Consider the following 130,227-nt stretch of genomic DNA (forward strand, 5'->3'; position numbering starts at 1 on the left):
TTACCTGAGTAGACATGGTATTTGAAATGATGCTGCTAAGACCCATGTCAAAGAGCGTGCTGCCTATATTTTCTTCCAGGAGTTTTACAGTTTCAGGTCTTACATTCAAGTCTTTAGCCCATTTTGAGTTCATTTTTGAGTATGGTGTAAGATAATGTCCTACTTTTGCTCTTTTGCATGTGGCTGTTCAGTTTTCCTGACATCTTTTACTGACGAGAACTTTCCTTTCTCCATTGTATGTTCTTGGCTCCTTTGTCAAAAATTAACTGTCCATAGATGTGTGGTTTTATTTCTGGGCTTTCAATTCTGTTCCATTGATCTGTGTGTTTGTGGCAATATCATGCTGTTTTGATTACTATAGCTTTGTAGTATATTTTGAAGTTGTGATGCCTCTAGCTTTGTTCTTTTTTATCAGGATTGCTTTGGCTATTTGAAGTCTTTTGTCGTTCCATATAAATTTTAGGATTCTTTGCTCTATTTCCATGAAGAATGTTATTGGGATTCTGATCGGGATTGCATTGAATCTGTAGACTGCTTTAGGTAATGTGACATTTTAACTATGTTTAGTCTTCCAATCCATGAGCCTAGAATATCTTTCCATTTCTTTATATCTTCTTCAATTTCTTTCAATAACGTCTTGTAGTTTTTAGTGTATAGGTCTTTCACCTCTTGGTTAAATTTATTCCTAGATATTTTATTCTTTTTGTTGTGATTGTAAATGGAATTGTATTCTCGAGTTCTCTCTTTGCCAGTTCGTTATTAGTGTATAGAAATGCAACTGATTTTTGTAAGTTGATTTTGTACCCTGCAACTTTGTTGTAGTTGTTGATTATTTCTAATAGTTTTCTGATAGATTCTTTGGGTTTTCTATACGTAGAATCATGTCCTCTGCAAAATAGAGAGAGTTTCATTTCTTCCTTTCTAATTTGGATTCCTCTTAGTTCTTTTTCTTGCCTAATTGCTCTGGCCAAAACTTCCAGTACGATGTTGAATAGGAGTGGTGAGAGTGGGCATCCTTATCTTGTTCCTGTTCTCATAGGGATAGCTTTTAGTTTTTCACTGTTAAGTATGATGTTCGCTGTGGGTTTGTCATATATGGCCTTTGTTATGTTGAGATAGTTTCCTTCTATAACCATTTTATTGAGAGTTTGTATCATAAATGGATGTTGGACCTTGTCAAATGATTTCTCTGCATCTATTGAGATGCTCATGTGACTTTTATTCCTCATTTTGGTAATGTGGTGTGTCATATTGATCGATTTGTGCATGTTGAACCATCGCTGCATCCCTGGTATAAAAACCACTTGCTCATGGTAAATCATACAGTATGTAGCCTTTTGAGACCAGCTTCTTTCAATTAGCATAATGCCTTTGAGATTCATCCAAGTTATGGAGTTTTATTCCTTTTTATTGTTGAATAGTATTCTCTAATATGGATATACCACAGCTTGTTTATTGATTCAAATATATCTTTTAATATATTTATATTAAATATAAATGGTATTTATAGAATTGGTACAACATATTAAAAATTGTCAATATATATGATGCAATAGAAATTTCTTGGGAACCGGTCAGATCCAGATTCAAACATCAGTTCTGCTACTTACTTATCACGGGCAAGTGGGAAGTCTCCCTGACATTCAGATTTGGCAAAGTGGGGAGTAATGGTACTTATTTCATTGGGTTCTAGAAATAATTAAATAAGATTAAAGCATGTAAAGTGTCTGGTGCATAGTAAATAGTCAAACACGTCTGTCTTCCCTCCCCTCTGCCACCAAGTTAAGGTAGCATAGTATTTATTTTTAGAAATTTTTATCCTCCTGATTTTCAGATGTGTAAACTCATAATATTGACTTTATTATAATCTGTGTTGTGAGCACATGGGAGATAAGCTATTGTACTATGCCTAATACAGATCTTTGCAGAGTGTGATTCTCAATAAATGTGTTTCTAAACAAGTGCAAAGTAGTAGTTTGCATGCTTTTCTAGTACCAGATTATCTTATGGAGTGATTTTCTAGAGACCAGGGATTTGGACTTGTTTTGAGCAGCACCAGCAGAACCCGGGGTCCGTGTAATCTGATGATGACATATGATAGATGCATATTTTGTCTGCTCCTCATCATGCAGTCACAGCCAGCTGGAGAGAAGGAGGTAATGCTTAAATACAAAGGGCGCTTGGGGGATTCAGACAGCATTGGAAAGTGCTCTGATGAAGGTGATTTCTAAGCATCCTTATCTTACTTGATACTGGACTCTGTTACTCGTCAGTAATTGATTTGTTGCAATTCCTGGAGCGTAGCATCTGGCTTTCTTATCAGTATGAGCAAGAAGAAGCAATTACATTTCTGACCCAAAGATTAAAAAAAGTGTGTGCTTAGCCCAAACTCCCTATATTTTATTCATTTTATACTTTCTGGCTGCACAACTGAGTAAGACTGTCCTTCCGATACCAACATTTATAGTCTGAAAATCAAGTTGGGGAGGATTTTAGTGCACTTGTACTGCCAAGCAAATCATTAAGTTTAAGTGCCATTGATTCAGTTTTAACTCATGCTTTCTGACTTTTACAATGAGGTAATAAAAATTCACTTGGTCTCAAACTTAACTTTAAAGAGTTCGACTGGAAACCTATGGGATTGGGGACATAGATATCATTTAAAAAATGACTAAATATAACATTATTTCCTAATTTATTCCTAATTTTCCTAATTAATTCCTAAATACAATTTATGAGACAATTATGTGAATATCTTAGCAATCAAGCATATTTGTATTGACCTTGTATAAGTTGATTCACTTGACCAATAATCAACCATTTTTCACCTGTAGAACTGGCAATTTCATATGATGGAACCTAATAAAGCATCCTAATAATTTGAATTGGGAGTGCAATGGGATGCTCTTATAGACTGAATTATGTTCCCCCAAGAATTCATATGTTCAAACTCTAACCTCTGAGGTGACTGTCTTTGGAGACAGGACCTTTAGGAAGATAACTAAGGTTAAATGAGGTCATAAGGGTAGGGCCCTCACCTGATAGGATTGCAGTTCTTGTAAGAAGAGGAACAGACACCAGAGTTCTGTCTCTCCATGTGAGCACAGAGGAAAGACTATGTGAGGATACAGTGAGAAGGTGCTGTCTACAAGCCAGAAAGAGAGGCCTCACCAGAAACCAACCTTGACGGCACCTTGATGTTGGATTTCCAGGCTCCAGAACTGTAAAAACACAAATTTCTATTAAGCCACCCTGTCTGTGGTATTTTGTTATGGCAGCCCAAGCAGACCAACACAGGAGCCAGTCCCCAATCCTCCCAGAATCCTCCACTTCTGCTTCAGTAGCTAAGTGTTAAAGAGACATAGAGGCATCTACTTCTCAAGCCGGTGGTCTCATTTCCAGGTCCACTTAAACACCAAAATGAAAATTCTGTGTCGCTCCAGAGCAGCTTCAGTTTCATGCTGCTGTAGCAATATAAATAGGTATCTTGATTAGCAAAAACCTAATTTATTCAAACTGGACTCCACACACACTGGAATCCTCAATTAAGTGGAGTAGTTTTAGTGGCAGTATTCTGTACACTACGTTTTTTTGGAAGACAGGCAAATTACGACTGATGCTGTCACATCTTTCCAGTAAACTGGGGGGAGTTGCAAGGATCAGAGATATGTGAGTAAAACATCTCCCCCTGTTTCTACCATATAGTAGTCACTCAATAAATAGTACTATTTTCAAGAAAACAAAACCATTTTTCAGACTTTTTTTTCACAAAATATCCAGAGTTTATCCTACCATCAGTACTTACAAATTCAATCTCCTTCATCTAGTACCACTACAGTAATGAACAGTAAGAACTGAGCTTCAAAATAATGACCCCTACATCAGACCAGCAAAGAAAAATGCAGTATATTCAGCACACTTTGGTTACTAATTTAAGAGTTCTGACAAAAAATGTGGAGGGTTTCTATTTATAATAAAGGCAATAACTCCCCAGGATATCCTATTTTATGAGAATTTTATGAAGTTAATTAAGATTATGTTCTTCTATTTTTGTTGGCAATATATATTAGCCAAAAAAAAAAAAGTATTAAAGAAGTCATCAGTGAGTGGAAAACAGACTAAAATATTTTATTCTTATCCATGACTTTAAATTGAAGACATCATTGCATGCTGAAGCATTGATTATAATAACATGATTGGTATAATGAAAAGTGATTAATCAGACCTGATTTAATAACAGAGTGATAATCAGACGAGTAAACAAAATAATATGCGCAGTGATATGTTTCTCTTCCAAATACTTCCCTCAGCTTTCTTTCACAGTGGAACGCTGTATAAATACTTACATTTTAAGATTATTGTTTTCTACTACTCGCTATCTTCCATTTCAGCAATTAAGACATTATTTTCTTTCCTTGACCAAAAAATCATTTTCCTTGCTTATAGTTGTAAACCCTCGTGGGAAAAATAGGCCAGTAATTTAATAATTCATTCAAGTAACATGAAATTTAGGGCAGAAACTCATCAAGTCAGAAACCTTTGTGCCCTCACTAAAATAGCATTCTGAAAATCATCTGATTCTAAACTAATAGTTGATTATGGCCCATAGATGAACATAAGGAACGATTTTGAGTGTCTAGTTTCTGCTGTGTCTTTGTTTCAATCATTTCCTAGTGCACTGAAGGACAACCAAACAAATGCTGATTAGCATTCACAATCTGTATCTTTGACAAAGAGCCTGCAGCTGTCATCAGCATAGTTTGTCCCATGTATTCCACACCACTGCTAAAGAAACTTTGTTTCTCAGGATTTGTGTTTTTGTTTAGGATGCTCCTCATTATCATAGCACAAATAATGACTTTCAGGTGTCTTCAAGTAACATGAAGTTACAAAGACAGTTCAGCAGAATTCTATGCAGGCACATTTCCAAATGGATCAATGAAAGTTGAAAGTTTTGCTGATCCAGCAGTGACAGGATTAATTATACAGAAGACTAACAATAACTGTAATGATCATTTATTCTTGTGAATGGCCTAGGCTCTGTACTACATTTGGTGCTGAGAAATTAAAATGACTTGGCCAAGATCTCATAATTATGAAGGTACAGAACAAAAATACGAACTCAGTTCTCTTGAGTCCGCAGTTCTTGGGCTCAACCATCGTACTTCACTGACACACTTCTATGTCCCTTTCCTTAATAACTGTTAAAAGTTATTATCAGGGAATTTGCATATTTTGAAACATCCCTGATGTTATGGATCCATAGATTTATATTTAACAAAACAACGTGGTTTATTTTTCAATGATTGAAACATATGATAAACAATCCAGTATTCACAGATGCAGAAACAGACCAGGTGATGATTAATCTGAGTTTTTATGAGTCGGAACTCAGCATTGGGGAGAAAATCCAGAAACCATTTAAATTCGGTATTCTCTCCTCCTAAGTATGATATATTTTCTAATGCAGATTTGCCCAATGTTTTAATATTTATGAAGCATTTTATAAATATAAGCCTATCAATGTCTTTGTAAAGATTCACTAACCCAATTTTGCAGATGAGAAAACTGAGAGTCAGAGAGGCTAAGGTACTGCCATGGCCACGTAGTAAGTTTTATTGGTATGTCCCAATTAACTTTTGCTAACTTAATAATTAAAAAATTTTACTTTAATAGGGGGTTGTTCCATTGATAGCACATTAGTTAAATTTTTCTATTCTTTCCTAGCCTTAATATTTTATAAATTATTTGGCTCTTTCACTTGGTCCATCAATTTCATAAATGTACCTTCAGTGAAATATAACTAGATTCTCTAATAAAATCTGTCCTTTGTGATAATGATTTTGAAAGTAAAAACTTAAAATATTGGAAATGTAGAAAAACAGAATAAGCTGAAATACAGTCCCAGAGAAAGGCCCTTTAAAGATACGTTAGTGGTTCCAGCTGAAGATAAGCACCACTTGCCAGGTCAGAAGCATCTGGCCTTTGAGATAAATATCCCATTACAGCTGGAATCTCAGAGACAGACATACAGATTACTATACTAACTGGTTTTCTTGAGGAAGTAGATACCTCCTAAATCAAGCAATAAAGATCATTCTGTGAGGATGCAGTACACTCTGATGTCAATAATAAGAGGTCAAAAGTGTAATTCCAAATGTTGTGAGCCCCCTAGTTTGCCTTTGAAGAAGTTGTATCTTTGAATTTATCTGAACACATTTAAGCACAACATTTCTTGAGTTAACTAGTCCTACATCTTATTTCTTATTCAAGCTTCAGGGGTGTTCTTTATATCAAATTGTCTGGGAGATAGTAAACTAGTGTATTTATTGATTCTCTAGATCCAGCTCAATAAAGATCTGTTAAGATACTGCCTTTTGTAGTCCAATAATTATTAGAATAAATTACCAGCTGCCTTTATGTATCCTGAAAGCAGTTCCCGGCCTAAAAAAAATCTTTCCAAAAATCTACTTCCATGAGATCTTCTACCAGTCTATTTGATAATATTTAAAGTTCCTCATTAGTATAAAGTTAGCCAAGTTTTCACACTCACAAATCCCTTAAACATCTCTAGCTGAGGTTTAGCATCACAAATACAGATTTTTGTTGCTTTTTTTTTTTAAAGGAGGACTCTATTCTTCTTTTGGAGAGGCTTCCCTAGTTTTTCTTATGTAAAGCCTTCTGAATTTTTCATATCTCACCGTCTCAGCTATGCATTGAAAGTAATGTTATTTTTCTCCGTTTTTGCACATGGAATGAGAATATTTCAGGAAAATGCCTGGGTTTACCTCTGAGTTACATGAAACACATGGAAACCAATGTTTACAATTTTGTATCCTTTGGTCCTTGGAAAAGCTCAGGCATCTTTGTAAAAACACTCAGTCTATAAACTAATGAGGACCAAATCCTTGGGCCTTAGCAGAAAATCTCAATCTGGCTCTCTCGATATTCACTGATTTGTTGTATAGAACCCAACTGATAATCATCTTGAGGAGCCTCTTCCCTTCTAGCAGGCATCTTAGGTAGTCAAAGTTAAAGGAGAAGAATATATTCACTTATCTAGCTATCTACACATATTCAATGCTTGGCTTCCAAAGGACTATTCATTGGTCTTTATACTTACTACCAAAATAAAGGTCCCCTCCACCCTGACCTTTTGTATGTTTGTCTTCCATCTGTGGAAGAAAAGGTATAAACCATATAGACAAGAGCTATCTTCCCATGTTGGCCTAGCACCCTACTAGTTCTCACTAGAACATGAGTACTGTGCTGGGGAGATGGAAGGTATTAGAATTGAGAAATGATTCCCCCGAGATTTGTCTCTGTATTTATCATGGGTCATGTTTAATGGATGGAGAAACATGGCGGGATGGAGTGGTTGTTAAATCACACACATATAACTATAATATGAATCACTGGAAGTTGGAAAATAAGAGTTATAAATGGCACATTTTTGACCTAGATTATCCACATTGGTAGGAGATGGGGAGAGTTTGAAGGGCAGGAAAGTGTTTTGTTAAGAAAGACTGACTGCTATAATACATTTGAAAGCACAATGATATGCCTAAGAATGAAATTAAATTAAGAATTTAGGCAGGATTCCAAAGAATTCTTTGAAGTTGAAAATATGTGTTTTGGAAAAGAATTAGCTTAAATGATTTAAAAAATAAAATGAAGAAAAATCCTAAATAAGTACCTTCTTTGGGCCAGATACTTCACATATTCTCATTTAATTGTCAAAATAAGCCCAGAGGTAAGAAAAATTAGCTCATTTTGTACCCAAAGAAACTCAGACTCAGGAAGGTAAAATAACCAGCCCAAGGGCACATTGCTGATGCTCTTTCATCCAACTGGCAACATTTCTATGAATAACCGATCTGCTCAAATATTTATGCAAGTTGAGTTTAATGTTGGTATCTTTATAATGTGAGTTAAGATTCAGTATTAACTTTGAATTTCAGCATTGGATCGTTAGTCAACCACGAATCAGGCAACAACATTATTCGAGCATCTAATATGGACAAATGATGGGGATATTGGGAATTCTGAAAGAAAATAATATCTCATTACTGAGATGGGTAGCATCTGAAAGAAAAGATAGAATGTGCACAAATCTACAGAAAAAGACATATACCTACAGAAATATGGACACACCCAGAATCATTTTGTAAGCAATAAAATGAGAAGAAAGTGATGGAGGTTACAATCATTTTGTAAGCAATAAAATGAGAAGGAAGTGATGGAGGTTACAATGTTACAATGACCTGGGTTAAGTAGGCTAGATACTTTTAAGACTCACAGGCAATTAAATAGAATTTAAACACGATGCAGGTGTTCATTATGTGCCGGATATAATGATCGGAGCATAAATAATCCTCATCTCAACCTTGTAAAGTAGGTACTAGTAAAACCCCAATTTTACTCGTGATAGAACTACGGCAGAAGGAGGTCAAGCATCTTGCCCGGGTTTCCATGGCTGGTAAGTGGCAGAGCTGGGATTGAACTGAGGCAATACCAGAGTCAAGGCTCTTATGTTGACCTTCAATGTCAGTGTGCCAGTATGTGGGCTACGTTTACCTGGGGACGTAAAGATTGTGATTCCCTAACCCTTGACATAAATTTTATTTGTGAAAACACTTCTCTGTTGTTCTTAGAGGAGTAAGCTCATCAATTTATTCAACAGATATTTATTGACTGAATACCTACAATGTACCATACACTGCTCACGCTAGGGCTAGAGCAGCGAACAGGACAGATAAGGACCCTGCTTTGTTACACGCACAGTACTAGGCACTCATTACACTTTGACAATGCATTACAATCTATTTTAATTTTGAATATAATGCACGTTTTTATCCGCTTGAATAAATTACCTACATTAGACTCCCCACAATCTGTTACCCTTAAAAATCACCCTTAAGAATTAATACCATTCTTCCAAAAATTCCAAGTAGGAAGGTTTGGGGGATTGCCAGTTAGAACCAGAGTTGCAGTTTAAACACCCTTATAGTCTTAGAATGATTTTTTGAATGGAGCATGAAACCATGTACCTTTGTGGTGGTTACATTTTCATAATATGGTAAGGTACTCTTGTCTATTTAGAAACAGTTAACTCCCACTGCACAAAACTGCTTATTATAGACATTCTTCCTTGTTCAGTGCCCTCTATCTGGTAAGCACTAAGTAATTAGTTATTAAATGATGTTTGCAGTAACGTGGAGGGTAAGGCATTCTACATTAAAGAAATTCACACTGCCATTACTACTCCATCCCCAAGCCTCCAACCCCTTCCCAAATTTAAACCGTCTTTTTCTTCTAACAATGTTTTCTTTTCCTGATAATAAAGGCCCACCTCTAAAAATCATCAAGCTACAACCCATTAAAATGAATGAACATTCTAGAAACCTGCTAAGGTAATTCTACGTCTTAATGAGGAAGGCAGGGCTCTAAGAATATTTTCATTGCCTCCTATAGGCGATTTCTTACCTACTCTTTGGAGGAGGGTGAGCAGTGTCAGCTTCCACTACCCCCGCACCCCACTCCCCCCCCCCCCCCCCCCCCCCCCCCCGCCCAGTCTGCTGCCTAGTCTTGCACGCAGGGGCTCACATGGCATCACTAAACGGGCTCTTTATATATATGCAGTTCCATAGCTACTTACATGCCCACGCACACGCGTGCATGCCCATGTATGCGTGCGTTTTGTATGCATATGGCGTGAGCCCGCGTTGGTTTCCCTCTCCTTTCGCTTGACCCCGGGGGAATCCCGGCAGTTCCCGGGAACTCAGGGAATCTCGAGATGAGGCAAATAGCCCTTTTCCCTTCCCTGGCGGCTGGCACCGCTGGGTCCCATGAATCTGCAGTGCTTCGTCTCACAAGCAGCTAATAAAGGGAGACTGAGAAGATGAGCGAGAGAATACAGGGACGAGGAAGGGGCCGTGGTACAAGAGATGACGCTTCGGGAGCTACCGAGCTATGATTGTGCTTTTACATACAAAGCCCTAGGAAACTGGAGGGGAGGCAAGGAAACTCCGAACCTAAAATGCTCTGAGATCATTTTTCTAATTGCGCCTGGAAACCACCGCCTGGCGTGTGTCCTGCGCGGGTCCAGGAATCCAAGGGAGCGCCGGCTGAAACTCGCGGCGCGGCATCCGGCACTTTGCACTTTGGTGGGGTTTGCGCTCCGAAGACGCGTCCACGCATCATTTTTCCAGGCATTGTGCGGGTTTCTTAAACCGCCAAGCTGCTGCCTCAGAGGGACTTTCTAGAAGCGCCTATTCTACTGCCTCCCCTCCCCTTTTTTTTTTTGGTTTTTACCCCCGCGAGGAGCTTCTTCAGCTCCACTGCGTCCGCCATCCGAGGGGTACAGGTGCCGCTGTCCCGGCTGCCGCCGCCCCGTCCGCCGACGCCGCCTCCTCCGGGCGGACCTGGGGGCTTGACCCGGGGCTGCTGCATTTCGAATGGTCTTCTGCCTGGGCGCTGCGGCCGTTGCCCGTCGCCCGGGACTCCCCGCCCTCCCGCGCGACCCCGCGCCCGGGCGGGCGGCGCTTGCGGCGGGCAGGGGGCGGGGAGGGGAGCGGGGGCTCGTCCGGGGGTAGCCGCCTCCTCCGCAGCCTGCCGGCGCTTCGAAACCCGGACCTGCCTCCGCGTCTTCCTCCAGCGGCTCCATCCCGCCTCCCGCGCCTCGTCCTCCCGCCGCCCCCGCCGCCGCGCCCCCGGTGGCTGCCTCGGCGGACCCGGGAGGGGGCCCGCCGCCCGCTTGGCTCGGCTGGGCCCGGCCGGGGAGGCGTGCATGCCGCTGCTGCCCGCGGCGCTCACCAGCAGCATGCTCTATTTCCAGATGGTGATCATGGCAGGGACGGTGATGCTGGCGTACTACTTCGAGTACACGGACACGTTCACCGTGAACGTGCAGGGCTTCTTCTGCCACGACAGCGCCTACCGCAAGCCCTACCCCGGCCCGGAGGACAGCAGCGCCGTGCCCCCGGTGCTCCTCTACTCGCTGGCCGCCGGGGTCCCCGTGCTCGTGGTAAGCCCGGGGGTGCTCGCCTTCACCGCTGACTCCCTTCTTTCGCCCCTCGCCTTCGGGGTTGAGCCCCGCGGAGGGTCGGGGCGCGGCAGCCTTTGCCTTCTAAGTTCCTGCAAGTTGTGGGCAGCCCCTTCCCCGGAGGACATTCTTCTAGGGGGCGTCAGGGGTGGCTGCAAAGGAAGCCCCCGTCTCTCCCCACGTGCCACCCCCGCACTCCCTGCGGTGGCTGCAGTGTAGGGTGACGGGGAGAGGGTAGGAAGAAAGGGGCTGTAGGAGGTGATGGGTGGGGGTCTGGACTGGGGAGGAGGTAAGCCATTGGGATGAATTTTTACTTCCTCCACTCCGTGGCCTTCCTCCGTTGGCCACCTCCTCTCAGATTGAGACTGGAAGATGAGCAGCAGCGGGGCCAGCGACAGGGAGAGGGGGGTCCGTTCTTGGGGTGTGGAAGGGACTCCTGCTTCCCGAGTCCGGGCGCGTTTTCCTGTTTTCCCACCTCCTTCCCTTTCAGATGAATGTGCCGATGGAACTAAGCTGACCAGGGAACAAATAGCTAAAAAAAAATATGTGGCAATTCCTAAATGAAGAGGCTCCAGCACCACTGCTTGCTGAAAAGCAGGAGCTGTGCCTGAATTACAAGATTTATTTAAAGGTCGCTCCGCTCTCTGGGCAGCTTAAGTCCTTTTACAGTATCGCTGAGAATACATTTTGGATTTACGGACTGGTTGTGTGTGTGTGTCTATGCGGACACACGCACACACATATATATACACATATACATATGTAATTATTAGGATAATAATCACATAGTGATTTACATATGTGAATATGGCGCAAAGTTATTGGTAGGAGAATGGGTGGTGTTTCCTCAGAAAACATTATGGTGCCTTTAATATTGTCAGAGTATTGGAGGTTCCCTCTCTGTGGTACGGCTCCTCTCTCTCAATTAATTAAATTCAATTAAAAAATGAAGAGGGAAGGGAAGAGGAAGTTTCATTTTCAGTGGTCGAATGTGTAAATTGCAATAGTGAATGTTAAGAACATCTGTTGTATCTGTTAGGTTTGGGTATTCTTGTTTTCTTCGATTTTGGGGGAAATGATTTAACAATTTACAAAATAATGAAGAGTTCCTAACAAACATAGTGGAATTCCGGGAACAAACTGAGGAACTTCTTGCTAACTTCAAAGTAACTCTGTTTATCGCGGGTCCCGTGGTAGTTGACTCAAATTCAGCTCCAAAATACTGGTTTGAAAAGTGTTAGACTTTGCACCGGAAAACGTTTTGTTTTGTTTTTTTACAGCAATTTGCTAAAATGTGTCAGAAACTCCAAATCCAGTTTCAGGTTTGTGTTCTCTCTCTTCTGTTTGAAAAGCAGGAAGAGAAAAAAAATTGGTCTTTCTTGGGGCTCTTTTTGCCTTCTGCAGATGTTGGGTTCCCAGGCACACATTTTCAAGGAGACTGAATAGCTCAAGGATTTTTCAAAGACTGTTTTTTTGTTTTTGAGAGAAAAAAAGCCTGTCGCTTTCAGGTCACTGGTTGATTACAACCATAATCAATACTGTCTGTAACTCATCCCTTGGTAATTACTGTTCTGTTCTGTCTTATTTAGATGAGATAGCACTTTTCAGATCCTAACCATCCATCCATGGTGGCAGGTGCCGGTTAGAGATAAGAACTTATTCGCCCAAAGATTTTGATTATTCTCCACTCAGGGGGAACCTAGGAGGACAAGGGGAATTAATTAGTCATTACTGAGTGCCTGCTCTGTGCTGGGCACTGACTGGTCATAGCTGCATATACTTCTCACAGCATCCCTTCCAGCAGATATTCTCTCCAATTAACATTTGGGGATCCGGTAATAAACTAGAAACACCTAAAAACAAAAATGGTGGGTGTGGTGTTCGCATGCCCATGGGACTGATGCCAAATGGCATGTTACTTCTACTACTTGCAAAGAGCATGTTCTCTGAAAGGAGATGAGAGGTGACTGATGGGCAGGTATCTACAATATAAATTGATAAATTTTAAAAGGAGGATCCAACTCGATTTCCATGTTTTGACTTTCAGTTCTTTAGTTACAAGAGAAAGAATTTGGGAGTCAGTGTTAAGAGAAGGAAGTGCTGGGTTTTAGAGGATAGGCGTGCTGCTGGCCTTTGTTCCCCCTTCTGCTCTTCCAAATAGTACGCTCTCACCGTGTGAAAATTTGGAGGCAGTGAGGGCTGCTCTTCCTTTCCATCCCTCTCCAGGACCCTGGCTTAGCACAGTCACTTTGCATGAAAATAATACTATTAATAATAATGTTAGTAGTACTCCTCATCTGTATAGTTATATTCTTTATACCCATCTCATATTTGCATTATCTATGAAAACAGTTATTATTGTCACCTAACATTTGGGAAAATTGAGGCTTGGAAAGATTAGGTAACTTGCCCAAGGACAATGGCTAAAAATGTTACACCTAGAATTTTAACCCCACCGTGTCAAACTCCCACGCCTGTGTCTTTTCTATTAAATATGCAAATTCAGTCTACTCGTAAATCATTCTTCTGAATAAATACCTCAAACAGTTTCTTTCCCCATCTTTTACATTTCTTGGACGGTAGTGATAAAAATTCTTCAGAATATGTATTTTTAACATTCAAAACTCATTTTTAATCCTTGAAATTAATTTTGAAAAGCAGCTCTCTTCACTTCACAATCTGTGGTTTTGTTTCATACTTCCTAAATTTATTTATCTGAAAATTAAAAGCAATACATCTTTTCATTTTTACCCCTTTTATCTAGTGTTGACTTGGGCCCAGGTTTGGAGTCTAACAAATTTGGATTCAGAGCCAAAGTACATCCTGCTGCTCTGTTACCAGTTGGGAATTCTGCTTGCTGTGTAACCTTGAACAACTTATTTAAGCTTGTTAAGTCTCAATTTCCTAAGTCATAAGATTTTGAATGGTAAATGAGATATAATATGTAAATGTCATCCTTGGCCCATGGTTGATACTCCATTATCATTAGCATTATTAATAAAATAATAATTCAGTAAATGTTTAGTGAGTTCCTGTGTTGCAAGCAGCAGATCAGGCTGAGTAGAGGTTATAAGGGCAACTTCAGAAGTAAACCATATTCACTGATCCTAAGGAGTCTACTGTCGAATTTGGGAAATGAGGTAAACACACAAAAGGTTATAATATAAATTGTCATAATAAAAGTAGCATATATACATACATATGTATGTGTGTACCACAAAGACCTGTGGTGGTCCAGAAGAGGAGAAGATTATTGGGAGGGGTCGGGAAAGGCTTCATGAAGAAAAGGTGGCATTTGAGATGTGACTTGAAGGAGAGGCTGAAATGGAGTTTGACTCAGGGCATCACAGAAGCAGCTAGGTGAACAACCCGTTGGTAGCAGGAAATGCAGGCTGTACTCTTGAAATAGCCATTGGTTCAGCTTGTTCCGAAGAGTGGTGTGTGGGGAACACGGTGGGTATATGGCTGAAGAGGAAGACAAAGGTCTCATTAATGTGACTTGGAATGCCAGGCTGAGTTTTTCTCACTTTCTTGGGAATTGAGTAGGGACAATGTCTGATGGGTGGTATTTTAGGACATTTTGGGGACAGCAGTGTAGGTCTCTTCTATTATTAAAATATCTATATAACATAATTTTAAAGTCTTCATTCCCAAGTCTGTTTTGTTTTGTGAACTATTATTCTAAATGTTTTTTCGAAATACACCTGTAATTTGGGCTCATTTACAAAGATGACATGATTTATAGACTCTTTGAAAAGAAGTATTGTTTGGTTTGACCTGTATGTATAGCATTTGCCAAAGTACCGTGTGCAGCTTTTACAGATATAAATTTAATTAGTGATCTTTGGTTTTCATTGATTAAAAGAACTGGTGCTGACAATGGTTTCTGCTCCCCACATTGGGATACAGGGGCCACTAGAAGCTATTGTTCCTTAGATCTCTGTGCAACACAGATGATTAGAGGGAGATGAAGCTAGACCATGCATCATCAGAGAGCCAGAGCCAAGACAGAAAACCGGCACCAAGCAGGGCAGTTTGAGGGTTAGGGAACATCTCTGATTCTTAATGTCTGCATCCCCAGGAAACTCCCTCTGGACTCTGAGACTCTGAGGGGTGTAGCTACTGCTGCTATCCCAAGGGTGTTGCATCACTAAATGTGGCAGAGGTACGTGATGACAGAAGGGCATTTCGTATCCTGAGCCTCATCATATGGAATCAAAGTGCCTACAGCTTTCCTACAGACCTCTTCTCCCTCCAACCTTGCTTTGGCGGCTCCCTTCTATCCCCCATTCCTGAAACACACTCCTGTGCCTGTGGTGCAAGAGAGAAAGCCCAGACATGGATGTCAGGCAAGTCTGGATTCTTATCCTGGTGTCTCTCACTTACTAGCCTTGTGACCTTAGGCAAAATTTCCTTATTCATAAACTGGAGATAAAAATGCCTACCACTTGAGAGGTAGTGCATGCGGAGGTCAAGATCACAGATTCCCGAGAGTCAGACTACTTGGGTTTGAAACTCAGATCTGCCACTTTCCAGCTGTGTGAACTTGACCCAGTCTCTTTGTGTCTCAGTTTCTTTGACTGTAAAATGGAGATCATATGAGTATTAGCCTCATAGGATTATAATGAGTATGAAATGGCTGAACGTATGTAAGTAGCAGAGTAGTGCCCAGCTATATATGCGTTAGCTACCATTACTCCTCTCAAGGTTGTGATGGTTAATTAAAATAACCTATTTAAATCACCTAGCAAAATATGTTTGTTTGTTAGTAGATTTCAGGGCTGATAAAATATTAGAGAAGGCCATAGGCCACCTAGTTCAATCCGCTCACCCACAAAAATTGGGGAGTCTGAATAGCAAGAATGGTAAAACTCAATCAGAACTCTGTTCTTGGAATTAAGTCAATGATTCCTACCTTTGACAACACCTCCATTTCTTCAAGTAGGCTAACGCCAGCTAGTATCTCTATGTACCAGACTCTGTGTTAGGTACATTTAATGCATTACTTCATTTAATGCTCACCATGGTAGTACTTTCTTTAAACATAGATACTATCATTAAAACCACTTTATAAATCAGAAACATGATGTTTAGTGAGATTATATGTCAGACCTTTATTAAATTATTTAAATCCATTTATATAATTAATTTTCACAATAAACTTATGAAAGAAACTTGGATGTGAATAGATTAGGTAACCAATTCAGAGTCCAACAATGACAGTGCTAGAGTTGTCAAAGCCTGTGCATTTAATTCTTTTGTTATATACCTTTATCCTAACACATTAAATGAACCTTTAAAGATTTTTAGTCATAGTGATTCAATAGTAGAAGCGTCAAAATTTTCTCAAATCTTTTATCCTCAGTTTCCGTTTTTCTGGTTTGATGGAAAGCTTTGTGTTCCAGTGTAGATAATGATTTCAGTGTGCGGTGTAGGAAATTGTCTTGTTTCCTATTAAGCTTGGAGGTTGTGGAAAGGTGGGTGGCAGCAGAAGGGATTCAAAGATATTTCTGTTGTTCTGATTTGAAGCCTGTTTCTTCTCTCCGTAGCACACACTGATACAGTGCTGCAGGCACCTGCATTTCTGTGGAATCACCCTCTGGTTCTGGATCTGCAAATACGGTGCATGGACAGCTGAGGGGGCCTCTATTTCTAAGGGCTGTTTGTTAAAATGGGACCTAGCACTAGGTTTGGGGACAGAAAGAACACACCAAAATTGTATATAAAATACTGTATGTATGTGTGTATGCATTTTTCTAGTAAGAGCCTCCATAGCTTTATCAGATTGTCAGAGATATCCAAGATTCCCTAAAAGTTAAGAATTACTCTTTGAGGACTTATGGATCTGTTTAAACTCCTCCTTCTGCCTCTTAGGACCTGGCTTTACTTACATATTCTCATTCATATTCGTTCATTCATATTCTGCCTTGATCTTTTCCTCCCTCCCTTCTTCCCTGCATTCCTCTTTGTCTCTCTTTTCCCATTTATCCCCTTTCCTTTGCATACTGATGAAGAGGTGGTGATGCTGAGGGGAAAGTAAAGGCCCAGGAATCTAAAACACAGCTTGCTTTTCCTCTCTCTCCCCTTCCTCCCTCTCCCACTCTCTCTCTGCCTCTTCTCCTCCTCTTCCCTTTCTCCCTTTTCTCTCCTTGTCTCTCCCCTCCCCCTCGATTCTCCCCTTCCATCCTCCATCACTCATCATCCATGTGGCTTCTCTGAGCCAGTTAGTTACCTTATCTGAAAAATGTTGCCTTAATCCTTCCTACCTTTCAGAGCTATGTGAGAATGAAATGGATGCGAATGCACTTTGGAGGCAATAAGTCGCTTCATTCATATGAGGAAAACATAATGTGAGCGGGTTACCTGGGTTAGGTAGCACCTGGTCATTAGCAGTGGTTATGACTGTTGGCAGCATGGCTTTGCTGGAGGTCTAATGCACTTACTCTCTGGCATGGAAAAATGGGTAAGATTTTTATGCTTCTTTTCTAATTTCCCTATAGAAAGGATAGCAAAAATAAATAAAATAAAAAACCAACAGTATGAAATGGCTCCTGACTAATTATGACAGACTGTACTACTCTAATACCCAATGCTGTTCTCCAAAATATTTCAATGATCTCTGAGCATTGTCAAGATTATTATAAAGAATCATTCCATTCATTTGTGTAATTTGGAAGAAATAATGTTCCAGAGAGCACTGTTGATACCATCTGTTAGGTATGCATTGTATCATATTAATTTTTAAATTTGCACTGTGCCAAAAAGACATTATTTGTAAAAGTTTTAACTCATGATAAGGCATCTTGAATGTACTAGATACAGTGCTGTTGCTTGGACCTGTAAAATGAGGAAGGTGTGTCCCGTGCCCTTTAAGAGTTCTGACTATCTGCAGGAAATGATACTCCCAAGCTTCGGTTCTCTTGTCTGTGAGATTGAGATAATGACACGAAACATGATACCTTATAAGAATTAAATATAATCATGCATTAAGTACTCAGTAAGTCATAACTACTCTTTTAAAATAAATACCAGTAATGTGTATTGATAGTACATAGCAAAATGACATCAGGTGTACTTAATCACTTCTGTTGAATGAATGAGGCAAACCATTCTCTCTTTACATTAACCTTTTCGGAAGGCGTATGTGCTAACACATCTAGGGAGCTTAAGCAATTCACTGCATTTGGTAAATGACACATCTAGGATCTGAACCTGTTACTTCCAGTCCAGCACAGTCGCCCACTAATTTGGTTCACAGCATAAATGATGGCAGCCTCTGTCCTAGACGACAGAGGAGGGTTAAATCACATTGATGGTATATCAATGCGCTCTTTACAGTATCCATATGCTTGTTAATGTGTAGGCTTAGTTACAACCAGACACGAAAACGGAAATTTAAAATCTGAGTTCAAAGGCAAAACTTCACTGGTTCCTAAGACCAGTGGAATAGCCAGTAGAACTCGATTTTCCCAGCTCAACATTCCCATCGTTATGGATGGGGAAGGCCAGTTCTGATGTCAGAGTTATGATCTTAACCTGTGTTTAGGAGGATCCTTTTAACAGACTTTGGAAAATCATAAGGAATATCATTTTGATGGAAAATATTTTAAAATATGTGGAATGGAGTTCTATATTCAGTACTATTTAAACTATTTTTCAGGATCCCAGCTTTCACTCAGCAGGCTGGTCACTTTTTTAGTCTTATTATGACAGATATAGTTTGAGAATCACTGTCAGTAAAATCATCTCTTTTTTTTGCAAAAACAGAATCCTAGAGTTTTTTTTCAGATCAGGTGCATTTAAAACTCTAAAGACAGTCTTTTGGTGGACATTTCTCACTGAGAGAACCTGTGTGAATGAAAGCAAATGTATTTGTGTGTGTGTATTATTTTGGCGTGTAATAAATTTGTGATTTCTTATATGAATTTGTTTTTACCTCCCTTGCTTCTAACCTTTATGAAGCTCTCCCCCCCCCCCCCAAAGCCCAACTTTCTGGAATATTCTGCTGTATCCTTCCAGCCCTAGCACCAGCTCCTCTGAGCAGATCTCTTGGACTCCCCCAGCTGAAATAGTTGCATTCTCCTTTATGATCCTTTCACATCTTTAACAAATCGTGCCATTAAAATAGCTTTATATTGTGCTGTATGTTGTATTTATCTTTATCCATAGTTCCATCACTAAACTTGAGCATCTCAAAGTCAGGGTGTTGTACTCTGACTCAAATCAATTTTGTTATTTGTGGTATATAAGTTATCCAGGCACTGACTGACGTTTGCAATGATTAGGCTATAATGACCAAAGTCTGCTGAGCACACAGCTACTTATAACCGTTCATTAAAACAGGTAAAATTATCCATATGCCCTGTTCTATAAGTTCAATGAATTTGCAGCTCTCTGTCCTTGAGGTGTTTTAAGTGTTTGAAACCCTGTATGAAAGGTTCAGCATAGCCAACGTGGGATTCTGCTTTCTCAGATTGACATGTTTCAAGCAAAAATCCTCCCAAACCAATAACTAGACTCCAGATCCATTGAGAACAAGCCAGTGGCATATAGGTTACAGGCCTCACTGGAGTCTTAGTGACTGTCTTATTTCAAGGGCGAGAAGTACTTCCAAACTATTTTAGTCAATCCATGTTGCTTGCAAATCTTTCATTTCACCAATAAAGAGTCCATTTTTAGCATTCATCATACTAACCAAAAGTCACTACTTTCATCAATAAAAAAATCATTTTTTTATATCCACAATGTTAATTAAATCAGTTGTTAATTAACGTACAAATAGCAAAAAGACTTGTAACAGCAGTGGGGCCTTTCTGGTGAAATGGACTCCCGCCCTCCCTTCCTCATTCCTTCTTTTCCTGCACAAATATTTGTTGAGCGCCTTCCATGTGTAGCATACCTTGAAAGTAAGGCTTAAAGAGGTTACTTGACTTGCTCCAAATCCAAAAATCAGGATTAAAGCCGATCTCCCCTTTCTCTAAATCTTTCAAAGCAGTATCAGGAAATAAAAGACATGAAATCACAAGGTAGTTAAGTACAAATGTAGTCCTGACATATCTACATATTACCGAAATAACTTGTGGCATTTCCTCTCTGTGGGAAGCAGGATTTGTGTTGATATAACCAGAACCTCTATGCTGAGTAAATTGTGTATTGTGTTTCTAGGTCGATGATCCCCTTTTTTAAGAGTGCTTTCAGTAATGCCAGCAGAAACCGTACTTTTCTATTTTTTATCGAGATTTCAGATTTAGCCTTTTCTCACACTGGGGTGCACAGAAGCACTTTTCACGCTGAGAAGCATCTTGTATTTCCAGAGATCTCATCAAAGCAGAATGCCAGGTTCTCACAGACACCAAAATTGAGCAGTCTTGGATAGAGATAGTGCACCTGGGGTGCACTTGTAATTTAAAATGAACTCCTGACATTTCCAGTTAAAAAAAGCCAATATCTTTGGGTTGATGACAATGACCCCTTCCTTCACATGTGCCTTTGCAGTGTTGGGTTTGCTCAGTTACTAAAGTGAATGAAGAGACTTAGTCAAAACTACGTGACAACCCTTTCGATCTTTCACAAAGAGACCTCTGTTCCCTCTTCTCTCTGGCTCCTCATCACATGATTACTTGGGGTCCCCTTTTCATTTTTTCTGGGGCTAAGTCTAGAATACAGATATAGGAATCCAGTAGACACTTTATTCAAGCCACACTATCAGGCTCTTTCTGCCATTCCATTTTTGGAAAAGATTTGTGAATCCATTGGAGAGAGAACATGCTTCTTTGTCGCTGGAACTTTTTAGTCCTGAAAGAGCCCTTAGAGATCATTTAGTTTCATCTCTTAATTTTCAAATGAATGACCAGAGAGATTAAGCGACTTGCCCAAGGCCATGCAACTAATGAGAAATTACACAAATAGCTAACATAAATGGGCACTTGGTATATATTAGGCTTTGTTGTAAGTACTTTACACGTATTAACTAATTTAATCCTCACAACATTGGAGATAGGCTCTACGGTTATCTCAGTTCATAAATGAGGACACTGGGGCACAGAAGGATTAGGCAGCTAGACCCATGACCCAGCGGCAAGGAAGTGACTTAATAGCAGAATGGCTCCATATGTGATTTTAACACGAGGATGGTCCTTGTCCCCAGTAGTGAATTTTTTGTCATTGCCTGGAGAGGTTAAGGCCACCTACAATGAATCACTCTGCCTGGAAGTATTAGTTGGGAGAGAGAGATGAGGAGTATGTGAGTATTATGATAGCTTTTTTCTTGTGACTTTATATTGTTGACCGAAAACATTTTACCAAATATTGTATTTACAGTTAACTCTTTATCTGTGCTAGTGAAGAAGGAGTAGCAGATAAGGGAAAAGAGCATTTAATTCTCTCATCATTTGGTTCCAGGATGCCTTCTTGTATGTTTCTAACATCAAATCTTTTCAGACAAAAAGTAAAACTCCATTTGAAACTCTGTACAAATGGATATAACAAAACCTTACCCATTTTTGATGCACAGATTTTAAATTCTTATAGGATGATTTTAACATAATATAATATAATGATAACACTATATATAATTAGCATACAGCATATCTGCTGCACCCAAGGCATAGTCATTATGTTAAGTTTGGTAACTAGTTAAAGATATGGAAAAACTATTCAGTGATATAAATATATTTAAGGGAAAAGAATAGACATTTATATATTTATATATTTTCAAGTCTTTTTGTTTTGAAGGGACTTAGGGAAACTCTCAAAGCGATGGCAGAAACTCTCGATCCATTTCCTGTGAAACAGCAGTGGCTTGAGAAAGCAGTTGTCTGCTATGCTGCGCTTTATGTTATGCTCCCTGGTCTTCCTTTCCAGCTGTTCAAATACTTCCCATCCTTTCATTTAGGCAACTCCCATCCTACATCTTTCGTAATTCTTTCCTTGAAGCTTCTAGTCAACAGCGATCTATCTTTCCTACAAACTCCTTTCTGAATAATAGTTTTTCCCCTTATCTTATATACTCTCCATAAAAGAGACGGGTAGTTGCAAGTGTGGGATAGGGAGCTGGAGAGAAAGCAAGACAAATTAAAGGAAACGGTAGCAATAACATGTACTATTACATGTACATGCTGAATGCAGAAGATTGGTAATAAGTTTTGCATATGCAAGTTTCGTGATGATCTGAAATTAAAATAAATAAATAAATAAAAGGGACAGTGACTCACTGGCCTGACAAGCAGGTGGCCTTTCCTCCTTGCTCTGCTGCCTACTGCCTTTGACACCTTGAGAAAGTCAAGTAGCTTTCCGACCTCTGTATCATTAGATATCTGGTTTGGAAGGGATTTGAACTCCATCTGGGGCAGACTGACTCATGGCTCCCCAGGCAGCCCTTTCTGCATATAAAACAAGTTTCTTAGGACACTCTACCTTAGGATAAAATAAAATCTCTCTCTCTGAATCTTCTTCTCACTGTCCTCTCTCACCTTTGGAAGCCATGTGGAACAACCTAGATGGTTTCCCAGGATATGAAGCTATTTTTTACTTCTCTGACTCTTTCTCTCTTGAGACTTAGAGTCCTTCATCTTCACATGGTATGGATTTGAGTCCATTCTATTCTGGCTGCTCACATCTGACTTCGCTTGACGTGGCCTATGTTTTTAAGATGTGGCACCGGCACTGAATGATGTATTTCAGGTGTATTTCCACCCATGGCAAATAGAGCAGGAATTCCATATACTGGTTTTTCCTTTTCCTTGGTGCTTTAGCCTTGGGCTTGGTATGAAGCCATGTTGCGGTCAGTTATCTCATTTGTAAAGGGAGTAGCTTAAACTCTTTTTCAAGTAGGCAAAAAAGCACTGCACAGTGATATACACTGTCCCCCTCCTATGACCATAGCCCACATTGATAAGAGATTGTGGCATTTTCTTTCCAAATGAGACTGATGTGGGCTTTTAAGGCAAAACTCCAGGCAACTTCTAATTGGATTTGCCATCTTGGAATCAGGTTATTAAAATGCTTCCAATTGTATGTAGCATATATAGTGTAGTATATTACACAGTTATGCTTTGTAGTTAATGACATACCAATATTTTGGCTGTCAAAAGATTATAAAGTCCCATAGACCAGCAAATATGTCTCGTATGTCTCTAACTCTTGCTCACCACATAGTGTCTAATATAATGCCTTTCAACTGGTAGACATAAATAATTATTTATGTATTTTAACAGAATTAGAGAAGCAGGAATTAAAATTACTTGGGCACTCTTATTTCTTTAAGACTATTATTAATTTCCTAGGTATTTAAATCAATGTTATTTTTTATGATAAAATATAGTTACGTGTACTACCCTTTCTTAGATACTTAGGTTGTAAAGTCCAAATTATTTTTCAAAAACCAGAGTCTTTAATGTTTTGCTTTTTTCACAGTCATCCTTGATTTCAAATATTTATTCCAGTTACACTCACTTAATTTTTTCATTTATTCAAAGTTATATAGACTGTATTAAAAATAAATCTTATTTACTTCACGTCAAGAATATTTCAAACCTATCATTTTGTCTTAAAAATCTTTAATATCACTCATAGTTTACCTCTGTAACCCTTATTTCATTTCCCCATGTCTTTGTCTGTAGCACATACTTTTATAAATTTAAATGGTCACCACTTAAGCATTTTTGTAGCATGGGCTTTTTCTTCATCAAGTGTGACATTTTCTATATTTCAGTACTTTTTTCCAATTTTTTCCTCAAACTAATTGGTTGATTTAAAGAACGCATCGTCTTCCTTTCTATTTTGTAAATGAGACCACTAATACATTTTACATCTGAAATTTGTATATCTGGTAAATTAGAAAACTTCTTTCGATGTTCTAATGTAGGATTCAGATAGCTGGCAGTGTTTCTAAATGAGATGAGTCATGATTTTATTGTCACTCAGGGTCTCTGAATCATACTCTACATTTTCATTAGTAATCATAAATTAAGAGTTGAAACATTTGACTCAATACATGGAACTATTTTTAAGAAGACTTTCTTTCCTCAGAGAGTGATGAAAATTAGTGGTACTTTAGAGAATGACATTAATGAGTAAAGAAAGATTCAGTGCTGCTTGGGTAGGCAAGTCACTTACAACTTCAATTAACTTCAGGAGGAACTGGGAAAATGAAATTAGGATTTTATTGTTTATGGATACTTTTCATTGAAACTCAGGATTTCCCAATTAGAGTGAAATATCAAACAAGTGAAAATTAGCTCCTCACCTTATCAAATGGGTGGAAATGAAATAGCCTACTAGCAATCACATTAAAGCACAATGATCTGGTATTCAGTAATTCACTCCTTCACGTATTCACTGAAAAGCGTTTACCGACTCCTCTTTGGACAAGGACAAGGCTTTGTGTGTGTAATAGATTCTGCATATTCAAAGATGGAAGAAAATATCCCTGTTCTCAAGGACCTCCAAGTCCAATGTCAGCAAAGAGCATGCGAAGTCATTTAGGCTGGAGAAAGTTTCGTAGGTTGAAAGAGTGCCGAGGATATCTGGAATGGGAAGGTATATGTCACAGAAGTCATTAGGTTCAGAATTTAAGGCTGTTTAGTATAAAATACATTACAATAATACTCAGAGATTGAAGTCAAAATTCCCTTACCAACCTGACGAGTTAAACCTGTGATACACATTCTAACCTCTGAGCCTCACTTTCTCTATCTACAAAATGGGACATCTAAATCTAACTGTCTTACAAAAGTAATTCTATTTTAGTGACTGACTTTAATTTAGTAAACCAAAGGAAAAACATTAGAATATTGATAAGAGTTTGAAGGAATCTAGAGTAGTATTCATCACTTGGATCTCGGCTGCCAAGTGTGTTCCAGAGTACTTATGTTTTCCTACTTTAAAATAAAGACACCATTGTGAAATAAACTTTTAATTAGATAGTTACTAAGTTAGGTCCCGTGACATACATACTACATGACTTTAGATTATTATTTGCAAGATGAACAATGCTAAAAGATCAGTATTTGTACAATTTTAAAAGTTCATGTTGGTATGCACAATGAAAATTTAAATTGGCAAGGATATTTTTGTTACTATTGCTATGTTTTGCTTCTATAATTAGGTCATCTTGACTTGCATTTCCTAAATTGCATAACAAGTGTGCTCACCTGTGTAATAAATGTCCTTAATATCCTTATTATAAATTGGAAATTGAAGTGAAATATATGCATCTATATGTTTTTCTAGAAATTGGAGGACATAATATTGCAGTTTTTTCAGAAAGCACGGGTTGAAATTTATGTGAAATTGAATAGTACTATTCTTGGCAGGTGAAGCCAAGATTTTCCACTTTATGGTATTAAGGATTAAATGTGCTTGTTTTTCTTGCAAGATGCTCTATCCTTCTAAATTTAGTCATCTAATTAAGATTTCCATTCATGGGAAATGACTTTAAAGGGTACATAAAACAGGCTTTTACACAAACAAGCTTTGATTGGATTAATTGGATTTTTGTAAATTTTATGATGTGAATGTGCTAGGGTCTTGGTTTCGTTCACTTAGAATGGAGAAGTTAAAGAAATTTGAAAGAGAAACACGTTAATGGTTGCAAAGGAAGCGTGCAAAAGCAGTCAGGTTAATGACATGTTAAGAAGCTAAAGCAGTCAAAGCTTTGGCAATGTGTGAGCTGACGAAGCCTGGAAAAGCTGGGCATAGGAAAAAAGAGATGGGTGCTTCAGATAGAGCACAGATCTTAGTGTGTGTTTGTTTTTTCAAAAGAAAAGGGATCTAGAGCAGCTTTGGTGCCTGAGGAGGATTTGATTACAGGGACTGGAAGAGCTGGTGCTACATTAAGGATGGAGAAGGCCAAGGCAAGGATGGCAGCTTGGATTGTGGGCATGCAGGCTTTTGGCAAGCAGCTCTAATAGAGGGTCACTTGGTCATCAGAGACCAGAGCTGATCCAGGGATACTCAAAAGATAGCAGCCTGGAACTAGGACGCTGAGAAAGTAGGGCAGAGCCAGGGCAGTATGGAGGAAGCAAAGGTGGTGAAGTGGAGGAAGGCACACATGAGTCAGACAAGGCCGGCTGATCAGAATAGGCAAGTCTAGACGGGCCAAGCGACAGAACAAGAAGGTGAGATGAGGCCCCAGGCACACAGTCTGGGGCCCTGGGGCTTGGCACCCACATCAGGATAACCAGCAGCCGAAACCAGAAACCCTTTCCAGCAGGCAACAATCAGGGGCTGAGAAATTGATTCTGAGCAAAGTCTAAACAACAGATGTGAGGTAATAGAATTAAGAAAGCCTAGATATGGAACCAAACTTCTGACCTTACAGCTTCTAGTGCAGAAGTGATCTGCGGAACATTCCTTCTGGCACTCATGTATTAAATAATGATAATGTGACATCAGCAGTAGCAACATGACTCCCTACATTTGTATAGAGCTCTGTCACTCCTAGAATGGCTCACAATAATCGCATGACCTGGGTATTATAATCATTTAGAGAGGATAAAACCCAGGCTCAGAAAAATTTGATTTGCTCTTAGTCTTGCAGTCAGAACAGTGGCAGAGCTTAGATTAGAACCTGTTCCTCGTGTTTTAAACCTCTGTTTGTGAGGTACTTTGCAGTGAGTAAAGAAAAGGGCAGTTGGCGTGAAGATCAGTGAGAAGGGTCCTCCTGACCTCAGGAAGTTTACAGTGCAGTCAAGGATCCAGGCTCATGCAGAAATAACCTTATCATTTTGAAAACTCCTCCCAGTCCTGGAAGAGGGCCTGGGACTTGGGAGGGACTCAGTCACTGTTGGATGTATTAGTGAATGTCAAGTGAAATGCTGTGGTAGCCCAGCGAAGAAAATAACCAGTCTGAACTCAGGCTAGAGAAAAGGCTTCTCTGAGAACATGGCATTTCTGCCACTCAATGACAAAGTGCTTCCATGATGGATAGGTGTGTTTGGATTTGGTCGGAGCAGAAAGAGCACTAATATTTATTGAGGTTGATTTAGAATCAGACATACCTGGGTTTGGATCCTGGTTCCACTACTAATTAGTGTAATATGGGGCCAGTTACTTGACCTCATTGATTCTCAGTTTTCTTATAGTAGGTGCTCATTGTACAGAAGCTAGTGCTTTTGAAAATGTTAATTTTGGGGGGGAGGAGGGGAGTTAAATTTCACAAGAGTTCTGTCATTTTGTGTTATCATTACTCTTTTGCAGGAGAAGAAAACTAAGACTCAAAAAATGTTAAATAACTTGCTTAAAGTTAAGTAATTTGAATCCAGAAGGTCTTCCTGGCTCCAAAACCCATACTTTTTCCAGTGCCTTCCAATGACATGCAAGGGATGTATTGAGATAATCCAGGGGTATTTTTGAAAAGAAGGAGCACACTTCTTTCATTTGGTCCATTTGATTGTAATAGGGAGTTTGTAGAAAGAGAAAGAGAGTTAGGAACAAGTGAAGAGAGCAATAATTTACGTGTAATTGAAACAAGTCCAAATACAACAATGAACCATCATTGATGGAGAAAGGGAAGTTTAGAAGGTGGGATAAAAATTCCATGTGAACATCAAATAGCGGAGGTGCTGATGGAAAACGTAGTACTTATTAATTCAGGTGAAGTAGGTACAAAGACATAAACTCATTCAACTAGAGAATCAAGACAATATTGAGTTGAAATTAGCAACCAGAAGAATTTATGTCTTACAAATGTTTTGAATTAGGAGAAAACAGCTAAACCAAAAAGAACATTAAATGGAGATGGAGATGAAAGAAAACTCGAGTGTTAGTCCTTCCAGAGCATTATCTGGGATCTATTTGTGTTTAACTATCTTTTCATATCTCCTTTGGTCATTTCTCCTTTTCCTAAATTATTTTCAATTGATGTGGGATCCCAGATAAGTAGATGTGATAAAAATGTAAATGTGAGGGTTTGTGGATTCTTGGTATCATAGAAGAGGAAGCTGTCCTGCAACTGAATATGTGATATGAATAAATACTTTTAATATATTGAAGTGTTGGCAAAGGCATGAATTACGTCTGTAGATGAGTGTATGGAAAGGTGATGAAACACTGCCACCAAGGCATAGCTATGGTGTCAGGTACACAAGTGTCCCAGTCAGATCCTACATTTGTCATTGCTGGCACCGTTCGTTCACATGGCAGCTATTCAGTTTGTGAATCAACCAAGCCAAGTCTCTTTTGACTTTTACTGTATCTCTTTCCTTTCCTTTCTTCCTTCCTTCTTTTGTTCCTTCATTCTTTTGTTCCTTTCTTCCCCCCCTCTCTCCTTTTCTCCCTTCCTTCTTTCCTCGTATCCTCTCTTCCTTCCTTTCTTTCTTTAACAAACATTCTTTTGTTTGTCGTTTTTTTTTTGGTGAGGAAGATTGGCCCTGAGCTAACATCTGTTGCCAATCTTCCTCTTTTTTGCTTGAGGAAGACTGTTGCTGAGCTAACATCTGTGCCAATCTTCCACCACTTTATGTGGGACACCTACACAGCATGGCCTGACAAGCGGTGCTAGGTCCACACCCAGGATCCCAACCTGCGAATGCTGGGCTACGTCAGCGAGGCACGCGAACTTAACTGCTACGCCACCAGCCTGGCCCCTCTTTAGCAAACATTCTTGATTGTCTTCTCTGTGCCATGAACTGGGCGAAGTTCTGGTAATACAAAGATAAATAAAAGAATCAGGAATTTATAGTTGAGACATAGCCATTGTAGACCTTAGAGGAATTAAAACTCATTTCTGCTTTTCTCCTTTTGCTTTCAACAGACAAAAGTTTTGACTGAATTATGCAGGGGCATTTTGAAAGAGTTAGCATTCTTACTGTACCACCATCTCATTATCATTTGTTATCTTTGGTTACTGATTTATAAGACTGATTTACAGGTACTTTCCAAAAGGTCCAGCTACTATGTATGTTTATAGTATATACTATATGATATATATATATTCATTTATTCATACGGCTCCTAGTGAATATCTATTACATGTCAGGCAACTTACTAAGCATAGAGATTAAATGATGAAAAGGAGCCCTCAAAGATCTCACAATGTAGTGGGGAAATTGTGTAAGAAAATTACAAATATTAATGTATGATATCCATCACCACCCTCAAGAGGACATATCATTTATTCTTTGTTGATGTGTAGAGCTTGGGCCCAGATGTCTTGAAAATGTGGAAGTGTTCCTCTCTTTCTTCACTTTTACTAAAGGTGCTAATTATGTGAATGTCCCTGGGTTCCAGCCAATCCTTTTTCCAAGTGAATACCCCTTTCAGAAGAAGCTTATGTCCTTTTTGTGCTCAATTATCAGAGGCATCGGGTCGGGTTGGATAGATATTGGATAGAAGTTATTACATTGCTATGTTGAATTACATGGGGGCTATATTCATACTTTTAAAATGAGTATTATCACCAACGAATGCGCTGCTGCAGCCTTCAGTTCACATGTATACATCTGTGTGCTTCTCACTGCTTCCTGTACATTTCCAAGCACGTGAATCACATGCCATGATTTTTGTTAATGGAGGGGGACAATGCAGAATCTGTTTTCCTCTGGTTCCAATTTACAAGTGTTCCACTTGCCTGGACTCTCTTTGCAAAGATGATACTGAATACCCAACCTATTACCATGCATCAGGGCAGGGAAGGCAGAGACCCACTCTATAACCCAATGGAATGGATCACGTCAGGAAGAACTGGGACATGGAAACAATTGAGGAATAGACACAATAAAGGCACAGAAAGGTAGAAGCCCCCAAAGATGCTCTTGGGCATCTGGTCCTGCAAGAGAACATGGGCTCTGAAAGGAAAAGTTACAGAAGACAGGTATTCTAGGAAAGTCTCCATCAAGGAGGCCCAGAGGGCAGTAGTGGCATGTTCTGGGATTGGGCAGAACACAGCTCCCGGGAATCTAGGAGGCGGTGGGTGTTAGGAAAGCCTGTTGCTGAGTAAGAGAATAGGGCCTTAGCCACTATATGGGGTTAAGCAGGAGAACACCAGAGCTTGGAATACAGACTGGAGCTGACAGTCTCATCCATAGAGGGACTGGGATGCCAAATAAGTGACCAAAGCAGAGACTCAGGAACAGGGAGCAGCTAGCAGAAATCAGGCACGAAGTAGAAACTGCACTTCAGGAACCATGCATAAATCTCATTATCGAATCTAGGCCAGAATGTTCACCCTGAATCAGCAGCAGAGACTTGATACTGAATTGCAGAGCTGGGGCCAGAGCTGTGTAAACCTCTCCTTCCTGAGGTCATCATTTTCAGATCAGGGAGAGCTGAGCTTCAAGTTTGAGGACAAAGGGGAAAGAAGCATATTCAAGTGACCCTGGCTTTGTGAAGACGGTGGGAGATGGGTGGTGCTGAGCTAAGAATGAAGTAGGGTGAAACACCTGTAATCCATTGCAGTCCCCCCTTCTCCTCCTCAACAAATTGATTTCATTATTTAACTTGAACTCACTATCAGGTCATTTAAGTTAGACTGTGGGGAGAATTGCTCCATCGATTCAACTAACAAGGTTCTCTGAAAGGCAAAGACATCATGAAAAGTTCTGCTTTCGTCACTGTCAAACCATTTCTTGGAGGTCACCACCAACTACCTTCTTGGTTGGATGTTAACTTCCTCCACTTCTTTGCAGCTCTGAATGTGGCTGATCAAGGACCACCCTTGCCTTGAAATTTGCTCCTCTCCTAGAGCGAAATGACCTGATCATTTTCTTCCATCTCGCTGACCCTCCTGCTGTGTGTCTTCTGTTTGTCCCTCTTTTTGCTTCCCACTCCCCAACTGTAGGTGACCTCAGAATTGACCTGTAAGCCTTTCTTTCCCTTTGCTCACCTCTCCTCATGATTTGCCTGGGCCCCTCTGCTTTCCTACTGCTGTAAGCCTGGCTTGTTACCTGGAAGGATGCCTGCAACAGCTGCTTACCAGGCCTTTCACCCCTCTGGCTAGTCTCCCCTGCTTCCGGATTGATTTTCCTAAAGCATGGATCTGACCACACCACCACCCTGCCCAGAAACTTCATAGCCTCCCACTGTGAACAAAATTGAGTACCAACTTCTCACCTGGATCTCAAGGCATTTACATCATGGTCCCAAGATAATCTCCCATAAGGCCCCCACATCCAGTCTACGTTCCAGCCAATTTGGGCCACTTACTGTTTCTCAAGGACATCCTATGCTTTCCCTCCTCTGACACTTTATTTATATTCTCTGTTTGCCCTATAATTGTGGTAACCATATGTCCTGGTTTGCCTGCATCAGTCCTAGTTTAATCCTGTTGTCTTGATATCAATATTACTAAGCTCCTATTTCACACTAAAAAATGTAGTAGTTTGGATGATAAATTATATGGTCACCCTACCTATAAAGCTCTTTTTCCTGTTCCTTCTGTCAGTCTTATTCCCCAGTCTGCACTCTATTTAAATTTGCTTGTGGTAAACAGAGTCCTTTCCTTTCAAGCCATGTACCATATAAAAAACATCAACTTTTATGAGATTTTCTTTCTCTCTTCTCACCTTGCCATCACCAATATCATGTATTCCCTTCCTACTTTCAATCCCTACATTTACCAACATGGTATTGTAGTTATTTGTATTTACATGTAGGTATTTATGTATTTTTTATTTTATCCTCCACAGTGCTTCACAAATTCAAGGCTGTATTCTTTGTACCAATTGGATTGCATTCATCTCTAAATAACAGAAAGCTCTGACTTAAGCATTTAAACAATAAAGAGAATTTATTATGTCACATAACAGGGAGTGCCAAATTAGGATGGCTCAAAAATGACTACTTCACTATCTGAACAACAGATTAAAGATCCAGGTTTCTCTTCTTTTTCCACTTTGCCGTAATATGTGTCTGCTCTGCTCTTGGCTGGCTCCTCTCAGAACTGCACAATGGCCACTCTTATTCTAGAAATTGCATGCAATCGTGAAGTCTAACAGAAGAACATTTCTTCTGTGAGTCGCTTTTAAAAGCAAGACCCCTATGTCGAAGCACCCATCCCTAGCAGAAGTCTTCTCACCCTTCCTAGGGCAGAATTTCATCATATGCCCAGGGCTAAATTCATCCCAGATGGGGTCATCAAAACTTGACAAATCATTCATCCTTTGAGGCCGAGGATGACCCTGGCTCCCCTGAGGATCGTGGCCATAAGAGAAGGTGGATAAATGAAGAAAATCAAGGCTTTGTGAGGAAGAGAGATAGTTAACATTGATTAGGCAAACAACAGTGTCTGCTACGTGTAAGTTTGGGTTTAGTCAATGTTTATTAAATTGGGTTTTAGTTTTATTTCAGGATATGAAGAGTTATAATTCACTTGAATATTCTCGTGCTGTCGTGAATTGTAAATACTGATATCAAATAAACCTTTGAAATTATCAGTACTGCACATAACAGGTTCATTCCCAAACTATTTTGCTTAAGTTCATATGGAGAGACTGTAATTAAGGTTTTGAAAGAAAACTTGATTGAGATTTTAATAGCCATCTAAAACTGCTGGCCAGCAAACTGTGCTCAGAATTGCTCATTAAGGAGAATTGTTTCCTGTTGCTTTTTGAGGGAATGTTTTTTGGAGTATTTGAGTCCTATATTCATTGAGTCATATATCCATAGGACTCAAATGTTCATAGAATTTCAATGATCTGTTACAAATTTACCTTTTGGTACTGAATTGCAGAATTCTCAGAATATCTGCCAACTGTGAAATGTAATAAACAATACGTCCCAAAATTGTGATTTTTGAGATGTCCTAGTGCACCAAGGGGAGCTTGGAAAGAGAGACTACCAAATGAGGATCCTTTTCTCTCATACCCATGAGAGGCCTCTCGCTCTTCCCACCCAGTGTCTGTTCAGGGCCAGCACATCCCAAGTTCCTCGGTGGGTAAGTCAGTGGCAGAAGCCCGAGAATTCGGAGCAGTGCTGTGTTCTTTGCAGAGTTAGTACTGTCCTCTGCAAATGGAGGCTTGTTGAACCTTCTGAAGTGTTCTCACCAGTCTGCAACATGAATGATCCCAGTGGGGAGACCACAGGGGGCCCAGCACCCCCTGGGGCAGCACGAGAAGGAGCCAGCACTATTAACATGAAAATATTTCATGCAATAAAAGAATCAGAAAGACTCATTTTATTTCTGAATGAAATAGAAAGGACAGAACAGAGGAAAACTGCTTCTAAAACCTGCAGTGGGTATTGCTGCTCAGAGTTATGGGCCTTGGTGCTAAGGGGCTTGGAGCTGGCGTTTTATGTTCTCAGCAACTCTCTTGCTAACTGCTGAGATGTGATGACTCTAAATATTTTGACAGCCTACAATAGGACCCAATAGAGAAGCTGAATCTTAGATTATGTGTGGTTTGGACATTTGAACAAGTTTTCTGAAGGATGAAGGGGCCAGATAAGATTGAATTCCGTCCAAGTATAAAAGTCAAGGATTCTTATCTGAGGGCAATTTTTATGTGCATGTTCAAATACATTCGAAAGCCACTCTGAATCTTGTAGGGAGAGTTGGTGGGGAAATAGCATAGAAACTAAGTTATATACGGAAGAAATAATGGACTTCAAAGTTGCACTTTTTTTTTCACTTAATTCAAATCAATAGAAAGGCTTTCACATCAGTTCTGTAGGTTTCTACTATGCTATCCAGCTTCTGCAAATATATAATCATTATTCTTTTGAGAAATAATATAAATCTATGTTTTCTTCAAAGTTTTATTTATTTATTTTTTGAGAAATGAGCTTCCTGTTAATAGTATCTGAATCTCCCACCAAACTACCCCATCACCAATACTTCAAAATCACATTTCAGAGTAGCAGACTGACTCTAAAACTAAGATGCGGTAGGCTGGGGGTACACTGCAGAAATTAATACTCCCAGCCCCACTGCATGCTGCCCACCCATACGGGCTCTGTCCTTGACTCTTTATTGGAATAAATGTAACTGTTTGTAAGGGCATCTTATCTATAAGCCTAACTTATCTAGATCTTTTATTTTTAAAAAGAACAGATTCCCATATTTGTGCTTTATGCATAAAAGCTAATTGGGGGGAAATTATACTCATAAGTACAGAAGTTCAGATGAAAAAGCTTTAACTGTTAGACTTTTCTTCCTAAAATAAAGCAAAATGATAAAATATTATAATGTCAAGTTTGACATTGTGTGATAAAGTAGGTTACTATATATTTTCTAAAGTGCTTTGCCTCCATTCCTGCAAAAATCTTTAATGATGAAAATAATATTAACGTTGGAGTCAGCCTGCCTAGGTTTGAATCCCAGGTCTGTCATTTGCCAGCTATGAGACCTTGGGAAGATTGCTTAACCTCTTCATGCCTCAGGTTCCTTATCTGTAAAAAGGGATAATAATACCTACCTCATAGAGTGGTGGTGAGGATCACATCATATTAATATATGTAAAGTGTTTAGAACAATACCTGGTCCACAGTAAGTGGTATATGCCACTTTTTAAAATGACAACACAGGGAAAAATATATATATGAATTTATATAATAAATATGTATGCATCATAAGCTTAAAGGCATAAATAATCAGTTTTTTAAAATGTATTTCCCATTTTATCTTGGAAACCCTTAAATTGGCCTTCTTAATAAATTCATCTGAATCAGAGCTGTTAGGGTTTCACATTTAAATTATAATTATACCTTTTCCTAATACACTGTGAGCAGTCAGCTGGAAAGTTGCACTTATACCAAATACAAATGAGACCAGACTGCAAAATGAGTTTATGTTCCAAGATTCATCTCATTCATTTATTTTGGGGTTTCAATCATGCTTTTCTTTGTGCGTTCTCATCAAACATTTTTAATGGCTTGGTCAAGTACAAGGATTTCCTATGTAATCAACATTTACTCCTCTTGTGAAAGTGTTTTAAAAATAAAGTCCTTCAGATGTCTAGTCATTTTTTTCAGTAAAAATGAATGGCCTTAAAAAACATTTGTTCTGACAGTCTGTTTAAAGATGAGAGAAATGAAGGCCCAGGAAACTGGAAGAAGATGGCCTCCAGGGAAAGATCCGTATGATGGATTTGAAATTCTAAGGAATACTATTTCTGTTTTCCCAGGCAGGGCTGTCACCTCCAAAGCCTTTTTTCCTGAAAAGGAGATCGTTACCCAGAGTGTCACAGTTCAGTCTGTTGAATACATTGTCCCTTAATGTGGGCCGGGCACCTGAAGGTGACCACTGATAATTCAGTCCTGTTGTCCAGCAGATGCCTATATTTTAGTACAGAAGGAATTTCAACCATACAGCAATGTAAATTTTCTGAGCTAGCAAAAAAAAAAAAAAGGAAAAAAAGAGAGAGAATTACTGTCTGCTTTAATACAGTAATGAAGCCATCACACTGACTCATGTACCTTGCTAGTTCTCCCCAGATTCAGCGACCAGCAGACACCCCAAGGAAGTCCCAAGGGGAAAGTATGGCTCTTCTGTACTACAGGACAGAAATGTTATTCTTTCTGAGCCATAGATCTGAATGGTCAAGTAAATCCCAGTGTGCTTCGCTGGCCACTTTCTGCTGCACATACATCTCAAAACGCTACTTACATGCCTTTTTATTCTCACCTGTGTCGCCTTTTAGAGTAATACGTTTCTCGCTCATTGTGTGAGTTAATATTTGTTCCCTTTGTGTTAAACTTTCTTCTCTCTTCTTCCTAATAACCAGCGAAGTAGTGAATGAGTTCATCTTCACTTTGTAAAGTTAGCCTTTCTCAGCTTGACTTTGTCTTTCTGGAAAGCTCTAATTCTTTTTATCCAGTTATCGTATAGTAGCTATACTAGCTACTCCTTCCTAACTAAATGTGAATTTCTCTCCTCTGAAAAGGAAGAAAACTTTTGCTTTTACTTACTTTCCCCAGTGTTTCTGGGACACAAGCTCACCCGGATATTTAGGATTGTCTCTAGAACATGCATTTCTAGGATCAAATAAGTGTGAGAAACACGGGGCAGTGAAGTTAACAGTTTTCTTTAACAGATTATCAGACTTTGGGTTCATGCAGGAAAGCTAACTGGGAGGAAATTACACTCACAAATGTTGAAGTTGAGACAAGAAAGCTTTAACTGTCAGACTTTCCTTCCTAAAATAAAGCAAAATAATAAAGCATAATATCAAGTTGAACTCCAGAATTATACTGCATGGAGTTGAGTCCTGGCTTTACAACTTATTAGCTGAATGAACTTAGGGAAATCACGTAATCTCTCTATGCCTCAGTGTCCTCATCTATAAAACGGAGACAATAAAATAATGCTACCATGGGACAGCCAGAAATTATAAATTTTGATGTGCTAATATCTCCAGGAGGGGCAAGAGTTTGTAGCTTTTAGCTGATATTCTGACCAAGAATCTACCCCCACCCCAAAAAAACAACCACTTCACATCGTGCTGAGCATACCTTTGGTAGCACTAACATAGGAATCTTTAATTATTGCTTGTGCTTCAAAGGCTCATTTCTAAAAACTCCATCATCTCAAAGTCCCAAAGAGTATTTAAATTTTATCATGTTGCTTTTTTATTGTTGATAAAGAACAGGGGGAATTAATTCAAACGTGTATTTTAGAAGAGCTAGAAAGCATGCTAATGACCTGTATACTAGTTTTTCTTACTTATCAGTTAGCTCTTTTGAGGAATAACAGGTGCATTATAACATTACTGGCCTAGAGTAGATTTGGGAACATGGAAAATTTGACCTTAGATATTAAAATTTGAAAAAAACGACAAGTATGCAAAATGAGTTTGTTTTGCAATGTTCTTATAATTCATTTTTTTAATAGCTTATGTTCACTACACTTATATGAATGGTTGGGCAATGTATGAAGATCATGTAAAGTTTAATTAGCAGTGTTTATTTTAACTAGGAAAGAATTTTTTTAATGGTTTTCACAAGCTTCTCGTCATTAAGGAAAAGAATATGCATAGCTTGTAAATCTATGTCTCATTGTTAGGCAGACCACGCTCCCTTTTTCTGTATCCTCATGCTGTCCCCTCTCCACCCCCTCCACACACACACATGTTTTCAACGATTAGTGTCAGAATTTTCACACCATCCCGGCTTATCACACTTACTCTATGATCATATTCCAGACATGCCAGATCCCCTTACTACAAGCATAACCCATCACAGATCTGAGCTGGACAAAACCAAGGTCATCTAATAATGGCTAAAATTTGCATTGTGCTTACTCTGTGCTAGCTAGCTTCTCTTCTAAGAATTTTACAACAATGAAGTCATTGAATCCTTCCAACAGCCTATGATGGCATTCTTCCTATCATCTCCATTTTACAGTTGAGGACACTGAGGCAGAGAGGAGTTATAGGACTTACTGAAGGCCATTCAGCTGATAAGAGGTAAAGCCGAGACTCAGCCCCACACCATCAGGTTCTAGAGTTCTTACTCACTGTGCTACTGCCTTGGAGAGGCAAATATATCCTTCCAGTGCTTGGAGGAGCAAACATTGCAGGCAGCACTTCTCTATCCCATGCTCTCTGGTCCTCAAGCCCCGGAGGGTTAGTATTGACCACACTGCATGGATGGTGTTGAAGAAGACTGGATCCCTTTCTGCAAAGGGTCTTCTGCAAGCACTCTTTCTGCGAGAGTGTTCCAAGACATAACGCCACATTTGGTCACTTGCAAACTCAGGCCTCAGTCAGCGCTTAATCCTATCTCATCTCTCCTTTATTCATTCACTAGTGTTATTTGTGTATGCATCTGTATTGCAGGTAAGTTTTAAGTGTCTCGAATGAACTCCTGCGTTTCAGCCGTAGTGAGAAGTGCAGTGGACTATGAGCCAGAGGACAAGGGTGACCTGTAGGGTGCTCAGCATCAAGTCGCTTATCAGGACACTTCGTCTTTCCAGGTCTCACTTAAAATATCTCGAAAGTGAGAGCATCGAGTGTCTTTTTATTTTAGGTTTCATTTAACCTTTCCTTCTATAATGCCCCCCTTCACTACAATGCCTAGAATAGCTCTTTACACAGTACAAGTACCTAGTAATTATTGGTTCAAATAAATATCTAGAAGTCCCTTTTTTTTTAAAAATTTCATTTTTTCCTTTTTCTCCCCAAAGCCCCCGGGTACATAGTTGTATAGTCTTCGTTGTGGGTCCTTCTAGTTGTGGCATGTGGGACGCTGCCTCAGCGTGGTTTGATGAGCAGTGCCATGTCCATGCCCAGGATTCGAACCAACGAAACACTGGGCCGCCGGCAGCGGAGGGCGCGGACTAAACTACTCGGCCACGGGGCCAGCGCTCTAGAAATCCCTTTTAAAATATCCCTGACAAATTTAAAACCTGTGGTGGTCAGGAGTTTTAGACCCCTTGAAATATCCTTTATAGAGCTTGAAGGGCTTGTTAAAACACAGATGGCTGGACCCCACGCCCAGACTTTCTGAGTCACTAGGTCTGGGGTAAGGCCTGAGAATTTGCTTTTCTATCAACTTCCCAGGTGCTTCTGGTCTGGGGACCACATTTTAGAACCACTACCCATAGAGCACTTTCAAAACAGACAAACACCTTTCCACTGGTTTCCCAGTTAAAAAACAATTAAAGAGCTTATCCCACCCAGTGGGTGGGATGACAGCTTCACGTGTTTCTTATCCTGTGCTGTCTGTATTTTAACAGGGGGCTCTGAAAGACTGCAAACCTCAACTTGAAGGAACAAATCCAGTTCTTGGCTTCGTGTCCCTCTGTCTAAGCTGCCTTTTGACCCACTGCTTCACTGAAATTGTCCTCTCGCTTGCGTACTAGGGCCTCCTGGTCGCCACATGCCCACAGTATTAACCGCAGCTAGTAACATGTGAAGGTGAAGAGCGTGGGCTCGGGTGATAGACCAACCTTGGGTTCAGATGCTGGTTCCCCACTCTATATCCGGCCATGGTGGTTTCGTTTATGCTTTATTTTCTTTATCTGTAATTGAATTTTAATAGCAATACTTACCTCATAAGTTTGTGGGGTTTTATTTTGTTTTTTGGGGGTTTTTTTTGCTGAGGAAGATTCACTCTGAGCTAACATCTGTGCAAATCTTCCTCTGTTTTGTATGTGGGTCACTGATACAGCATGCCCACCAATGAGTGGTGTAGGTCCATGCTCAGAAACTAAACCCAGGCCACCACAGCGGAATGTGCTGAACTTAACCACTAGGCCACTGGGCCATCCCTCTCATATGGTTGTTTTGAAGATTAAATTGTTTCTATGAGTTTGACTCTTTTAGATGCCACATGTTAGTGAGATCATACAGTATTTTTCTTTTTCTGTCTGACTTATTTACCTCAAGTTCATCCAAGTTGTTGTAAACAGCAGGATTTCTTTCTTTCTCGTGGCTGAATAGTATTCTGTCATATGGATCTTCTTTATCTATTCATCCATAGACGGGCGCTTAGGTTGTTTCCATATCTTGGCGATTGTGAATAATACTGTAATGAACATGGGGGTGTAGATGTCTTTACAAGATTCTGATTTCAATTCTTTTAGATATATATTCCAGAAGTGGAATTGTGAATCATACAGTAGTTCTGCTTTCAGCTTTTTGAGGAAACTCCATACCATTTTCCACAGTGGCTGCACCAATTTGCATTCCCACCAACAGTGTACAAAGATTCCCATCTCTCCACATCCTCAGCAACACTTATCCCTTGTCTTTTTGATAAGAGCTATTCCAACAAGTATGAGATGATATCTCATTGTGGTTTTAATTTGCATTTACCTGCTGATAAGTGATGCTGAGCATCTTTTCATGTACCTCTTGGCTATTTGTATGTCTTCTTTGGAAAATTGTTTATTCAGTTCTTCTGCCCATTTTTTAAATCGGGTTGTTTGTTTTTTTGCTATTGAGTTGTATGAGTTCTTTATCTATTTTGGATATTACCCCTTTATCCAGATATATGATTTGCAAATATTTTCTCCCATTCCATATGTTGCCTTTTCCTTTTGTTGATTTTGTTTGTTTTTTGGAGGTTTTTTTGCTTTGCAGAAGCTTTAAGATAGCTTTAATTGTGTGTTAAATGTTTCCCGAATTTGCCTCTCGGTATCACATTCATTATTTCTATCATGGCTGCATACTACCTCAACTATCATTTTTTTCTTTAAATTAATCCATTTTACTAACAAATTATTGTAAAAGAAAACTTATATCATTATCATCAAAGGCATACCAACAACACTTGATAATTAGAAGGTTACCATAAAACAAATACAATGAAAACTGGAGTTTTTGGATTCTAGCCAGTTATTGTTGTTTTCTGCTGAAGGCTTTGAGCCTGAGACTTGCCCTCTTTTTATTAAAAACAGGGAAATTAGTAAGTTTTAGCTACTATAACAAATAAACTTTCACATTTCACTGGCTTCACACATTATAGTTTATCTTTCGCTATGTAACAGTCTGATGCAGGGCCGCTGACTGAGCGACCTGGACTCTTTCCATCTTGTGGCACCAAAAACTTCTGGGCCCAGAGATCTCCCTGCTTCCAGCCAGCAGATGGAGACGGATAACATGGAGAAGGCGCTTTATCTCTTTGGTCTGAAACTGACACATCATTCATCCTGACCTTCCTTTGGTGTAAATCTCCCAGAGGCAGGTGTGCAGGGAGTGTGGGTTCAGGCTGGGTGGCCACTTCCCACAGCAGCTTTATAGTATGAAAGTGAGAACACAAGTTTTTGGTGGTCAAATTTTGAAATATATGCAGTTACAGTAAGACATAACCATAGTTCAACTGCAAACGTTGCATTACCAACTATATTACTTCTTCACTCCAATTAGTTCTCCTGTCTCCTAACCTTGATTCCACTCAGAAACTGTGTTCTGAGAAGTTAGCATCTTCTTTACTTAGCAAGGGTGCTGAAATCCATACGTACACAGAAGAAATCTTAGTTTCTCCCCACATGACACAAAGTTCGTGAGATAGTACCCAGTGCAACTATTCACCTTGTAGTATACCTCAGAGCTTTCCTTGGCTCGCCTGAAATCGATGATGGAAAATAAGCTCTCTCCATATATGTGTCTGTGTAATAACCAAGAATGCACAATATGTTTGATAGGAACCTAAATATAAACCCAATACCTCCCTACATTTTAAAATCTGTGTATCCCATGACTATACTTTGACAGATTAAAGTATCTTTGTAGCTATTCGTTGACGTATGTCTGAAGATTGTGAGACAGGGTGAAGCACTGTTACCCTGATTGCATGAACTGTGCTGCTGCATTACGTCTGAAATGATTTTCTTGTACCAATTTCAAATCAGTGATGCATGGATATCTTTGAGTCATCACTAGTTGAAGGGGAGAGGAATTTCTAATTGGGTTGATGTAAATGAATCCATAAAGCTATTTGGAGTTTGACATTTGATGGAAATCTACAATGATTTAATCTTCCTGGAAAAACTTGCTTTGGTATTTTTTCATTAGAGAATATAGATAACAGGGTCAGCCTCTGGGAGTTGAGGTATGAGAGTGATGTTATGTGCTCATAACAGAGACAATTATACATTTATACCTGGGGATTTATGATTTACACCTGCATTTTTCTAGGTTGCTATTCATCAGCAAGATGGGCCTTTTTACTCACTGCCGAACAATGTAATGGATAAGAAACAGGGCCAGATACCAAATCTGCCCTCAAAGACAGGATGGAGACATGGATGGGTCATTTAGGAATGGAAATGTGTAGCTCTGGCTTGATAAGCAAGGCAGGCTTCAAGGGGCTTCATAATGTCAACCCTGAGTTCAGTGGAGATAATGGAGTGACTCAGTGAGAGGGTGGCATATAATAGAGTACGTAGTACTCCAGTTTTGGAAGATCTATGGAATGTAGAGCTTGTTTATCAAGTTGGGTGAAGTTCAGGAACACAACTCTTGCCTCCAAGGAGGCAGACTGTCAGTTTGCAGTGGAGAGGAGACTGTGACTAAAAAACAAGGTTGCTCAGACACAGCCCTGGTTGGGTAGGTGCAGTGGTGAGGGCCCTTCACTGTCAGCTCCTGAGCCTTTGGTGGGCCTCTTATATTCCAGATCAGATTGAAACCAACCTGCCACAGGGGTTGCGTTAGGGCTTCCTATTGAACTGGGGAACTGGCAGAAGCTTTGCCTTTCCTGGCAGAGGAGGAGTGGGGGTGGAATGAGGTTAGTGAGACCAGGTGAGGGGAGCTAGAAGGCAGAGGAAAGAAAGAAAGTGAGGGTTGACAGCTATGTATTTACTGTGCCAACCTACACTCTCTGCTAACAGTGCACTTTTTTCTCCCTTTTTCTTTTATGTCCCAATGAATGAGTTTTGCTGAGGGGGGACAGAGGCCCTGCTGTGAACACCTGACCATGGGAAGCCCATTGGTTCTCCCCACTGGTGCCACAGGTGTCCTTCTCGAAGTTCCGCTCCTTTCTCACCCTCCAGAGACAGCTGGAGCCTGTGGCAGGCAGGAGGAGGGGCTGTAATCATCCTGGTCAATCTCAGCTAACACTGTTCATCACCTCAGTTCTCTCTGGAAACAGCTTTCATTTATTAGTTCACAGAAGAAAGGAAATTTTATCAAGGAACACTAAGAAGTGACAGAGCTCTTAGCATCCCCATCTCTGGCTTCTCTGCCCTTGTACTGTCATGTTTTCCCCTCTCCCACTCTCAGGAGAGAAAGCAAACCAATTATGCTCTTTACCCAAGGGCCGCTTTGGGAATCAAATGAAAATGGCAGCCAGTGACACCAGATTAAGTCTCCCTTCTTGATAGTAGTGAGAAGATGACCAAACCACCAGGTCGTCAATTCCATATAAGAACCAAGGATATGCAGAGGAAACAGGAAGAAATGTCACTGAAAACAGAATCTCAAAAAACAATGGCAGAGTTGGAAGGGTCCTGTGAAGCTCTTTTGGTCGTTGTTGGAAGACTGGCATGTGTGTTGAAAAGATCAGGAAAATTTTTTTCTGTGCTCAGTCCTCTTATTCCTGGAGACCCCAGAAGTTGGAAGGGTCCTTATGAGGTGCTCTCTATCCCAATACCTTCCCCTTCAAACTGTAGAAGTGCTAGGAACGTGCCTGAACTCCAGGGTGTGACCTGAGCCTTTAGGAGTGGGAGTGGGAGCAGGGGGCTGACTTGGCTTAGCCTGGAAAACTTGGAAGAAAGACTTGCAAGTTCCCAGGCAGAGGCTGTGGTCAAAATACCTCCGAACTTGGATTCAAATTCTGGCTGTGCCAGCAACTGTGTGACTCAAGCATGTTTTACTCTTTTATTTCTCTCCGGATGGGTGTTCGTATCTATGAAGTGGGCAGATGGAACCGTATTTCATTCATTCATACAGCCATTCATGTTTATTGCAGTCACTGTGCTTTAACATGGAAGCATAAAGAGAAACACACAGTCCCTGCCTCAGAGAAGCTCTCAACGGAGTGGAGGAGACAGATGTTACTGACACTTATAAAACCATGTGAAAAGAACCATACTAAATGTACAAAGTGCTATTGAAACACCCAGAGGGAGCAATGGGATGTACCGGGAATAGACATAAAGTGGCAATAGAGTAAGCAATATTTAAATCATGTCTCAAGCACAGATCTGTGCCCTGCCTACCAACCTATACCAAGCCATGGACCAAGTATAAAAGCCTGGCTGTGTGGAAAAGCCTGGTATGTTGGGGAATGAAAATGTTTAGCTGTGACTAGAACACAGCCTGTCTGGAGGCTGTGTAACAGTTGCAGAAGCTGAAAAAGATAGATTTAGGCTCAGCTGTAAACAATCTCTTGTGACAATTCCTGTTACTCCATTGGCTATGAGGACAGACTGAAAACTGTAAACAGGAAATTTGGGTTGCACAAAGTCTGTTTTCGATAGATCAATCTGGCAGTAGACAGTTTGAAGAGCAGAGAAAGTGGAAGCACAGAGGCGAGTTCGGAAGATGCTGCTATGCGGAAAGAAGTGATGAGAGACTGAATTTTAAAATGGCAATAGTGATAAAAAGGAACATATCTGACATATAATTAAGGTATAAAAGCAACTTGATTTAGCAATTGATGGAGAGAGGCAAATGAGGGAAACAGGGGTGTCAGCGTGGTGTGTAAGGGTGTGAGGTAGCCTGTGTGTCCAAGTGAGGATAGTGGGTTAACTGAGGTGGTGACGTGGAGAAGCAGGAGGTTTAGGCTCGGGGACGGGAATTGCATTTCGGGTGGGAAGGCTTGGAGGACTTCAGTCTGCAGATCTGAGCATGTTGAGATGCTGCTGTTTAATGGGTGGTTGGAGACCCGCATCTGGAGTTCAGGAGAAGAGAAATATTTGGGATTCCTTAGAGTAGCATGGGTTGGTAAAGCCTTAGGAGGAATGAAGTGCTCCAGGAAGGGCTTCTGACAGGACAGGCAGAAAAGAACCAAAATAAAAATCAGGGAACTTAGAATTTAAGTCTGTAATTCACTGATGAGAGCCTCCGCCTCCAAGGCAAACTCAATCTACTTTGGCCTATGTTTAGGTCAAGTTGAGAGCTATCAGGAGAAAGCCTACCTCCTTTCCTCTCCTAACACTGTCTTCCTGCTAGGGCTGTGTCCACATTCTCTACATCTGTCTCATAACCATCCCACCTTTAAAAGCAGTCAGGATCATAGCCGGTCTTTCTTTGATGCTGTGTTAAATTGAGTTCTTCTAGAACCAGGTACCAAAAGTGATTAGATATACAAGGGATTTATCAGGGGAAACACTTGTAAAAGATAAAGGTTGGGGGTGGTAAGCCAGAGAAGGCAGGGAGGGCCTTCAGATATGATGGAGGTCTGACCCCTCTGAAGGAGAAGGGGAAGGAAGGAGGTTTGGGTAGGAAGCACCTCAGAATACAGCACAGTTCCAAGAACGATTTGGCCAGGCTCATGGGGAGTCTTCAAACCAAAATTACCAGTTAGAGGTACCCCACATCTCAGAGGAGTGGTTTCACGTGAGTATGCCCACCATGCTTAATCCTTGGCTAGCAGGAGCCTGCAGCAAGTATGGCATGAACAGGGACTCCGTGCTGGATCCAGAGGAGCAGGAGCAGCTGGGGCCATCAGTCCTAAAGCCTTCCTGCAGTAGGAGATCCTCATGGTACCTTCATGGCCAACACAGACGCCCTCAGTGACTCAGCGACACTTCTTCCTAAATGTTCTAATAGCATTTATTGTCCAAATCAGTCAAATAAAACTCAGCATGTGTAGTCTTGTACCATTATTAATTATTTCTCTTTGTGTCCACCCAGCTAGTTATAAACTCTTCTTTAAACATCAGTGCCTGGAGTTGCATCCTTAACTCAGAAGGCATCTAAATGTTCATCATAATGAGAGTTGTTTTATTTTCATTACTTGAACTTATCTGAGGGAAGTTAACAATGGGGATTTTGACTCAGGAAGTTCGGGTAAGGAAAGTTAAGAGAGAATATGATTCGGGTAAGGCGTTCCATAGATATTGCCATGAGGGAGGGAGAAGTAGAGCATGAAGTAGATATGCTCACTGGAGGAAAGCAGACACTAGGGCCTTGGCCCGTACATTGGATGAGAGGAAGTCCAAGTAGGCACGCAGAACACCATATCCAGAGAACACGGTGGAAAGGGCTAGTTTAGGGCAAGAACTAGCATGGGGGAGGTCCAGTAAGGTAGAGTGGAGAAGAGTTTCAAGTAGACGTCACGTCACTGCAGCTCTCTCTCTCTCTGTTTTTTTTTTTTTTACATTATAATACCTCAAAAATTAATCATAATTTCTTAATGTCGTTAGTTATAGACATTGAGTATACAAATTCCAGTTGTTTTTGTCTTCTTTTTTAGCATTGCAATGGTTGATGCATCTTTTAAGTCTCTTTTAATCTCTCCTTCCCTCCTCCATCTCTTTTCTTTTCCTTTTTTCTTTTCTTGCACTTTATTTGTTTGTACTGTAGAATTTACCACAGTCTGGATTCTGTTAGTAGCGTCCCAGGGTGCAGGCTAACATGTGCTTCTGACCTCTATGTTTTTGTAAATTGGTAACTGTCTCTACAGGCTCGATCAGATTCACGTTAGAGTCTTTTGGCAAGAATACTTTATAGGTGGTAGTTTGTGTTTCCATCGAGAGGCACATGATATCTGATGGTCACTCTGAAGCTCCCTTTTTTTGAGAATTACTCTCTCTACCCACAGAAGCAGTTTTCATACACCATGACTCTCCCTCTTAACCTCGGAGAATTGGATCAGGGAGACACATATCCCAAGCTGACCTGCCCAGGAATTTTGAATTGGGGTCCGATGAACCTAATTAATTGAGCTTTCCTTGAACTGAGCTAACATGTTCAAGCCAAGGGTCTTGGAGACTGTTGGGATAACCAGGTATGCTAGGAAACAGGAGAGCTGGCTTGCAGAAAGACAAGAGTAAGTCAGGCATTCAGAGGAGAGCCGAGATGAGAGATAGTGTGACTCCAGGGAATGAGACTGAGAAAGTAGTTGTCTGGACTCTTGAGGAATTTCCATTCTTGGCCTTAATCCTGAGCCCCGTCCCCTTAGACTCTGCGATAACTCATCAACTCTAGAATTAATTTCCTATTTTGCTTACTCTAGTTTTAGTGAGTTTCTTTTAGTACATCCAAACAAAATTGACTGAGATAGTGTTTTTTTGACACACACAAAAATAACAAGACACAAACAGGAAATTCAGGAATGTGTAATATGCTGAGATGTAGGTAAGCAAGAGATTAGCATTAGGAAAACTGCAAAGAGTAGCCCTGGAAAGAGTGGCCCAGACAAGACAGCTCTTAGTCTGGTAGGAACCTGATAACTAAATGAGTTATCAAGTCAGGGCCTAAGCATACAGGATCTGGTTGTAGGGAGTAGGGTGGAGGGTGGAGCCTTCATCACATGAACAAGGCAGAAGAAGTTGGTTGTTAGGAGTCAGGCAAAGGTCAGAGGCAGACTAAGACCTTCTGATCTGTTGAAGATGAGATCTATTGAGATGCAATTCATTCATGCATTCAGTAAGAGTTTTTGGGTGGTTACTACATTCTAGGGAATTTAGTGTATTAACAGACTGAGTTGGGGGTTCAGTGTACCCTGGGGTGGAGCCAACCTGAGAGTGGAGACTCCATGGTACCTCCTGTGGAGAAGAGAAATCTGAGAGGGCAGAATCAGGCAGGGAGCCAGTCAGCTCATGATGTGGAGTAGATGACAGATTGTTAGAATTTGGAAAATTCTGGGACAAAACATCCCTGAGACTGAAAACTGAAAGTTGAAACTGAAAACTCGGGAAGTAATTTCTTTTAAGGAGTGACAGAGAAGTGGTAGGGCATGAAAGAGTGACTCAGAGAGGGAGACAAGAAGGTGTCAACACACAGCTTGTCTGTTTGTCAGTTTCTCCTAGGGCCTGGTGGCAGCTGACAAACCTATAAAAAACACCTCTTGTGTCTCTTTAGGCTGAATGAACTGTGTCATCACATACTTGGTCTACTTTACCAAAGTTAAAATTTCAGGAGGATTTGGAAGACTATAAACTCTAGTCTTTCCTAATTCAACCCAGTCTTACCAGATAGGCAAGAGTAGACTCCTTTATCATAATTCAGCTCAACATCTTCTGGTTTAACCTTGAACTCTGCCCTACTTGAAAGAAGAGATATAGTGAGAAAAGAGGAAAAAGAAATAGAAAGAAGGATAAAAATTAAGAGATGCCTCATAATCTGTTGCTCATCTTGAGGTGAAATTAGGTCAAACGCCTAACCTCCTGTGACCTCCTTTCTAATCCTGCTTATAACTTTGAATATCTTATAATCATAGATATTGCTTTTCATAAAGATTCCAAAAGCATTTCCCCCGGGGATGTCAGGGACTCCCTATAGAGTACGTTATTTAACCTTGACAAGATGTGCTAAAAACAAACATTAATAATGACAGATTAGGAAAATACTCTTGGCTCCACTTTCTTTTCTCTTAATCTTGTTTCTAGTACTGTTGTTCATGGCGTTAAATAGAGTCAAAAGGTCTGGGGCTGAATCAGAAACTTCTTTGTGGCTTCTGCCCAGCCTGACCAGGAGCAAATTATTTAGCTTCCCCAAGCCTCCATTTCCTCATCTGTAAAATGGAATAATAGCACTTGCTCTAATTCCTTGCTGGGTGATTTTAAGGACCATGTATGAAAACACCGCAGATGGTACAAATACCAATGAAGATAGCTGGGTCCTTTAGTAAATCAGCATAGCTGAGTAAAGAATCTGTACCAGAACCTAATTTTTCTCCTCACTAGCTCTGTGGCCTTGGGTAATTCATTTGAATTCAAGTCTTGGTTTTTTTCACTTATAAAAGAGATATGATAATATTCTCTGTGTCATATGGGTTTTTATGAAGATGAAAATGATGTATGTATAAAGTATTAAGAATATATTAATGATTATAATTCTTAATAATGCTTCAGAATAGAATAATGACATTTTGGCAAAGGATAACCTGAAGGCCAAACATGTGAATTGATTATTTTTTTCTTGTTATCAAAGTATTAGCATAATTTTAAATTAGTATGTCTATATCAGATCTTTTCAAAAATATTTGCGTAGAGAGTTATTCTGCTTTTCATGAGAGTCAAATTTAAGCAAGACGCAATCACTTGAAAATAAAATATAGAATTCAATTACACACCAAAAATGAATGAGTGCTTCCTTAAAGCAAAAGTCCTTTCTATATTTTATTTTTTTAATGAAATTTTTTAGAGAACAAAAATGTTATGGTCTATTTTTATTTGTCATTTATCAGTTTAATATTCTCTTGAATTGAGAGAAATATGGGTTATATGCGTAGGGATAAATTAATAAGAAAAGGATTTGGTTAAACAATTATGGTTCAGTTTTATACTGAAATTGTTACCATTCAAAGGAGCTCCTTCTTATGTTTTTTAAAAACAGAAATATTCTACATTTATACTGGTTAAAATCTAATGTTCTTTAACCTTTTATTTCCTTGCAAGATAATAGTTGGAGAAACTGCTGTGTTTTGCCTACAACTAGCCACAAGAGATTTTGAAAACCAGGAGAAAACTATTTTAACTGGAGACTGTTGCTATATAAACCCACTGGTGCGGCGAACTGTGCGATTTCTTGGTACGTGTTCATGGAATTGTTTTTATTGTTGCTGAAACAATGTTTATGTATAGGCTCACCTTTAAAATGGCCAGCATTTTAACTGTATGCAAATATTAGATTATATCTTCTTTGAAATGTTTTAATTTGGTTTTAAAAATAAACATTGCATACTACTTTCTCTTTTATATTGCAAGACTCCAGGTGTCATTTCCATATTATTTTAACAAAGAACACCACCTTTGGATATTTAAAATTCTTTAAGAAACTAAAAATTACATAATTAAAAGAATTATTTACTGTGTTTATGAAATTTCAGAAACAGTGCTTAGGGAGAAATGATAGTAGGTAGGTTGTTGAAAATCATGAAGGGCAAGAAAAATAGCTCGGCATATAAAAGAAATGTTGCATTTGTTAATTACCACTTGTAGCGCTCCACACGCTATTTCTGAGCTGTTTTTTAATGTCAGCAAGAATGTACTGGTGATTTTACTAGAGGACAAGCTTTACTGATAATTTAACTTTCAATCTCAAATTCTAGCATTAATACATATGAATATTGATGAATTACTGAAAATCATCCCGATTCAGTGGAAACTTGGTCAAGACAAATTTTTTAACTGACACAATAAAATTTAATATAAATGATTATTTCCTGGATTTATCAGATTAAAAAAAAGTATGTCTGTTTATACTGAATAACATTTAAGATAAGTTCTGATCCGTATTAAGATTAAGGATACCACAACTCTTCTATATATTTCTCATATCCATGGGATCAAGATGAAGACTTTGGACATATTATGTCTAGATCACCTAATCTATATATAAACCCATTTAAAGACTAACCAAATGTCATCATGCCTTTAAATCTCTCTGAGGATGAAAGGTCTTCGTATCTAAGACTGTTCTTTCTATTGCCATCAAGTTATACATGTCCAAAGCCCTCATTTATACTGTAGCAGGAATAGCTTTTATATAAAACATTAAAAAATTATTTTTTCACATCCATCAATATTGTGTTCTTGACTCATTTCTCTTTATATGTCATTTAATAACAAAACAATCAATAATATACTCAGAACTGCAAATATTTGTTGAAATTGACACTATCTCAACACTGTTAAGCAAATTATATTATACTTAAGTAAAATATTTTTATGCATTTGCACACATATTTCTAAAGAATATATGGCACAAAGTGTGCTTTTAAGTCTTCAAATGATTCTTCTTATATCATTTTATAAAATATTTAGGCGTGCTTGATTTGTTTCTTGTTCCCTTGTTTATCATGATTTGGATGTTTCTGATTTGTTATAATAAAATGGGAAGCCTCTAAGCAAAGCATTACTGCATAATAGGACATCATTATGTATGGTAATTTTATTCTTCAAGTCAGCAGAGGGATGCACTCATGGGATCTCACTTTAATAAGTATCTTTGTAGTTAACTACAGCATTGACCTTGGGCCTGATGCACTGACATTTTAATTCCTAAGCACATTTGGGAACTTTACAAGTATCAAGAGATATTTCCATATCCTTATCAAATAGTTCTCTCTATTTTAAACAGGAAAAATTATTACACCAGATAAAAGGAATGGTTTGGTTAAATAAAATGAGTCCATCTTAGCCTAGATTTCAAGAGGGTGGAGATGAAGGCTTGTCATTTAGGTTCCCAGGCTAGGCCATGAGATTTGGAAGGAGAAGTTGAGTACCGTAACATTTTATTGAGTTCCACTCGCTTTTATTTCTCTACCTCTCCAAATTTCTACTTTTGATAACATTTACTTGACTCATGGAAAAGGGGTAAGATGTAAAAAAGAGCTTTGTGTTGTTTCCTTTTAAAATTTTGGATAAAGAGAGAGCTAAGGTCTTTGCTTCATTTGTCTATACACAGAGTTTTGCTGTGTGCAGACTTGTGTGCATAAACCTTTTATAATCTTATGTAATATTTTGAAAATGAAAAGGACGGCCATGCATCTAATGCTGGAAAATTATTTGATACTGCACAGCTTTCCTGGTGCTTTCCTGCACAATAGCCAATAATTATGTAACTCTTAGGAAACAAACGATCCAGAAATACACTGAGAAAAAAAGCAGCTAATTATTATAATAGAATTATATGACTTTTTAATGAACCAAGTACTGGGGAAGTATTTTTTTGGTGTAGTTTTAAAATGTCCTGATGGATTTAATTTCCCCAAATTATGAAAGAATGGGGTTCTTTTCAGTGCCACATCCTTGAAAGTTGTATTTGTAAGTTTAATTGAAAATGATGCCAAAGAATTTATTTTGCCTACCCTACTTAAGTACAAAGATAATTTTTGGCAATAATGATCAATAACATTGAAATTAGAAAATGTGTATTTGAGTTAATTGGTATGTTTCTTACGAAGGGGGGGAAAATCTATGTACTTAATTTTATACCTTCAGGTAACCCAAGCAAATAAATTTTAATACTGTGAAGATAATTGAAAAATAATAATTTTGATGGTTTTATTGTTTATGAACTTGCCCCAAATTTGATAAACTAAAACTCGATCCATAAAAGATAAGGTGAAACTAAGTTACTAGCTGTTATGTGACTTTTAAAAATGTGTTTCTGAAGGCAATGTAGAGATGAATCTGAAAACATTCTGCTTTACTTAAGATTCTCCATGATATTTAAATGAAAACTGATGGCGTTGGATTTTACTGCTAATTGGCACCTCCCACAGAGTTAATATCATTCTGAATGAGCTTAAGAAGCATAATCAAAGGGAGAAAATGGCTTTGTTTTATGTAGTCAGAGAAAAAATATTTTCAAATAAGGAGAAAAAATAAAGATGGCTAGCATTAGTAGAAAGTGATAGACTGAACTCTCTCAAGGGAAATGAATGTGTCTCCATTTAAAAAATCTCATTACTCAACCACAGCCTTAGAATATATTTTCTTCTATCTTATGTCTTATAAACCTGCCATGCATAAAAATGTAGCCAGTGGTAGACAGCTCAATATGTTAAATAATTTAACACTCCCACCACTCCAGAAAGCGAAGGGAGGAACTGGAGAGGAGTGAAGTGGAAGGAACCATATGTATGTATGTAGGAACTATTTTATAATTTCTAAAATATTTCCATGTTGGTTTATTGTAAACTAAAACACAAAAACCTGAAGAGTTAAAATGATTTGTTCTCTTCCCCAGGGATTTATACGTTTGGACTATTTGCTACAGATATCTTTGTCAATGCTGGACAAGTAGTCACGGGGAACCTGGCTCCACATTTTCTTGCCCTGTGTAAGCCCAACTATACGGCGCTTGGATGTCAGCAGTACACACAGTTCATCAGTGGGGAAGAGGCCTGCACGGGCAACCCAGATCTCATCATGAGGGCAAGGAAAACATTTCCATCCAAAGAGGCGGCCCTCAGTGTCTATGCAGCTATGTATCTGACAGTAAGTAAGGCTTATAAACCAGTCTTCGTCTGTCTTCCTGTGAATTCTTCCAATGCAGAAATTATTTCTCCCTGCCATAATGGAACTCGCATTAACAGCTTTCTGTAGGCCATTTAATTTGCTTTTAATAATAGCTGTTTGTACTGTGAATAAAATTAAGTCAGTCGACTCTCATGAGACTATGTGTGGGTAGTTGGTTGCATTAAAAAATACACCATTAGCATTTCTATTTGAGAATATGTTTGTCTTTATATTAAATAGGGCTTAATGGAAACAAATTTGTCCTGTAACAGGCCCATAAACTTGTAATAGCGCAATTAAGAGAACTACCCAAGCCTCTCAGCTGCCTGCTCAAGCTCTAATATGCTCTGGTGGGAGCAAAGGGGCACTCTTTTTCTAGAAAGTTCTTTTGTTTTTGGTAACTATATCATCATAATATCTCAACCAGCGTTTTATATTTTCTCGTAGAAATGACCAAAATGTCCTTATAAATTATGTTTTTTTCCTTTATTCTTGAGTATTTGCCATTATTTTAGGGCTAAGAGTCAGGCCTCAAGTGTAAGCCAAGGCCTCGGGATGGGACCCTTAGATGGAAGTAAGTGGTCACAGCTGAGTGCATTACTGATGTGCAGGAGTAGAAAGAAGGGCAGCCTCGGCAGGCAGCTCTCCATCCCCGCGTTCGCGTCGTGGGCCTCTCCGTGTCTCACCAGGATCTACTGTGCTGCTGTGGCGTTGGACTCCAAAAGTGTGCTCTGTAGGCTTTTCCATAGCTCCAAGAAGAAGCTGAGAATTTAAATATCTTTTTGGATTCTCCTTTCCACTGGTACCAATAGCGACTTCTTTCTGATTTCAGCTCATTGACAAAAGATCTCAGGACCGATATGAAACCAAATTGAATCGTTTCTAACGACTTAAAAAAACTTGGAGTTATTTTTACCCTCAAAGAGCTATTCAACTGTGGAAATGTTTCTAATGTTCCTAATGCACTCATGTCAGATTAAGTCTAAGAGCCGAGAGAATAGCCAGTAATACCCTATGACACCTCTACTTGAGATTGGAAATAAAGGATACTAAATAAAGAACAATTTAGGAAGGGCAATATAGCATTGTACATAACATTCACAACAGCAGGATAATTTTGGAGGTCCCAAGTCTATGCATTTTAACATTTTTAAAGTTTTTGAGCCAAGCTAATTCTGTCCCTCACAGCCTGGACTTGAAAAAAAATCCCATCAAGAAAATTTGGGGACCAGCCCAGTGGCGCTGCGGTTAGGTTTGCACATTCCACTTCTCCGGGGCACGGGGTTCGCTGGTTTGGATCCCGGGTACGGACATGGCACCACTTGGCAAGCCATGCTGTGGTAGGCGTCCCATGTATAAAGTAGAGGAAGATGGGCACGGATGTTAGCTCAGGGCCAGTCTTCCTGAGTGAAAAAAAGAGGAGGACTGGCAGCAGTTAGCTCAGGGCTAATCTTCCTCAAAAAAAAAAAAGAAAAGAAAATTTGTAGAGTTAAGAATCAAATCCCGTCATATCCATTTTCTCTTCCGCTGTCTTCTGATTTTGCAGTTTGTCAGTTACAGCTCCCTTCTTGCCCTCTTACTGTGCTACAACTCTGTTCCTCTAATTCCCCCTGATTTCTCTAGCCCACCAGCTTTGCTTTCTGCTTCACATTCTAAGTTACTTCTAGACTTGAGGTGAAGTCTGCTAATCCCTGCATATTCTTTTCTACTCACTAAATTACTTGACTACATGTTCCACCTCTCCCAGAAGATGTAGTATTCAGCCTTAAAATGAAGATTTAAAACTTGAGTGAATCAGAAATCATAAAATATTTTTCATTCACTGTCATCATATCTGAATCTGATGTTTATATTTATATCTGGGTATGAATTGCAAATAAATCTTCACATACATATATGATCAAGCCAATGACTTGGGACAAATTCCAGAGTACTCTCTGACCCCAAATACTGTTTTACATGGTTATCTTAGCACTAACAGATGTTAGATTTTACTGTGTAACCAGGGTTTGCCAATGGTGGTGAATGTGCTAGTATATTAAAATACTTGGTCTTTTTATTCCGCCAAAATGGTGTTTCAAAGGCATTGCTGTGGGAGAAGGCATTATCCTTTTATGTACTGGAAAAATCTTAATTTTCTTGTCTTGCCCCTGGGCTGCTGACATTTCTTTTAGCAACTTCTTACTTGATTTGTTTTAGCAACTTACTTTCACACATTTATTTAAGGGACTTCTGAATTATAAACCAGACCGTTCTGGTCTATAATAAAGACTTGGAAATGTTTGTAATAATAATTACTATTATAGCAAATGTTTATTGATCATTTACTCTGTGTCAGGAACTAAGTGCTTCACTTTTACTAATTTATTTAATATATTACTAATAGTTATGTATTATTAAAATTTATTTTTATTTATCATTATTTATGTAATAATTGATTATTTGTACTAATTTATTGAATCCTCATAAGAACTCCTTAAGTAAGTAGTATTATCATGCCCATTTCATGGATGAGGACAATCAGAAAGTGAAGTAACTCGCCCAGACCCATAGAACCACAAATTTTCCTGGCTACAATGATTCCGAATATTCCAGAGAGGGAATCATTGAATCATATTAGCCCTAATGTGTGCATGGTCAGCTGAATTTCCTCCTATTCCCACATGACCTCAGCACCTGTCAAGGTTAAAGCCAAGGGTTCAGATGGTAGGTAGATACATTTAGAGAAAAAAAAACGTTTAGTAACACTTCAGCATTTGGAAATCTTCTATCGTTAAACAGTGGTTCAGACTCAAAGACAGGATTCCTGCTTGTAATTACATTGAAGGGTACCTCTGTCTTTTAAACAATAGATTCTGTTCTCTGCTAACTGCTTTTCTCTTTTCTCTACCACCCCTTTGTGTGTGCCTGTGCGTGTGGGTGGCTGCTATGGCAACTCTGAATATAACTCCTGCTGCAAATGTAGGCATTACAGTCAGGTTTTGCTGTTATATTTGAACTTACATACAAATGTATTTCTTCCCAGCTTCACTGGAGACACCTTGGAAGGACTTTATAATGGAAATGTTGGGGTATTTCAAACTAATACTGTCTCGTGAAATGCTTGCAGAATTTTGATGAGTAGGTAAATAGGGAAAACCAGCCATATATTCAACATTGGCTGTGGAAATAGGCTTATTGCTGTGTTTAGGTAGAGATATATTTGTTTAATGTGGTGTAGGTGTTATAAATAAATGTAAACACATAAATAAAAATAAATGAGCCCTATTATGAAGTATGCAAAGAAGAACTGAGGAATATTTTTCTGATTCTTCTCTTTGTGGATTAGTAAATAAAATTAAGGAACTTGAACTCTCCCTTAGCATCTGACTTTAATTGAGGCTTTGGGGATAATTGGATCACAGAGTTATTCTCTTGGCTTTACTGAGAACTTTCAGAGAGAAAAATTCCTATGCCTGTTTTTGCAAGTGCTGTTGGTTCCCCAGGAAAGCATTCTGAAGTTTGCTTAACCCTCCATCATTAAATTTATAATTCACTGTTAAGTTGCATTGGAATAATATTTAAATTTAGCTTTGTGGTATTTCTTTTCATATAAAATGGGTAAAGGTTTTTCCAATTAAAGTCAAATGAACTTCAAAATTGAGAATGAGAAATAATGTTTGGTGACTTTTTGGGTAACCTCATAAACCATTGAAACAGAAAGACATAAAATGATCTCTTTAAGTCACTTTCAATTCTGACCTTAGATGTTCTGAAAATGTTAAAAAAAAAAAAAAAAAGGAAAGGTAAGCCACATTGGTTGGCTTGTTTCCATTATCTGTTGCTGCATAGCAAACCACCCTAACCCCAAAATAACAAGAATTTAGTATCCGTAGGATTCTGTGAGTTGACCTGTGGTTTTCTTGGTGGTCAGTCAGCCCTTGCTTCTCCCCTCTGTCACGTTCAGCTGACCAGTCGGTGGGGGCTGGACCTCTCATCCTCAAGTGGCCTTTCTTGCAGGTTGTCCTCCCCTGTCAGTGTCTTAGAGCAGCCTTCCAGAGGGCAGAGGCCCGTGCTGCAAGGCATCTTGAGGCTTAGGCTCCAAAACTTGTTCAACATCCAGGGTGGAGAAATAGACTCCACCTGTAGTTGGGGAAGATCCATTGAAGTCAGATTGTAGAGAGGTGCGTGTACTGGCATAGGAGGAATTTGTGGACACGAAACAAAGTATTACAGTCTTTTCCCAGAATATTAGTGAAAAGCTCTAAAATATCATTTCCCTCCCTCTCCCTCCTCATTGGTAGCCAGTCATTCATATCATTCTAGTCTCCCTTCCCATGCAGCCATCTTTTATAATAAGCTCACAAGGTCCCATGTGCAGCAGTTACTGCTACTGGCTGGCAAGGCAAGGGTTAAATAAACAGCCCACTGAGGTCTGTGCACCCCTCCTTTAGTGACTGTTTACCTAATTCTACATAGGGATGTGAACAGGCCCTCCTTCTGGCGTACAGGAATTTGGGGAATGCATGCCAGCTTACTTGCAGCCGTTGATTTCATGAGCCTGGTGAGGGCTGTGTTTGGAGGAGAAGGATTGGGTGGTAAAGAGAAGAGCTCTGGACTGCCTCTGCGTATTTGTCTTCACTGGCTGATGAGATCTAGCTGCCATCAGAAAGCCATTCCTTAAATCTTCCCTCCCAGGAGTAATTTAATGCTGAAAGATATAAGGTCCCTGCGCTCAAGATTTCAAGTGAGCAAATTTGCGTCTACTAGGTAATGTATCAAAAAGTATTTATTGAGTACCCACTTGTAATGTGACTCCTATTCTGTGACTACTGGTGCTGCAACCACTGTTACTAGTCGATGGACATGTGCCCTGTCAGCCTTCAGCTACGTGTTGTTGGTAGGAGGTTGGGGAAGGTACAAAAGACATCTGTGAAGTACCCATTGGGTTCCAATATTTTCACCACCGTCGACCTCTTATAATTTACTCACCTCCTCTTCTCCCACACTCCTCCCTGAACTCTATGCTTTTAAATCTTCTATTTAACATATTAATACTTTCCCATCCCAACTTAGGCCCAGATTTTAAACAATGATCTGTAATAATAAAAATATAATAATGCTGTTTTGAAATTGCACGCATACAATTATTACAATGGTTGGGATGATGAGAAGCAGTCAAGTAAATGATTAAAGACACAGGGACCCTCTGCATCTTTACCTCAATTTTATCTGGCTTCTGTCAGTGACACTTCTATTTGGATATTCTGTATTTGACATGTGGCTCTGTAATGGTATCTAGTTCTCCAGTCATGTCACGGAAATTCCTGTGTCTCCCACAGTTTATCAGAACCGCTGAGCAGCATGAGATCACCAGTGTGACCAACTGACTTAACATAGTTCTAGCCAAAAGTGAAGCGCACTGATGTTTTAGTTAGTGCATGGCAGCTTATTATGGGTAAATCTACTATTCTATTAGGCTCTTTGAAATATTGCAAAATATGTCACAGAATTCCATTAATAAGTCTGGGGCTTCTTACGTATTAGCAAACTTCAGCTTGGGGATTGCTGGCAGCATTTGCACATTCTAATTAGGAAAACAGAATTTACTATTATTGGGCAATATAAGATAGTCAGGGCTGCATTATGACTTGCAGTCCCTAGGCTCCTACTTGTGCCTTCATGGGCTCTTTCTGCCATTAAAAAAATGAATATTTTACAACTTCATTGCTATAAAAACAAATTTATAAATATTATATAGTAAATATTTTCTTCAACCTAAATGTTTACTTTTTCCTTCTGATTTTAAAAGAAATGAAGACAGTTTCATGGGTCCCTAGAAGTATCATGGGCCCTGGGTACAATGCCTACTGAAATTTACCCTGGGGATTGTCTGTAATAAAGTTCTAGGTGGAATATGATTGTTAGTCTATCCGGTGAGATCCACTCTGTCCAAGAAGGAAGAGATCATTGCTGCAAGCACCAGGGGTGAGGGCTTCAGAAGTAAGCGGTACTTGGGGTGGGCCTTGGAGATGAGTATGAATTGAATAGGTGAAGAAGAGGCATTCCAGGTAGGGGGACAGCTAGAGCAAAGGCAGGGAGCAACAAACAGCAGATACAATTAGAAACAAGTGAAGCAGGGACCTCAGATGGGGAGTGTAGGAGGAGAATTTAGGGACTTAAGGATTAGCAAGAATAAATAAATCAGGAAGACCTTGTAAACCAACCTGAGGCTTCATGCTTGAGTTAATAAGCAATATGGGGCTGAAAAATGACATTAGAGAAGCAGTGCTACAGAATGGTTTTATTTAATTCAATTCCATAAATACATATTGAATACCTTGAATGCACCAGGCCTGTACATACTGATATAAACTCCTTGTCAAGTTTAAAAATGGTCTGATAGAGAATAAAGAGGGAATTAAAAAGGAAAGGAATTAAAAGTAAAGAGAACATTTTGAGGAGATTGTCAAAGAATCTCAGACTTGAAATGATAAGGATTTGAATTCAGCTGGTTTCCGTAAGATTGGGAGCCCTATGCTGATGAGACCAGAGTTAGATGAAATGAAGCGAAATGAAATTCATAGTTTCTGAAGGGTGGAACGAGCTGCCAAGTACCTGAGCCATGGCAAGGTGAGTATAGATTTGAGCAGTGGAGGAACCCCTAAGCATTTTCTCTTAGAGCACAGAAATAGGAAAGTCAGAGCCAGTGCTCTGGGTGTACACCTCAGGGTTTTCACACCATCCCCAGCTTACTTAGATGCTGTGGCCAAACATAGCCACATCCCTGGACCCAGTTTTAGTATTCCATTCTGCTGCTGTATTTCAGCCCCTGGCCCCCACCTTCCATTCATTTAATAATCACTACTTGTCTAGCATCGTACTAAGTACTTTATATGCCTCAAACTTCACAGTGGCTGGAATGAAAGTATGGCTGTCTTCACTTTACAGCTAACAAAGCTGAAGATACAAGAGGCTAATTAACTAGACCAAGGTTATTCAGCTAGTATTTGGTAGAGCCAGGAATGTGACCGAGCTCAGTGTGACTCCAATGCCAGTATTTGGTCTCTTACATACATTACCTCCTGAGATACGTCCAGTGAAGACAAGGCTGCCACATTTTGAGTTATCTTCGGAGTGCAGTGGACACACAGTAGGTGAAGAAAACTTGTCAGTTGATTTTATTTGAATGTTGCACAATATGAATTAAGAAGGCTGTGGAAAAAGTGTGCACTACATAAGTTCTTGTCTCGTGTCCTCTTTTCCACGTGGCCAAGTAGCTCAAACACGAAAAGTAATATAAATAATTGTGATTATTGGGTTTTAACTGTACTTTGATTTTAAGTTAATGCATCTTTTATTCTTATGACCCTTAATTTTTAATAGCTTATGTTCTGCTCATCTTTGGGATGTTAAAGAATTTGAATTACTTTTAAAATGGCAACTTCTCAGTTATCTTTAATTGGTTTACCATGTATGATAATTGGCTACATAATTACCTAACTAGTATTGGCAGTGCTTAATGCCAATGAGACCCCATGGTAGGCAAAATCACTTGACGGGGTCTGACAGACCCCAGGTTATAATGGGCAGCTCTCAATGTGTGTTCATTTGCTATCTTGGGGTCAAACAGTCCATCTCTGCCAGGCCCAATAACACACTCAATTCCATTTTTCAAAGACACGTTATTCTCTGCTGCAGGTGGCAGGATCTTGCTCCTCAATTCTAGGAGCCAACATTGTGATTCTCATACTAGGACTTACCATAGGCTCCAGACCATGTGTCTTCCACCGCTGACACCTCAGGCACTAGATGGTCTGCTGGATCATGTGGCCGAGGTAGCAAGGCTGCTTGTCCCACAGCGTATACTTGTTGGAGAGCCTTCTCCTGCTCCAGGCTCCATGCAAAGCTGACAGCTTTTCATGTCACCTGGTATATGGGCCAGAGCAGTATTCTCAGGTGTGGAATGTGTTTCCCCAAGAACACGAAGTGATCTAAAGGTGCCGTGCTTCCTTCTTTGTGGTAGGGGTGCAGGACGCAGTGATTCTGTCTTTTGCTTTGGGAGGGGATGTCTAGCATGCCCCTGACCAATGGATCCCTAAAAACTGTGCTGATGTCCCAGACCCCTGAATCTTGTAGGGTTTATCTTCCAAGATGGAATGCATGTGTCTTACCAAGGCCTCCAATGTGCTAACCACCTCTTGTTTATCTTGCCTGATCAGCGTGGTGTCTTTGATGTAAAGGATCAGTATGATGGTCTGTGAGATGTCCAAATGTCCACATCCCTTCAAACTATGATATGGCAAAGAGCAGGAGAGTTAATATAGCACTGACAAACTGTGATGGAAGGAGTGGTCTGTTCCCTGTGAATGGGAACTGTTTCTCATCTTTCTTCAATGAGATAGAAAAGAATGCATTTGACAAATCAATGGCCACTGCTTGGTTGGAGATTCAGTAGTCTACACTCACTCTCCAGGATCTGTCCAGTTTGGTGAATTAAATGGAGATATAAGAACCACCATTGCTGCGTTTGAGATACTAAGGGGCGGCATTAAATCTTCAACATCCTCCTTCCCCTGATGCAATTTTGTTTTTGATTTACTATCTTGGCAGGAGTGGAAGTGTATAGTTTCATTAGCTTGCAACTGAATTGTCCCAATATTCCATCTATCAAGGGGAAAATGACCACTGGATGTGTTCACAGACCTAGTAGAGCCACTGTGAGCCAGCCTTTGGCCTGGACTCATTTATTGCCTAGTCCTATATGACCCTTCTCTAACAGGGGACCAGAATGAGGTCAGTTCAGATCTCCAGGTCTCAGTGTCCACTTAGACCCTATGTCCAATAGTCCTCAAACTGTAGGATATTCTCTTTTCTCCAATGTAAAGTTACCTGAATAAATGGTCATAGGTCCTTTTGGGGAAGGACTGGAAAATCTTTACAATATGTGTTTTCTGTGGTGTTACAAGGTTCTTCCCTCTAGGGACCTGCTGGCTCTTCAGTCAGTGAGTTTCATTCAGGCTTGATAACTGCACAAAGGATTAAAACGTTTTATTGGGGCATTCACTCTCAGCTCTGCCTTCTTGTTTGCTTGTGATTATAAGTTAAGTAGTCTCATTGGCTCCCCATCTTGTTGCCCCATCTGTTGGCTCCTCTTCTGTAAATCATCTCCAAAACTTTCTGCTGGTCAAGCCCCCTTGGCTGTCACTCAGGCTTTCTGCATTATTATTATAATTGAGACACCCCCTCCCCCCACCTGACCCCTACATCCGATGGTTAAGCACTGGAATCCGGCTTCCTTTTCTTCAGACCCCCATAACCCACATGGATATTAAGGAACTTAGCTCTGTAATGGCCTCTGCCACCATCAATCTTGCCCCGTAGAGGAGAAACACCACTGAACTTCTGCATCATCCTGGTGTTCCTTTCACTAGCACATTCCTATGCCTCAATGAACACACGTCCACTAGGTCCTCCCAGGGTACATAATCCTCTGGGGGTTTTTGAGGCTCATATTATATGTTCATTCCAGCAATGCCCACTTCTCTGAGTCTTTTAATTCTTTCCTCCACCATCTGCCAAGGCATTTCACACATGTCAGCTTCATTAAGAGAAAGCAATCACTTTTTCTAGGCTTTTAGGAGCCAGCCCAGGAGGAAGTTTTTACTGTCCCGGGGGCCTTGCAAGAGTGTGAAATCCTACATCCCCAGGAACAGTATCCTCAAGTCAACAAACACCCCCTTATCCTTCTTATGGTTCAGCCTACTTGATAAAGCACCCTCAAAATCCAGCTGCATAGGGCTCCTCTGGCTCCGGCTGGTATGTGCTAATTCTCGCAGCTCTTTTGGGGTAGAGTCTCCTTCCTCTCTTATCAGGTTCATCAGATCTTGGGCAACTTAGTCCTAGTTATTGGCCCGGCAGCCAGGAGAAGAGGTGGGGGCAGATCATGAGGGGGCCCCTGTTGCATTGGGGAAAAGAGGCTTCTCATTCCCCCACAAGAATGTCTCCTGGCATGGCTGGGGTGGGGTGGGGGGCTAGCACTTAATAGGTAGTGGTGGGCCACGTCTGAAGGCTCTGAGGGTTTAGAGGAGTCTCGTGGACCAAAATCTTCAGGCACATCCACCCAGATTTCCTCATCCCTTGTGTCAGGTCTTAGATTTTCCTAGCCTGGGTCCTGAACTTGGCATAATAGACCTGCTTTAGCTGAGCCTTCAGTCATCTTTGAAGGTCCCCTGACTGTTAGCTAGTAAGTCGTCAGTTTGGTCTTTGGGTTTTTCTGCTCTCACACTGCAGAATAATGGACCTTTTTGTAACTTATCAGAGAGGCCCTCTGGCCTTCATGCTCAGTATTCATTTGTTTGTTAGCTACTCTCAGCTTTTTATTTTCCTTCTGTAGGGCACCAACACAACTTAATAAGAGTCAGCCAATTTTATTATCCTTCTAGGCATTGTTTCCTGGGACTTCTCAACTACCTGTATCATTGACCTGGTCAGGGTTTTCCTCCTACCTAGGGCGACCAACCATCAGACTTCAGACTTTCAGTGCTAAAATCAGGAAAGTTTTGTATAAACAAGGATGAGTTGGTTACCCTATTGCCACCAGAACATTCTCCCAAGTCACTATTGGTGTGTTTTAGCAATTGGATTGCTACCTGGTGGATTGTGCCTCACAAACAACATAGGGTGGGATCCTCATTTCTGGCCAGAACATGTCCCCAACTCCATCTTACCACCTGTTCTCTTAGACCGCTCCTAGTATCACCTCTGTTAGGATCCTCTGAGAGGTGGAAGCTGAGATAGAGTTTAGGAGAGTAAGAGATTTGTGGGAGGTTTGGAGGGGGCTAATACTTGCAAAAGATACAGGAAAGAAGCAAAATTGGTTAAGGAGTCTCGGACTGCTATGCCGATCTTTCAGTCTCAGCTAATCTTACACAGAGATTGCCCATTAGAAGAGCCCCACATTGGGCGTAAATGTCCAAGCCTTAGTGCTCCTGCTACACTCAGTCACTGGTTGGGGCTGGCCAGGAAGATTGTGGCCTCTGCTCAAACACTACAAAGAACTTGAATGCACTACAGGTGACGACTCTCTGCTTGCAGCTGTCCTTGCAGCAGACTGGCTCCGTCTTTCCCGAAGGGAGATCACAGCAACTTACCTCTGAGGCTGCCACGCTGCTTTCATCTTGTTCTAACACTGAGAGGGTGTAATAAGTTAATGCACAGCAAGGGGCTGCCAGTGCGATTTATTATCTTCTGTGATCCTCCCTGTGTCAAATATATTCGCATTTTAAGTGACTTAACATAGGAAGAAATTATAGCACTGTAATTTCAGTCATCAAACTCCTCCTTAATTGAGGATATAGTTCAAATCAAGGAGATTTCTTAGCATCTCTTCCACTGTATTGCAAAAGAAGTTACCTTCTCCTATGAACACAGTCTGTTTTGAGCCCTTTGTTTATGCCACTTAAAGAAAATCTTGGAATAGGAACAAAGGACTTCAAATATCAAGTAGAAATCCCTCTATAATAATACAGAAATTTAGAGTATAAAAATAATAACTATTATTATTGCATGCTTACTGTGCTAAGCACTTTACATACAATATATTTACTGCTTTCTTTCCTTTGTCAAACATATTAAACAGGCATCTTTCTATATATATAGGGATGTGTGCGATTAGCTTACACACAATATAGGGAAATACGGTTTCTTTAGACATGCTAAAATTTCCACTATTAAACAAAACCAACGATCACACAAAAACCTTACATTAATTTGAGCTACCATCCCATCTCTGAAAGAAACTTCAAGGAAGACTAGTTTATACTTCCTCACTTATAAACTAGTTACAATGTGTTCTGCCCCTCTCCTGACACATACTCTACTACCGAAACTACTCCTCAGACTTCATCCACCAGTGATCTTATCAAAGGCCTCTTCTGACCCTTATCTTGTCGGTCATTTCAACATTGAGACTCTTGATCACCCCCTTCTAGCTGAACTTTTCTCTTTTTAAGACTTTGAGAACATTACATTCTCCAGATTTGCTTCCCCCCTCATTAAGTGCTTTATCACGCTGTCAGAAAACCATCTACCAGTGTTTACCAAGCTTCTGGTCTTGACCTTATTTTCTTCCCTCTGTTATCCCTCCCGAGGGTGATCTCATTCATTACCACTTCCGTATCTTTTCAAGTGAACCCTGAAACACCTTCACTCAACTTAACTTCTCTCCTGACTCTAGACTACATTCCTAACTTGAACATATCTCTGTAGTGCTCCATTAATTCCTTAAACTCAGTGATTCCAAAACCAAAATCATGATCTTGCCATTGCTCCAAACTAGCTCCTGCTTTTGTATCTTCTGACTTGATTATTGACATTCCTACCCCCACCCCAGTTCCCGAAGCCTGAAATCTGAGTCAGCCCCAACTCCTCCCACTTCCACACCCCTGCATCCAGATGTCTGATTAATTCTGTTGGCTCCACATTTGAAATATCTCTCAAATCCAGACTCTTCTTCTCCACCCTGCCCCCTATACTTCCACTGCTTGAATTTGGCTTCTTCATATCGCTTGCCTTGACTATTGCAGGAGCCTCCCAAGTAAGTTCCTAAGAAAATTCTTTCCTCACCCCATCCATTCTCCACTCTGCCACTGGAGTAACACTCCTAAAGCATGAGTTTTAAGTAAGTCTCTTTTTGCGCAAAAGCTTTCCATAGCCTACTCTCACAAACCCTTCAAGGATCACAATCCTATATGTAGCATACAAGGCTCTCTTGGTCCTGGCTAAAACTTGTCTTCCCTTCTGTTATGGACTCACTCGTATCTCCCCAAAATCATGTGTTGAAGCCCTAATCTCCAGTTGATGGTATTTAGAGAGGGGGCCTTTGGGATGTAATTAGGGTTAGATGAGGTCATGAGGGGTGGGGTCCTCGTTATGGGATTAGTGGCCTTATGAGGAGAGACACCAGAGAGCTTGTCCTCTCTCTCAGCCATGTGAGGATGTAGCAAGAAGGCAGCCATCTACAAACCAGGAAGAGCGCTCTCACTGGAACCTGCCCATGCTGGCCCCTGATCTCTGATTTCCCACATCCAGAACTGTGAGAAAACAAATGTCTATTGTTTAAGCCGCCTAGTCTATGATACTTTGTTATGGCCACTTCCGCTAAGACACTTCTCTTCCTTCCTAATGCTCTCTTTCATGAGCTCAGTTCTCAGTTCATGTGAACTCAGTTCACACTAGACCACTACCAGTTATTAACCATAATATTTGTTCTACTTCACTATTTATGCTTTTGCTATTCTTTCCAGCTACAATATCTCCAGTACCTCCTACCTGCATATTTGCCTGGTCAAAATTCTATTCGCCTTTTATGTTTTGTCAGAGTTCTCTACTATAAATAATAGAAAGTGAGTTTGGCTGACTTAGATAAAATGAGGTGACAGGACAGGCTGAAAAACTAGCTTCAAGGAATGAGCAGGAACTGATGGAAGCTGAGCAGCCAGAACTACAGCCAGAATCACACCACAGCAAGGGAGTGGTGAGGCTATAGTGCTGTGACCACAGGACCCTGGACACCAGTGTGGCTGCCATCTCTTGATGCCTCCACCAGTGCGGCTGCCACCTCGGCTGCCAGTGAAATGGATGTTTCACTTTACCTGCTTCTTTACCTCACTTGCAGGTGCATCTGGTTGACTGAGCGTGGATCATGTGCCAGCAGCCTGCTTGCCAGGGCTTTGAGGAAGGCAATGTCCAGCTTTTTTTGGCTTCGGTGGTGAAATAGAGGATATGCTTCCCGGATAGGAGGCATACTGTGGGGAATTTCCCAGTTACAAGAAAGGGATTCAGATGCTCTGTAATGAAAAAAAATGCTCTTTACCTTTGTAACCGAGACCAAGATAGATTTCCTTTTTGAAGTTTTGTTTCATCTTTTTAATTGAAATTAATCTACCCATCTTCGGTGGCACACCTACCTAGCATATCTGACACCAAGCAAATAATTTTTTATCATCTCTTCCTCCATATGGAAAAATTATTTTCAGTAGTAGTTATGTGATAACAGTAATAATCATTATTTTATTGATTCATTTTTCAGTTTTAAAATAAACAACTAAATAAGAATATATTTTAATTTTAAAGACATAAAATTTTGGTACAATATTTCATATATGAACTAAAATTTGCACTTAGCCAACAAAAATACTATACTTTGCATTTACGTTATTTCATTGTAACGAAATATTTCATTGTTTCATTACATTACTTCATGTTAAACATAAAAACTCCAAGTATTCACAGAGATTGGCCGAGTTGAAATAACTCAAGTTCTCTTTCTTCATCTTTAAAATTACTATGCTATTGCATTTTTTTCCCTCTCAAATCTGCTGTTTAAACGTAGTACCGTGGGAGTTGAAGAGCCTCTGTGGCCAAAGCTTGCTTGAGTGGCTCCCAACATTTACAAACTCACACTCTTGATGAATATGTGTAGCTGAGGCCACTTGATGGAAGTCAACTGTATGGCTGGGAGTTCTTTGCATTAGCTTCCATGTACAATACAATATTTATTAGAGATTATGTAATAAAAGTGTACTGATTTGAAACTTACTTATATATTATTAACACTCAACAGTAACTACAGCAATTATTTCAACTTAGACCAATGTTCTACTTACTACTGCTCCATAGTAAACCCCCCAAACTTGATGGCATAAAACAACTTACTATACTGGTAGATTCTGTAGATCAGGTACTTGAAAAAGACACAGCATGGCTGTCTTACCTCTGCTCCATGATATTTCTGGCCTTAATTGGGAAGATTCAAAGAGTGTCTTGATATCTGGGACGTGGAGTCATCTGAAAGGTTGTTCATTCAGATGTCTGCATCTGGGCTGGGAGGACTTGAAGACCAGGGCTGCCTGCATGTGACCTTTCCATATGTCTTGACTTCCTCATAGGATGGTGGCCCCAGGTGGTCAGGTTTCTTAGAAGACTCCTAGCATGAGTGTTCCAGTGAACTAGCAGAAGTTCATCAGTTTTTGTGAGTTCATAGTTTCACATCTGCTGCATTTTGTGGATTACAAGCGAGTCACAAGCCTGCCCAGATTCAAAGGGAGGAGAATTTGACTTTACCTTCTAATGGAGGAGTGGCACAGGAGCAAGGGGTTAGGGGACTGTGGCAACCATCTCTGAGGAATACAATCGACCACACCAACAAAAGATTCTGGGGCTCAGGAGTATGTTATCACTAACATTGTTTAGAATTGCCTGGCAATCATGAAGAGCAGGTAGACAGCTTGTATTTATTATTTTATTATTGCATCCCCTAATTGCCTGCATCTGGGGCCGATTGCTGCTACTGCCCCAGCCTTAGTGTGCCACTCCCCTTGTTCTGGTCTGGGAAGGCCTTGGTAATGTAGCACTTAAAGGGCAAAGATTAGCCTTGTTCTTTTATTATTTATGTATTTCTGCCTCCAGCAGATTATAAATTCACAAAGCTTAGAGATCATTTCTTTATAGCCACCACAATGCCAGCAGTAGCCTGAATGTAATACAGATTTAGAAAAGTATGTTGATTGATTCAGACAACTACAACCATATCTTAAATGCTCATTATTTGTTAACTAGGAGGTTTAAATAGATGCATTGCCCCCAATAAATCTATAATCTCAAAGTATAGTGATGCAGAAAATGATGCTCAGACTTAGAGCCTGTGCCTACACAAAGCACTGGATCAATTCTTCTGAATAAATAGGTCTACTTTCTTAAATAAATTAATCACTTGCATTTTCTATGGCAATTTTATTAAAGTCAAGAGAGGTAAGGGGATACAGGTTGGCATTTATATAAGGCCCCACAGGCCCTCCCACTGTGACTCCTCACCAGTTTGACCTCAACTGGGAAAACCCTTAATCAATCTCATAACGGGAGATGATGCCTGAAGGGGATCCATGCACGTCTTGAAGGTGGGGAGATCCTGGTGCACACCCATAAATGATCCTAGTACCCTCACTGCCTGTGGACATGGAGGCAGCTGAGTTGGATTCACAAATATGCTGGCTGGGAGGGTCCCTGCCCCGAGCTGAGTCCACAGCTATTCACGAGCATGTCCTTAGCATCCTGTCCAGCACCTCTCTGGACCCTCCAGCAGCCAACTTCGGAACACTCCTTATATACTCTAAAAACCACTAAAACTTAAGGCCCTTTTGACTCTTATTTTCCCTGAAAAGGGCACACTGTATTTGTGTGAACAGCTAAATAATAAGTAACATCCGTGTACTCTGTGAGCCAGTACTGTGCTACGTGCTTTACATAGATTATCCTGTTCAGTCCTCACATGTGTATGCCATAGGTACTATTATAATTCCCAAATTAAAGATGAGAAAATTGAGGCTCAGCAAAATGTAATAACTTTCGCAGAGCCCCACAGTGGGTATTTGCTGGAGCCAGGATCTGTATCCACAATGCCCCCTAAGTGTACTCTCTGAACCGCCCCCTCCTGTCCACTGCCTCCCCAATGCACCCAGTAAACTAAGTGCACACCCAGAGGGCTGCTGACAGTGCAGAATCCCAAGTCTAGTAGCCCAGGCCCTTCGTGTTGGGTGGCTAACATCTCTGTCATTTCCCAGGGGTGGAGTTTTGACTCACAGCATGCTCCTTTGCTGCTCATGTGGCAATGGCATAATGCAGTGTTCTAGCACTATTGGCTTCTTAGAGTGAGCCAGAAATCACAGTGCACTCACCAGAGAAGGAACACTAAACGAAGCCACCACACATAAATCAGGCATATTTCTTATATTTAAGTGTTCTTAATGGCCCCAGTATGCTCATATATTTTTTGCTATTAAGTTGAACTTACTCACGATGACACCCACTAATTCAGCTGGGCCATTTTTAACGTAGAATCACAGGGTCTTTTAACTCATTCTGTAATTGATTTTCCTTATTCCATAAAGTTTTCTTATTGGGTACTTTTAATTCATGAAGCTCTATGGTGCTAAGTTTACAGCTTTGCAGTTATTTACAAATATAATTAAAATAGAGAAAATTAAATAGTAAAGTTGAACAGTCATAGGAGGTATCACTTTAGGGTGATAAAACTTCTCTCCACTGCCACTTCTACAAACTTGGTTCAGGCCCTTATCATCGCTTGCCTGGATTACCAATAAAATTTTCCTGCTAGCCTCTGCTCTTGCCCACTGTAGTCCATTCATCCTTCATGTAATTTCCCAAGTGACTTTATAAAATGGAAATCATAACATGCAGGGTCGGCTTTCAGGAGTGTATAACCTGTGATCAAGAGGATCTCATGCTTAGTTTTATGCTCTCCCATCACCATCTTTACATTCTTAATGATTTGTGAACAAAGGACCTCTCATTTTCATTTTGTACTCGACTTTGCAAATTAGGTAACCAGTCCTGGTAACATATAATCATGTAATCCACCCTCGCCCGTCACCTCCCTCCCCATAAATGCTCTAGAAGCCCCTCTGTGAATTTCCTAAGAATTCATCAAATGTGGTTTAGAAGCATCTGGATTTTCCTTCTTTTACAGTTCTGTCATTCTGAGACTATAAAGTCCTTTACAAATATAATGATTAAGGGATGGCAAAGATCCAGTACTTACACAAGCACTTCAAAAACTAATCCAGTGCTAATAATCCTAAAATGGCACTAGTTTTTGTTTGGTTGGTTGGTTTTTTTGGTTTGTCTGCTGGGTTGTTTTATCAGACACATCACACTCTTGATTTGTATTGACCTGGTGGTCACACAATTTCCAAGATTTTTCTTTAGCAGTTACCTTTATCTTTTCCTTCAAATTCACAGATTCAGAGTGGGTTTTTCAGTAATTTTCAGTGTCATCAATTATCTTAGTGTCTGATAAGAAATGTCTAAAAGGGCTCAAAATTAAAGAATCTTGATTCGCTATATTTTATATTAATTTACAGCACTTGTACCAGGCTTTAAAGAAGAAATTTAGATTAAAAAGATCAAGCAAAGTTAGTTTAATTTCAAAACACTGAAAATATAAATTGATTCAATTTTTTTTTTCATCAATAACAAAACAGTTATTGAGCACCTAGGATATTCTGAGGATTCAAAGATAAAGGCACTCAGCCCCTGATCTCAGGATGCTTAACACTTAGATGTGGCTGTGAGGTGGTGGGATATGTTAATCTGCCAGGGCTGCCATAACAAAATATCACACACTGAGTGGCTTAAACAACAGAAACTTATTTTCTCAGTTTTGGAGGCTAGAAGTAAAAGATCAAGGTGCCACCAGGGTTGGTGTCTAGTGAGGCCTCTTTTCTTGGGTCGCAGGTTGGTGGCTTTCTCACTGTATCCTCATATGGCCTTTCCTCTGTGCTCCCATGGAGAGAGAGCTCTCTGGTGTCTCTTCCTCTTCTTATAAGGACACCAAGCCTATTGGATTAGGGCCCCACTCTATGACTTCATTTAACCTTACTTATCTCCCTGAAGGCCTTATCTCTAAATATAGCCACACTGGGGGTTATGGCTTCAACATATGAATTTTGAAAAGGTAAAATTCAGTCCATAACTGGTGAAGAAGTACCCCACAATACCCATAAAACATGTCCTAAGTGCTTTCACAGAGATGAACACCGTGGTGGGGTGGCCAGAAGATGTCCAGGAAACAGAAGTGATATTTCCAGGAGAGACAACCAGACAAGGATGACGGGTGGTTGAGGAGACTTTAGTTTGCCATGGCTGCCATAGTAAATTACTGCAAACTTGATGGCTTAAAACAACAGAAATATATTCTCTCACAGTTCTTGAGGTCAGACATCTGAAATCAAGGTGTCGGCAGGGCTGTGCTCCCTCTGAAGATCTAGAGGAGAACCCTTCCTTACATCTCCCAGCTTCTGGTGGCTCTAGGCGTTCCTTGGCTTGTGGCAGCATACTTGCAATCTCTGTCTCCATCTTCACGTGGCCTTTACTGTATGTCTTCCTTTCTTATCTAAGTCTCCTCTTCTTACACAGACACTTGTCTCATCTCAAGATTCTTAGCTTAATAAAATCTGCAAACACCCTTTTCCCAAATAAGTTAACATTCAGAGGTTCCAGGGGTTGGGACTTGGACATATCTTTTTTGGGATAATTTTTTCACCCACTACAAGGAGTCAGAGACATGGGATGACAGAAAACATGGTTCTCTGGGGGGAATTATAAGCAGTTTAACATGGCTAGAGCCTAGACTCTGGGAAGGGAATGAGAAGATGAAGCTGGAGAAACAAGGAAAGGCCACTTTGCGACGGGCCTTATACATCAATAAAAGTTGGAACTTTATTCTGAATGCAGTAGGGAGCTATTTAACTGCTTGCCTCCTGTGAGCTCTCCATGATCTCGTTTGCCCCTTTAGTGACATGAACTAATGGCACATGCCTCATCCTGCTGGCAGATATGTCTGTATTTGTCTAGCACATTTTAAAATTTTTAGTTACTTGCCAAGATTTGAAAATTGGAGAATTTCATATCATAATATGTCTACTTATTCTTGAAAGATTGGCTATATGGTGGCCCCAGACTTGTATTCACCAATGACAATAACTGCTGGCAGCAGAGCTCACTCCCCTGTAAAAGGCACATGTTGGCCTCAGTCCCTCCCCTTCACTGTCTTCTCAACACAGGGCTGAAGCCATTGACCTCAGTCACTGTTGCTGTTGGCTTTTTCTCTACTTACTCAAATTGGCTCAGTTACGTTACCTGACTCGCTCTTCAGGTGAGTGAATTTGTAACCCTCTCTTTACACCAGGTGTCCCCTCTTTCCCTCTGCCTTAAATTCTCTTCCCCTCCTTCTTTCTTCTCCTGTCTCCTTATCTTTTGATCTTATTTAAAAAAAACCCACAGGAAATTTTGCCTGACCCTCCTCCCATGTCTGGGTTGTTGCTTCAATATTCCTTGAGGCAAAGAAAGGGTCTTACATGTCACTTTATTCTCAGGGCCTAGAAAAAACTTGATCAATATGACTTCAATTTTTTGTGAACTCTTTTTGTGTTTTGTGTTCCTATACCCACACTTCAATTATTCTTGTTATTGACTTGAATTATAATGATCTTTTTACACTTCTTTTTCCTTTTAGACTAAAGTTCCTTGAGATCCCTATCTCTATATGCCTAGCCCAAGCACATTGTCCGGGACACAGTAAAGGCACAATAAATGTTAATTGAAAATGAGCTAGGGAATGAATGAATGAATGAAAGAATTCCATCCACATCTCTTTTCTTCTCATGAACTTGACCTCATCGTTTTTTGTTTTTTTTAAGATTTTATTTTTTCCTTTTTCTACCCAAAGCCCTCCAGTACATAGTTGTGTATTTTTAGCTGTGAGTTCTTCTAGTTGTGGCATATGGGATGCCACCTCAGCATGGCTTGATGAGCAGTGCCATGTCTGCACCCAGGATTCGAACCCACAAAACCCTGGGCTGCTGAAGCGGAGCCCACACACTTACCACTTGGCCACGGGGCCGACCCCTTCACCTCATTTTTAAACTTTTAATCAATACCTTTTTCTGCCGTTTAGTATATTTTTAATGGTAGTATAGGAAATCTTTCCTTGTCTGCTGAGGAACACACAGCCTTCCTTCCCTTCTCAGCCATATTTTGCCCTGGGGGATAGCATGCTTGCCAGACACCAGCTCCTATCTATCTACAAGCACACTCCTGCCTGCTCCTGCCTCTGCTTCCTCCACTATGTCATGTGGCCACCTGAGTTCCAAGTCCCAGTGAGGCCAAATAGTTCAGGAAACATGCCTGTGAAATAATCTCTCCACTCCCTCATGTTCCCATTGGGGTTTATCCCCTGAGTATGGTCAAACTTTCATGCCTCCAGATTCCAACTTCCATGCCTCCTATTTCAGTGAAGTAGTGAGAGCCAAGGGGCCCTGCCTCTTGTCTTCTTCTCCGCACTACCTTCCAGGTGCGTCTTGGACTTCAGGTACCTCAAGCACCTCAAACACCTCTGATACCTACTCCCTCTCCCTCAGGTTAAATAACAAATTCCTTCACAAAGCTTCCAGAGCCAGGCTAATTTTTCCAACACAGTTCTCCAGCTTTAGCCAGATATGTTCACTCACTCTTCTGAGAGCGTGCCTTGCTCCATACCCCTTGGCACCTTTGCTCACTTTGCTACATGTAGCAAAATGCACCCCCAACCCTGGCGGCCCCTTTACAAGGAAAGGCCTTCCCGAATCAACCAACATATTTCTGCTATTTCAATGGTCTGTGTGTCTTTAGTGCTTTCTCAGTTTTCAAAGATGGATGGAATCTTTCCCTATTTGGTTAGAGTCACAGCCCTTCAAGTGGAATACCAGTTGTGTTGGAACTGGTATTGGAATTACCATAGTTGGAATTACCGAGATGTCACAGCACTGGCTTTGGCTGTGTGAAGCTCACCTCCTCATCTCTACATTTGGTCCTTTAGTATCATTATTGCATCTGGTTCTGGTCTTGAAAACAGCTCACAGTTCCACAATCCTTTATCATTGATTCTGAAATTTCCAAAACAAAAACAAAAAACTCTCAAAACAAGATTATTTTTTATTTTGTTTGTTTTTTGGGTAGCCAAACTGGATCTGACCTGAATTAATTTGTTGAGTTAATGCGAAGCAACCTATAGTCTTATTTATTTTCCTCACTGTGAATATCCATATATTTCGATGTAGAAATGTGAATGTGCTTCATTGTGGGATGTGGCATCTGATCCCGCTGGGTGTATCATGTAATGAGCAGCACATGCATCATATTACTTTTCTAAAATCTAAAACGGTCCTGAATTCTGAAATACCTCTCGACTCAAGCATTCAGATAAGCCATTGTGGAGCTATAACAAGGCAGGCATCGCTGCTTTCCACACTTGGCCAATGAAGAAACTGAGGCTCAGAGAAGATAAATCACTCACTGATGTCATATCCCCAATGTACTGGAGGGTTAGGACTGGAACTCACATCCTTTGAATCCACCTGGGGCATGACCCACTCACCACAGCCACCGAATGTGGATGCTTCCCACAGGGCACACCTCCTCTTCAGAGCGGGGAGAAGGTAGAGATTCGTTTTCTCCTGACCACCTCCTCTCAAATGCATTAATTTTTCAACAAATCAGTAGATACCAGGAAAATATACAGCTTCTTGGAGATCATTTCTGAAATATAAAAACCACTACAACACTTAAAAAATAGCTAAAGTAATACATAGGTCAAAAGTTCACAGACCTAGATTATTCATTGTGGCATTTACTGTAAATTTGGTATATATTTTTGTTCTAGTTAGATATTCCTGGTGTAATATAGACACAAGTTAAGTTCTCAAAAATAGTATGTTTATTCATTCGTTCATTCATTGAGTGCTTTCTATATTCCTAACCTTGTGCTAGGGGCTGCGGGAAGAGTAGGGCACAAGAAAAAATCGCCCCTGTCTTCATGGAATGCCAGTCTAGTGTTTTAACTCAGTTGTCTGAAACTGTTACCTGATGGCTGTCATATCATCATACATGGATTTTGGTACCCGCCTCAGCCTTCAAAACCCTGCTTAACCCATTATGTACTTAAAATATATTACTAATAGTGCTATAGAACTGGCTCGGAGTACAGTGTTGCCATGAGCAAACAGGTTAACATTTTGATTCTTGGTGTATGTGTGAACATGATTATCCCTCCAGTTGGGAATATAGCTTTCCTCACTAGAAGCTTCTGTTGGCTGCTGAGGCCTGACTTACTCCTACTCACCTTACTTTCTACTCCCACTTGTCTCCACGCAGTTCAAGCTCATCCATAGAAGTACGCGCACACACATGCACACACACACATCCAATTGATCAACAAGCCTTACCAATTCAACTTCTTAAATATTCATCCAGTTTATTCATAACTGCTGCCATCACTCCAGTTCAGGACATGACAATCCAACACCTGGAACCACTTCAGCCATATTTTAAAACTCAAATCGGCTCTTGTCATTTCCTCACGTCCCTTTAAAAGCTTTCCATTTTCCTTTTAGTAAAAATCCAAACTCCTTCACTTGGCACACAAAGCCTTTGGTAATCTGGCCCCAGTTAACCTCTCTGGTGTCATTTCCTGCCACTCCCCGCTCTGCATGTACCTCCCAGCGCTCACCCACACCCCACCCACAGAGCCTCAGTCTGACAGGCTGAGTCATTTTTAGTTCCTGCAGTGGCTCCTTCGTGCATGCTCTCCCCTCTGCTTGAGGAACCCCTCGAGCCCTGCCCCCTCTCCGAGGCTCAGGTTAAGACTTCTCTACTGCATACAGCATCATCCTCAGAGCGCAGACTTTGCAGTTGAACTGATTGAGTTTGGATCCCTGCTTCATCACTATTAGCCTGAAGTCCATGGGCAGTAACTTAAACTTTCCGTGTCCTAGTTACCTCCACTGTTAAGTCCAATGTCAGGGGATTGTTTGGATTACATGACTGATACCTGTACAGCACTTAGCACTGTCCTTGACAAACAGTAAGCATTCGGTAGATCTTAACTGTTATTATGATTAATTGGTTAATGAGTATGAACCAAGCACCATGCTAGCCACTGAGGTGACAAAGAGGGAAGGAAATTTCTATCCCTCATCAACTAGCAAAGGAGAAAAATATACACATTGTGTCAACACATAATAGTGTCTTTTCATAATAGCTATGAACAAAATGCTGGGTAGCAAAATGAGAATGAGATCACTCCCCCAACAGCCGGGACTGAGGCTGAGAATGTGGTTTAAGGTGCAGGGCAGGCACCATGGAGAGGGGTGTCTGGACATCTGACAACTTGTGTGCCCCATGCCCAAAGCATCTGGGAATGAGGGGTAGAAGCTGGTGGCTGTGGGAGGAGAGATGCCAGAGGGGTTCGTCTTCTCCACTTTCCTCCTTCTTGAGGAGGTGTGAGGTGAGAGTTGGAAATTGGGTAGGGGCACACTGGGGATGAATCTAGGCAGTTTTTAGTTGAATCAAAATTAAGGGAGTGGCATAAAGGGCTGCTACACCATTAGAAGAGACACACAGTACGTGATGTGTCCCCTGATGGAAGAGTACAACTTCCCCTAAATAACTATTTAGTTATGGAACAAAACAGTCTGCAAAGAGAACTGCAGCTAAATGAGCTGGTCCCCTAGCATCCTCTGTGGTCACCACTTAGCTTCTTTTCTCTTTCTTTTCCTGTGTTGATGTGAACTCCAGGATTCAGACACATGGACGTAGTTCAATCCATTGCAATATGGTCCTTACTGATGCTCCAATTATCCTCCCTTTCAGCAAGGAACGTGAGTTCAAGTTGCTCCTTAAGCCTTTTGATAAGATGATAAAAATCTCTGATACCTTTTCTGATATCAGTATGACAAGTTGTTTCTGTCTCATTTTGAACATTACTGCTCCTGACCTGTACTTAGCCATTTCTCTAAGAAACTCTGGTTTCTCAAGCCATAAGTGGGGAAAAGCAGGCACCTCCTGCGACTCCCCGCCCCCTGTGACTTAGCCACAGGTAAAAGTCAGGGTGGAGGTCAGCAATATCATGTGGTATAAGCACACTCTCAAATTTTGAGATATCCCTTGAGATCACACACTGCAGTTAATATTTATCATACTTATTAAAATTAATGTGAAATCGATAAAGTACTTGGTTGCTAATTGCAAACCTACATATACTATCTATTCATATATATGCATGGTAACTATGAAACTCTCTCTGTGTGTATACGTGCCTTGTGGTACACATTTCTTTTCCTTGTTGCAATATTGCACTTATCTTTTTAAGGTATAATATGAACCTTTTCCTGTTCTTATATAATTTAAGACAATATCTCAAGATCTGGAACTCAGTTCTTCATATTTAAATTTTGTATGATGCTGTATGATATATGAGTATATTGTATATAGAGTATATCATACAGAGATTATGTATATGGATAATCACATATTTATTAATTATAACTTTTTCTTTAACTGAAGAAAGTCTAAGAAACATTCTGAGTCCTAAGATTTAACTGCAAATTCACATAGTTTTGAGGATTAGTCAGAAATATTTGAGATGTGCTTTTACCCTTTTACCACTTATTTCTTGTCCCTGATATTAAACTTAATTTTTTTTTTTTGAGGAAGATTAGCCCTGAGCTAATATCTGCCACCAATCCGCCTCATTTTGCTGAGGAAGACTGGCCCTGAGCTAACATTTGTGCCCATCTTCTCCCACTATATTTGGGGCACCTATCACAGCATGTCTTGCCAAGCGGTGCCATGTCCACACCCGGGATCCCAACCTGCGAACCTCAGGCCGCCGAAGCAGGACATGCCAACCTAACTGCTGTGCCACTGGGCCGGCCCCCTAAACTTAAGTATTTTACTTGTGTATTTTAATAGTTTTGCATGTTCTACCTTCTTCATTTGCCTATAAGTTAAGCTGATACTAATTCCTAAGTTCATCTAACAGTGTAGCGCATATTTTAAAGATCTCCAGATTGGTCTTTACATAGTATTAATTTTAGTTCCTGAATTTCTAGTCTGTGAACTTTAAATCTTAGAGATGATGGAGTTCTTAAAATCATAGGAGTCAAATATCTTTTACTTGAATGTAACTCCTCATATGTCACGTAGCTTTCTTTGCCTTGTATCACAATCAGAAAAAAGACAGCAGCCTATCTTTATCTAAATATTATCTGTCTTTTTATCTGGTTTATGGAAAACAAATTTTAAGTCATAAATATGTGTGGCTCAATTTTATAGATGACAGAAAAAATGTCAAATAAAACTGCTTTTGATCTTCTAGCTGATGGAGGAAGTGCCATGTGCATAATGTATTTATCAGGGGGTGCCATGTGCCCGATATGTTTCTCTGTCTCATACTGGAGAGAAATGATCTCCATGTAAAATCGGCCACGGCTGCACTTGAGGGGTAAGGTAAATGTGTCAGTGATAAAGGGGCTGTTATTCACAACCAGACCATCAATCGGCCATTGTGCTGGGGGCAGCTGAGTCACTGAGCGTATTCTGATCTTAACTGCATGTACCAGCTGGTCCTGAACACTGAGGTTGTTGTTATTGGCATCACATTTGTGACTTCCTAGTGTTGCTCATTCAAGGACAGCAACTACATGATAAATTCTGTGTTCGTGATTATGTCATCTTTTGTTAGATACCCATTAAGTATATTGTAAAGAAAATGGATGGTTGCTCTTGATTTTTCAAATACAATATGTTTAAGGACCCTTATCCGCATGCCCATAAGTTAGGCAATTAAATTTATTATTTTTCCCCAGTAAACGCATAGCTTTAATCTAAATATGTTGTTTTAATCCCTTAGGTTTATTCCAGTCACAAAGCAAACAAAAATCTTCATGGGGCAATGTGACAATAATAAAACTTACATTCCTTGTGTGATTACTGTGCTAAATTCTAGAAACTAATATTGTCATTTTCATTTTACAAATGATATAACTAAGACTGAGAAGTTAAGTAATTTATCTAAGGCCACAGAACTAACCAGTGGTAGATTGACATTTTAACCCAGATACTAAACTCCTAAAAGTGAACTTTCCTCCTGGTTTACACTGACAAAATATGGAATTTCACAAGTATCTAAAGAGTATCAATAAAATAAAAAACAATGGATTAACTTTGATGAAGTGAAATATAAAAAGGTAACTATTATGATAACCAGAACCTGAAAAAAATAGACTAAATTTGTAATCAATGAAAATTCAAAATAATTCCATATCATTTCATCTGCTACTTCAAACAGTAATATATTAATAGATACAAAAGATATAGATAAAAGTATACAGATATGATTTTAGGCTCAGTACTCAACTTCAACTGATATAATAAATAAATAATGAAATAGCAAAAAATGCTGAAATGGATACAATCTTTTTTGAATATTAATTAGTATATTTTCCATTCTCCTTAAATCATGACGCTCTTGTCTAGGTCAGCATTGTCCAGTAGAACAATAAAATGAACCACATATGTGATTTTTAATTTTCTATTAGTCACATTTTTTTTAGAAAGTAAAAAAAGGGGCCAGCCCGGTGGCTCAGCGGTTAAGTTTGCATGTTCCTCTTTGGGGGCCTGGGGTTTGCCACTTCAGATCCTGGGAGCAGACTTATGCATGGCTTATCAAGCCATGCCGTGGCAGGCATCTCACAGATAAAATAGATGAAGATGGGCCCGGATGTAAGCTTAGGGCCAATCTTCCTCAGCAAAAAGAGGATTGGTGGCAAATACTGGCTCAGGGCTAATTTTTTGTCAAAAAAAAAAAAGGGAGGAAATTTAATTTTAAAAATTTATTAACTGAGTATATCCAAAATATTACTGTTTTAGCATATATCAATGTAAAAAGTATTAATGAGACATTTTGCATTTCTTTTTTTAAAAAGTTTCCAAAATCCCGTGTATATTTGACACTTGCAATACATCTCAATTCAGATACTAAATTTTCATCTGAAATATTTGATTTGTATTTAGATTTCATAAAATTTACAGTGTAAAAAGTAGATGCATACCCAATTTGTCTACCCATGTTTGAAAGTTTTCTAATCAAATCAAGTACGAATTTTGAAATTTAAATGAACTAAAATTAACTAAAATTAAAAATTCAGTCCCTCAACCCCACTAGCCACATTTCAAGTGCTCAATAGCTGCACTTGCTAGTGGCTACCATGTTGGACATTGGACAACATAGCTCTAGGATGTCTCATCTCCTGTTCAGTGCCGCAGAGAAGGGTGGGCCATAAGACAAGGGCCAACATCTCCCCAGATCCCTCTCCCTCAGCTCCTGGCAATCGCCACTCTACTCTCTGCTTCTCTGAGTTTGGCTATTTTAGGTTCCACATAGAAGTGAGGTCGTGCAGTAGTTGTCTTTCTGTGCCTGGCTGACTTCACTTAGCATAATGTTCTTCACATTCATCAGTGTTGCTGTAAATGGCAGGATGTCCTTCTTTTTTAAGGATGAATAATATTCCATTGTATATCTATATAGCGAGATATATACCACACACATCTAATCTATAGCAGTGTGACTATAGTTTAGAATACTGTATTGTATAATTGAAATTTGCTAAAAGAATAGGCAGACCTTAAATGTTCTCACCACACACACACAAAATGGTAACCATATGAAGTAATGGATATGTTAATTAGCTTGATTATGGTGATTACCTTACAATGTACACATATATCAAAATATCGAGTTGAAGACATTAAGTATATATAATTTTTATTTGTCAATTATACCTCAGTAAAGCTGGAAAAAAAGAGAGATGGGCTGATACCAATCAAAAAAGAAGACAGTGTTTAGCTTCCATAGTCAAATCTCTCTTTGTCAAGAGAGAACAAGAATTTCTAAATTCCAAAGCTGCCTTTACATACCAAAAGCAAAATTTGAAGATCTAAGCATTTTATTATAAGCCAGTAATAGAGAATACAGGATATAATTTAAGGGATGGTACCGTCAACCTAGGGGAGGGGAGGGGAAGGCAGCATTTCTGGGTCTAGGAAGTGGGAAGACTGGAGGAGGGCAAAGGGCAGAATGGCAGATGTGAGTATTTGGTGAGCACCTTTAGGTTAGAAACCCTGAGAGGGAACTTAGTCACCAGATAATAGAAACTCTAGAGAGGTAGAAGAGAAAACAGAAAGTAGATGGAGTTGTACTTCATTTCTGGCTTGAAACTGGGAGAACTCAACCTCAGTGCATCCCTATGGTGGGTAGGTCAGGCAGCAGAGAAAATAGGTGTGATGGGGGCCAGAGGACCCAGCAACAGAGTCAGAGAAGGCAGACAGCCCACCTAGGGCTAGAAGGAAGATGTCCTGGAGTTTCAGAGGATCTTTGTAGCATCTGAGCCTAGATGGACCAGGTCAGCATAGGGCTACAAGGACATTAACAGTGATTGTCAATAGGGCACCAGTGACTCATAGGGAGAAGCACATGGCAGTGGAGGCCAGCGAAGACTGAGAGGCCACTCTGTAGGATAGGCCTGTGGCTGCTCTGAAGTTGCCTCCCCACCTCAGCTATGCAGTCCTGTGGGCCTCAAACTGGACCCCAGTGTCATTTTTCCAGACAGGGGAGAGTGGGAAATTGAGAACAACTGAGCATTTATTGAACATTCCTCTCTCCCTCATTCCATTCCTATTCAGAGCAGGATGGATGTTCTTGATGAAGTGTAGATCAGATATGGAAAATAAAGTAGCTGCATGCTTTCTCCAGCCCAGATTGTAGTATATAAAATTTATGACTTCACTATACCGCCATTTATTGTACCTCCGCATCACAGCCCTGAAAGGTCTGAATTATGTGAACACAAATCTGTCTGGTACAAAGTCCATAGTCTTTCCACCACTGCGTTACCTCCCACTACAATTCTGTTCCATACCTTATCAGACACCTTTATATTGCTATTTGGCAAATTTATGAATGTGGATAAGTATGGATACAATAATATGACTTCCAGGACACTGCACACCTGGCTTATTAAATCCACCCCCCCAAATTTGTTCAATGTCTCTATACCAATTTGCAAATAGATCTCTAATGGAGTGCCATGAGGTCCTATTCTTGATACTGTCTTATTGTTATTGGTGATCTGTATGGAGCTAACTAGAAACTGGGAGAAAGAGGACTAATATGATAGATGTCAACATCAGAGTTCAAAATGGTCTTGACAGGTGGAATGTTATTTTGAAAACAATTAAGAAATTTGATTTTTTAAACCATTCCAGAAATTTAGGATAAGGGGAACTTATTAGGGCATCAGGCCCTGTGAGGAAGTCATGCAGGATTTAGTAGATCACAAACAATGTGACCAATAGTGCTATGTAGTTATTTAAAAAAAATACCTATTGCTTTTTAAGTTTATGGTAATCAAAATAGTCAAAACTTGAAAATCAGTTCAGAGATTATCCAATCCTAACCTAAGGAAATATGGATCAATGAGTAAGACTATAGGGTACGATCCAGAAAAGTTATAACTGCACTTTGGACTGGTCAGAGGATCCAAGCACTGGTAGGATGAATTGTGGGCTCTATGTTTGAGAGAAGGACTGGAATGTCAAAAGCCCTGGTGTCCCGATTGCTGAGGAATCTGGCCACTGAAGTATTTCCATACTGATGGGTGGAATGGAGGCCATTTAGTCTGTAGGAAAGAAGATGCAAAGGATAAAAGAGTACGTGATAATCACCTGCAAATAAACAATGAGTGGACGTCTTTAGGCAGAGGACTTAAAAAGGAGGGAAAATTGGCAAAATAGCATAAGGAAAAAGTAAAAGAAGCCTGAAAGCAAGAGAAGGAACCAAGTTCTCCATATGCGAGGCCACGATGCCTCCATAATCCTCATGGTCTCCACTCACCAAGCACAGCCCTCAGCATCAGGGTCTGGTCCTGTTGTGTTTACCAGGTTGGCTCTGATTTAACCCCTGCAGTTACTGACGGCTCACTGGAGGCCAAACTCCATGCTAAGTACTTTACCTGTATTTTGTCATTTAATCTTTTCAACACTGTGTGGTAATGTTTTCATTATCATTTGCATTTTACATAGAGGGAGACCAAGGCTTCGACAGGTTGAATAACTTGTCTAAGTAAGTGGCAGAGCTAGGACACAAACCCAGATCTTATTGGTTCCAAATTAGATGCTCTTATCATGGTGCCTCAGTTATCTCCTCTGATGGATCATTTTTATGATCCCAGTGCATTCATTCATTCACACATTAAGCACATATTATTTGAATGTAGTAGTTTTCTTTTGACACCATGACAAATTACCACAAACTTTGTAAACTAAAACAACTCAAATTTATTACCATAGAGTCCACAGGTCTGCAGTCCAACATGGGTTTCACTGGGCTAAAATCAAGGTTTCAGCCCAGCTACGTGCCTTCAGGAGGCTCCAGGGGAGAATTCTAGAAGCTATCTGAATTCCTTGGCTTGTGGCTGCCTTCCTCCATCTTCAAAAACAGCAGCATAGCATTCTCAAATCTCTATATGACTACAGCCAGGAAAGCTTCTCCACTTTTAAAGACTTATGATTAGGTGACATATTCCCAAGTTCCTGGGATTAGTGCATGGGCATCTTTAGGGGGCTAATATTCTTGTCACAGGTGCCTACCCTGTACTTGGTATTGCTCCATGAGTATGAGATGACCAAGAAGGAGGAGGACAATGGAAAGTAAATACATATGCAAGACAATTTTAGATGACGATACGTACTTTCAGACAATAAAAGAATTCAAAAATTCACTTTTTCCCAAGCATGCCATTCATGCATTCATCCATTCGATGATTTTTGAATGCCTACTATGTAAAAGGTGTTCTATCCGTTTCAGGTAGAACATTGAGTGTACAGAGTTTCCATTCTAATGGAGTATTCCATTGGAGGAAACGGATAAACATATATACATAGATAGGGACAAATGCTACAAAGAAAATACTCCATACTCTCTCTCCTGTACCTTTTCACTTTTCACTTATCCATTTTTTTAATCTAGTATGTCTTGTAAGTCTTCATTAAGTGCTTAGTGGGTGTCAGGCAAAGTGCTAACTAAGCACAGGGCTTACAGTAAGGAACTTAGATTTGGCTTCTTTGTCCTCACTGTAGTGAAGAAACCAACTAACAAAAACCATACATTGTGGGAAGTGTTCTGAGAGAGAATGAGCCAGGTGCTTGGAGAGCACACAGCAGGATTACTGATGCCGTCCCCTGGGTCTAGGACACCGTTTCCCCATCACTTCCCCCTTGCTGGGAACTCTCGTACTCATCCTTCTGGAGCTAACGTCAGATGTCTGCTCTTTGAAGAAACAGTTTCTGGTGTTTAGTAAATGCTTAAAAACCACAAATATTTGTGGATTTTTCTTATTATTATTGTTTTAAAATTGTACAGTTCTTTCTCAACTTACCCAACAGATGGATGTTTATATTCACAATTGAGTCAAGTCACATTACTCAATAATATGGGCATTGTGATTACATTTTAGTAAAAGTAAACAAGTAAGCAAAACCTGTTTATATGTGTGTCAATTACTGTATATATTTGTGTAAGCAAGGAGAAAATTATAGAAGAATATATACAAGGCTGTTAACAAAGAGGAAATAATCATCTTTGGCTTTCTGCATTGTAAGGTAATGAGCATCCACTGACCCTTGAGGATGAGTGGATACCATCCTGCTCAAATTATACACCTTCTGTTTGTTTTATTTTAGTTACATTTTGACATCTGGTTAACCTAGATGGTTTCATAAGTGAATTAAAAACCAAGAAAGCATAAATAATCAATTACTGTTCTGTATCCAACTTGCTTAATAGATTCTTATGCTGTAATTTCCTCTTCTGCAAATTAGGAATAATAGACTTTCTGTAAGGATAACACAATTAGACTGGGTAATACACACTTATTTTCATAACATACCAAAGAGTTGCCGAGTGTAAATGAAAACTCTCTAATTTTTCTTTTGTGACATTCATGCCAACTGATTATGCTCCAGAAAAATCTGTGCATTATAAAGCACTGCTATGATCCACCCTAAACTTGCATGTATTTGAACAAATGTCACCCTTCTCCCATAACCCTTAAAATTCAATCTTCTTCCATTCAGAGTCTGGACATTAAGTGGGGATCTGGTGGAGGAAAAGGGAAATCCCATGATAATATAGAAGTTTTTTCATGAGTTTACATAGGGGCCAGACTGTGTCTTTGGAGACCTTATAAACAAGGCTTTAGTCATTAGAGCAACTTAAGAATGAACTCGACATTCAAGAGAAACTTCAGAGGGTCGTAGCCCAAGCTCACTGGTTACTACAGGTCTACACAACTTGTACAGGTAGGGGCTGGGCTGTATCTGAGATGGCCTCTGGGGATGAAGGGGTAAGGCAAATGCTTTCCAAAGCCATGTAGATTCGGTATGACATTTGCCGCACAGACCACACTTGCACTGCTTCCTACTCCTGCCTAATAGCAGAGTATAGATGTGGCCTCACCTCTATGATACTGCCATCTTTCTCCATCTTTAATTTCAACTCTCTTGCATTCACTGATACTCAACTCAGGTCCATTGGCCATTTCCTCCATGCGAGAAATTAATGAAAAAAGAAGAAAAGAAGATTGAGGTACTTATGTGCTTTCCCCCTACTTCCCATTTACATCTCTCCCTTCTCAACAGCCACCCCCAATACTCAAGTTGTGTATTCTTCATAAGGAACTGTATCTTGATCCAATAAAACTTATAAAATGTATAAAATGAAGGTAATGATGATATCTGACTTATGTGGTTATTATGAGGATTTAATAAGGTAATTTGCTTAGAATGTTGCTTTGAACAGCAATCACTCATTAAATCCCAGCTATAATGAATATTAACAGTACTAATGTTACTCAGTTATCGTTCCACATTTTTTTATCTTAATAAGGATAGGATATCTTTAGAGTTCTGACAGATGGGAAGAAATGCAAAGGTAAGGAATCATTAATCAGCCTCTAAGTGTGTCAAAGAAAATCTCACAAACAGCCCAAATTTCACTCCCTATTCATATGCACTAGTCAAATAAGGAATTACTCTATTAGATGCATCTCTGGAAACCTGGAGTGGTGTGATATCCTTTCTTTGTTACTCATATGGGCAGAGCTCTTTAACATATTCTCTCAGAATGGCAAAAGCATCATTTTCTCTTTCTCATCTCTTCCTATTTCCCTCTCATGTACACATACCCTCCATAACTGAAATTATTCAGCTCTTCCCAGCACGGGTTTAGAATACACAGACCTAGCTCTGAAGGTAACAGGCTGAAAATGGAGACAATCCAGCTTTTATTTTTTTCCCCGCCCTTGGGTTTTGGTATCTGGGATAGGTTGCAAAGGGCTAGAACATGGCTAGATAGAAGCCTTGTATCACATGGGCTGTTTAAATATTCATACAGCTTCTTCTGGCAGCTAAGAGGACTGCAAACTTAGCCCAGAAACAAACAAACCAACCAGAGAAGATAATCTTTCAATTTCATAGCATTCTAAAATGGCTGCTATGAATTAAAAACTTAAGTGCTGACTCTGGTTTAATTCTTAGGCAAATGTCTTTTATATGCAGCTCAGGACAATAGGCAAGTGGTTGCATGCATTTCTAAGTACTTTGCTGAGTAATATTATTAGTATCAGATATTTACTAATATGAATACTATAAAAACTTATTGTACTGTCAAAGCCATCTCTTCTATAGTTACTTTAGTAATGACTTGAAATAATAACTGACATGTTCCCCTTCCAGTCAACAGATTTCCGTATATAGTAACACATGGTTTAAGTTATAAGCAGCTGAGCTATAGAAAAAATCAGATTTGAAGACTGTATGTTCTTCATTAGCACATGTGAAGATACCGGAAATGTAGGTATCTAGTCAGTGTTTTATTTTGTGTTTAGCTGACAGTTCTCCGTTTGTAATTAAGTGATTTTTTTTGTTGTCCTAATTTTGGCTGATAAAATTTAGTTAATTTCACAATTTCAGACAACAACATAAAAGCAAACCTTGGCACCGCATTGAACCTTAAATTCCTTCTTCAAAATAGTATCTTTTTAGTGAAAATCTACTCCGTTTTATTTTTTATAGCTCTATTCACGAGTTCTGATTCTATCTAGTATGCATCCTCTCAATATGGCATACAAAGATGTAAACATGAAAACACTCCTTTATCAGTTTTCTCCTTCTAACAGTATTAATCTAAAATGTAAATTCATATAAAATAAGAGTAGGTACATTAAAAGTTAAAAACAGTCACTTGGAGTATCTGTGCTCAGTGTTCCTAAATGATTAATATTACATAAGAATTAGCCATTAGTAAATATCAGCTAAGTAAAATTAAATAATCACCACACTTAAATTCTACTTTTAAGGAACTTCCTTCAAAAAATTTATAAATTGCAGTTAATTATGGAACTATATAGGCATATATATATGTCTATAAATATATATGTGTACATATACATATATGAGATATATATCAAGGAAATACCTTCCTGAAAAGTCCTGTTTTTCACTTACTATTTCAGATGTACATTACCAACACAATCAAAGCCAAAGGAACAAGACTTGCTAAGCCCGTTCTATGCTTGGGCCTGATGTGTTTGGCCTTCCTTACTGGTCTCAACAGAGTAGCCGAGTATCGAAATCACTGGTCAGACGTGATAGCAGGCTTTCTGGTTGGAATATCTATAGCAGTATTTCTGGTAAGTACAAATTTATTTGGCTATCATTGGGTTTTAAGTTAGCTTGTATAACCGCTGTAAGAAAACACAAGTGTGAATCACTGAGTCTATCTAAATGGGATATATCAAATGATAATATATATACTTTAAGTCATTCATTTTTTTCCTCATCCCTCATCTGTTCTGCCTCAAGTCAGGGTTAGGGATGGAAAAAATGTAAATTCTACATTTCAAGGTGAACTAAATATTTTCAGATAAAATGGAGCAAGACTAAAAACACTTAGTCCTCCCCAGATAGTTTTTTAAGACGGGGTTGCTTGGATATTTTTAAAATTTCCTCAGGGCGCTTTGCATCCTGAAGTATCTGGAGCACCCCAAAGTGCCTTAGTGACTCAGCACAGAGCTCTCCATGAGCCACTGTGTCACAGCACTTGCTGACGGGTAAATCTCACTGTGCGGTGAACCAGTTCATTTCCGTCACTTACCATTCGTGGGTAGTTTCCAAGACAAGACCATCTCAAATTAGACCTTGCCAGGTAGCGCAGAGCATATATAGTGACTTCTAAGAAGTAAGGTGTCATCTCTACTCCCATTATAAAATCTCTATGGAATATTTCTGTGGGTTTTGGTTATTGGAAAATACATTTTAGTCTGGATTTGGAGTTAATCAGTCCATTATAAGTGTGGATATATAACATTTTACCCAGATGGAATAAGTGTAGACTATAATTCAAAACATAGCTTTGCATTGACACGTTAATATAAGAAACACTTTATTTCCATTTTGATTACATTTAAGTTGCTTCTCACACTTAGCTTTGCTTCTTCAGCCTCCTTTCACTAGTTCACAACCAGTAAGCAAAAACTTATATGAACATTTCCAGCTACCAAAGATTGGAGCACAATTTGTGAACCAGGCATTTTAAATTGGTTATTTCCTCCAGAACCTCGTGTGATGAAGTAGTGACTATGCCCTCATCCCTGCTCTGCACCCTATGCTGCTTTTCTTCCTGATATCACTCTGTCTCTCCCTCCCGAAGATGTTCTATAGCCTCAGGAAAATGGGGCCCAGGCTTGAATCAGAACCTTTTCCTTGCTTTCACTCACCACAGGTGAAACAGGTTAAAACATTTAAAACAAAACAAAAAAACCTACCTTACGCAAATCTGAAGACAATAATCATAGGCAAGTCAAAGAGTATACCAAAAGTCAAAACTTCAAAGCACTAGTGTCAGATGTAACTGCATTTCAGTTTCCACAGGTCCAAAATATCTTCACTGGCATCTCATCAGGCTTCCTGCTTCTCTTCCTATGCCTGTTGCCATCTTCTCTTTACTCCAGTGAACATCTTGACACCTTTCAAGGCCAAATCTAGAACCCTAGTGTCTTCCCATTCACGCCCTCACCTGAGAACCATGTGGTTAATGATGACTTGGACCGTGATCCCCCTTGGGCTCAAGACCCTCCTATTGAACATATTCAGAACATTCCATAATGGCCCTTCAAACGTTTCCATACACCCAGGAAAATGACCTTATGAAAAGGTCATGTAAATAATGTTTAGGATCTGGCCCAGTGGCGCAGCGGTTAAGTGCTCACGTTCCCCTTCTCGGCGGCCCGGGGTTCGCGGTTTGGATCCCAGGTGCAGACGTGGCACCGCTTGGCACACCATGCTGTGGTAGGCATCCCACATATAAAGTAGAGGAAGATGGGCATGGATGTTAGCTCACGGCTAGGCTTCCTCAGCAAAAAGAGGAGGACTGGCAGCAGTTAGCTCAGGGCTAATCTTCCTCAAAAAAATAAATATAGAAATAATGCTTTAACTATGTAATAACTAAACAAGTATTTATACATTCATGCACAACTATTTCTGAGTGTGAGTGCCTATGGGAGCCAGGCTCTGTACCAAGAACTGGGGATATAGGGGGGCTCAGATGAACATGCTCCTATGGAGTCACAGTCTGGTTCAGGGTCAGACAGTAATAGGTTGTTCCCTCGAACATTCCCTCCTTCTCTTCATAAAATGAACATTAGCTCCTATTATAATCCAGGCACTGTGCTTGGTGCTGGGAATGAATACCTGAAAAAGATACAGTCCATATTCTTAAACAGATCACAATTGGGTGGGGCCAGATAGATGCAAAGTGTTTTATAGAGGTTAAATGTAATGATAGAGGTTCATATACTTAAGAGAACAGCTATGTTGGGATTTAGGGGCAATCAGAAAGGGGAGATGATACATAAACTTGAAAAATTTGGAAAGCAGGTAGGTCTAGGCTGGGTGTAAGGAAGAAGAGACCAAGAGCATAGGACACAGAGGCTATGAAATGCTTCATGAAACAAATCATATGGAGCCCTTAGTGTATGCTAGGCCCAGGGCCCAGCATGTGCATGAGAGAGCATGGCACCCTGGAATGGTACCAGTCATCCAGCATGAGTGACAAGAGGGGAGGATGGAAACGCACACAGGAGGAATATCCCAAATGGCCTTCTGTGTTAGAATCATCTGGGCTTTTTAAAAAATTTAGGTGATTTGGGAGCCACTGTCAGGGTTCAAGTGAGTTAAAGCTGGGTGAATCTCAGCTTCTCTATGTACTCAGTTCATGCGATTAGGCAATTTACCTAACCTTTCTGAGCCTCGGGTTCTTCCTCTTTAAATGAGGCTAATAACAGCCTCCTTAAAGATTGTAAGGATTTATAAAGGTTAAACGAAATAGTATGTGTTCAATGAGTAGCCACATAAATGACTGAAATAAGTTCAATAAATGATAGTTTGTTTCCTTTCAGTCCCTTTTACTCTGACGCAATTTGTGCTTTGAAAATAAAACTCCAGGTGAGGACAGAGGGGACAAGTTATGCAGAACCAGGGAAAGAAAATGGCGCAAAGTGGGCCTCAGTGGGCAGAGAGAAAGGAGGGTATCCATATCAGGGAGGGATTTAGGAGGTGGAGTGGTTTGGAGCTTGATGGGACACTGGAGATGATGGAGGCGAAGGAAAGGGAGCAATCTATGATGATTCCTGGGTTTCTCATCTGGGCAACTAAGTAGAACATTTATTTTGAGCAGTCACTGCAGCTCTAGCTGGCAATATCCTGGGGTATTTCCAATTATCTTGCAGTGTGTGCGAAGCTCTCAGATGATTCCGAAATAAAATGAATACTAACCTCCTCCAGGCCTCTGTGTCTCGAGTAAAGGCACCCACATTCCCCAGTCACCCAGTGTCTGGCATTTGCCTCTGACTCATTCGCCTCGTTCATCCCCCTCATCCAGTGATTCAGCTAGCCCCAGCTCATTTCCACTACGACAGTATTTCTTCCATGCCTTATTTCTTTGCCATTCTGACGATAACCTCTCAATTAAAAAATCAATGTTTCTTACTCCTATTATATCTTTAGGTTCCTAGCTAGCTCCTCACTTCAGACTCTCCTCCAAATACCTCCCATTCTGCTTCTGTACACGTGATGACGTAATTCATTGCTAATAAAAACACGAAAAACAAAAGCAAAGACCTCTTTCCTGCTGCATTAACTCCAGACACTTCCATTGGACTTCGGGGTCCTCAGTACTCTGGTTGCACTCTTCCTAGCCAAGTTTATGCTTCCGTCTTTACAGCAGAAATCTCGTACTTTGAATCCAGTCAGTTTTCTTCCTTTCTCACGGACAGGCTTTGCTCAGCCGATGCATTTGCCTCAGTGGGGATGCCCTTTTCTCTGTATATTTTACAGACCAAAACAGGGGTGTGGGAGTCAGACAAACCTAGGTTGAATCCTGCTTTTGGCACTTGCTCCATGTGTGACCTAGAACAAGTCACTCAGCCCCTCATTATTCCTAAAATAGTGAGGCCTTCCCTGAACCATATTTAAAATGGCTGTCCCACTCCAAGGACTTCTTCCTCATTTCCTATTTACTTTTCTTTGTAGCACATTTCAACTTTTAATACACCACATGTAATATTTTTGGTGTTTTTTTTTTGCTATCAGACCATTAGAATATAAACTCCTGATAGAGAAAGTTTGTTTGTTTTCTTCACTGCATATTCCCAGTATGCAGTTCAGGGTCTGGTACATAGGAAGGTCTCAGGAAATGCTGATGAATGAATGAATGGACTGTTTTCTTTACTTCCCAGAGCTCTTTTGTGGGTTAAGTGAAATCCCATATGTAATAAGGGCAGTCAAGTGTGTGGTACAGAGTGGGCTCTGGATATCATGGTCCTCATCTTAATGACTATATTCAATTCCTTTTTTAGGCGCTTGAGATTTTTCTCAGACGTGTCCCAGCTTCCTCGGAAGGGTCCCCTGATCACCTGGTTCCCTCATTTTTCCTGAATTTCCACTACACTTGCAGTTTGCCCTATTACAATCTAATAAGGAATCACATTCTGTACTAAGTTTATTGCTCTTACCTATGTGCATTTTCTTTGAAGTTAGAGAACAGAATCCCCATGCTTAGGAAAACATGAATACTGGTTGACCATGACTTGTAGATTGATTAATCTTCCTTTATACAAATGTATGCCTCAGAACACTTCCAAAAAAGATGTATTTTACCATGTCAGGCAAAATATTCAAGTTTCCTGAGCTCTGAGCCACAACGTTAGCTTGTCATATTATTATATGTAAGAACATATATCAACATAACAACATATCTCATAATAATGAATTATTTGAGTACTCTTTACTACATTAACTCAAGTAATTCTCACAACAACACATTGACATGTATTTATTATTGTCCTCATTTTGCAGATAAAATAAACAGGTCTAGTTACATTAAGTAGCTTACCCAGGCTCACAAAGTTACTAAATAAGACAGCCCAGGATTAAGGCCGAGGCCTGTGTGACCCCAAAGCCCACGCACTTAACCCTATGCAACAAAGATGTTTTACTTTCCACAAGGAAAAAGGGAAAAATGATCACAAATGGATCAGATTAATTTATTGTCACTACTGGAAAAAGAAAACAAAAACATATGTGTAGTGATGACTTCTTGATGTCGTTTTTGTAGGAGAGGGTGGAATTATACACATGAAAGCGACTAATGTAAAGATAGAATATTTCAAAGGAAAGTCACTTTGAATTATACAGGAACATCAGAAAAGTTGAGAAGTTTTGGGCTGGATGCCTGCTCATTCACTAATCTATTCATTCACTGTGGCACTGACAATACAATCGTGAGCAAAAAGAGGCATCTTTGTTTTCCTGGAGCTCACAACCTTGGAAGAGACTTACATTAACCAAAGTGTTACTTTAACAAATGTATAGTTTCATACAGAGATAGGCACTTTGATGAAAAAAATCACAGTTCCATGTAAGCAAACAAACAAAACAGCCTGGGGTCAGGGAAGGCTAATGAGGAGGTGAGACTGAGCTGAGATTCCATAGATGAGTAAGATGCAGTGTCCAGAGACAGTGGAGATGAGTATTCCAAACAGAAGGATGTGAAGGAGAGCAGAAGCTGTTTGGAAAACTGAGAGAAAGAAGGCTGTGGAGGTGGGCCAGAGTTTACCCTTTATGAGAAATGGGAAGCCAAGCCACAGAATGGTTTTGAGAAGGATGACATGATCCAGTTTGCATTTTGGAAAGATGATTCTCACATCATTGCAGAATACGGATTGGAGAGGGCCAAGACTGGATTTGGGGAGACTTTAGAAAGCTATGCAGAATCTAGCAAGTGGTGGCGATTGCTTAATCTTTTGAGCTCATGGTGGAGACAGAACAAAGATATAAGAAATCAAAATATTTAGGAAGGAAAATTGAGCAAATTGAGTGAAGTTTGAGTATAGGATGTGTGAAGGAAGAATACAAGTTTTCAGCCTTGTGTAACACGTTAGGGGAATGGGGGTGTGGAGATGTTTCCTTTCCTTGAGAGGCCCAGAACAAGATCAGGTTTGCAGTGGGGTTAGGAGATAGGCAGATCTTAGGCTTCATTTTGGACATTTGTTGTATTTGTCATACGTTTGCCTACCAAAGAAATGGAGCTAATTTGGTGATCTCCTCACTTTTGAATTGAGAAAACTGAGACCCAGAACACTTTCCAAGAGCTTATAGACTCAGGATCCAAAACCAGGTCTCTTGCTTTTTCCTATGAGCATTTTTACTAATAGGAAATCAATTCCATACTTGTGAATGTTAGCAGACAAGACATTAAATATTTGAATATGATTCTAAGGAAGATTTGGTAATTTCCTTCCTTATAATTTAAATAATAACAGTAATGATGAATAATCATTATGCTAATAGATACCATTTAATGAATATCTACTATGTCTCAGGCATTTAAATATTTCACATATGAATTCTCAGCTGTTTCGATGGTATTGTTCTGACCCTCAATGTGGGCAAAGAGATAACTGATATAACCTTTCAAAGAGTTCTTCACACTTAAATAATATAAAAAACAATTATACTAATTTCAGAAGGACATATTAACTCTAAATGAACTTAATTTAATCTCATGAGTTACACATGTCTATAACTTACCTATATAAATAGCATAGTTATTTCATTTCAACAAATCTTTCTTCAGAAGAATCGGTGGTAATTTTTTTCATCTGCCCAATTTTCCATTAATTTATAATATTAATAAAAAGGGATGTGTGTGTCTATTTCATGAAATGATGTGAAACTCCTTGTTGGTTTTGTGGATGTTAGCTAAAGTTCTTGATTTTATCCTTAGTACCCTAGTTAGTGGTCAGGTGGAAAACTACGGCCCATGTGAAAAAAGCTATATTGGGACACTGACGTGCCATTCCTTTATGAATTGTCTGTGGCTGCTTTCACACCAAGATGGCAGAGTTGAGTAGTTGCTGCAGAGATTGTATGCCTACAAAGCCAAAAATATTTATTATCTGCCCTTTACAGACAAAAGTTACTGTTCCTTGCTCTGGGGCAATCACTATTAGTCCTCTGTAGGGTCATCATTTGATAATTGGTTTATCAAGTACCCGTCTCCAAGCCATTACAATCCCTTACTTTAAAGATCTTGATGGCAGTGATAAAGTTGAGGTATCACATTATCAGGCTTTGATCTATGCTTCTGATCTGTAATTCTTCAAGGAAGTGGAAGAATAGTAAGCATATAACAGTTAGCAAGGAAATATTCTTTTCTGAGATAGTCTTATTGTACGTGTTATTATTTTGTAGATTTGTAAATTTTATTTAAAAACTGGAGAGTAACCAAGATCTAATTGTCCTTTGAAAATATTCAGTAATGAGCCCTACTAAAGAAAAGGCTTTCCAATGGAGCGTTTGTGAAAATATACAATGTAAATGTGTAATTATATATTAAGCATTTATTTAAAAAGTGAATATTAGGTTTTAACTGCAAGTGAGTTCTGTTTTTTTGATTTGATAATAGAGTATAAAACCCAGAAAAGGAAGGCTCAAGGATATATTACCCACTAGTTAGTATAAGCAAATAATAGCAAGTAATTTTCCTGTGTTATTTAATTCGCTGTTTCTTAGAGATGAGCCACCTGCATCAGAAGTTTCTGGAATGCATTTTAAAAGTGTCAGTTCCTAGGCCCCATCCTTCATCTACAAAATCAGAATCTTTAGGGAAGGACTTAGGAATGTACATTTTTAACAGTGCCAGAACTTAATTTTTATTCACACTAGAGTGTGAGAACCTCTGCTTTAGTTCAAATTCTATCACCTATGAGATATAATCAGTTGAAACAAGGGTCAATTCCCTTTTTGTAAAAGGTCTTCTCTTTCAGTAGTAGCCCAGTAAGCTATTGTTGAACAAATGGCCAGTATATATGGGATACAATAATAGACAATAAACTAGGTTAATTAAAGGTATGCTACTAAATTAGGGAGTGCCAATTGTGGAAGGTTTATTATGAATGTAACAATCTTGAAGCAATGGGAAATAATTAGCATTTAAATTAAGTCGTAGGTTCACGACATTAAGGAAAGGTTAACTTGCTTTGAATTCTTATAAGGTTATGATGCTATTTTTGGATTGATTTGAACATTGACTATAACCTAAATTAATGAAAATTTTAGAATAATAAAATTGTCATTATTAACTGAGCTATATATTAATTGATGAATTTTCTTGAACACATTTGCCCTGGAGTAACTATTCAAATTTATGTAAGATAAATCTAGATATAAAGTTATATGCATGTAATATTTAAGTAATTTTAATACTTTATTACTATGATTAGATTTATTAAGCTACTCAAAGGGTCATAGTCATGGGGAGAATGGCTTTGCTTTAAACTGTAATTTTTTTCTGATATTTTAGGTTGTGTGTGTGGTAAATAATTTCAAAGGAAGACAACCAGAAAATGAGCATATACACGTGGATAATCTGGCACAGATGCCAATGATCAGCATTCCTCGAGTAGAAAGTCCTTTGGAAAAGGTAACATCTGTACAGGTGATTCATAATTTAAATTCTAAAATGTGATTGTTGTCTGGAACAAGTGAATAATTATTCCTGAGAGCACACAGTCATTTTTGATTTGCTGAAACAAGCTTATAGTCTAATGTGATATTTAGCAAGAATTTAGTCACCGAACACGTCATCTTAGAAAAATGTATATCACATTTAAAATATTTCCTTGAATCCTTCATGCTAAAAGATGCATACCTGTACATGGAATACATTCTGTACTTTGTCATGCCTTCTAGATAAGGAACATTGTGTAATGATCTCCGATGTAGGCAAAATAATAAGATAGTTTTACTTGAGAATGTGTGCATTTTTTCCATAAAATATATTCCATTTCTTCCATGCTCCATTTATTTGAGAAACTGCTCAGTAAAACGCCTGGCACCTATTCAGGCCTCAATAAATATTTGCTGAATCTGAACTATATAAAGGTGTGGCATGAAAACACCAGTCATGCTCTCCCAGTCAGGGAGGCACTCAGGGTCAGGTTGGGCTGAATGGAGCCAGACCAGGTAGCACTTTTGAGTGGCAGGAAAAGGCCTCATTGGGCGTGGCAGTGAACACAGAAGCCAGATATTTAACAAAAACTTTTCTTGAGACTTTTCTGAACTAGGGAGAGTAGTATTTCTTAAATGATGATGCAGTTATGGATATTTGTAACTGGTTAAATGGTTGCTCAGAGGGTTACTAATGGTTCCTCCCCAGCCCTGTCCACATCCACATTTTGGTCAATATCTCAGATGAAGAGTTCAGTTACATGCTAATCAGGGGTTTAGATGGTGTGAATTTGTGAGGGATAATTAATATATTAGATGAAAGGATCAAAGTTCTTGAGAGATTACAATACAATACAATTAACAACATATAAATAAAGGAAATGTTTCGTATTTGGATAAAAAAAGTTCATGTAGGGTTGAGTATATCTAGAATAACCGCACAAATGAAAAACGCTCAGAGTGTATTAGGCTACCATTCAGGATGTATCAACAGCATGACACGGCTGCCAAGAGTTAATTTGATCCCACTCAGGGAAAATGATATCCTGAATGAGGGGATTGATATACAGTGTATATCTATCAAACTTGAATACTGTGTACTGCCCTTGGCGACATATTAAGGTAGATGTTGATAAAATAGAATAGTCAGCACTCAATAAATATTTGTTAAATGAGCGAATGAATGTGTCTCAGATGGTGAGTGGACTCAAAGTCAAGGATTATGAGAGACTGTGGAAGGAACAAAAATGATTAGTCTAGAGAAAAAGAAAACTCATGGGAGAAGCAATAGCTTTCCATAAATATTGGAAGGACTATTGGATGGCAGAGGGATGCAGTTTTTTCTGTAGGGCCTCAGAGATCACAATTAGGATGAAAGAAAAGAAAGTGTAAGAAGATAAATAACATCTGGAAAGAGGTAAAAACTTTCTGAAAATGGAATGGCTGCCTTAAGAGCAATGAAATTTCCTTTTACTAACGAGATTCAAGAATAGCTAAATAATCACTTATCCCTAATTCTGTAGAGGGAGTTCAAGCATTCAGGTGAGGATAGAGGTTCTGGAAGATGATGATAATAATAATAATAATAGCAGCAACAACTATGGTTTAATGATCATTCAGTATGTGTCAAGTACTATGCTGATTGCTTATGTGAATTCCAAGAAAACACTTCTATGCTCCACAAGTGTTATTTCATTCTAGGTATCATGATAGTGGCACAGACTACTAATAGTCCACCAGTGTCCCTTCTCCCCTTTTTCCTTTTAGTAACTGAATTCCCCAGTCCAATTTTAGCTACATTCATGACTGCCCAGTGATAGTCTATATTTCCCAGCTTCCATTGCAGTTAGATGTGACCATACGACTAAGTTTAGACCAATGCAGTGTAAGCAGGAGAGGGAAGTGCAACCTCTGGTTCATCTCTTTGAACACTTTTGTCCTGGACATTCTCTACCCCTTCTCGCCAAATGGAAAAGGTAATGACTGGAGTAATCTTTAATTTTTTAAGATGACTGATACACCTTGACAGCCTGGGTTCCTGGATGAGCTCATGGAACAGTCGATATACACATTGCAGATGGTTCTGAGAAAGAAATAAATTCCTTTCCTCTCTGAGCCATTGGATTATTTTAATCTGTTTTTCACAGTGGCTTAGCTGATGCCCTATTAAAATTTCCTCATTGTACAGTTAAGAAAACTGAACTTCCAAGTGGTTAAGCAATTTTTGAAAGTCCACATCATTGGTAAACAGCAAAGAAAAAATATACAATGTAATATTTCAAGATACATGTCTATGTGATAAAATATATTTTTTTAAATGAATAGTTTGTACAAAATTAGATATTAACAAAAAATAAAGATAAAAAGCAATAGAATTTAGAAAGCGATAGTAAATGTATTTTGAAGAAAATGGTCAGGGTCACAATCAGCGTCTTTATTCTATATATCTCTGAAATTAACTTGAACAGTAATCAGTCTTCTGCTTTTTAACATATTTATTTACATAAGAGTTCTTTAGTAGCCTCCTAGCATTGACAAATATTCTTATATACCATTACATCATTCTCTATATTAAGTGATTTAAAAAATTCTTCTTGATTTATGCTAATTCATTTTTATTTACAGTGAGTTTTAAAATATTAGATGAAAGCAAAAAATATTCTATTAGAATCCATAGATTGCAAAAGATTGGTGTTTATTAAACTTCTTTCTTTCATTCATTTTTTTTGTTTATGACAAATTCATGGGCTTTGTTTCCTCCCTGGTAGTTTGAGAATAAAGATGATTTGAATATGATTCGACTCTCTCCTTTACCAACTGGAGTGCATGGGCACACACTCTCCTGAGCTCCGACCTTCTTCTCCCACCTTTTCATTCCTGTTTCCAGGCAGAACACTGTCTGCACGGTGCGTGGTCTGTTCCCTGCACTCACACAGACCACAGGAAGATCACGAGTCCAGGGGCTGGGAATCCATCTGAGGCTTCCTTTTGGAGCTATGCTGCTGAGAGGACGTGTACATGTGCTCATCAGCCAGGAAGGGAGGAAGGCCACCAGTTAAGGGAAGCCCACAAGAGCTTTCTCTTCCTTTTGTGATAAGGAGTATTTGGAGTAAATATATCGCTTTCCATCATAGTTCACAATGGGAAATAAGTGAATGAAAAATTCTTTGTGGTAGTTTGATTTCAATTAATTGATAGTTGGAAAGTGACATTGGATGCTTGAAGCCGGTCCTCTGAGGAGAGAGAGGGTGCCCAGTGTTAAAGCTTGGTCTGCAGGCATGACCAGTAGTTTTAGCATAATTTTGCCAACCTATCATTTTCTGTTTGTCAGTTTTGTGTGGAGAAAGCAAAGTTTCTTTTAGAAGTTATGTACTTATATAACCTCTTATGTTCAAAGTACATGTTTGATAAACTGTCAGCTACAGAGTAATTATAGCATGTAAGCATTCTTTATTTTTATGTCAGCAATTTATCCCTTAATTATAGGGAGTTTGTCATACAGTTAATCACCATAGTTTATGAGGGAAAGCCATGATTTTTCTGAAAGCTAAGTAAATCGGAACATTCATTACATTTGGTTTTATGAAATGAATTAATCATCTGTGTGAAAACTGGCCCATCATATCCCAATGTCCACTAAATATTTAAGTTACCAATAGCTTCATTACAGCTGTATGTAATATCAGATCATGAAAAGTCTAAATGTATGTCAGTACTGAATTATTAGATCAATTGTGGTACTTCCCTCCAGTGGAATCCAGTACATTATAGTGTGTTGTTTCTGCTCACAGGTTCTGGAGGTAGACCTGCTGGGAATTTTGCACAATTTTGACCTTGGGCAACTTACTTAAATGTTCTGTGACTCAGTTCTCTCATTCATAAAATGGTCATTATGAGAATTCAATAAGTTACTGGTAAAGCACTTAGAACAGTGTCTGGGACCTATGAAGCCTTTAATCATTACCAATTATAATTATTATTACTTTTTAACAGTTAAAATGGGCAAGGTAAATCAAGATGTGGAAAGTTTTCCAATACATAAAGTTTTTTTTAAGTTGATATATATAAAATGTGTTTGTTTATAATAAAGCCTGTTATGCAAAATACCACACAAGATATTTCTCTCTAGTAGGACAGAAAAGAGTACATAGATGAAAGAAAGAGAGAGAGAGAGAGAGAGAAACTACAGACACCAATCTGAGAGTAATACTTAAACTAAGATCGTGGACCTGATTTTCTTTTTTTCTCTTTCTCTTTCTTTCTTTCTTTCTTCCTCCCTTCCTTCCTTCTTTCCTTCCTTTCTTTCTTTCTTTCTTCCCTCTCTTCCTCCCATTTTTTTCTTCCTTTCTGTTTGTCTTTCTCTTTCTCTTCCTATAATGAAGTTATATTCATGCATAATTGTGTAATTAAAATAATTATAATTTTTAAAACTTTTTCAATTTTCTACAACTTCTTTCTAAGTAGGTCCTGGTTATGCTTCCTCATGTTAACTATCAATATGTTCAGACTGATCAAAGTCCCTTAGAAAAATTCCTCCAGAGTAATTTAAATCCCTGTGCTCCTTCCCTGTGATGCACATGATCTTTTTGAAAGTGGTTTATTTTTCTCTGCCAAACTGGCAATGGAGACCTTGGTTGTAGTTCCCACGCCTTCATGCCTTCATGCCCAGGGTCTACTTCCCTTGGCACACCTGCAGCCATCCCCGTTTCAGGTCCTATCAGCCCTGGAACCCTGCACAAGAGCTGTGTGCAGATGCCTCTCACTTAGAGGATCCACAAAGTTCCCACCCCCCCAAAACCCCAGGGAGTCAAGTATCTTCATAAGTCATACCACCCTTTTCTTTCAAACTAATCTTTTTCTGGCTCCTGGCTTCAAGGGCCCATGCATCCCAAACAAAAGCTTCAGTGGTGCTTCCAGATGTCTCCAAAAACATGAAGACATTATTTATTACTCTTGGGAGTCCAAGATACAAAAGTCTGACTCTCCTCCTAGGAAGTGGAGATGAAATGTTTACATGTTAATTACCTTTAGTTTCCTCTATTAGCAAAAGTAGGAATTAATATCTTAATAGCTGTGTCACCAAGAGTAAAAACTAGATAGGTAAAATTATAGGCATTTCTATTGCATATAGTATAAACAGATCCAGTATGAAGGATGTCACCAAAGGAAAGTTAAATTTTTTCTTTGCCAATAAAGAAGTTCAGTGTTGTAGAAGTGACTAAAATCCTATAGGATCCCAGTAATACTCCGAAATTTCAAAGAGTGGGGATAAGAGATAGGAGTAAGCTCTAAGAGAATGAGGAGTCTATTCTATTTAGAATAAAGTTCAGCACCATGGACCAAAACCATTTTGAAACAGGATTAGCAAATAGGCAAGTACACACCAAAAGAAAACCTTTAGGCAAGAAGCTTTATTCTGATCAGGTTTCTTATTAGTATGAGTTCATGCCAGATGAAAGAACCCTTCCCTCAGCTAAATGGGTACCATAAAGTGGGATGGAGAGTTACCTTCATTCAAAAGAAAAAGCTCCCTCCAAGGACTGCACCATATACCTGGAGCAGACATAAGGCTGAACAGAATAGCAGTCCTTCTGGCCTTTCAACAACCAGAAGAATGCAACTGTATAGAAGCAAAGTGATCTGCCTAGAAGTCCCCATGGCCTCAGCTTCTTCTCCTACTCTACTCAGGCTGGTAAATCATCAGAGTGATGTTATACAACTACATCCTCCAGCTTTTCATCTCAAGATCTAAGTGGAGGATTCCCTGATTCATGGAAACAATTAAGGAATCTTTGATGATCTTTTCCCACTCATTTTAGGAGAGTAAACTGAGCTAAATATATTCTGACTCAAGTGTAAATGATCAGGACAATTACGTAAATCTTTTAAATTGATGTTATGACACAGATGAGAGAGATAAGCATGTTTCAAGAGTTAGAATATGTTTTTGAAAGAAAAAGATTAACTTCAAGAAATTTAATTAATTTAGTGTAGATAGAATCTCCTTTACACTGTCAGGGAAATTAAAGAAAATATGTGAAATGAGCGATGAAAGATAGCTGGCACAATGGCACAAATTGGAAACTAATGTAAGAAAACAAGTAATGTCATGGTAGGATTAAAACCAATGCTAGAAACTGTAAAGAACAAAACCTACACTGGAGAAAGTCAAATCAGTTATATTATGGACACGTTTCAGCATATGTAGCAAAAGAACAAGAGAATAAAATTGATCTGAGAAAAGATAATAGATACGGAGGACATAGCCAGAAATCTAATGTACAAAGCACTGTAGATCGTGAAGAGGGGACAAATGGAACTATAGGAATACTGAGAGTTATACTTCAAGGAGGCTTCTCCTTCACATAAGTATCTTTAAGCTAGAAGGGTTAAGCAGATACAAAGTAAAATTAAAATATATACTGAACCTAGATAATTCTCAATGAAATTTTTGAACTTCAGTACTGAAAAAGAGTCCTATAAATACTGCAGTAGATGGTATTACTGTTCCCAATTATTAACTACCCCCTTTCTTAGGCAGAGTAGCTTTCCTGATTCAGTTATTTTGGACTTGGTCAATAACGTGTGAATGAACACTATTTATACCCCATAAATCAGAAAATCTTAGAGTTGTTGACAATCTTATTGCTCCTGGCCTTTTTCCAGGAGAAGGCCATGTTCCAGATAGGGGCTGCTCCCTCAGCCTGGGCCCCAGAATGGGAAGACGTGGGAAGCAGTCAAGCACCCAGCCTGAACCCTGGAGCAGATCCATAGAACCCAACACCAACATGTAGTATGAGGGAGACAAACATATTTGTTGTTGGAAGACACTAAGCTTTTGAGGTTATAATATAGTACATATAGTGGTCTTTTGTGGTTCCATACAAATTTTAAGATTGTTCTATTTCTGTGAAAAATACCATTGGAATTTTGGTAAGATTTGCATTGGACTGCTTTGAGTATTGTGGACATTTTAGCAATATTAATTGTTCCAATCCATGAGCACAGAATATTATTCCATTTATTTCTGTCTTTTTCAGTTTCTTTCATCAATGTCTCATAGTTTTCAGTGTACAGGTCTTTCGCCTCCTTGATTGAATTTCATCCCAAATATTTTATTCTTTTGATACAAGTGTAAATGGGATTGTTTTCTTAATTTTTCTTTCTGATAGTTCATTATTACTGTGTAGAAATGCAACAGATTTTTGTATATTGATTTTGTATCCTGCAACTCTATTGAACTTATTTGTTCTAACAGTTTTTGGTGAGGTCTTTGGGTTTTTTTATATATAATATCATGTCATCTGCAAATGGTGACAGTTTTACTTCTTCCTTTCCAATTTGGAAGCCTTTCATTTCGTTTTCTTGCTTAATGGCTCTGGCTAGGACTTCTAATACTACGTTGAATAAAAGTGGGGAGAGTGGGCATCCTTGTTTTGCTCCTGATCTTAGAGGAAAAGCTTTCATCTTTCATCATTGTGTATAATGTTAGCTGTGGGCTTGTCATATATGGCCTTTATTATGTTGAGGTATGTTCTACTTTCTGGAGAGTTTTTGTCATAAATTTTTGTTGTATTTTGTCAAATGCTTTCTCTGCATCTATTGAGATAATAATATGACTTGTGTTCATTGTGTTAATGTGGTGTATCACATTGATTAATTTGCATATGTTGAACCATGCTTGCATCCCTTAAATCAAATCCCACTTGATCATGGTGTATGATTTTTTTAATGTATTGTTTAATTCGGTTTGCTAATATTTTGTTGTGGATTTTGCATCTATGTTCATGAGAGATATTGGCCTGTAATTTTCTTTTCTTGTGATGTTCTTGTCTTGTTTTGGTATCAGGGTAATGCTGGCCTAGTAAAATGAGTTTGGAAATGTTCCCTCCTCTTCTGTTTTTTGGAGGAGTTTGAGGAGAATTGGTATTTATTCTTCTTTGAATGTTTGGTAGAATTCACCGTGGAAGCCGCCTAGTTCTGGACTTTTGTTTGTTGGGAGGTTTTGGATTTCTGATTCAATCTCCTTGCTGGTAATCGATCTGTTCATATTTTCTATTTCTTTACGACATAAAGTTGCTGTTGGCATATAATTTCTCATAGTAGTCTCTTATGATCCATTGTATTTTGTATAACTCGTTGTAACTTCTCTTTCACCTCTGATTTTATGTATTTGAGCTCTTTCCCTTTTTTTCTTGGTTTTTTCAATTTTGTTTATCTTTTCAAAGTCTTTTGATGAAAATTCATGAAGGGTCTTTCATGAAATACGTAGGAAGTTGGTTCTTACCCTATAAGCCATGGGGAGCCATTAAGGAGTTTAATGAAGGAAATAGCATGTTTAGAATGGAGAATAAATTGAAGGAGAGCAACACTGAAGCAGAACAAAACAAAACAAAACCAATCTGGGAGGCTATTCTAAAAATCCAGATAAATGATAAAGATGATGTGGACAAGATCTCAGTACAGCCACTTCATGCCATTTTGACTGACTAGGCATCATTTGGCAAAGTCCGTGTTTAGTCAGGTGCTGATTCTGATCAGAGGAGTCTTAGTCTGTTCGGCCTGCTATAACAAAGTACTACAGACTGGGTGTCTCACAAATAACAGAAATTTGTTTTTCACAATTCCGGAGGCTATGAAGTCCAAGATCGAGGCACTGGCTCAGTGAGTGTCTGGTGAGGGCCCACTTTCTGTGTCTTCAGATGGTGGAAGTGGTGAGGGAGCTCTCTGTGGTCTCTTTTATATGGGCACTAATTCCATTCATAAGAGTTTCATCCTAATGACCTAATCATCTCCCAGAGGCCTCACCTCCAAATACCGTCCCATTGGGGATTAGATTTCAACGCTAATTTTAGGGGGACAAGCATTCAGTCTATAGCTTGTGTTATCTAACTGTCTCAATGATTTACAGTAGAAAAGGGCTAACTGCTAGCCAGAGTGTCGCTAAGAAAACTATCACCCCCAGCCCAAGAAACGTGCTGACCTTTCATGTCTGGCATTTTCCTATCCTCTCTTTAGAGATTTCTCTTGTGCATAATAATGGATAAGGAGTACGTTGACATTCCTTCCAAGGATCCTCTTGGGTCAAGCTGCATTCATCACAACAGCAAAGCACTGAGTACTTTTGTCCTTTCCTTCTCTCTTGCCCCCTGCTTATTCTCACTCTAAGGCAGAAAGCTGACATTCAGATTTGCATAAGTAAATACATGCAAATATTTCATGCATATGCATTGTCAATTTTAACTGACATCGTACAGAAAATCAAAGGAAAGGGTCACTTTATCTGGCAAGGAAACAAAAATATTTAAAAATAAATACAAAGATGGATGGGATTTAATAGAAAATGGGATGTTTCCAGTAGATCTAAAAGGAATTAATATCTACACAGTTTTATTAAGGCAGTTAGAACAGGCCACTATGGCCACTTATGGCTAATTTGGGATAACTTTGAGTGTTAAAACTTAGTGTGATACAGCCAGGTATAAAAAATGCTTTTGGAGAAAATTTTTTTCCTTATAAACCTAGGCATTATTTTTCCTTAACTTTATGTGATCTAATCAATTGAAGCAAAGGGAATTCTCCCTTGCCAACAAAAAGGGAAGGTGATGATAGGAATAATTTACAGGATTACAGTTTTGTACTTGCAGTAAGGGGCTTTTCACCAACCTGTACTACCCAAGAAGCTCAAGGTGTAACAGCACACCGTGGTTGACAGAAATGTCACTTGAATGAAAGTGGTAAGCAATGAGGACAGTTCCAAAAACCTAGAAATGTCATAATGAGTGTGTACTATTACAGGTGGAATTACTATGTTTAATTCCCATGGCAACTGCAAAGGAAAATTATATGGATAGGAAAATTATAAGGGAACTCACAATGACCCAGAGAAGCATATGCATTGACCCTTACATGGACTGTTTTGAAGATTATAGAATCACAGGGGTCAAGGAGGAACCTGAGCTGAAATTGAGGCAGCGTTAGGGTGGGAGATGGATGGAGAGCCAGGCTTTTGCAGCTGGAAATCCGGGATTTGAAGCCCGGTTTGGCTACAGAATAGCTAAGTGGGATTAGACAAATGACTCCTCCTTACTGAGGCAAAATTGATATAATACCTGAAAAATTGATACAATATGGTTCCCTTGTAGGTTAATTGTTGAAATTAACAGATCACAAATAAGCTTCTTGGCACACAGTAGGTGGTTAACACAAGTTAGTTCTCTCCTGCAACAATGATTCCCTTAATAGGATTTTCCTTTTTTCTCAAACTAGCATATCCCTACAGATGTATTTCACGGATTTGAAAGTTTATTCAGATAGTCTATGTCATACATAGCACATGTGGCAGAAAATATTATAGTCTAAAATGTTGCATACATTAGTGTCATAGCAACAGCAAAACAATCCTGTGGTTTCTTGCCAAGACAAATTTGATTATACGTTACTGTGCTCTCTGTGATAAATTCCTTTGAGGTTTCAGAATGATGTGTGTGAATAATTATGGCAATCTATTTAAGATTCAGTTGCTTTTCTATAATGCAAATCTTTGTTTTACAGAGCTGCTGAACTGTAATATAAATGTTATATAGGGCCTTGTCAAAACAACTTTATTAGTGATCAGATATTGGAGTAATTAGTGGAACTAAATATATTCATATCTTAGGCATTTGTCCTCAAGCTAAGCTTTGAACACTTATGAAAAATATTTGAAGGAAGTCATTGATTACATGCTATACTCTGTTCTCATTTGTTAAATTTAATTTCACTTTAAAAAAGTCAATTGAAAATGGAAGCTTAAAAATTCCAACAGGCATCAGCATTTTAGGTTAGAAAAACCAGCACATTCTGTTATTACTTTGCCATATGTCATTTTTCCTATTTGTGCTCCCATATATTCAGTATTTATTTGCCACACTATTTGTAAATCATAATATACTACACAAAGAATAAAAGCCAGATTTTTTTTTCAGTTATCTAACAGGGCTTGTATAAAAGCATCTTTTCAGTAAATTACTTTTGAATATAAACAAGCTTTTTCATCTCATTTGTGTGAATAAATATAGAGTTGATGACTGCATCTTTAAATTATATGATTCCTACAGTCATTAGTTTAGGAAAGACTAAAACAATGATGGATTAGAAAATCATTCCAAGTGCACACATAATTAGTTATACACGAGAAAGTGCTCACACCCATTCATCCGCCTCTTCTCTCAGATTTGTTCTCGCATGGTAGACCATCCTAGAGACACTATTGAGGCCTTCAAAATCAATCAGGAGTGGGGCTGGCCCCGTGGCCGAGTGGTTAAGTTCGTGCGCTCCGCTGCAGGCAGCCCAGTGTTTCGTTAGTTCGAATCCTGGGCGTGGACATGGCACTGCTCGTCAGACCACGCTGAGGCGGCGTCCCACATGCCACAACTAGAAGAACCCACAACGAAGAATACACAACTATGTACCAGGGGGCTTTGGGGAGAAAAAGGAAAAAATAAAAAAAAAAAATCTATTTAAAATCAATCAGGAGTACCACCACACAATGAATGTTTTTTGTATAGAAAATGTAAAATTTTATTTGATTAAAACTAGTAAAATAAACATGAACCCATTCACAATCTTATGAAACAATGACAGATTTTTTTTGTTTATTGTTCATTAAAGAAGTAACAAGTAATTCATGTATATTTTTTAAAATTTGAAAATTCAAGTAAGCAAAGCAAAAACAAATAGAAGATCCATATTCCCCCACAATAATCACTGGAAATCTTTTCTTAAAATAGCGTTGAAGGCCCCATGAGTGTAGGTAGGGGTTTGTGTACAGTACAGGATCTTCCTGGATGGTCATTTTTGTGCCTGCTTTTGCTCACTTACCAGTGTATTATGGATAGAGTTACAGATCAATAAATCAAGCATAACAGTAAAAGCTAATCTTCAATGAGAGCTTAATGTGTGTCTCGAATTATGCAAGAATTTCAAACATAAAATATCACTTTAGTTCTTATGGAAATCATTTGAGTGTGTCTGACTATTTCTACTTTACAGAGAAAGAGACAGAGAGTGGTTAAGTGACTTGCCCAAAGTCCCACAACTGGCCTGTGTTCTGAAACAAGAATACAGAACCATATTTTCCATTTTCCAGATCTGTTCCGTACTTATCACCTCACAGCTCAAACTCATAATCACTGTGCTATACAATATTATACAATGATATTGAGAAAGTTCTAATCTATATAAATTAACCATTACTTTTGTTAGGCATAGAGGATTGCTTCCACTTTCAGTTTCCCGCAATTATAAACAATACTAGGGTAAACATCTCTAAAAGAGATATCTTTGTAAGTTCCATGAATAAGTGATTTAAGGTATATTCATAGAAGTGGAAATTCTGAAAAAAGAGGATGAGTACTCTTGAGGCTTTTGGTTTCATTCGTATCTTTATGTCCTTTCCAACAATGGAGAATATTGTCCCTAACAATCTTTACCAATCCTGTAGGTCAAAAATAAATGAAGTACCTTATTTTAATTTGCATCTTTTGAATATCTTCCTATACATTTATTTATAGTCTTCTTTTGTGACTGAAAGAATCAAATATTGAAACAATAATTCAACAATTGACAAACCAGTATCTATACACTATATGGCCTTTAGACTTAATTTATCTTGTGGTTAATGGTCCTAATGTTTTTTAATTGGGGTTTATTAAAGGTGTAATTTACATCCTTTAAAATTCCATTTTTTTTAGCAGTTTTATGTCACAGTTAATGGTCCTAATTTTCTTTTTAATTGGGGTTTATTAAAGGCACAATTTACATTCTTTAAAATTCTTTTTTTAACTGTTCTATGAGTTTTGACAAGTGCATACCATCATGTAATCATCACATAATCTAATTATAAAACATTTCTGTGGCCCTAAAAAGTTTCCTCCTTCTCCTTTGTGGTCAACCCCTCCTTCAACCCCCAACCCCTGGCAATCACTAATCTGTTTTACATTCCTATAGTTTTATCTTTCCCAGGATGCTGTATAAATGAACTCATATAGCATGTAGCCTTTGAGTCTGACTTCGTTCACTTAGAATAATGCATTTGAGTTTCAATCATGTTATTATACACATCAGTAGGGGTTTTTTTATTGCTGAGTAGTATTCTGTTGTATGGGTATACTATTTTTTTAAATCCATTCACCAATTGAAGGACATTTGGGTTGTTTCCAATTTTTCACAATTATGACTAGAGCTGATATAAAAATTCATGTACAGGTTTTTGTGTGAATAGATATTTTTTATCTCTTGGATAAATACCTAGGAATGGGATTTCTGGGTTCTATGATAAATGTATATTTACCTTTACAAAAATTTTCCAAAGTATCTGGGTCATGGCTAACTGCCCTTATGCTTTTCAATAGCTCTGAAATTAATCTTGATGTGGCTTTTCCAGATTTTTACTGACTGGTACCTCTTTGTGAAAATAGGCAAGTTTTTAAATGAGGAGCTTTGTCCGTTCCTGGTTATACAAGAATTTATCATGCACTTGATCTATTACCCACATCCTCTGATTCTTCTCTGTCAAGTAGCATTGGGTTGCTGAGTTAGCAAATTTAACACATTTTAAAAAGTTAAAGAGAAATGAAATAAGTAAGAAGCCAAGATAGATTAAAATAGTAGTATAAAACAAGGCATGGGTACAATTTATGGATGAGTTACCTTTTTTATCGTCATTTGTTATGTATAGTAAAATTTTGTTTGTAAGTAGATTTGTAATATATGAAACCTGTAGCAATATGAAATAAGAAACACTATGGTACGTTTCCCGGGACTCATGAGCGTACAGTCTGGTGGGGAGGTAATTTTATAAGCAAATACAGAGCAGGGCGATGATGAGGTCTCCCCATGTAAAGGGGGATCTATTCAAACTTAGCAATGCTTTCAACATCCTCTGAGGGGAGATCTGAAGGACTGTTAGCCAAGTGAGGAGGAGACAGAAGGATGTTCCAGATAGAGGAACCAGTTTGCACAAAGATTTTGATTGGCAGGTGAGGTTGAGGTAGGAGCACAGGGGCAAGAGACTTGAAAACGCCATTAAAGGGTGTTCAGGTGGGGTCCAGAACAAGTGTAAAAGAAATAGAAGTGGGAAGGAGCAAGATGGACTGGAACAGATGGACAAATGAGCGGTCGGGAAATTTCCAAAGTGGCCAAAGAAACTTTGTTGCATGAAGGAGGTAGGGGAGGAGGTTAATTGGGATTTTATACTTCTACCACGGTTGACGGTTGAGAATATTGTTGTGAATATGAGCTAAAAGTGTGGTGGACAGGTCATTAGAGTTAGGGAGGTGAAGACACTTCGGATAGAGTACGTGGTTATGCACATCCACCGAGCACCATGTACACACTAGTATTAATAGACTTACATGCAGTTTCGTGTCAAATGCTTGGAAACACTGAGTTAAAGTGAGACACAAGTCTTTGCTACAGATCTTCTCAACACTTTTATGCACTTTGAAGCTCTAAGCTAGAAATACAATGTGCAGTTGTTTCCAGACGTTTTCGAACACAAAGATTTATTTTGAGAATTAAGATTACTGCTTTTTTTAAGGCAGTGGCTTTTTGAAAGAAATGTCAGAGAAATGATAGCATTTTAAAGACGGAATTGATTTTATATACCTGGCAAGGGTTACATTGCTAGCCAATTACTTTTCTACACCTTTAGACAGTGGTTCTCGGACTGGTGTAAAAGTGAATTTATTGCTTGTAGCACTTGCAAAAAGGGCACATTTTGGGGATGCATGCCCAGAGATTCTGATCCAGTACCCCTGGGCTTCGGCCTGGGGATCTGTATTGTCTCAGGCCCCTCAGGTGCTTGGATAAGGAGCCAGTTGACCTAGATCCAGCTGGGCCTGCAGAGCTTCTGAAACAGTCATTTTCAATATTGGCTGCACATTAGACTCATCTGGAGAGCCTTTAAAAATCCCACTGAGCAGGTCAAGCCTCAGACCAATTAAATCTAAGTCTCTAGGGTTGTGTCAGTATTTTTTTAAAGCTCTCAGGTGATTCCAACATGCACCCAAGGCTGAGAACCCATGCTCCTAAAGATTCAGTGTGGAAAGCCTTAAGCTTCTTTGGCTCCTGAGGACTTGGAAATACCTCATAAGATCTATAGCTAATGCTCCAGTAAAAGCTGGGACTGCCTCTGGCTTAATTAGCTTATCAGGGAAAGCTGCCTAGAGATTTCTCCTTTCTCTACGGAGAGACATTCTTTCAGAAAGTAGCTTTTAGCCCCTTTCTCCAAATAGTACAAAAAAGAAATTCCTGAATAGAAACAAAACTCTGAGCTAATATAAAACTCTGAACTGAAAGAGAACCACTGTAAAGAAAGAAATGGTTCCAAAACAGTCTCATTCTCAAGAGAACTCTGATTCTATTACCTTTTAGCTTTTATGTCTTCATATACCCAACTTCTTAAAACAAGAAATTGCTCAACATGAATTTACAGTCAGTTTCACAGCCTCGAGTTTGAAGTTCTCTAATAATTTCTTCTTAGACAGACCTAACGCTATTTCTCGTTATGAAAATACTAACTTCACAACCTACCAGAAGGAGAACTTAACGTGACAAAGCAGCATCTGAGAGCACACACTCCGTGGGTTACGGCTTTGCCCCCTCCTCCCTTCTCCTGCCCACTTTGCCCTCCTCAAAGGACAGTGAAGGAAGGAAGGAAGGAAATAGAAAAGTAAAGGCGACCAATATTTGGGAGTATGACATCCATCTACCTTCCCCTGATATAATATGGGGAATATTATATCATATGATATAATATGCTTCTATACAGCATGAGAATTGTTGATTATTATAGGGTCGTGATTCCTTATCCTAAATCCTTAGTGCTAGGTATTTTTCAGGATTCAAAATATTTTACATTTTAGGGAAAAATACTGTGCCTTCTGTTACACAAGCAAGACCTTGGGCAGCACTTTGTAATCAAAGATGGATATTTCTGCAGCACAACATAGACTATAAATTGTCTCACAGCAATTCGGGCTTGGTTTTTGCCACCAAATGAGTTCACGTCAATCACGTCACATCAAAGACATAAATCATTGAATTAAAAATATTGTATGCATGGATTTCATTTTGTGTTTAGGTTTAAAACCTAAGCTGATAGCTGACAACCTCCTTTTAAAACACAAAAACTGTTTATAATCATCTTGAAAGATAGAAACTGGAACAATATTTAACCTCTAAATTTACTCTAACAATAAAACAACATAGAACTTTAAGTAAACTAGTACTTTGTCCAAGGAAATGTCAATTATTTAAATAAACATTTAAATAATATATAAAACATATTTTGTAGGTGTCTCGAATCCAACCTATTGAGAATGGTCAAGAAGAAAATTCACAGGGTGGGTCCTTTAAAGACTGTCTTGCAAGGCTCTTCAGCTGGATGGTGGGAATAAGCCACTGTGAACACCTTCAATTAAGGCAATAAACGTATGTGCGCTAGAGCGCACTGGTGTTGGAGTTGGGCTGCAAAGCTAAGGCAAATACAGAAAATGTGTCCTTCTGTGCGGGTTTCTATTGCATTCAAAAATCTGGGTACTAGATTGTTGTTATTGTTATTTTTTAATCTTTAAAATATATTACTTTTTTCACTAATTTTTTGTTCATTCATAGGAATTTAGCATTCCTTAGCCAAATAGCCCTTAATGATAATGGCTTTTTTGGTTTTCCCATCTGAAGTACTCTTTCTGCCTTTTCCCCTATTTTTGCGAAGGGAAATGGTGAGTGGCATATCTTGTCAGGTGGTAAGTCATCACCAAATTTTCATGTCATAAATAAATGACAGTTTTGTTGTAAATAACTTTTTCTAAATTACAGAATATAATTTCTATAAACGGATGTCTAGAATAAATAATAAAACAGAGATTTTCATGTAGAACTTAGAGTTTCAAAAATTGACATGTTAGATAGACTTTAGAATTTACCCGATTTAAGAATCCAAAACTATTTTTGAGAAACAAGCGTTTCTTTTTCCATGGGACCTCTGCACTCAAGGACTAGATTCAGTATTTTGCTCACTGATTTGCTGTGGACTTGATGGACACTTTCCAACAGATGGAGCAGATTCTCATCTTCAACTATTTGGCCTTAAGCTCTGTCATCTCCACTATCAGCCTCTGTATGTCTAATTGTGGAAGGCACCAGTAATTGCACTGATAAATTACATGACCACTCTCTTCTCCTGACTCTGAATTAAACTTTTGTGCATGAGTTTTTGGTTTGCCTCCTGTGTGTTTGTACTGTCATCTATTAATATGATTTAGTATTGCAGCTTAAGAATTCAGCCAGATTAAAAGGAGAAACCCCTTGTCACCTAGTTTTTCATAGGGAGTCCGTTCCTCCAGACAGGTGATCTGAAAATATTAAATGTAATTCTGGTTTTTTATATTACTGAGAAAAATGCTGATGGGGAAGTGAACACTATTGTAACTTCCTGCATAGGAATTACGTCATTTGTATATTTCAATGCTAATGTAATTTTTATAATATAGAATCATAGAGGCTTATAGATGGTAAGGACTTTAAGTAATTAGCTTGTCCTTTCTCTAGATTCCTTCAGGGAAAACTGTCCCTATGCTAGAAGAGAACTAATCTTATTTTTTAAATCCTACTGAGATAAATAATCTGTCTCCTTCATTCTCTGGTGTGGGCTCATTTGCTCTTAGACAGTGAAATTAATGAACGTCTCCCCTGTCTATATACTCCTTTCATGTACTTAGAACCCATTATTAAATTTCCCCTTAATTTTCTCTTCCCCATACACAGTCACTTCAATGTTTTATTTTCATCAGTTTATCTCTCTGCTAACCACCACCTTTCAATGATAAGCCCCGAGCAGGATCCTTCTAATTCCAGTCAAATAGGAAAAGTCATCTCAGAGGTTAAAACTGAAGTGTGATGTGACACTGAAAGGGTGCTAATCAGAAAAAAAGCAGGAGTTTCCCCAGAATCATGGGATCTAAAACTGTCATCAGTCTGGAAACAAACTGTTACCCTTGTAGTTTAACTTGGTAATGACTTCACGTAAGGAAAATGGTAATATCATCTGGAATTTGTGGGCAGTGAAAGAAAGATCTAGGAGCCACCAAAATGTGATTTTTAAATGCCAAGACTGAATCCAGGATTTCCCAGACCTCAACAGGACACTTACAGTTACACATTCAATGCCTTATTTCTAAGGTGACCTTACATCTCTGTTTGTGACAGGCCTAATTTCAGCCTGTTGCCCCTGTATTACTAGCTTTCCTTTTTCCCCCTCAATATGTCCAGGTTTAGATGATAATTTATGTGGTCGCCCTAAGGTCATTGCATATTCTTTGTCACTCTCTCCAGCTTGCACTTGTCACATGGTTTTTCCTTTGTTTCTGTTCTGCCTTGCATTGATTATCAGTGATTTGTTTCTGATACTTTCTCTGCTTTATTAAGATCTTTTAATATTTCCATTCTACCTTCCATGGTGATAGTTGTCCCCTTCAATGGATGTCTCCTAGGATCATCTTCAGCAAATTTAATGAGCCTTGTGGACACTTCATTATCTAGGTCAAGGGAACACTGACACCTAGGCCGATGGCCTTCAGAACACCATCCATTTTCTCTTCTTTTTTATTTCCTTTCCTTTCTTTCTACTGTCACTTCACACTTTTCCTACCCACCAGTTGCCACCGATTAGTCTTCAATTTATATCTCAACATCTCTCCAGCAATTACTATGTGCTAGGTCCTGTCCAGAGGTGTGACACTCCTGTCAATTTTGTACTGCAACACTGTATATCAAATTGTATTTTCTCAGTTCACAGATTTCAAGTCCCCATGGGGCCACTAGAAATAAAACTATGATGTACTGTTTCCACAGCACTTATGGCTTTTATTCAGTCCTAGTGCATTATATAACTCTGACAAGTCTTTTTTGTCCTAAAGTCATGCTTGTGCTTTTGTAAGGAAAACTCAAGAAGACAGAGACAGGCTGCTAAACTCTCCAGCATTTTCTTAATGGAAAATTAAAGTTTCTAAGGCCTTATCAGGAGTTAGTGAAAAAGTCAGTATGCTCTGCTCACTACTGATTCTTATGGATATTGTTTTTCTGTAGGTTTAAGTGGGTCAAATCTAGAAAATAATGCCCTGAGCAGTAGTCAATGATATCCTACTAGTTGTAGTTAATATGCCTAAATTCAGTGAAAGTGAATTTTAATTTCTTCACACACATTTTTAAAAATGTTTTAACTAGTTAAAACACTTTAATTTGAAAAAAGCTATATGTACGTAGAAGAAATCTCACGGCATGCATTCATTACATGAAATTCTATTTATTATCTCTTTAACTTATAAAAAGTCATACAAAAACTACCATGAAAAACATTCAAAACAGGTCATATGATGGTAAAACCCTTTGTAATGCTGCTGTTATTGTTGGGAGGCTGTCATTTATGTTAGATCTTGACGTAACCCTATATGTGGCATGATTAATTATGTCACATCGATTTTCCACTGCAATATTTCAACGGCCATGCCTGTTGCATGTCTGAATCCATTTAAATATTGGCCATTCCACAGGGTTTCTTTATATACGATTCTGTCACTTAACAAAGAATAAAGTAAAAAGGCTCTGTAAAGAATTCTGTGGTCGAGGGAAATACAAAGATTGTAGTCTGTAGTCTGGATTCATGCATCAAAAATGAAGTGTTTAAGTAGATCTTTGTCAACTAGCAAATGCCATTTCAGTCTGAGTATTTCACCACCTCATTCTATGCCATCTGTCTCACGGGGAGCAATTAATCTGAAACTCTAACATGCAGCATTAAAATTCCATTAACACTGAACAGAATATTAACGTGTCGGACATTGCGATTTTTATCTCTCCAAATCTCAGTGTTAATTTTGAATAAGGCACGTACGTATAACATTTTCATCTATTTGGTTAATTAAGAATATTGAATAAAATATATGATTAGCAGCTGAATTTATTAATAATACATAGAACTTATTTTAATAACACTCAATGTTTTTGCAACTTAAACATATACAGACTACAGTTGTATATTAGGCTGATGATTATTCGTAAAAGCACTAAATATTTTGCGAAGCCAATTTTCCCAAGACTCTGACTTTATAATTCCTTTTTCTTCTTGCAGAACCACATCACCGCCTTCGCAGAAGTCACATGATATTGAAGCAGATGGTTTTTCTCTGCATTGGACATCATCCCTTTTCACCATCCATTCATAACACCCAAAGTTTGTTTGATTACAGAAGAAGTTTATAAAGTTGTCTAATAATTTTTATAATTTTAAAATCAGTGTCAACTTCTCTGTTTCCCCCACTAGACTGTGAGCTCCTCAAGGGCAGGACTGTGTCTTTCTTCTCTGTATCCCCAGCACCTACAACAAAGCTTCGCACAAAGTAGGTGTTCAATAAAAATGTGATGACCGAATGAACAAATTAATTCTTAAATAAAACATTCGCTTTAGTTTCTCAGAGAATCACTGAGACCGTGTGAAAAGAAACCTCTACACGAGTCCTATTTGTACAAGATATCCCTCCATTTGGGGCCAGTTAAGCTTTTTAACTTTTCATATATCTAATCAGCAGTATACCATATTTCATTTGAAGTGGACTTTGAAAGTCATGGGGGTTTTTATTTTATTATTCAGCATGACATTATTTCCATTCTAACAGATTTCAGTGTGTGAAATTACTTTACTTTTAGAAAGTATGTTCTATACTAAAATAATGTTTGCACATAATATTATGCTATATTTCACTTAAAATATCATTCATACTATACATTCTAAGACTGGTGCTTCTGCTTTTGAAGGGGAAAATGCCAATTTTTACTGTAATAAGTAATGTATCATAATTAAAAATTATTTATTTGGACTTTTGTTCCTGACAATTGTGGTTTAATTGTTGACTTGTAATTTTTGGGTGCAGGCCGTGTTTAGGATAGTTTAAGTGACTAAATCCAGCAGTGACACCTATTTATTGTGCAATTTTCCATTGATAACAGTGTCTTAAGAGTGGTCAAAGGCTCCATTCTTAGGCTTTTTACTAGTCAGGATTCCACATAATTTAAATAGGAAAGAACACCTGGCAGATAATTTAAATTATATAAATGCTAGAAATATGGTTAACATATTTCACTTTGCATTTGTGTAGCACTTTATAGTTTACAAAGTATATTTTGATTTATTGTTTCATTTAATCCTCACAATAACCCAGAGTAAACATGAAGAGTATGACTTTAGTTTTATAGATGAGAAAAATGAAGCCAAGTCAGGGTCAGTAACGTGCCCAATTCCACACAACTAGTAAGAGGCAGTTAAACTTAAATTCAGGTTTTCTGACCCCAAACTTCCTTTGAAATATGCCACAGCTGCCATACCATGTTGGATGCATCAAGGCCTTTCCGAGGTCAGTGGAGTCCTGGGCAACTACCTATCTTTTAAAAAAATAAAGAGATGCCAAAATAGAATTACAAAAGCTATGCTGTATTTTAAATGTTTATCTTTTAAGAATGAACACTTTTCAAATATACGACTGTATAGTAACCTATTTATAATCATATTTTAAAATAGTGTCAAGAGTCTAGATGTGTGGTCTTTTGTGAAATCAAAACCTAAATCTGATGACTCTCCTCCCACTCTTACCCCCATGCCCTAGCCCCCTACACCATCCCGCCTCAGGAGAGCCCACAAGGGACATACCTTGCACTGAGCAAGTGGAATTAAGAATGAGATTCATAATAATATAAGGAAGATGAACTGGACCATAAGAAAACCATTATTTGTACTCCTCAACCGTAACTTTGCAATCTTTAAGGCTACCCTGAGTAGCTTTGTCTTATATGAGTAGAAGTTACTTGACTGAAATGAATCTTCCTAACCTTGACAGTACTAAAAAATGAACTTTTAATTTTCTCTGTAGTTTCAATGGAAATCAACAAATAAATATAACCAAGAATTGGCCATTAATCCCAAATAGATGTCATTTGCTCTTTTCCAACAGGTGAGTAAAAACACGTCCAGGAGGGCCCAAACCAGAAAATCCATATTTCTACAAATGTCAGACTACTATTGCAAATTCAATGCTGGTGGAAATTTAGAACATGAAAAAGCTTGGAATGCTTTGATCCTCCTTAAAGACTTTTTAGGCAATAAGAGTAATGGGCAATCACTTACTGGGAATGGAAGTGAAAAGGATGATCCTAATGTCTTAAGAGGAAAGATTACCAGTAAAACTTCCAGAGTTAGATCAGTTCTATCGGTTCTAGTATCAATTTTCCAAGGAGCCAGTTGGAATATTCTTCCTGTTGGAAGCCTTAGCTATATATGGTCATGTAAATGTTTCTTTGTACCTTGCTAAACCTGGTCTGAATGCAGGAGTTATCAATTCCTCAAAAATCCACATTTAACCCAGGATCAGAGTAAGGTCATCTCTAATATTTAAACATCATGGGCCTGAGATTGTGCAATGAATGATCATGCCATGAAGGAATTTCAAAAGAATAAAAAGATACACATGTATAAGGCAAAAAGCCAGCAAAAAGCCCTTAACCATGATGCTGTTACTGAGAATAACAAAACATACATTTAAGAAAATGTTAATTTGTAAATATTTACATATATAGTCTAGTAAAAGCAAGCAAACACATCTTTCTGATAAAGACATCTTTTTATTCTACTTACTTGGGGTCCAGATCAGTATAAATTGGTCAGCCTGAAAATTTCAGTCGTCTCTGTTTGCATGGCAGAAATTCTGCACATGTTTTATCTGATTCCTAAGATTATTTAAAAGGCTCTTTTATGTTAAAAGAGAGGTGAACCTTCTTTGACAGACTTTGTCGATTCCGCTTTTAGCTGGGCCTCTCTTTTCTCAGGATGTATCCTAGCCAAATATCTCAGTTACATCGACCATACAGTTTCCTTTGTGAAAGAGCAGTAGGGGAGGAGATAATTCTCTGCTGTGTATTGTATTTTTCAAATAAAATTTTAAAACTTTAATTTAAAAAATTAGGTTTCATTTTTAATTTTTTTCCCAGTATTAGTCCTTTCTTGGGGGTAAAGGAATAAGAATGCTGTTAAGGTGATGGAAGTCAGATTGTCAGAGTGACTGGAGACTGTTTAGAAATGAATCATGATGGCTCAGATTAGACCAGTTCTTTGGGCAGTTAAGTGATGCTCTGCATTACATGGGCCATCCTGGGATTTTATCAACCTCCTTACTTGCAAATCACAACCCCTAGAAACTATCTGGGATACTGAGCGGGTGTACAATCTACTACATAATCTATGTCTGATGTACAAGCAAGGTACTGAAAAATAGATGTAAACGATCTCATTCCCACCTCTAGGGCACGGGTTATCAAATTTTAATTGCATACTTTACAAAACTGTCCTGGACATATACCAAATGGTTCGATTTACTCCTTGCAAATGTTGATGTTCTCTCAATTTGCCAGGCATGGGCTTTCTAATGAAATTTGTGAGCTATGATTCTTTAAAAATATCAATTAAGGAAATTTTTCCAGATTTCAAGTGAATGATTCTCTTCTAAGAAGAAGAAAATATTCAAATTATTCTTTCTTGTCCCCTTCACTTCAGATGATAGCTGGTTCTTAGTCTGATAGACCTCAGGACATTGTCAAGATTTAATAAAAAAATAAATCTGTTTTCCTCACCCACCCCAGGCTTTGTAAGCCATGGGTGGGTTATAAGATCTGAATTCTAAATTCAGACTCCCATGCTCAAATCTGTGGCCTTGCTCAAAAGGACCTCCAGATGAGAAAATATAGATGAGTGGACACACAACCACCTCCAGCAAGCAGATGAAACTCAAAGTTCATGTCTCAAAGATGCCATTCTTAACAGGGGTGATCCTGATGGACACCATCATCTAGCCTATCTTCATATTATTGCATTTATTAAAGCATTTCCATTTTCATTTTGCACTGAAACACTATCACTTGTAGAAAAGGAAATTTTTTTTTCTTTTCAGGAGGGAAAAAGGGTGTATTTTTAGGTTGATATTAAAAAACAAAAAGGAAAACTTTTCCAAAATATTAAGACATTTTGAGTATTAGTCAGGTTTCCCAAAAGGTATTGCTCCTGCTCAAGAAGGCCTTTCAGCTTTCATTCATTCAGCAAACATTTATTGCATGATTCTGTACAGCAGATACTTTGCAATGTGCTGATTAGCAGCGATGAGAGAGACAGACATGGTCCCTACCCTTCCAGATTGGATAGTTCAGCAGCGCTGACACTGACGGTGCCCCAAGAGGTCTGTTTAAAGTGGGAGAATTGGCTTGGAGTTTACCAGCTACCTACTCTCAGGACTAAGCAAAGGACATTTTTATAGATTACAGCAACAGCTAAGGTTAATAAAAAAGCATTGCCTCCATAAACAGTATCATATAATTTGACTATTACTGAACTTAAAATGCCCTAAATTCAATAATGATAAGCATTTACTATCTCTTACAAGTCTGTGGATCAGCTGAGCCATTTTTCTATTCTGAGCTAGGCTCATCCATGCATCCATGATCAGGTGAGATGATTTGCTGATCTTGGCTGGACAGTCTCACATATGCGGGGTCATCTTACTGTAGGTTGATCTAAGATGGCTTCACTTGGGTCAACTGAACTTTTCTCTACACAGTCTCTCAATCTCCATCAGGGTAGCTAAGTTCCTTCACTTAGGGGCCAAGACAGAGCAGAAGCATGCAAGGCACTGGCACATTGTCACTTTCCTCTCATTCAACTGTCCAAGGCAAGTTTCAAGGCCAGCCCAGAGTCAAGGAGTGAGGAGGGAGCTGCAAGGTCACATTGCAAAGGGGTGGACACAAAGATGCATGGAAAACAAAGGCCCTTTGTGCATTCAATCTATCATAAACTCTTCCTGCAGATAAACCTTAAAAATGGTCAAGCAGTGCCCCCTGTATCGAGTTCCTCAACTTGTTGAGTATGGATTTATTCTGATAAGTATGAGAAACCCACAAATAGAAAGCAAGCTCATTGTAGCTGAGCAAGGATGGCCACCCCACCAATCACCAACTGTGCCCCCAAAATGCCTGTGTGATAAATTGGCTACAGAATTATCTATCCAGTACTTAACTGAGAGCAATGGGGAGCTTGCTGAAGTTTTCTAGGCTTTTCCAGAAAGACTTCCTAGGTCTTCTCCTATAGGAAAAAATAAAGGAAGAGGACATAAATTTATAAGTTAAGAGAGAGAGAGGGAGAGAAATAGAAAAAACACCTGAGCAGAAAGAATAGGAAAGAAATTGAAGCAAGAGAATAAAACCTGAAAAAAAAAGAATAACTAAGTTATAAGACCAGGTTATGATACATCGTGTGTGTGTGTGTGTGTGTGTGTTTGTGCAATTCTGATTTTCACAAATTCCAGTTACCAAGGTGCTATGGACCGAATATTTGTGTCTCCCAAAAATTCATATGTTGAAGCCTGAACCCCAATGTGATGGTATTTGGGGGTGGGGACTTTGGAGGTAACTAGATTACAAGGGTGGAGTCCTCATGATGTTAGTGCCCTTATAAGAAGAGACACAAGAGCTCTTGCTTCCTCTCTCTCTGCGCTCCACCATGTGAGGATACAAGAGAAGATGGGTGTCTGCAAACCAGGAAGACAGTTCTCATCAGACACCATACTACCAGCGGTTTGATCTTGGACTTTGCAGCCTCTGGACCTGTGAGAAATAAATATTTGGTGTCTAAGCCACCTACTCTATGCTATTCTATTATAGCAGCCCAAACTGACTAAGATACTTGGTTTAGTTAAATAACACCACTCCCACAACAACAGGGATCAATTTTAGTTACCGTGGTATAATAACTGTGAGTTATTGCATAAAATACAAATGTAGCTGCTGGCTCTTCAGTTCACAAATCACTATGTGAATAACACGCACATGTGCATTATAATTAGTGACCAATCGTGTCACTTTTTTAGGGTCTCCCAGTGGTCACCGCACATTTGTTAATCTGTTCATGCACAGACGGCAAAGCATGCAATTGTGTTGACTCCTCATCTCCCAGTGATGAACCCCTGTGACATTTTATAAAAATGTATAATTGAAAGAGGAAACTTACCAATGAAGATGGAAGTGCAGCAAAGAAGAAAAGGTGATAATACTGAAAATGAAATTCAAATCAAACATAAGTGGAGTTATAGAAAACTTAGCTGACCAGGAGAATGTTGACACTGTCTTCACCATCTGAGAGACTTGAGAAACGCAACCAGAATAATTTAGTGAAGGTGAGCTGATGGACGAAAATGAGTAAAGAGGTTGTGATGGAAAAGATGACGATGTCCCAGAAGAAGTGATTCAGACAAAAAACTTCACATTAAAGGAACTCTTGGAGATATTTCACAACTTTGAAAGTGCCAAAGTAAAATAAGCTGATCCAAACTTAGAAACGAAGATGACAATTAGCCAAGGCATAGAAGAAAATACTCACTTGGGACCATGGTTGAATGGTTAAGTTTGTGTGCTCCACCCTCGTGGCCCAGGGGTTCGTGGGTTTGGATCCTTGGCGTGGACCTAGCACCGCTCGTCAAGCCATGCTGAGGCTGCATCCCACATAGCACAGTTAGAAAGACCTGCAACTAGAATATACAACTATGTACCGGGGGTCTTCGGGAAGAAAAAGAAAAAAAAAGGGAAGATTGGCAACAGATGTTAGCTTAGGTGCCAACCTTTAAAAAAATAAAAATCACTCAACTCCATGTCACAAGTTATATGACAGGAAAAAGGCAGCAAGCACGTTCAAGCTGCTGTTGATAAATTCTTTACGAAGAAATAAAATATTAATTCTCAATGTTTCTAATGTTTTAAATTATAGTGTACTGAGTAAATATTAGTTTTGCTATTTTTTAAATTTCCCTATACATGTAAAATTGGCAGTAAGAGAGTTTCTAATGTTTTGACAGAAAAATTTAAAGGTAACAGACTAATCTAAATTTTTCCCATTGCTTGTTAAAATCTCTGCATGGATTGAGTTTGCGTGGTTATTTTTGTGGTCCCAGACTACTGTATAAAGACTGTCTGTCTATATGTATATGCATATGTATATGTATATGCATATGTATATTTATAGGTTTGTCTATGTATAGAGAGAGAGCTGTATAGAGACCTGTCTAGAGACATATATATAAACACATAGAAAGAGTAGACATACTTACATATATATAAAATTCCTAATATATATAATATATAAAAGTTTTTTTAAAAGAAATGTTATCTATACTTCATATTGATACATAACATAAGAACTTTAGAATCTCATAATTTTTCATTATTAGATCTCTTTATTGTGATTCCTCAGTCACTTGATTTTTTTCTATGGCCAAATTAAAAAATACTGGTCTTATCAACAGATAGACACATAATTGTATCAGAGGGCTATCTCAGCTATTCAGACTACTCGTTAGAAGGAGTAGAAGGGAGATCGGGAAAAGTAATAATCCCAAGCAACTTGTGTTTGATAGTTTAGGTAATCTTTCTAAATTATATTGCACACATTCTGGCTTAGTACATAAATATACCTAATTTAACCCACTCAGTCTTTTGAACATGAATCATTTTTTGGTGCTCTAATAAAGTAAAGGTCTTGGGAGTTATGAAAAACTGTATAGGGGAGTTTGTTCCCTTGATGTAAAGAATTGTAGAAGCTATGACTGATTTGTTTTTCACTATTTACCTTCTTATGGCTTTCTCTGCCCTCTGCTGTTAATTCTATTTCCTGTCTTGAAATCTTCTCGCCTGCTTCCAGTCTGCATTGTGTTGTCACCTCAGTTTACCATAACAGAATACTCAGGTTGGGGGGCTTAAACCATAGAAATTTATTTCCTCACAGTTCTGGAGCCTGGAAGTTCAAGATCAAGGTGCCAGAAGGACCAGTGTCTAGTGCAGCCTCTCTCCTTGGGTTGCACACCCAAGTCTTCACATGAACTCTCCTTCCGGCACATGCAGGGAAAGAGAGAGCTCTGGTGTCTGCCTCTTCTCACAAAGACACCAGTTCTATTGGAGTAGGGTCCACTCTTATGATCTCATTTAACCTTATCTCCCAAAAGGCCTTCTCTCCAAAACAGTCACATCGCAGGTTAGGGCTTCAACATCTGCATTTTAGGGAAATACAATTCAGTCCATAACAGCCATGTACTGCCCTAAAATTTCATGTCCTATCATTCTGTCCTACAGAAGAACTAAAGGATGCCAATGGAACACGGATAACCATGGTGTTATTGTATGTAAAATGAAGTCAATTAGCCTGAAGTGGACTCAACTCCTCTCTAATGAAACAAAACGTGGGCTTTGTGGTAGAGTTTTCACTGCTGTTACTCTGACTTACTGGCTGTGCTACTGATTTCAGACGGCCCTCCATGGCTCAAATTAAAGTCATCTAATCATCACGAAAGGGGCCATGATTGTACATTTGTTGTGAGTAAATATATCTTGAAGTAGGGTATTTTTTTTTCTCACTTTTAGTAGTGAGTCAAAACATGAGATTTCTGGATGTTATCTTAAGGCATAATCCGGAATAACTCAAACAGATATCAAATAATTATGTTTGCTCTCTTAGAGAATGCTTTTAGCATATGGTTCAATGTTAACCCAGTTTTACCATAAATGAAATTTAAACCTTTGAGATCCTAAATTGCAATGAAATTCAATGCTATGAAAATTTCAGGCTCTCTTAGCTAGCTTGCTTTTTTTGTGATTCAGTGCTTTGTGTTAAGGGACATCAACTTGTATATTATACCAGATGAGCCAAATGATAGAGACCTGGAATTTTTTAAATGTGAAATTCTTAAGACATATGGTGACAGCATCTGGGATCATATCCATACCATTTCAGATGCCTTTATATTTATTCTGAATACTTGGTCCTAATCTTGAAACGCTAAAGACATATGGACATACCAGCTGGGCCACCATCAATTGAGACTCTAACACTGTTCACTTTAACAATATATATTTTTAAAAGATAACATTGCTATTTTTCAACCCTCATTTTTTTCATTATTATTAGCTCTTTCTAATTCAATAGATTTCCAGGAACATTATAATAACAGAAACAATAGTAACCTAAGTTCTCTTCTACCCGGGTTAATGTAGATGTAGTTACAGAGCTGTTATACACTATTCATACCCTGAGATAAACTCTTGGTATTTATTTTTAAATTTATGTATATATACAGATTTATATATGTATATGTATATATGCAAATTTATACATGTATATGTCTATATACATAAAATTTCATTTGGGGTAATAGACTAAGCAAGCACTTCTATTCCTATTGTTATGGATTGTATTGTGTTCTCCTAAAATTAACATGTTGAAGTCCTAACTCCAAGTATCTCAGAATGTGACCTTATTTGGAAATAGAGTAGCTGAATACATAATTAGTTAAAATAAGGTGATACTGGAGTAGAGAATCCAATATGATTGGTGTCCTTATAGAAAGGGGAAATTCGGACACACACAAACACACACAGGGAGAACACTGTGTGAAAAGGAAGACAGAGATCGAGTGATATTTTTACATGCCAGGGAACTCCAAAAATTGCCAGCAAACTAACAGAAGCTGGGTGAGAGGCATGGAACAAATTCTCCCTCACTGCCTTCAGGAGGAACCAACACTGCTGACACCTTGATTTCAGATCTCTAGTCCCTTAGAACTGTGAAACAAGAAACTTGTCTTATTTATACCACCTCATTTGTAGTACACAGCCCAAACAAACTAATACACCTATTTACTGCCTCTGGTACTCTGGAATAGTGGAAAAGCCACAGACAGAACCAGGTTTGAATCTTGGCTTCTCCACTGGCAGCTCTTTGATTTAGCCCACGCTATTCAAACTAACTAATCCTGTTATCAGTCAGGTTACAGTAGATTTTACATCAGTAACAGTCAACCTTCAAAATCAGCCCACAGTAATTATTGTTCATTTCTGGTTCACATAACGTATGCACCAAGGGGCATTTGGAGTCTCTGATCTATTTGACAGCCATCCTAAATTTAGATGCAGGCTGGCAGAGGAGATGCTATTTGAAACATAGGCATTAACTCTGGCAGAGGGGAAAGAGACCAGTGGTGAGTGTGCCTGGCTCTTAAATAGTCTACCCCAAATAGACACACATCGCTTCTGCTCAGTTTTCATTGACCAAAGCAAATCAACCACGCTTGAATGCGATGGAGTGGGAGGTACCCAGAAAGGAAGAGAGAGCATCAAATATCTGTGAACAGTCCCAGTGGACATCCATCAGAATTGATATACTCATATATTGAGATTAATTAATTAAATCCTTCATATTTTCATTCAACAATGTTTATCCAGGCTCTACTGTGTGCTAAGTCCTAGCTTAGAGAGCAGCACACAAGACAAAGCCTTTAGCAAGTTTTCATTTTATTGGGCAAGTTAGTAAAATAAAGAAGAACATAAATGTGTAGTGTCAGCCCTGGTGGTCTAGTGGTTAAGATTCTGCTCTCTTACTGCCACGACAAGGGTTCGTTTCCCAGTCAGGGAACCACACGGCTTATCTGTCAGTTGTCATCCTGTGGTGGCTGTGTGTTGCTATGATGCTAAAAGCTATGCCACTGGTATTTCAAATACCAGCAAGAACATCCATGGTGGACAGGTTTCAGCGGAGTCTTTCAGACTAAGACAGACTAGGAAAAAAGACCTGGCCACCCATTCTTGAAAATATTGGCCATGAAAACCTTATGAATAGCAGCGAGCTGATATAGTACAGGAAGGTGAGAGAATGGCACAAAAAGACCAGGCAGGTTTCCAGTCTGCTGTACACATGGTTGCTAGGAGTCGGAATTGGCTCTAGGACATTAACAACAACAACAACAACAATGTGTAATATAATTTCAAAATCTTATAAGTGTTATGAGAAAAGTGAAGCAGGGCAAGGATATTGAGAGACACCAGAGTGGGGAGGTGGAGGTAGGGCCGATATGCAGGCAACGAGTATAAATTTCCTAGCATGGTGCATAGCAAGTGTAGGCACCCAATAAATATTTCTTTTGTTTCCCCCAACACCCTAGATCATTAGCATCAACAACAGAAGACTCAAAGTGAATTTTGTGACTATTAAATTATAAAACATAGAAAAAAGATTAAAATGCCCAATTCTGGCAAGGACGTAACATAACTGATACAAGCATATATTTCTGCTGGCAGTGTAAATCCCTCTGGAAAGCAATTTGGCAATACATTTCATGATCTACTAAAATGCTCATAACCCTGACTCAGTAATTTCATTCCTATGAATCTGTCTCCAAAAGTAATATAATTTAATAATCACAAAGATGATTGTTGCAGCTTTATTTGGGATATAAAAAATGACCTGAATATATAGCAATAGGGGGATGGTTAAATGGATAAGGGCTTACCAATTATATAGAATATTATGTAGCCATTAAAATGATAATTATGCACATTATGTAGCAACCGGAAAAATGTTCATAACTTTGTTTAAAAAGAATGTAAATTATACTCTATAATTACTGGGATGTAAAAATCATATATGTAAATGCATAAGATTAAAAAGAACATGGAAAAGTAAGATGCAGAATGTGTAAATTTGTAGTAATTAAAAAGTATATTTCAGTCATTTCGTTATCGTTATCAAATGTTTAAGTACTTCCACACTGTGTTTATATAATGGATTCAAAATTATAATTAAAAGGGCCACAGAGAACAATGCCTCCCCACTCAATGGATTTGATCTTGACTGAAATCCCAATATCTACGTGCTCTAATCTGATTGAACTTTATCCTAACCTAATTTATAATCCTCAAAATAGCATTTTTTGTGATTTCTGCATTAAATTACTATTGCAGATAATGTCCTATATCTCAAATAAATCCTGAAATTTAGTGAATGTCATAATCAGCCAGAACTTATTTCTAATACATTACAATAAAATGTAGATTTTAAATCTTTGACATTTGATATCTTAATTGCAGAATTTGGGGGGAAACTGTACCTTCATTGCTTAAAAGCAGACTATAGACTAAGGCCAGAAGTTCTCTAGCAGGGAGTCACTTTTGTCCCCCAGGGGACATTTGGCAATGTCTAGACATTGTCACCACTTGGGGAATGGGAGTGTGCTGCTGGCATCCAGTGGGTGGAGGCCAGGAATGCAGCTAAACATCCTGCAATGTACAGGACAGCTACAAGATGGCTCCCACAACAATTATTTGGCCCAAAATGTCATCAGAACCCAGGCTGAGAAACCCTGGGGTAAGCAGTGGGAAGAATGAAACTTGACAGTAAAGAAACTCAACTTTTAGTCCTATTTCCCCTGTAAAAGGATGACTTTGAGCTAGCCACTTAAATTCTATTCATCAATTAATCTATCTGTAAAATAGAGGTAAATAATATTTATCTTACCTCATGGGATGGTTCTGAGCGTAAAATGGGAGACATAACGTGACAGTGCTTTGAGAAGCTAAAATGTGCCATGTAAATATTATCATCACATATATTTGAAAACTCTCTTAAAGTTGATTACAAAAAGAAAATGAAGGTAGAAACAATTATTCAAGCTTATGAGTAGTTGCTTTTGACACTTTTAATTTGCCATGTTTTCCAGGGGAATAATAATGAAAATCATAACAAAATAATGCCACTTTACTGATATTTTTCAGATAAAATAATCTAGCTTCCTAAATCGTCTGCCTTCGTCCTATGTCTTGAATTTTACCATTGTGAATTATTATGTAATACTGTTTTCCAACAAGAGGAACCAGGGCTCCTTGAAGAACTGGTTGAATCAAGGACTACGGCAGGAAATATGCAAGATGAGTTTAGGACATCTTACAGTGCCAGAAAGAAAGGATGTGATAACACACACACACACAATGATGGGGCTATGTTGAAAGAACACAGGGACTGACTAAAAAGACCTCCCAATGGCCAAAGCTGGAATAATTTGAGCAACAAAATAAATAAAGTAGTATCAGATTATAACCCGAAGTATAAAATAAATACCAATGATCCCATACTGATCTAAATAAATGATTGAATAAATAAGTGGAGGAGAATAGACAAATCTGTGCAGCATAAGTGTAAACAATTTAGGTAGATACTTCACCCTCAGGGAGATGGAGCATAACTCCCCACTCCTTATAAGAGGGGACTAAGCTTGGTGATTTTCACCCAAACAGAACAGTATGGAAAGAGAGGAAAAGAGTGGCTTTACAGTGACGAAACTTGACGATTACTACCTCAGTCAGGTGATTGAAATTAATATCAATGGCCATAACTCATGTTTATAGTATGCACCCTTGATACAATGTAATAAGAATGACACTGTACCTCTGCGGTCTTCCCAAAACCCATAAAGCTAGTCTAATGAGAAAAATATCAAACAAATCTCCATTGAGAGACATTCTACAAAATACCTGATCAGAACTCCTCAAAACTGTCAAGATCATCAAAAACAAGCCAAGGCTGGAAAATGGTCATGGCCAGGAGGAGTCTAAGGAGATACGACAAGTAATGCAATATGGTATCCTGCAGGGGATCTGGAACAGAGCAAGGACATTAGATAGAAACTAATAAAATCAGAATAAAGTAAGGATTTTAGTTAATAATACATCACTATTGGTTCATTAACTGTGAAAAATGTGCCACATTAATGTAAGATGTTAATAATAGGGGAAACTGGCTGGGAGTAGATGGGAACCCTCTTGTACCGTCTTCACAACTTTTCTGTAAAACTAAATATTCTGAGATAAAGTTTAGTAAAAAGAATGCTTATATATAAAAAACGTATTCTCAGAAACTAGTCAGTGCATCTTCTTTGCTGAACTACATGAAAGTTACAGACAGAAGATAAACTTAACATCCACATGCTTTACTCTCCAGACTTTGACTTCATCTATTGCCTGTTACTAATTCTTCATAAATATGCCTAACATCTACTTGGCAGCCTTGCTATGAATATTAGTTTACATATCAATTAAGAACTAGAGATATTTGAGGGAAAAACAGGAATATTGAAGGAAAATAAGGCTCACACTTCTTTAAAGCAGCAGGGTTTACAGAGTGGCTGCAATGAGATAGATCTGACTGAGGTATGGGGGTTGG

At 38.9% G+C, this 130,227-nt stretch overlaps 1 protein-coding gene across 2 annotated transcripts; it reads left to right on the top strand.

Moving 5' to 3' along the window:
- Positions 1-10,532: 10,532 nt before the first annotated feature.
- Positions 10,533-119,112, top strand: PLPPR5 (phospholipid phosphatase related 5). 2 transcript variants are annotated; one of them, XM_001490335.6, is made up of 6 exons: positions 10,533-11,026; positions 48,933-49,065; positions 52,231-52,481; positions 87,509-87,685; positions 95,917-96,036; positions 116,236-119,112. In XM_001490335.6, exons 1-6 carry the CDS (start codon positions 10,790-10,792, stop codon positions 116,266-116,268), a joined length of 951 nt encoding a protein of 316 aa, XP_001490385.5. In that variant the 5' UTR covers positions 10,533-10,789; the 3' UTR covers positions 116,269-119,112. The 2 variants fall into 2 exon arrangements, with proteins under 2 accessions (XP_001490385.5, XP_023497332.1); XM_023641564.2 differs by having other exon boundaries at positions 10,582-11,026; positions 95,917-96,051.
- Positions 119,113-130,227: the final 11,115 nt, after the last annotated feature.

Source organism: Equus caballus, chromosome 5, assembly GCF_041296265.1.
Source record: "Equus caballus isolate H_3958 breed thoroughbred chromosome 5, TB-T2T, whole genome shotgun sequence".
Classification (NCBI taxonomy): domain Eukaryota; kingdom Metazoa; phylum Chordata; class Mammalia; order Perissodactyla; family Equidae; genus Equus; species Equus caballus.

Coding starts and splice junctions, on each gene's coding strand:
- PLPPR5 (XM_023641564.2), top strand. CDS start 10,790: ATGCCGCTGCTGCCCGCGGCGCTCACCAGCAGCATGCTCTATTTCCAG. Junction 11,027..48,932: donor CCGGGGTCCCCGTGCTCGTG/GTAAGCCCGGGG, acceptor TTTCCTTGCAAG/ATAATAGTTGGAGAAACTGC. Junction 96,052..116,235: donor AAAAGGTAACATCTGTACAG/GTGATTCATAAT, acceptor TTCTTCTTGCAG/AACCACATCACCGCCTTCGC.